Genomic DNA, 122,152 nt, shown 5'->3' with positions numbered 1-122,152 from the left:
GGATGGGAGAAAAATTGAAAATGGGGAGAAAAAGTGAATTCAAGAGATTTATTCGTCACATACATACACAAGACATGTAGTTTACATTCTGAGAGAGTGGGTTGGATTTGTCTTTTTTTGCTTTTCTTCAAAAGATCTATACCGTTTTAAAATCCTCATCAGTAACTGCAATAAACACACACACACACTCGCACACATATTCACACACACACACACACACACACACACACACACACACACACACACACACACACACACACACACAGAGAACAAGGCAGTATGATATGAGCCATGTCCACAGGCATATATGGGCCTATATTTATATATACACACGCGCACACACACATGGGAATATACATGTTTAACTGTACACACAGACACTGAGTATTGTGCACAAATACATGCACACAGACAGACAAACACACACACACATGCACACGCACACACACACAAGGCAGAACAAGGCGGAGTTTACGGAAAGGTTGGTGGTTGCAGCACCCAGAGCCGAACTACGCAAAGTGGGGGGGGGGGGGAGAGAGAGAGAGAGAGAGAGAGAGAGAGAGAGAGAGAGAGAGAGAGAGAGAGAGAGAGAGAGAGAGAGAGAGAGAGAGAGAGAGAGAGAGAGAGAGAGAGAGAGAGAGAGAGAGAGAGAGAGAGAGAGGAGAGAGAGGAGAGAGAGAGAGAGAGAGAGAGAGAGAGAGAGAGGGGGGAAGGCTAAAACATCTGAATGAAGTGGTCGAATGAATACGTGACCCAACGAGTGTGTAAATATGTAACTAGTCGGGCTGCGGTCTGGAAGTGTTTCTGCAGATACAATAATAACATGGAGTCTGTCGTGAAGAGGCTGCTGCTCGTCGCTCTGCTCTGGTGGTCGCTGCTGCTCGAGCTGGCTGCAGGAGGTAAGAAGAATGCAACTTTTTCACGGCGAACAAAACAACAAAAGTCACCTTTCCCTCACAATCTTGCAGCCTTTATGTTTTGCTTTAGATTGTGATTTTTTTTATGCCTTTGGATGTATCTTACTTTCTTCTGTTAAACTCACATTTAAATACTAAGTAAGCAGCCCTCCTGCACTTAAAGGAGCTGTAACAGTGTTTATTTTAGTGTGGTGTTGTGGTCTACAGACTCTGTATGTTAAAACAATAGCTCTACATTCCGACACCCATCACTGTTATAGAGTGTTTTGTCAGTAATAATCTGCCAGGGCAGTACGCTTATTTGGCTTGGCAAGATTTCTTGAAACAAGTAAAATATAGGGTTCTCTGGATAAAGTGGGAACAGGATCTCATCCCAGAACATGTATTTTGTTTTTACTGCAGAGCGGAGGGACTGACCAAACATCAGTGATGATGGCTGTTGGAATGTAGAGCTATAATATAACACTTATTTTAATTAACAGCTTATTTTAGCACCTTTGAAACTAAAATGTAAATTGACTAAACAAGTCGTAATAATAATAATGGGATGATGCTTCTCTCTTCATACTGTGATATGGCGGAGCTGTGTTTTATCTGTGTCTGCTTACATACGATACCGAATATCATTCAGATGTAATTGATAGTTCTCATCTAGGCATGTAGGCATGGTTCATAAAATAACTTATTAGTATGATATGAAAAGCTTTGATGATATTCGTTTTGAAAGAGGACCTTGGTGAAGCAGCCTACATCAAGTGTCAACGTTGTCTTTACAGTAGGCTATACGACGATAACTGATTGCTAATTGGAACTCAATATACCGTAAGATAGTATTAGTATTACTATACAAATACCAGACTTCCTTCCTATTTTACTTAACAGATTGCTATTAGCCTATTAATAATATGCTAAATTAAAAAAAAATGTAAGAAGTGAATAAGATGGGTATTATACCCATCTTATTCACTTCTTACATTTGGCATTAGAAATAGGCATCGGATATGCTATGATGCCCGCAACATTCTGGAAGAACAACAGCAATCACGACGAGAGTCCTGAGGAGCAAATTATTTTTTTATTTGTTTATTTATAGTGAATTATAAACTCAGAAGACGTGTTTTCCCCCTATACATCCATCTAAATATTATAGGTTGCATAATTGCTTTGATGACTGGGACACATCTTCTATATTTAAAGTAATTTGTTTACCAAGGGCTTCATCCCGGGGATAATGGAGCATATGAATATTGTACCATGACTCATTTTTAAATTGTTCCTTTATTCAAAGATAAGGGGTAGAGAGGCAGTCTCTAGTACTATTAAAACATAATGTAATGCATAGATTAGATTAAAATGTATTGTCATCATACAGCACATGTACAACAAAAAGAAGTTTGGCATCCAACCAGAGTCCAAATGTAACAGTAAAATGCAATAGTAATATACAATGTACAGGTGATAAAACTGGGTATAAAATATATAAATTAGTAATACTGAGTGCTAATCAGATGTATGTACACTGTAACTGAGGGGTACAATTCCCTGACTGTATTACTAGATATGATACTTACTACCACTACCTTTGTACTTAATATTCGGCCACCCAGTACTCGACATAAATATATTATGATGAACACTGTCACGTAGATGAAACGGATCCAACACAAATGTACGAATTAGAAATAGGTCTTTATTTCTACACAGCGATGGTGTGTAGAGCAAGCACTTAATCAAATCAATCACATTTATGAATGGGAATTAGTATGCACTTTTATGGCAAGAGTATTCGTCGGTATATCAATAGAGAATGTCCAATCTCTGAAGGCGCAGGTGGTACATATACGACCTGGAATAGTTAAGGAATAACAGCAATGATACTTTAATGATTATAGACTGGACACACTAGGGGGGGGGGGTTAATCCGGTCGCTTGTAAGCCGACAGGAGTAGGAAGGGGGGGGGGGGTAGAGTCCGGCTGCCTCATCCGGCCAAGGGTATCCCAGGTGAACCCACTGTAGTGCCGTTCAATGCGCCGGCGATCCTTGGACCACAGATGAAAGCAGGTGGACTCTCTGTGAGCCGGCTCTCTCCGGTCCACGGGGGAGAGACGTGAAGCGACCTCGTCTTGCAGAGCGTCTCCTCACCTTGCGTCCTCTCCAGGGGGGGGGGGTTCCAACACACGGCAGTGTCGGGGGTCTTTATCCATGGAATAATCAACGTATACAAAGCATAATCCGTGCCTGGGAAGGCGGGCTGTCGTCGGTAGAATAATCCGGTATACAGGTCCACTCGCTCGTCGGCTCTGGGGCTCCTCGGGTGCAATCTCACATGGGGTCGATCATCCTGGATAAGCAGCCAGTTCTCTGCCCGAAACGATGGGGTACTGACTACGGTAGTATTCTCACCGCACGAAGCACTATATATTAACAGACTATTATTAGCTTAATAGACTACGTCCAACTCGACGATATAGTGCCAAATATGACTATTCAAATATTAATATACACGATGTCTCAATACCGATGGTAGGCCGAACTTGGCCTTACTCCCACACGTGGCGTCGCGGGGAGGCTTTACGTCTGTGACTCTATTGGAGGGTAAGAAACTGGACTGAAAAGGAAGTCCTACTTTAGTAGCGCAGTATATATACGCACTATGAACAAATAGTCCCATTAGTGGTGCGGTAGCCAGATTCCTACGCGGAACTAGGACTTCTTCTTTCGTGTAACGTCAGAGGTCCAACTCTGTATCTTGTAGCCATGCCCTTAACTCTGGTCCCACATCAAAGAGGCTGGCTTCCGAGGGTGGTTTGTATAGGGGGCAGATGGTCAGGATGTGGTCAACAGTCTGCTCAGGGTCTCCACACTCACATGCAGCGCTGTCTGCCAGGCCCCACTTCTTTAATGATGCTTTAAAGCGACCAACCCCAGATCTTAAACGGTTCAGCAGAACCCATTGCCGGCGTGGAAGATCGTCTCCTGTGGCGCCATCTCCTGGATCCCAGATGTAGTGGTGGATACGGGTTGGCCCAGCACTCTCCCACTCTCTCTTCCAGGCTGCCGCCAGCCATCCATTTCTGGATAGGTCCTCAGTGGTGGAACGGAGCATCTCTTGTGCCACCTTGTTGTAGGGGTGGCGGGACTTGAGTCTGCTCATAGGTGCTGTTGTTGTTGTGGTGTTGTGTAGGATGTGCCAGTCATGCTTCACTGCCTTCCTTGCTAGGGCGAGAGTGGCAGCCTCTCGTCGTAGGCCAGCTGGTGCGATTCCTGCAAGGACTGGCAGCAGGAAGACGGGTGTAGCCTTCAGGCATCCACTGATGATCCGGAGGGCGTTGTTAGTAGCCGCATCAACTTTTTTAACGTGTGGGCTTCTGCTCCAGACTGGGGCACAGTACTCCGCTGCCGAGAAGACCAGGGCTTGGGTGGATATCCGAAGGGTCTTGGCAGTGGCTCCCCAGGTTGTACCTGCGAGGCGTCGGATCAGCGCAACCCTTGATGTTGTCTTTGCCCTGACATCTTCGAGGTGTTGTTTGAAGGACAGTGTCCGATCCAGACGCACGCCAAGGTATTTAGGGGCTTGCTGGGACTCCAGACGCTTGTGGTCAGCATATACCTCCAGTTCCCTCTTGGCGTCTCTGTTGCAGAGATGGTATGCTGCTGTAACGGTCTTGCTGGTGCTGAGCTGTAGGCGCCACTTTTGTAGATAGGCTACTAGGATGTCCATGTCTTGGTTAAGACCATCCTCCAGTGCCTTCCATGTGGGTTTTCTCAGCATGATGGCAAGATCGTCCGCATAGCCGTACTTTCTGGATGCTGTGACTGGGAGATCGTAGATGTAAATATTAAACAGCATCGGAGAAAGGACTGACCCCTGTGGGACACCGTTCCTCAGTCTTCTGAGCCTGCTGCGCTGGCCATCGCTGGTGTGTAGGACAAAACTGCGGTTAGACAACATCTCCATGATAAACTTCACCATATGCCGATCAGGTACCATCTTCATCAGCTTCAGGTGGAGTCCACGGTGCCAGACAGTATCGTACGCGGCAGTCAGGTCCAGGTACACTACCCCTGCTTTCTCATTAGCCTGGAAGCTGTCCTCGATGTCTTGAGACAGTAGTGTTACCTGGTCCACTGTTGATCTACCACGTCGGAAACCGGCCTGTTCCTGTGGGAGCTGTGTGTCAATTACTGGCTCAATGCGGCTATGGATCATTCTTTCCAATATCTTAAATGGAACACAGAGCAGCGAGATGGGTCGATATGCCTTGGGGTCTTCCGCAGGTTTGTTTGGCTTTGGCAGGGCAATTACAGAAGCACGACGCCAGGTCTTGGGGATCTTGCACCTCTGATAGCATGCAGAGAAGAATGCACAGAGCCAGTCAGATGTTGTTGTGCTCTGGTGGGTGATAAACTCCGGGTGGATGTTGTCACGGCCTGGAGATTTGCCCGTCTTGAGCTTACTCATGGCCTCATCAAGTTCATCTGCTGTGAACTCTCCTGAGAGGTTAGAATCTACACTGGCCACCTTGGAGAGGGAAGACAGCTCCTGTGTTATCAGGCGGGTAACATCTTTGTCTGCGTCTGGGTAACGACCGTTCTTCAGGAGCTCGGAGGCGATGGCATCTGCAGTGACTGGGCAGCTTGGGGGCTTTGTACATCTGCCTGTAAGCTGGTTGATCGTTTGCCACGCCTTCCGACTAGAATGGGTAAAGTCAATTGATTCAACTACTTCAGTCCATCTGTCTCTACGCGTGGTGTCCAGTCTCTGGAGCAGTGCCGCTGCAGTCGCATCCACCTCTTCCCTGGAGCCAGCGCTCTGGTGGTCGCACAGGAGGCGGCTGCACTCCTCGTCCCAACCAGGGATGTAGTTCCTGTTGTAGCCGCGTGGGATGGTCTTCTTTGCCGCACCCAGGAGGACCCCACAGTAGGCCTCATAGGCGGCGTCCACATCGGCTGCATCTGGGTCTGGCAGACCAGCTGACCTCGTTTCCGTCTCCTGAGCAAATACCTCCCAGTTGGCCTTTCGAAAGTTCCATCTTTTGACAGGCTTCCCTAATACCGGTTGCACCAGTGATGGGACTTTAATGATGGATGGTCGGTGGTGTGAGTCGGGAAACCTGTCTAGGACGCGTCTTTCTGGTTTCGGGTCATTGCTCCAGCATACGGCAAAGGCCAGGTCTGGGTTGGTAGAGGTGTTCCAGCGTGCAGAGAAGAAGCTTGGCGGCTCCTTGGGGTCGTACAACAGCAGAGCATCGATGTTGGAGGCCCATTCGCTGAGCGCCTCTCCGTTAGGTGTTGTGTAGTTGTAACCCCAGTCTGTGTGTTGACAGTTGAAGTCACCAGCGTAGATGGCGGGTGCAGTTATGGACGGGAGGGACGTAGCAGCCAGCTCTGATGGTGGGGGCTTATATACGTTGATGACTGAAGTTTCCTGGATTTTAGTAACCAGCCACTCGATGTTGGAGCCTGGTGGGGATTGGCTACTGGCTGACCAGCTTAGTTCAGTCCTCACGAAGGTTGCCACACCATGTTGCTTGTTGTGGATGGACCCGGCTAGATGGAAACCAGGCATCTTGAGGATGTTATCGTTTGTGCAGTGTGTCTCCTGCAGGAGCACCACCGCTGCCCCATTGGAATCAGCCAGGTGACGTACGATCTCGAGTTTGGCGCTGGTGAGGCCCTCGACATTGAGTTGGAGCACTGGTAGGCCGCGGTTTTCGACGGCCGGTATGACCGCCCGTCCTGAGTAGGACGCTCCACCGTACCTTGGCCTGCCAGCTCGACGTTTAGTTGGCGACATTCGTTTCACAAGTTGGTCTTGCACCATCTCTTGCTACTTACAGGGAAGGCCTCGTGAAGGCTGTCGTCATCTTCCCCAATTGCTTCCCCAACTGCTGCTGGCGGGATCGATGTACATGACGCTCGCTTTGCTGCTGGATGGTGCGGGTGAAGGGCGCCGTCTGTTACTGTCGTGAAGTATGTCCAGATGGGCTCCATCGCACTTGGTGCACCTTTTCTTTAAGCGGCATTCGGCTGCCATGTGTGAGCGCGCACAGCGAAAACAGCGCTTGTTGGACTTTATCCATTGACTTGCTTCCTCCGCGTTCAGCTTGGGGAAGGAGTCACATTGCGCTAGCCAGTGTTCTTTCTCACAGTAGGGGCACACTATCTTCCACTTCTCCGTTCTGGAGGGGGTACTGTGGCTCCTGCTGCTCGGTACTGACTCCGATTGGTGCATCACAGTCACCGATCTTCTTCCATCATTTAGTCGTCTGGTTCCTTCTCTGGAGCCAGGGGTGCTCCGTCCGAATGTATCTAGCCGTAGGCTGCTGACTTCTCTCGCCAGGAAGTCTGCTAGATCGAGGAGGTTCGGTTCGGGGCCATTCGGGTCTCGGTGGTCTCTCTGCCGCCTAAAACGCTCCTGTCGAGCGGGCGGCAGCTTCTCCAAGATCCTTTCCACATTTGAGTTGGCGTAAAGTTCATGCCTCCCCTTCTCTCTCTGCGCTCCCAACATCCCTACCAGGGACTGCACTCTGATGGACAGGTCGTCCAGTGCTCGATTGTCTATTGCTGGGGGTAAGCGGTCGATGTGTCGGATCTCCTGGATCACGTAATCCCATATGCGCCCATACCTCTGGTCCAATGCTACCAGCGCTGCTGTGTATGGGGTGGTGGAAGTCGCGTAGGCGAGCGCTATATTATGTGCGCGGGGTACCTTTAAGTGCTTCAGTAGGATGGCGTATTTATGGCGTTCATCCAATACATCCACCAACATGGTCTCCAGACACATGCGGAGTTCTGTATACTGGGCCCGGTTCTCTTGGGTGAAGTCGGGTACCATAGGCGTGCCAATGTATGACGCTGACTGTGGATACATCGGCGAGCGTTGGGGAAGAGGCCTCCTAGGCGAGTCTCCTCCCGCTCCTTGGTATGGGCTGGTACCGGCAGTGTACCATGGCCCGCTTGTCCAGGTGCTGTTCCTCGGTGCGGGTCGTGCGTCGTGCTCACCCGTGTATAGAGTCGGGGGTCTGTAGCGCAGCTCCGCGGGAGTATAGCCTGGGCTGTACCGGACCTCCTGGTCCGGTAGAGTACTGTGCTGTCGTCGGGCGTGGTTCTCCTCCTCTTCCTCTTCGTCTTCAGTTAGGTCATCCAGTGCTTGTAGTCTCTGGTTTAGCCTCTCCACAGGATATGCTGCTCCTTCCCGGTTGCTAGGTCTCGCTTGGACCGGTGGGGGGAGGTGGTCTGTGGGGGGTATAGACCTCGTCTGTTGGTCAAGTTCAGGGTTGTTTACTCGGCTAGGGGATGCCGCCCTGGAGGTGTGTCTAGACGAGTTCCTGGAGCCTCTGGCGGAGGGAGAGGGTGTTGTCCGTCTGATCAGCTGTTCTATTAGTTGCGCTTGCTGTCTGTCGCGCGCTGCGTCCCGTAGAGCGCCAGCAGCTGCTCGCTGGCTGTCTGCTCGGTCTCGGGCCACATTCTCTTCCCTCTGAATGCGTCTTATTTCTAGACGTATATGCTCTTCTTCGCTCCGCTGCTGGATCTGCAGTCGGTCGCGTTCAGCAGCGGCGTTCAGGCTGATGAGGAAGGCCTGCTGTAGGGTCCTCTCTGCCTCGCTGGGAGAAGGCGGTTGTATAGGGGAGCCTTCCCTCGGGGTACTCCTTGCGGAGCCTTGGAGCTCTATCTCCACGGTGCTCTCCCCGTCTTCTTCCGTGCCGAGTTCTCTCTCGGTAGCGTTGTATTCCTCCCGGGACTCATCGGGGACTACTTCTTCAGTACTGGCGGGGTGTGAAGTCATGTCTGGTTCCCACTGGTCCCCACCGTGAACTTGGTCAGTTACATTAGAACCCGTAGGGGCTTCTATGGTCGGGGTAGTCTGGGCGTTGGGGTTAGACATACTTTTACTTTCTAGTTTTACCGCGTTTACTGTTAGTAGAAGACTAGGTTGTTGACTGACAGCGTAAGCCTCTAAGTACTGAGGGAGCCGTCGTTCGCGCTGCGGGCGTTGGTTAGGAGGATCGTTTCGTGGAGTGTTCATCATAGGCCATTTCAATATTAATAACACTATATTAATATTACACTAATTACCCTCCGGCTCGAAGGACCAATTGTAACTGAGGGGTACAATTCCCTGACTGTATTACTAGATATGATACTTACTACCACTACCTTTGTACTTAATATTCGGCCACCCAGTACTCGGCATAAATATATTATGATGAACACTGTCACGTAGATGAAACGGATCCAACACAAATGTACGAATTAGAAATAGGTCTTTATTTCTACACAGCGATGGTGTGTAGAGCAAGCACTTAATCAAATCAATCACATTTATGAATGGGAATTAGTATGCACTTTTATGGCAAGAGTATTCGTCGGTATATCAATAGAGAATGTCCAATCTCTGAAGGCGCAGGTGGTACATATACAACCTGGAATAGTTAAGGAATAACAGCAATGATACTTTAATGATTATAGACTGGACACACTAGGGGGGGGGGTTAATCCGGTCGCTTGTAAGCCGACAGGAGTAGGAAGGGGGGGGGGGGTAGAGTCCGGCTGCCTCATCCGGCCAAGGGTATCCCAGGTGAACCCACTGTAGTGCCGTTCAATGCGCCGGCGATCCTTGGACCACAGATGAAAGCAGGTGGACTCTCTGTGAGCCGGCTCTCTCCGGTCCACGGGGGAGAGACGTGAAGCGACCTCGTCTTGCAGAGCGTCTCCTCACCTTGCGTCCTCTCCAGGGGGGGGGGGGTTCCAACACACGGCAGTGTCGGGGGTCTTTATCCATGGAATAATCAACGTATACAAAGCATAATCCGTGCCTGGGAAGGCGGGCTGTCGTCGGTAGAATAATCCGGTATACAGGTCCACTCGCTCGTCGGCTCTGGGGCTCCTCGGGTGCAATCTCACATGGGGTCGATCATCCTGGATAAGCAGCCAGTTCTCTGCCCGAAACGATGGGGTACTGACTACGGTAGTATTCTCACCGCACGAAGCACTATATATTAACAGACTATTATTAGCTTAATAGACTACGTCCAACTCGACGATATAGTGCCAAATATGACTATTCAAATATTAATATACACGATGTCTCAATACCGATGGTAGGCCGAACTTGGCCTTACTCCCACACGTGGCGTCGCGGGGAGGCTTTACGTCTGTGACTCTATTGGAGGGTAAGAAACTGGACTGAAAAGGAAGTCCTACTTTAGTAGCGCAGTATATATACGCACTATGAACAAATAGTCCCATTAGTGGTGCGGTAGCCAGATTCCTACGCGGAACTAGGACTTGTTCGTACATGTTGAGCGGTACGTTTGAACTGGGTCTGGGGGGTATGGCAGCCTGGCACCAAGGTCTCGACCAATAGTAGAATGGAGACTATTATGGGATGTTCAGTAGGCTAGAATGGATATTCAATGCATATTGTACAAGGAATATACAAGGGATATCAAGGAATATTAGAGAATATACAAATACAATTAAATATATATAATAAATATATATATTCGGTTTAATCTGGCCCTTCACAACATACACAGTTGTAGTATTAATATGTACAGTGATGCAGGTATAAATACACTATGGTATAAGTCATACGAGCCAGCAGCGTAACTAGTAAGAGGTAAGGGATATATACAGACATAATGTAAAAAGGATTATATGCAGGTATATACAGACAGATGTAGGTAGATACTGTATATATATGGTAAGAATAAATAAATATACGGTATATACAGCATTATTGCACATGCTATCATACAGAGTGTATAAGTAGTTATATAGAATGATTATATGCAGGTATATTCAGAGATATGGATATATATGGTAAATATAAATATATTAATGTATATAATAATAGCCTTTGAAAGGACCACACTAACAGTCTCAGACGTGTCTTAGAACAGAAACAGACCATGAAGTGTCAACACCAATGAAACAACAATGTATTTGGTCTTTTGAGTCAGAATCGAGACTGCTGCACGACAGCAAAGACAAGGCAGTGCATGTTCAGTCAAGTTACATCTGTCATTTGCACATCGCAGTGACAACAACCACTCATCTTGCCCTTCAAATTAACACTGTAAACAGTCCTTTACTTTACGGGGTCACTGGGGGCTTTTATTCTTCCCGGGCCGGTCTGTGGAATCTCAGCAACAATGTCCTTGTCACAGAGACCCTGCCCGTGCAGACATGTCGCAGATGAAAGGAGCCAAACCTCCCTGTTTACTGTTCCCAAGGAGTTACATTAGTGTTGCTTTTAGGATCGGTACCGTTGCTCTTTCATTTACATGTTTTTAATTTCCACCCTTCTGCACAGAGGTTGTTTCTAGAAAGACATTGACAAGTCCTGTACACCGCGATGATGGAAGGCCCTTGTGTTTGCACTCCTTTTTTTTTATCCACCTTTTCTCCTCCTATTTTTCTTGTATTTTCCTCCCATCCCAATTGAGTCGTTATGCCAATTCCCCCCCTCCCCTTCCTGGTCGTTGCGCGCATTTGCCCCCTACTTGCCGGTCTAGGGAGCCCGAAGTCTATCACATGCTTCCTCGCTCCGATACATAGGAAACAGCCAGCAGCCTCTTTTCACCTAGCAGCGAGGACTCTCATTGGGTGAGTGTAACGCGTGGGGAGGGCACACTACCTCACCCAGATCCCTTCCTCGCTGTGCAGGCGCCCTGACCGACCTGTAGGAGTCGCTGTTTACAACAACCAGATTACCACCCCGCCGGCTTCCCTCCCGCTGACACCGCCAATTGTGTCAGTATGACGACCGGCCAAGCCGGAGGCACCGCTGACAGCTGGATTCGATACCAGTGTCTCTGCGGTGGTAGACAGACGCTTAGTCCGCTGCGCTACCCGGCCGCACCTTTGTGTTTGCACTCCTGTACATGTTCAAGAGTTACTCAGATCCTTTGTATTTTGCGTGAGGCCGATTCAGGGAAGTCCCTTGGGTTTGGATACAAATATGTTATTTCTTGAATAACTGATGATGAAACATCCAGGCTGTAATACCTCCAGAGATAATGATATCTCTCTCTCTGCCAGATGTCATATTTGCTGTTGGATAATGATTAGCCTCAGGGGCGTATATCCATCAATGCCTTGTGATTGTTACTTTTCATCTGCTCTCCCAAGAACGCAACTCCTTGCAGGCAAATGCATTGGAAAAGATCCTCTTTGCAAGCCTGACATGAGAGGACGTATCACAGGACAAGTCGTCTGTCCCCGTCCTTCTGAGTTTAAGGGGAAATGGTTCTTGGATTATTCAGGGTTTACTTTTCAGAAAGAGCTTCTGGTATGGTGTCTCTAGATCAGGGGTTCTCAAAGTTTTGATGACAACATTGGATCGAGGGCCGCCCATTGGCTCCTCCATCTTGCCTGCACATCGAAAACTGTTTCAACTGTTTTCTTTCCATCTTGCAAAAATGGCAATCACTGAAATCGCTAGCTAACGCAACTGCGATGATACGCGAGTGTAACGGAAGTCCGTGACCGTGAGTAATATCCACAGTCACGGTGGACTGTGTTGTGAAGTGACTGTGGCAGTAAGCCGTTAAACTCATTCCCCCTTAAAAAAAGACACATAGACACGTTACCAAGCAGTGAATTCACCTCTTGGTATAGCGGTCGTGATGTCGCCCGTGGTGCGGCCGACCCGGGTTCGAAACTCCCTCGGGGCATCGAAACTTAACACAACGCAGAGGGATCACATACGATCGGTCACACGAGATGCCTAGTCGCCGTGCAACCAGTAGCCTAGTAAGTTCTTAACTTGACAGCTTAGTCCAGGGGGTGCAGTTTTACCGTCTTAAAATGTGATGTTTCAGGTTGGTTTAAAACTGTATTGGTACCGGACCGAATATAACGCATGCATTTACACCATAACAACTAGCAGAAATGTTTCCGAGGGCCGTCTGAACGGCTGCTCTGGAGCCACTTGGATGGATCAACTTGAGGGACAATGTAGACCTTTTGAAAATTTGACAACACAAGTGTTCTAAATTGGCCCGAGTGTACTTCCTGTTGCAGTGCTAGACTAAATTGGCCCGAGTGTACTTCCTGTTGCAGTGCTAGAATAGTAAGAGGAGAACAGGCCGTGGCCCAGACGTGGGAAGTTATCCAGCATGGGGAGACAACGTTTACTTCTCTTACAGAGTGATTTGTACAAGAGACGTTCCATGAGTGCTTCCAATCACAGTATAGACTGGTATGGTGGGATGGGGAGGATAAAGAGCTAGTTAGTTAGCTAGTTAGAACATTGTGATCGATTAGGTGCTGCTGACTCAAAACCACTGAAAGGTGTACTAATGTAATTTATTATTATTATAATCATGAGCTCAATCATGTCATTGCAAAGTCAAACATGATGCACTCAACGCGACGGTTACAAATATGATTGAATTGACAGTGAAGTCGAACATGGAGTCGACAGTTATATATATGATAGAATTGACAGTGAAGTCGAACATGCACTCGACAGTTATAAATATGATAGAATTGACAGTGAAGTCGAACATGCACTCGACAGTTATAAATATGATAGAATTGACAGTGAAGTCGAACATGCACTCGACAGTTATAAATATGATAGAATTGACAGTGAAGTCGAACATGCACTCGACAGTTATAAATATGATAGAATTGACAGTGAAGTCGAACATGCACTCGACAGTTATAAATATGATAGAATTGACAGTGAAGTCGAACATGCACTCGACAGTTATAAATATGATAGAATTGACAGTGAAGTCGAACATGCACTCGACAGTTATAAATATGATAGAATTGACAGTGAAGTCGAACATGCACTCGACAGTTATAAATATGATAGAATTGACAGTAGTTTTCCCCATTTGCTACTGGCTCTACTGCTGATGATTCTTCAACTCTGATAGAACATTGTGTTGTTCTCTTTGGGTTCTATCGATGAATGCCCATTGATCATTCATTTAGTTGGTCGAAGGCTTAATCTTCACGGTTTAGTGGTTTTAATGATGTTCATTTACACAAGGCTACACCCGTTTCCACAGATCAATGTTGAGCAGCAGCGTTTGGTAAAGTGAACATTATCACCGCGTTGTTCACCCATTTAGAGGCTCACGTTCACTTTCACTGTTAATGTGTCAATCTGGTCACTTAGCAACAGGACACTTGGGTCCCGTCCCCTCAGGCCTTTAACTCTGTCCCGTCCCCTTAGGCCTTAAACCCTGTCCTGTTCCCTTAGGCCTTAAACCCTGTTCCATCCTTAAAACAAAGCAGTCCATTGTGGGGAGGGGGGTTTGTGAATTGAACCTCACGGTACCCGAGTGTCGGAGCCGGTAGAGAAAACCCTGCGGAAGACATCGGTCCAGAGATTACAGTGTGAAATGAACGGGGAGGTGAAGGAACAGCTGGGTCCGTCTGCCACTCTCTCTCTCTGTGGAACACGGGGCGTGAGACAAGCAGAGAGAGGAGCAGGGGAGCCTCAGTCAGAGCCTTTCATGTTCAGGGTTGAAGGTTCTTGTCAGGACAGGGCAGGCCCAAACACGTACCGCCGCCAGCCACCTCCACTTCAACCACCTTCCTACGCTGCCGGGAAGAACACCAGGCCCCTCACTGGGGGCGCTTTTTAAAGGTGAATTCCACTGAAATTAACTGCGATGACTGATCCTTTTATTTCCGTGTCATGCACACAAAGTGCCCGACCCTCGTGGGTTCATAAGACACCAGAAATACTGTTGCAGTGTTTCCGCTATTTCATTACATTTAATTTCGTTAGATAATTACAGATTATTATACAGCTTGGTCTTAAACAAAGCGCTCTGCCTCCTCTCCCGAACATGGCTAATTAAATCTGCTACAAAATAAAGTTATCTTTCTGAAGCACAATTCTGTCATCTTTCATATTTGTCCTGCGCTAGAAAATCCAACATGAATGGAGGATATTTTATGAAAAAAAGTACATTCCTAACGTCCTTGTAGACAGGACAGTAAAACTATTATGTGGTTGATGTGCAAAAAGTAGACATTTCCCCCTAAAATGATTCACAAGAAAGTCTGTTTTCTATCATTTCATACATGTTGGTATAGGATCACGATGATGTCACTGGGATGTATAATCTGTGGCTGCTCCATAGACAATCAACGGGGCTCTGATTTTACAAGGTCATAACATGTTGCCTGAGCTCTTACACACAAATAAAGACGACACATTTTGGTGTAAGACCTCACACAAACATTTTATGACCTCATAAAGTCAGAGACCCATTCATTGTCTCTGGAGCAGCTCCAGACTCTACATCCCAGTGACATCACAGATTAGAGGGTTCTCGCTCTCTCTCTTTCTAGCTACAGGAGAGAGTGGTGCATGTTCACAAATACTGACACGTCCCGGGGCAACAGGAAGAACATATGTGAATTCTTGAAACGGGTGGTAATTCCCTTTCAAGTACACATGAATTACTATTCTGGATGAGTGCCAAAAGTACAAACGAGGGCCAACCTGGCCGACCAGGAAGAATTATGAACACCTGAAGTACATAGCAGGTTCAAACTAGGTTAGATGTAGCCTCGTTTATAAACGATGCACAATGCATGTCGCAAAACCGTGCTAGCTTCCAACCCCAACGTCTTCGACTAAGTCCACTCGTAAAGAGCAACTAGGCTGGTAATTATGTGTAAATGTCACACATCTGCTATATTAAGACCACGATGCTTGGCAGGGCTGCAGTCTGTTTGGCTATATTCACTAATGGTATCATTGTCATCTCAGCTTCCCTTTTTCTAACAAACATCAGTCGACCCCCAGAGGTCACCCAGCGTCCGGTCACATGTACTGTACATCTCTGCTCTCTTTCTCTCCCTCTGTTCTCTCTCTCTCTCTCTCTCTCTCTCTCTCTCTCTCTCTCTCTCTCTCTCTCTCTCTCTCTCTCTCTCCCTCTCTCTCTCTCTCTCTCTCTCTCTCTCTCTCTCTCTCTCTCTCTCTCTCTCTCTCTCTCTCTCTCTCTCTCTCTCCCTCTCCCTCTCTCTGTCCTCTCTCTCCCTCTCTCTCTGTCCTCTCTCTCTGTCCTCTCTCTCTGTCCTCTCTCTCTCTGTCCTCTTTCTCCCCCTCTCTCTCTGCCCCCCCCCCCCCCCCCCCCCTCTCTCTCTCTCTCTCTCTCTCTCTCTCTCTCTCTCTCTCTCTCTCTCTCTCTCTCTCTCTCTCTCTCTCTCTCTCTCTCTCTCTCTCTGTGTCCTCTCTCTACCACTCCTCCCCCTCCATCTCCAGCATCCTTCTACGGTGATGGCTTGGTACAGCTGAAGGCTGCTGAGTCGTCCGACCGTAACTCGCTCCGCGTCCGCTTCCGAACCAGCAGCGCCGACGGCCTACTGTTCCTGGCTGCCGGTCGGACCGACTACTTCCTGGTGGAGCTGCATGCTGGTCGCCTGGAGGTGGGAACATCCATCGCCCCAAACATCAGCATATGTGCACAAGCATGTATATACATACACACACATACACAGGCACATACACACACACACACACACACAGGCACACACAGGCACAAGCACGTATACACACACACACACACACACACACACACACACAGGCACATACACACACACATACACAGGCACATACAGGCACAAGCACGTATACACACACACACATACACACACACACACACACACACACACATACACACAGGCACAAGCACATATACACACACACACACATACACAGGCACATACACACACACACACACACACACACACACATAGGCACAAGCACGTATACACACACACACATACACACAGGCACAAGCACATATACACACACACACACACACACACACATACACAGGCACATACACACACACACACACATAGGCACAAGCACATACACACACACACACACATACACACAGGCACAAGCACATATACACACACACACACACACACACACACATACACAGGCACATACACACACACACACACATAGGCACAAGCACGTATATACACACACACACACACACACACACACACGCACACACACACACACACATACATACACACAGGCACACGCATGTATATACATACACACACATACACACAGGCATATACACACAGGCACATACACACACACATACACACACACATACACAGGCACATATGCACAGGCACATACACACACACACACAGGGGAGGAAATTAGGCCACTTTACTCGCCAAATGCGAGTATTTTTTACGTTTGGCGAGTGATTCATGAAGACCACTCGCCAGTCTGGCGAGTTGACAGTGCCACGAGAGCACTGCACAAGACCCGCGGACATAGAATGTTTAATATAAGTTCCCGCAGTACTGGCCAACCCGCGGACATATATAATGTTTAATAAAAGTTCCTGCAGTACTGGCCAACCCGCGGAAATATAGAATGTTGAATAAAAGTCCCGCGGTACTAGCCATCAGTCAAGGAAGCACTCGCAAACAGATAACGTTAAACACAGCAGAAGATGGACAACAGACCGACTGACCAACGGGGAACTGCATCCAACCCTAGTACAACCCTCGAGTCTAAGGCAAGGACACATTTAAATCACAGAGGTGTAATGTTAGTCTATTGGAACTGTATACAGTGGTTAGCTTCTAGTTAGCGTTTCAGCTATAGCTGCTTGCTATCTAACGTTAGCCCTGTGTGCGCGTGTGTGTGTGTGTGCTCAAAGCAGCCAGCCCCATGTTAGCTAGGTGTATCTGTTATGACTATAATGTTTCCAAAAACGCACCGGACTACGACGTAAGGTTAGACATTTTATTTCACGCTCAAAAGCCCCTGGCTTGCACATCGCAGTCGTAAAGGGCTAGCTCAACCAGTGCACAACAGCACACCAACCCAACTGACGTTACCACAACACTTGACAGTACTTCACAGCACTGTCGTAAGGCCACCGTGCCGTCTTAAAGGCACAGTGAACACTCGGATGCATACACAACATTGACGCGGCTTGACAACCGAGGTTCAAAGTTAACTTGATTGATTGATTGAAAACTTTATTAACAGATTGCAGAATGGGTACAATACAGTACGGCTCAATACACACAATTGTTAAGGGGATGCAGACCAGAGAAAGACTTTCGTCTTGTTTACATCAGGGTCCCCCATTTTCAATTCATCATAACATGACATACACGACATACAGATAGACAGTACTGCTACATCTATACATTTCACATCTATCTATACACTTCACTGCCCAGTTCAGCCCAACCCAGTCCAGAATAGATCCCTCTTTCATGTTAATATGTTTTATGCTAATATTGTGAAGAGTAGAGACACTGTTATTAATGTTTTATGCTAATAAATATTTTAAAGAGTAGAGACACGGTGTGATTATTACTATGATTGAAAATCAATTTAGACGAAGACATACAAAGAAGTAATTATCACAATTAGCGATTTTTTTTGGCTGGTAAAAAAAATCAGATACTCGCCAGTTGGCTGGTAAGCCAAAAAGTTAGTTTCCTCCCCTGCACACACATACACACACATACACACACACACACACACACACACACACACACACACACACACACACACACACACACACACACACACACACACACACACACACACACACACACACACACACACACACACACACACACACACACACACACACACACACACACACACAGGCTCATACATGCAGACTGCACACACATACACACACACACACACACACACACACACACACACACACACACACACACACATACATACACACACAGGCACATACATGCAGACTACACACACACACACACACACACACACACACACACACACACACACACACACACACACACACATACACATACATACACACACAGGCACATACATGCAGACTGCACACACACACACACACACACACACACACACACACACACACACACACACACACACACACACACACACGCACACGCACGCACACACACACACACACACATACACATACATACACACACAGGCACATACATGCAGACTGCACACACACACACACACACACACACACACACACACACACACACACACACACACACACACACACACACACACACACACACACACACACACACACAGGCACATACATGCAAACTGCATACACACACACACACACACACACACACACACACACACACACACACACACATACATAAATGCACAGACACACACGAGTGCATACACACAGACACACACAGGCACATACATGCAAACTACACACACACACACACACACACACACACACACACACACACACACACACACACACACACACACACACACACACACACACACACACACACACAGACAGGCACATACATGCAAACTACACACACACAGACACACACAGACACACACAGACACACACACGTGCAAATTGTACACACTGGGTATTGTGCACCAACACATATGTTGAGTGCAGATACACACACACACACACACACACACACACACACACACACACACACACACACACACACACACACACACACACACACACACACACACACACACACACACACACACACACACACGCTGACCTAGAGCTCCGTGTTCATGCCAGCTGACAGTGTCACTCAGCCATCACAACAACACCGTGACAGGCAGCTCTCAGTCCTCACACAGCTGTCACTGGTCACACTGGAAACCAGTTGAGATAAAGAAGCTCTGGGATCTAATAGTAGCTGCATCAAATTTAATTGTGTTAATTCAAACCTAAAACAATAATGTAGTTATTCAAATAAAAATACAAATAGCAATTCTGTTAATGTTAGATTCATATTACACAGTCATCGATATGTCATCATGGGGAAAAAATAAAACATTACAGGTGTGATTTGATGCTGAAACCTTGTAATTACAGCGCGAGACCAGACCACCGTGGAACCCTCGCTTCAATGTTTAGCGAGAGTTTACGTTCCCCGCAGGGCGCCTGCACTATTTCTGGCCGACTAGAGGCTCTTCGCTGACACTTGTCCCGTCAACGCTGCTAGCGAAGGCCCCTCTGCCAGGCCACATCAACAAACACACAAAATAGACAGACGTAGGAGACACACACAGGACATTCTCAGCGGAGAAGGTCTCGGAAAACACACCGATATGCATTTTTGTTTTATTTGCACTCTGCATCACAATTGACAAATCCTTGTGACTGAACTTCACCTCAGGACAGACTGTTTTGTACCGAGAGTTAATCGCCCTGACGACTTCGTGACTGTACTTCAGCGAGAATGAGGGCTAAACTACTCATCCACGTTCCTTAAACAGGCATAGGTCAACAAAGAGCTTATTTTCTTTCTCTTCCTGTGCTGGATGTCCTCGGGGCTCGGTCTCATTCACAGTGAGTCACAGGAGCCGTTGCTCCTTTGAAAAACCCTGCATGAATAGCAGGGGACTCGGCAGCAAGCCTTGACAAGAACGTCATCCGCTCTTAGACGGTGACATGACGCTCCTCTCGGATACAGCTGACGGCGAGGAGATAATAACGCTCTTCCTGCTTAGAGACACACACAGAGCTGTTTTAATAACAGGTGACATCACGGGACATCCACACCACTGCGTTAAACGCGGTTGTTTTCTTTCCAGGTGTCATTGGTCTCTCTATGTGACAGGATTAAGATTAGACGTCATATTCTATGCTGGATTTACTCAATTATTATGCAAATGACCACATCATTCTTTATTTTGAAATTGATTGGAGGTGACGTTATATCAGCTCTGTCTTTGGGTTAAAGCGGGTTTGTAAATATGCATTCAGCACTGTTCAATCACAGTACTGCTGTCAATCTTTTTATTGACTGTAAATACTGTATTTAGTTATTTTGGTTCTTTCAGCTGGACTGTTCCTTGCAGTGGAGCTTTTAGATTTATGCCTAATGTACAATCAGCTGTCTCCTATGATTTATCTAACTCTAGGAATGTCCTCCAACTCTCTCTGAAGTCGAAGGTTCTCCCTTCCCTTGTAATGTTTAAGCGTATGATTTCTGACCATTATGTGACTGTAACTGGTTTTAGCTGATTTATTAATTTTCTGTGAATATTGCTGCTTTATTGTGTAATGTTTTGTATGTATATGATTGTCGTTTCCATAAATGAGGGGAAACCTCAGAAACGTAAGATTTAAATAAAGGAAACAAACAAAACAAATCACACTGAATGCTAATGATAATTTATGCTTGAATCACAACGGAATTGCATTTTCCTCTAGTTAGTATGTGGTTTGTAATCCGGCCTTTTTTCTTCTCGCTCTCAGGTGAAATTGGACCTCGGATCTGGAGAGCGTTTCCTGCGCTCCGAACGAGGAACCCAGCTCGACGACCTGGCCTGGCACTCTGTGGAGGTCCGCCACGAAGGCCTCAACGTCACTCTCACCATCGACAAGAACTCGCACACCAGTCTGAAGCTGCCGGGACCCCATGAGGACCTCGATGTTGTGGACGGTCTCTACGTCGGGGGCTCAGGGGGTCTGGACAGACCGTACCTCCCCCGTGACCTGACTGGGTTCCGTGGCTGTATAGACGAAGCGGTCTTCAATGAACACGACATGCTGTCATCTTTAAGGCCTTATGCGGGGTTCAAAAGTGTCTATGAGGTCTCTCTCGGCTGTAGTCCCCAGTTCTTTGCCAGTGAGGAGGACCCCATTAGCTTCTTCAGCTCTAGGGCGTACGTTTCCCTACCGCCCTGGAACGCCCCGCAGGAAGGGGTTTTTGAGTGTGTCGTACACACCTCAGCCAAAGAGGGAGTGATCCTGTACAACTCTGCCAGAGAAGGGGACTTCGTGGCTGTGGAGCTCCAGGAGGGTCTGGTGGTGGCTGTAGTCGGGAAAGGTGGAACCAGAACCGACCTACGCTCCCTCACGTTCGTCAACGACAAGAAATGGCACTCTGTCAAATTATACTTCAACGCTAAGAGTCTCCAGTTAACCGTGGATGACGAGATGGTTAAAACCAATATTGGTTCTCGCTCAAAGGGATTTCAGCTGAAAGGTCCTCTTTACATCGGGGGTATTGACGACAGCACCAGGTCCGAGGTCAGAAAGAACGGGCTGGTCTCTGTGTCTGGAAAGCGCGTCCGAGGAGGCTCGCTGAAGGGATGCCTGAGGGATATCAAAGTAGACGGCGTCAAGATGGGTCTCCCCGTTGCTGTAATCACCAAAGATATCTCAGTCGGCTGTGAACCCGAGAGAGAACTGGAAGCTCCGACCACCATGAGTCCGACCACCGTTTTACCGTTCAGGTTAGATCCGGTAACACCGACACCAGCGGTTCACATGTCCACTCTTGCAAGGGGCCTGGACAGGAGGTACGGGTCTAACTTTGTAGTTCTCAGAAACCTCACGGTCCCAGAGGGTGGTCGAGCGTCACTTGATTCCAAACATATTAAGGTTCTCTTGGACTTCAAGAAGCTAGGCATTCGCCAGTCTCAGATAATGTTCAGGATTCGGGAGCAACCGGTACATGGTCAAATGAGGCTCGATATCGATCAGGACCAAGAAGAGAACACCTTCAGTATGTTGGACCTTTGGCATGGGAGGGCCATGTATGTCCACGGAGGTTCAGAAGATCCAGATGACTTCTTCATGTTTTCAATCTACTCCAGCAGTAGGAAGCAAGTCCCTGATTACTTAAGTGGGAACAAATTGTACCGCTACAACATTACTGTAACCCCGACCAATGACGCACCTGAACTGAGTCTCCCTGAAGGGAATCTCTTTGTCCTGCTTGAGAATTCGAGGAAACACTTGACCACAGACATTTTGAAAGCCACAGACATTGACAGCAACTATACCGAACTCCTCTTCTCTGTGCTGGGGAAGCTGAATGCAGATGCAGGATTTTTAGAGATTGAAGACAACCCGGGCATTGCCGTGAGCAAATTTTCTCATACAGACTTGGAGGAACTGAAGGTATATTACGTTCACACAGGGGTGAGGAACTCCAGAATAGTGCTGAGGGTTAGTGATGGTGAAAAAGTAAGCAACACTGTGGTTCTTAGGATCATGGCTGTAGCATTGGAGTATAAGATCTCCAACAACACGGGCCTTGTGATCATCCAAGGAGACTCTGCTGTGATTGGTTCAAAGCAACTGGCCGTTCAAACTAACACTGTGAAGCAGGCCGTAGACATCCGTTATGACACCATTGAGCCCCCTCAGTTCGGAGAACTGCAGAGACTTCACTCAAGTGGCGAATGGAGGCCCACAGACTCATTTTCTCAAAGGCTCCTGGAAAAAGAGCGCCTTAGGTACGTTAGTACATTTCAAGACATCCAGACAGATTCTAACACCACAGATTACTTTAAGTGTAAAGTTACCGTGGCTGCGAGAGCGACCACTGAGCTGTTTGTCCCGATCACAGTGCAGTGGGTGAGGTACAACCTGGTGAGAAATGTGACGGCAGCAATGGATAAAATAAGGAAAGTGACGCTGGACTCTGAGTATCTCTACGTCACAGCCGTCGGTGTCACCCTCTCTGAGGATGAGCTTTACTTTAGGGTTCTCTCTACGCCAAAGAAAGGAAAGCTTCTGCTCCAGACCAGCGTTTTGAGGAGGAACTCGACCTTTAGCCAAAGAAATGTCACAGATCTAAAAATACATTATGAGCTGGTCGACAGGCCTTACGAAGACACGAGTGACAAGTTTACATTTCAAGTGTTTTCCAAACACGCTCAGTCACAAAGCTATGATTTTCAGATTTCTATAAAAGCAGATATCAACAATGTGTTCATAAGAAGCGATGGACTCTCTCCGCTTTTGGAGGGAGAAAGTAAATTGATTACAAAAGACGAACTGTTTGCAGAGACTTTGAGTACTAAGGACATGTACTACACTGTTATAAGTAGCCCCAGACATGGACAACTAGCCCGCATAAGTCAGTCAAACTCTAATGCCAGTTACAACAACATCCTTACGTTCAGTAATAAAGACATCTTGGAGGAACGCATTATGTACATCCACGATGGCAGTGAAACAACTCAGGACGACTTCACTTTCATAGCCTCCACCAGCCAAGAGTTCAAATCTTCAGTTGCGGAAGATGAAATCGGGTCTAAAGAAGGAACGTTCAACATATCCATCCAGCTAGTCAATGACCAAAAGCCAATACGCGTTGTTGACAAAGTGTTCCATGTTGTGAGAGACGGCCAGCGGCTGCTGACGTCAGAGGACCTGTGCTATCACGATGCGGACTCCGACTTCACCGACGGCCAGTTGGTCTACAGCCGCCGTGGGATCCCCATGGGGGACTTGGTGCTGGTGAATGACACCTCTCACCGGCTGTTCCAATTCCACCAGAGCGACTTGGACGAGAAGCGAGTGTTGTTCGTCCACAGAGGCGTGAGCACCGGGAGATTTGTGCTCTTCGTGTCGGACGGGAAACACTTTGTGTCGAGTCTGTTGGACGTCAGCGCTCACGATCCTTTCTTGAAGGTTGGCAACAACACCGGCTTATTGGTTCAGAAGGGCCAATCGGTAGCCTTAACCACGAGTAACTTCAGTGTCCTCTCAAACCTGGACATCAGGGATGACAGTGAGGTTGTCTTCAAAGTGAACGAGGCTCCCAGGTTCGGGGGACTTCATCGCCGTGAAGGGAAGGTGGATTCGTTCACACGGCATGATTTGAAGAAGGGGCTCATTTCATATCGGCACAATGACAGCAAACACCTGGCAGACTCTTTCAACTTGACCGTGAAAGCCAAAAACCTGCAAATCACTGCAAGAGTCAGTGTGAAGATTTATCTGGAAAGCCATCAGAGACCTCCCATCGTCCAGCATAACAACACGCTACTGGTGGAAGAAGGAAAGCCGGTAAAGATTGATGAAAGTAAACTTCAGGTGAGTGTTGATTGATTGAATTTATTTGACAATCAAAATTACATACAATACCGGTACACACATGTACAGCCATCACATATGTTGTTTCTTTGCTTTCGTTTCTTTGTTTGTACTCCTGCTCCCGACTACTGTCAGCGACTTCGGGTTATTGAGAAGCGATATATAAATTAAATGAATTATTATATAATCTAAAATCGTCGAGGATTAAAACACAATAAAACCTTACGGTTTATTTCCATTGTGGTCCTCACAATGGACAATGGACAAGATGACTAGTATCCACCATGCACAAATAAGACATATAAATACAATACAATACAAAATAAATGCAATATATATAGTTTTTTTTTGTTTAGAATGCTAAAGGGTTTTTTCTTTTACTCATCAATACACATTGAACGCTTTTTAAGGGGATAGTCTGAATTCTATTAATGGTTTCTGATTTGTCACAAACTCCTTCCAAAAATCACCTTTCCTCTGAACTTGCAGAGGAAATTATTATTATTATTTTCAGACCATTTCACCCTGGGGGAATTATTATAAATAATAATAATCCAACCTAACCAAACTAACACTAACCTTAACATTACTGGAGACCTAACCCTAACCTTGACCCTTAACTTAACCTTACTGGAGACCAGGGGTGTAAAAAGTACCCAGAAATGATACTTAAGTGAAAGTATGGGTACCGTCTCAAAATAATACTCAAGTAAAAGTCAGAGTATCTGGCTAAAAACACACTTGAGTAAAAGTAAAAAAGTTTCTACTTTTAAACTAAAAAGTAAAAGTAAAAACTGTATTCTTCTCGGGCGGTCGGATGGCGTAGCGGAGATTGCGCTCGTCACCAATGCAAGAGGCTGCGGTCTCGACTCCCGGAGTCAGCATTGCCTGCGGCTTGGGCCGATCGTCATACTAACTCGTTTGGCTGAGTTAGCGGGAGGGAAGTCGAGGGTGGTAATTTGGCGTTGTGGATAGCAACGCCTACAGGTCAGGTTTGGGCGCCTGCTCAGCGAAAGGCAGGAAATGGTGAAGGCAGCGTGACCTCCCACGCGTTACGCTTCACCAATGAGAGTCCTCGCTGTCAGGTGAAAAGAGAGCCACTGGCTGTCTCCACATGTGTCGGAGGAAGCATGTGGTAGACTTTAGGGTTCCCTTGTACCGACCAGTAGGAGGAACATGCGCACAACAACCAGGTAGGGGAGGGGGGAATTGGCATAACGACTAAATTGGGATGGGGAGAAAAATAGAAAAATCAGACAGAGGATAAAAAAATAACTATTTTCTGATAGGTGTTTAAAAGATCCCCGCTTTCTAGTCTTGCACAAGGACCAATCAGCATGGTTATGGGCAGGTTCATTTTCCATTGATGGGGATTTGATTAGCTGTTTTTAAATAAAGTGCGGTCGCAGGATTAATAACGTTAACGTTAGTTTGGCCAGAGAAACAAATATACTAATTAAAATGGTTGGACCTGCGAGATTTGTACTTTGTAGGTCGACATTTTAAATGTAAGGAGTAAAATGTATGTTTGTTTTCTCTGAAATGTAATTGAGTAAAAGTACAAGTATACAAACCTAATAATACTAGAGTAAAGTACAAATCCCCCAAAACAGTATTGTAACGATTGAAAGTATTGTAACGAATTATCAATTATCAATATGAAAGTGATATCCTATCATCATTATCAATATGAAAGTGATATCCTATCATCATTATCAATATGAAAGTGATATCCTATCATCATTATCAATATGAAAGTGAAAGTGATATCATATCATCATTATCAATATGAAAGTGATATCCTATCATTGTTATCAATATGAAAGTGAAAGTGATATCCTATCATCATTATCAATATGAAAGTAATATCCTATCCTAATCCTTTTCTAAATAAATGAACCATTTCACAGTGACCAAAAGGGACATGGTCAAAAGGTGTCCTTGAGGACTGGGGACATGTCGGGGGTATTTATATATATATATATACTCTTTGCTGTCAGCCACCGACAGCCGGCGCCTGGTTCCACTATGATGCTGAGTGACACAAAGAAGAAAATGTCAGATGATATGAAGTGACACTCCGGCGCTGAATATGTTTCAGGTCACTCACGAGGACAACCTGCCGTCTGAGATCCTGTTCATCGTTCAGGTGGCCCCATCGCATGGCTTCCTCCGGCGCTTCACGGAACCCGAGGAACGGTACGTGGGAACCAGGCAGTCCCCCGTCCGGACGTTCTCCCAGGAGGACGTGAACGCCGGGAACATCCAGTACGTGCAGGCGGACGCCGACGAGGTCAAAGACACCTTCGTCCTGGATGCGTCCAACGGGATCACGGAGGTCAACGGCATCGGGATGTCCGTGGACATCATCCCGCGCCTCATCCCGCTGCTGGTGTCCGACTTCACGGTGACAGAGGGCGCCTCCAAGGCTCTGACCCGGGACACACTGAGGGTCACCAACCTCCACTTCTCTGGGATTGACTTCCTGTACAGTTTGACTGAGCCTCCGCGGCATGGCCACATTGAACACGCTCGCTATCCGGGCGTGGCCATGAGGGCCTTCACCAGGAGACAGGTGAGCGACAACATTTATAGTATGTTACGTTATTAATACATCATTCAATGCTAGAGGTGTAACAATCTCAATACAGAATTGAACATTTTCAATCATTTACCTTCAGTATAGTATCAGAATTCTAAACTGTATCGATGACTCTCCTTCTGTAGTTATCTTACCTACCTTTTGGTATGACTACTTCTGCTATTAGCATATTATTTAACTGGTGGTGTGGTATGTCTACTGCTATTAGCATAATGTTTAACTGGTGGTATGGTATAAATACTGTTATTAACATAATGTTTAACTGGTGGTATGATATGACTACTGCTATTAACATAATGTTTAACTGGTGGTGTGGTATGACTACTGTTATTAACATAATATTTAACTGGTGGTATGGTATGGCTACTGCTATTAGCATAATGTTTAACTGGTGGTATGGTATGTCTACTGCTATTAGCATAATGTTTAACTGGTGGTATGGTATAAATACTGTTATTAACATAATGTTTAACTGGTGGTATGGTATGGCTACTGCTATTAACATAATGTTTTTGTTTTTGTTTTTTGATCCACTTTTTCTCCCATTTTCTATATTTTCTCCCATCCCAATTTCGTATCATCCAATTCAACCCTCCCCTGTCACGAACGCTGTTTCTTGCCTCCCACAAGCCGGCTGCAATGTGGACTAAGTCATACATAGCACAAGTCCCCTCCGGTACTTGAGGTAACAGCAGTCGCATCTTTTCACCTGCGCAGCTCGATCTCTCAGTGGCGAGGAGTAACGCGTGGGAGGCTCACGCTGCCCCCGACACTTCCTGATTCTACTGCGCAGGCGCACCAACCGACCTGTAGGAGTCGCTGTCCACAACGCCCGATCTTCACCCATCAGTTTCCCACCCCCTAATACGGCCAATGTGTATTAGTATGAACGACCAGCTAAACTGAAAGCAATGTGGAGCGCTGGGCTCGAACAGGCAAGCCCAGCGTCTCCGTCATTCGTGGCGAGCGCCTTGCCCACTACGCCACGTAGCCGCCCCCTATTAACATAATGTTTAAGGCTCATTGTCATTGATTATGATATTGAAATAAAACATTTCTCTCTTGTTTCCTTAAAATCTAAATTTGTATAGAATCTGGAGATTTGTCTATCAATGTTGGGTTAAAATTATGTTTTATATGATATACTGTACTGTGCTCTTATTTAATTTGTAATATTTGTACATTAATTATTTGACAGGAAAGAGTTCCCAAGGACGGATTTATTTTTGTCACCAAACCAGACGATGAACCATATACCAGTGAATTTAAATCACATAGATGTACATCACCCTTGAAAAATTACATTATATTTGATTTGATTATTTGATGGGGACAATGCACAGTGAATATATCGTACCACATAATGTAGCTGTAGATACGTAATTTTTGTTGTCTAAATCAATGATAAAAAGCAAACAGTAAGTCAGATTTCTCATCATGATTTGTGAAACGTTTGAGAATGTGAGGTGAAAATATGATGAACATTGATTGGATTATCTGTCATGTGATTTTCAATACCTAAGCAGATATTGTGATATATATATATATATTGAAAAAAGGGCATCTGAATACCTTGATATATATATATATATATATATATATATATATATATATATATATATATATATATATATATATATATATATATATATATATATATATATATATATATATGATATCCATATTACCCAGCTCTAGTCTCTAGTGCACCACATGAAGTCTTTCTGTAGTGCCCAAGTCAGGTTCAGTCATAATTATTGTCATCATAACCTAAAACCTCATGTCACGCACACAGGTGGAGCACGAATTCATCTACTACGTCCACGACAGCAGTGAGACGTTGGACGATAACTTCACTGTCATGGCCAATGACACGGGTCTGCGGAAGCACAGCCTGGCGAGGACAGTGTTCATCCAGGTTACAGCTGTCAACGACGAGTCTCCTGTTATTACAGCCAACAGAGTGCTCAGGGTGAGTGGGTGATGCTGGCCTATATTTAAACCTCAAGCTCTCTTTTTGTTCTTAGTGCTTCTGGCACCACAGCATAGAGTCACACAAGTTGAATGTCAGTAATGGCAATGGCTGGCTGGCTGTCTGGCTGGCTGGTTGGTTGGATGGTTGGTTGGCTGGTTGGTTGGTTGGTTTGCTGGCTGGCTGGCTGGTTGGTAGGCTGGTTGGTTGGTTTGCTGGCTGGTTAGGTGGCTGGGTAGCTGACTGGTTAGTTGGCTGGCTGGTTGGTTGGTTGGTTGGCTGGCTGGGTAGCTGATTGGTTGGCTGGCTGGCTGGTTGGCTGGCTGGTTGGTTGGTTTGCTGGCTGGCTGGGTAGCTGACTGGCTGGGTAGCTGGTTGGTTGGCTGGCTGGCTGGTTGGTTGGTTGGTTGGTTTGCTGGCTGGTTGGTTGGCTGGCTGGCTGGGTAGCTATTGCTAACTGACTGGCTGGCTGGCTGGCTGGTTGGTTGGTTGGTTGGGTGGCTGGGTAGCTGATTGGTTGGCTGGCTGGCTGGTTGGCTGGCTGGTTGGTTGGTTTGCTGGCTGGCTGGTTGGTTGGCTGACTGGCTGGGTAGCTGGTTGGTTGGCTGGCTGGTTGGTTGGTTTGCTGGCTGGCTGGTTGGTTGGCTGACTGGCTGGGTAGCTGGTTGGTTGGCTGGCTGGCTGGCTGGCTGGCTGGCTGGCTGGTTGGTTGGTTGGTTGGTTTGCTGGCTGGTTGGTTGGCTGGCTGGCTGGGTAGCTATTGCTAACTGACTGGCTGGCTGGCTGGCTGGTTGGTTGGTTGGTTGGGTGGCTGGGTAGCTGATTGGTTGGCTGGCTGGCTGGTTGGCTGGCTGGTTGGTTGGTTTGCTGGCTGGCTGGTTGGTTGGCTGACTGGCTGGGTAGCTGGTTGGTTGGCTGGCTGGTTGGTTGGTTTGCTGGCTGGCTGGTTGGTTGGCTGACTGGCTGGGTAGCTGGTTGGTTGGCTGGCTGGCTGGCTGGCTGGCTGGCTGGCTGGCTGGCTGGTTGGTTGGTTGGTTGGTTTGCTGGCTGGTTGGTTGGCTGGCTGGCTGGGTAGCTATTGCTAACTGACTGACTGGCTGGCTGGCTGGCTGGTTGGTTGGTTGGTTGGGTTACTGACTGGCTGGCTGGCTGGTTGGTTGGCTGGTTGGCTGGGTAGCTAACTGACTGGCTGGCTGGCTGGCTGGTTGGTTGGTTGGCTGACTGGCTGGCTGGCTTGCTGGCTGGGTAGCTGACTGACTAGCTGGCTGACTGGCTGGCTGGCTGGCTGGGTAGCTGACTGACTAGCTGGCTGGTTGGTTGGGTGGCTGGCTGGCTGGCTGGGTAGCTGACTGACTGGCTGGCTGGCTGGTTGGTTGGTTGGTTGGCTGGCTGGTTGGTTGGTTGGCTGGCTGGGTAGCTGATTGGTTGGCTGGCTGGCTGGTTGGCTGGCTGGTTGGTTGGTTTGCTGGCTGGCTGGTTGGTTGGCTGGCTGGGTAGCTGGTTGGTTGGCTGGCTGGCTGGCTGGCTGGCTGATTGGTTGGTTGGTTGGTTGGTTTGCTGGCTGGTTGGTTGGCTGGCTGGCTGGGTAGCTATTGCTAACTGACTGGCTGGCTGGCTGGTTGGTTGGCTGGCTGGTTGGGTTACTGACTGGCTGGCTGGCTGGTTGGTTGGCTGGTTGGCTGGGTAGCTAACTGACTGGCTGGCTGGCTGGCTGGTTGGTTGGTTGGCTGACTGGCTGGCTGGCTGGCTGGGTAGCTGACTGACTAGCTGGCTGGTTGGTTGGGTGGCTGGCTGGCTGGCTGGCTGGGTAGCTGACTGACTAGCTGGCTGGTTGGTTGGGTGGCTGGCTGGCTGGCTGGGTAGCTGACTGATTAGCTGGCTGGTTGGTTGGTTGGCTGGCTGGCTGGGTAGCTGACTGATTAGCTGGCTGGTTGGTTGGCTGGCTGGCTGGCTGGCTGGCTGGCTGGCTGGCTGGCTGGCTGGCTGGCTGGCTGGTTGGTTGGTTGGCTGGCTGGCTGGGTAGCTGACTGACTGGCTGGCTGGCTGGCTGGTTGGTTGGTTGGCTGACTGGCTGGCTGGCTGGCTGGCTGGGTAGCTGACTGACTAGCTGGCTGGTTGGTTGGGTGGCTGGCTGGCTGGCTGGCTGGGTAGCTGACTGACTAGCTGGCTGGTTGGTTGGGTGGCTGGCTGGCTGGCTGGGTAGCTGACTGATTAGCTGGCTGGTTGGTTGGTTGGCTGGCTGGCTGGGTAGCTGACTGATTAGCTGGCTGGTTGGTTGGCTGGCTGGCTGGCTGGCTGGCTGGCTGGCTGGCTGGCTGGCTGGCTGGCTGGCTGGTTGGTTGGTTGGCTGGCTGGCTGGGTAGCTGACTGACTAGCTGGCTGGCTGAGTGGCTGCGGTAAGGCGTGCTATGTGGAGGAGGGTCTGGCTGGTCTTGCAGCTCAGAACAGACATGGACGTACAGTACACTGTGAGCTGCGTCACTCTGCTCTGCTCTTCCACACATAGAGAACAAAGCAGTATGTATCGGAATGCAACGTTCTATTTAAAGCTGTGTGAAATTGAAGGGCCTAACATTGACACAACAGATTGTCTGGATCGTTTAGAAGTTAATTCATTCTTTATTTCAACTCGAAGATTGATTGAGGGCACACACCCTAATTTCCAATGATGTCAAGCATACAAACATCATGATAATAAATACATGATAAATACAATAAATAAATAAATAAAAAATACAATATACAATAAGTACAATCTTAATATAATGTATCCAATCAATTAAAACAGATTATTGTTTTATTGAAGATTCTTGAATGAGTGCTTCTCATCAGGAGAGCAAACTGAATTGAAATCAAATGGGAAATTACTTGTGAGATTTGTACATCCAGGCGTGATGTTGACAGAGGTTCATATTACTGCATGGCTCACATGACATACAGAGGCATGTTGGTGCTCACTAGTTACAGCCTGGAAATACCACTCAGTGTGACTTCATGGTTTAAACCTCTTTCCTGTTTTATAAAGGAGTGTGATACTGTAGCTCTCTCTCTAACAGAGAAGACATTATTCCTGCTTCATAAAGGAGTTATACTGTAGCTCTCTCTCTAACAGAGAAGACATTATTCCTGCTTCATAAAGGAGTTATACTGTAGCTCTCTCCCTAACAGAGAAGACATTATTCCTGCTTCATAAAGGAGTTATACTGTAGCTCTCTCTCTAACAGAGAAGACATTATTCCTGCTTCATAAAGGAGTTATACTGTAGCTCTCTCTCTAACAGAGAAGACATTATTCCTGCTTCATAAAGGAGTTATACTGTAGCTCTCTCCCTAACAGAGAAGACATTATTCCTGCTTCATAAAGGAGTTATACTGTAGCTCTCTCCCTAACAGATAAGACATTCTTCCTGCTTCATAAAGGAGTTATACTGTAGCTCTCTCCCTAACAGAGAAGACATTATTCCTGCTTCATAAAGGAGTTATACTGTAGCTCTCTCTCTAACAGATAAGACATTATTCCTGCTTCATAAAGGAGTTATACTGTAGCGCTCTCCCTAACAGAGAAGACATTATTCCTGCTTCATAAAGGAGTTATACTGTAGCTCTCTCCCTAACAGAGAAGACATTATTCCTGCTTCATAAAGGAGTTATACTGTAGCTCTCTCTCTAACAGAGAAGACATTCTTCCTGCTTCATAAAGGAGTTATACTGTAGCTCTCTCCCTAACAGAGAAGACATTATTCCTGCTTCATAAAGGAGTTATACTGTAGCTCTCTCCCTAACAGAGAAGACATTCTTCCCACGTCATAAAGGAGTTATACTGTAGCTCTCTCCCTAACAGAGAAGACATTATTCCTGCTTCATAAAGGAGTTATACTGTAGCTCTCTCTCTAACAGAGAAGACATTCTTCCTGCTTCATAAAGGAGTTATACTGTAGCTCTCTCCCTAACAGAGAAGACATGCTTCTTGCTTCATAAAGGAGTTATACTGTAGCTCTCTCCCTAACAGAGAAGACATTATTCCTGCTTCATAAAGGAGTTATACTGTAGCTCTCTCCCTAACAGAGAAGACATTATTCCTGCTTCATAAAGGAGTTATACTGTAGCTCTCTCTCTAACAGAGAAGACATGCTTCTTGCTTCATAAAGGAGTTATACTGTAGCTCTCTCTCTAACAGAGAAGACATTATTCCTGCTTCATAAAGGAGTTATACTGTAGCTCTCTCTCTAACAGAGAAGACATGCTTCTTGCTTCATAAAGGAGTTATACTGTAGCTCTCTCCCTAACAGAGAAGACATTATTCCTGCTTCATAAATGAGTTATACTGTAGCTCTCTCCCTAACAGAGAAGACATTATTCCTGCTTCATAAAGGAGTTATACTGTAGCTCTCTCTCTAACAGAGAATACATGCTTCTTGCTTCATAAAGGAGTTATACTGTAGCTCTCTCTCTAACAGAGAAGACATGCTTCTTGCTTCATAAAGGAGTTATACTGTAGCTCTCTCTCTAACAGAGAAGACATTATTCCTGCTTCATAAAGGAGTTATACTGTAGCTCTCTCTCTAACAGAGAAGACATTATTCCTGCTTCATAAAGGAGTTATACTGTAGCTCTCTCCCTAACAGAGAAGACATTATTCCTGCTTCATAAAGGAGTTATACTGTAGCTCTCTCCCTAACAGAGAAGACATTATTCCTGCTTCATAAATGAGTTATACTGTAGCTCTCTCCCTAACAGAGAAGACATTATTCCTGCTTCATAAAGGAGTTATACTGTAGCTCTCTCTCTAACAGAGAAGACATTATTCCTGCTTCATAAAGGAGTTATACTGTAGCTCTCTCTCTAACAGAGAAGACATGCTTCTTGCTTCATAAAGGAGTTATACTGTAGCTCTCTCTCTAACAGAGAAGACATTATTCCTGCTTCATAAAGGAGTTATACTGTAGCTCTCTCTCTAACAGAGAAGACATGCTTCTTGCTTCATAAAGGAGTTATACTGTAGCTCTCTCCCTAACAGAGAAGACATTATTCCTGCTTCATAAATGAGTTATACTGTAGCTCTCTCCCTAACAGAGAAGACATTATTCCTGCTTCATAAAGGAGTTATACTGTAGCTCTCTCCCTAACAGAGAAGACATGCTTCTTGCTTCATAAAGGAGTTATACTGTAGCTCTCTCTCTAACAGAGAAGACATGCTTCTTGCTTCATAAAGGAGTTATACTGTAGCTCTCTCTCTAACAGAGAAGACATTATTCCTGCTTCATAAAGGAGTTATACTGTAGCTCTCTCTCTAACAGAGAAGACATTATTCCTGCTTCATAAAGGAGTTATACTGTAGCTCTCTCTCTAACAGAGAAGACATTCTTCCCACGTCATAAAGGAGTTATACTGTAGCGCTCTCCCTAACAGAGAAGACATTATTCCTGCTTCATAAAGGAGTTATACTGTAGCGCTCTCCCTAACAGAGAAGACATTATTCCTGCTTCATAAAGGAGTTATACTGTAGCTCTCTCCCTAACAGAGAAGACATTATTCCTGCTTCATAAAGGAGTTATACTGTAGCTCTCTCTCTAACAGAGAAGACATTCTTCCTGCTTCATAAAGGAGTTATACTGTAGCTCTCTCCCTAACAGAGAAGACATGCTTCGTGCTTCATAAAGGAGTTATACTGTAGCTCTCTCTCTAACAGAGAAGACATTATTCCTGCTTCATAAAGGAGTTATACTGTAGCTCTCTCTCTAACAGAGAAGACATTATTCCTGCTTCATAAAGGAGTTATACTGTAGCTCTCTCCCTAACAGAGAAGACATTATTCCTGCTTCATAAAGGAGTTATACTGTAGCTCTCTCCCTAACAGAGAAGACATTATTCCTGCTTCATAAAGGAGTTATACTGTAGCTCTCTCTCTAACAGAGAAGACATGCTTCTTGCTTCATAAAGGAGTTATACTGTAGCTCTCTCCCTAACAGAGAAGACATTATTCCTGCTTCATAAATGAGTTATACTGTAGCTCTCTCCCTAACAGAGAAGACATTATTCCTGCTTCATAAAGGAGTTATACTGTAGCTCTCTCTCTAACAGAGAATACATGCTTCTTGCTTCATAAAGGAGTTATACTGTAGCTCTCTCTCTAACAGAGAAGACATGCTTCTTGCTTCATAAAGGAGTTATACTGTAGCTCTCTCTCTAACAGAGAAGACATTATTCCTGCTTCATAAAGGAGTTATACTGTAGCTCTCTCTCTAACAGAGAAGACATTATTCCTGCTTCATAAAGGAGTTATACTGTAGCGCTCTCCCTAACAGAGAAGACATGCTTCTTGCTTCATAAAGGAGTTATACTGTAGCTCTCTCTCTAACAGAGAAGACATGCTTCTTGCTTCATAAAGGAGTTATACTGTAGCTCTCTCTCTAACAGAGAAGACATTATTCCTGCTTCATAAAGGAGTTATACTGTAGCGCTCTCTCTAACAGAGAAGACATTATTCCTGCTTCATAAAGGAGTTATACTGTAGCTCTCTCTCTAACAGAGAAGACATGCTTCTTGCTTCATAAAGGAGTTATACTGTAGCGCTCTCTCTAACAGAGAAGACATTATTCCTGCTTCATAAAGGAGTTATACTGTAGCTCTCTCTCTAACAGAGAAGACATGCTTCTTGCTTCATAAAGGAGTTATACTGTAGCTCTCTCTCTAACAGAGAAGACATTATTCCTGCTTCATAAAGGAGTTATACTGTAGCTCTCTCTCTAACAGAGAAGACATTATTCCTGCTTCATAAAGGAGTTATACTGTAGCTCTCTCTCTAACAGAGAAGACATGCTTCTTGCTTCATAAAGGAGTTATACTGTAGCTCTCTCTCTAACAGAGAAGACATTATTCCTGCTTCATAAAGGAGTTATACTGTAGCTCTCTCTCTAACAGAGAAGACATGCTTCTTGCTTCATAAAGGAGTTATACTGTAGCTCTCTCCCTAACAGAGAAGACGTTCTTCCAGCTTGTGCCTCTCCTTACACCAAACATGACCTTGTAAGGAATGCCTGTCTCGACATCAAACATAAGCGGTACATTCAGCGTTTACATTCAGCCGTCCCAGTGTTTTGATGGTTGTCTCGGACCTGGCTCTGAGGTCCAGCTGTTCAGAGTGGCTAAAGTACAGCCCTCCACTCTACGACCCACTTTGTCCCAAATGCCACACATTCCTCATTTGGGTGAGGGCTCCTCCGCGGTGCCCTGGACTGCAGAATCTGAGGCGAGGGACTGAATCATCAAGTGGAGTTCAATCTAGAATCTTTCTTCTGCATGCAAGGATCTCATAGGCGGACTTGCTGGGTCACATGTCAGAATCAGAATCAGAAAGGTCTTTATTGCCAAGTCGTTTTCATATACAAGGAAGTGCGACATTAACGGACAGACAATAACGGACAGATAATAAAATAAAAAGGTGGAATAAAATAAAATGAAATAATGAACTAAATTAAGATAGAAGCACAATATAATAATAATATAATTATGAAAAAAAAGGCCAGGGCTGTACAACTGTAAAATAAAGAGGTGGGATCAAATAAAATGGGATATAAACTAAATAAAATCTAAGCACAATAGAATATAGTAGAATTATAAGTAAAAATAAAAATATGAATAAAAATAGGCCAGGGCTGTGCAAGATGTGTTCTGGTATGGTATGGTATGGTATGGTATGGTATGGTATGGTATGGTATGGTATGGTATGGTATGGTTTATTTCTTAATCCCAGAGGGGAAACATGGTTTGCCACCAGAGCGAATACAAATATACAAACATGAAAGAAACAATTACATACACTACAAGATACACAACACAATGAATGAATGAAAATGTTATTTAACAGATTGCAGAATGGGTACAATACAGTACGGCTCAATACACACAATTGTTAAGGGGATGCAGATCAGAGAAAGACTTTCGTCTTGTTTACATCAGGGTCCCCCATTTTCAATTCATAGTGATATTTATGACATACACAACATATATGACATCATGACATTTATGGCATAGGGACATACATGACATACAGGTATATTGTACTGTTACATTTGTGACATATATGATATGCAAATGTACAGTACTGTTACCCATAGATCCTGACAGAGTATATACATATGATGGGGAGGAGACTGTACATTAGGAGGGGGTGGGTGGGTGGGAGAGAAATATACATACGGCGGGGAGGGAATATATACATGCGGTGGGGAGGAGACTGTCTATTAGGTGGGGGTGGGGGGGTTTGGACATTTACGGTGGCCAGTTTCGAATTGCAGCCTCCCGTAGGTGCTCTTTAAGAGCGGTTTTGAATTTGGGTAGGGATTCACATTCCTTTACAGCTTTGGGTAGGGCGTTCCACATTGATGTGGCATAATAATATACTATAATAATAATATATATAGTATATACACTAATTAGAATACAAATAACAATACAGTGGGATGGGATGTGTGGGGTGTCTGAGTGACATACTGTACATCCTTGTGGCAGGTCTGGATTCCACCCAGTGAGAGTCAGATATTGGTTGTCAGGGTTCAGAGTAAGGGACAGGATCCACTGTGTCCACAAGGTGGCAGTCTACCACCACACATCCTGCTGGGCCTTCTGTCATTTGGAATAGTCGTGCTGTTAACAAGTGGTGTTACGTATCAATATGTGTCGTTTTGATAATAGGCACCAAAAACAATAGTTTGGAATAGAACTAGTGTTTTTCCAGTAAATATTTGAAGTGATATTGAATAAGGATTTAATAAGCATAATAGTTGGCATCCAACAGGTAGCCTATAGATATATTATCTACAGGTATGTAAAAAGGATTATATGCAGGTATGTACAGACAGATTTGGGTATATATATATATATATATATATACAGTAAGAATAAATATATATATATGTGTTATATACAGCATTATTGTAGACGCTATCATAGGCAACAGAGTTCAGAGGCTGTATAGTACTATGATACATGATCTCAATGATCACTTCTTCATTGATACATTATGCAGTATTGTAGACATGTCTGTAGTAGATGGTCTTGTGAGTGAGTGAGTGAGTGAGTGAGTGAGTGAGTGAGTGAGTGAGTGAGTGAGTGAGAGTGTGTGTGTGTGTGTGTGTGTGTGTGTGGGGGGTTGGGGGGGGGGGGGGGGTACAGATTCAGAAGTCTCCATTACATAATTGCACTACATGCCTTAAAGGGATATTTCAGATTTATTTTTAACGCTATCCCTATTCCTTACTCACCAAAGACGTTGTCGATCGGTAGAGTTCTTTATCACCACAATCCATGCTGTTCCTCATGCTAGCTCCGGATAGCTAGCCGCCAACCAACGCAAAGTCAATGGGGCCAAGCTCTTGTCTGTACAAGCCGACTGAAGATCACCGATATAATGTGTGTGCTACTGTGAAAGTACATTTCAGTGAGCTTCAGTCAGCTTGTAAAGACAGGAGCTTGGCCCCATTGCTTTGCATTGCTTGTGGCTAACTATCCGGAGCTAGTATGAGGAACAGCATGGATTGTACTGAGAAATTACTCTACTGATCAACGACATCATTGGTAAGTAGATCATAGGGCTAGGGTTCCAGAAATTACTTTTAAACTTAAAACTTTTAAAGGGGTTTCTTTAAACGAGCGTGCATGTACACACACACGCACGCATGCACGCACGCACACACACACACACACACACACACACACACACACACACACACACACACACACACACACACACACACACACACACACACACACACACACACACACACACACACACACACACACACACACACTCAAGAAACGCACACAAGCAACAGACAGAAGAAATCTCTCACCTCAGTATCTCTATGGCAGCTTTCACTTATCTTGCGTAAAACCAAGAATTTTCATGGATTTGATTTCAGAGTAGGTTTGATGAATTATCAATAATCCACTTGATAAAGTAAAATCGGAGGCAACCAAATAAAAACACGGCTTGAGTCGAGTGAAAACGGACGACTGACTTTTAAAAAGTAAATAAAAACATACGGTACAACTGAAGGCAAAATATTGGGTCCTCCTCCAATGGTCCATTAAAGCAGATTGATGCTTTTGTATTCAATAAAAACACAATGCAGGTGCATTTGCTTGAACAGTCGGCACAAGGTGTGCTTGATTTATATCACAGGCCAGTTGAGTTGCGCCTATAGGAGAGGCAGCAGGCCAACATCAATTGATGATGATAATAATAATAATAATAATAATAATAATAATAATAATAATAATAATAATAATAATAATAATAATAATAATAATAATAATAATAATAATAATAATAAACTTTATTTGTATAGCACATTTCATACAAAAACTCCAGCTCAAAGTGTTTCACAACAGAAAAAAGACAGGCATAAAATGAGCACATAAAGTGCAGACATATAAAATCACAGTTTTTCACATTAGGATCTTAACCCTAACCCTAACATCCCAATATGTCACCTTGATTATGGTTTGATTCAGTTTTAAAAGTAGACGATAAGTGAATTCACAAGAGCGTCCACCAAACTCCATATGTTGAGAAACCACTCCACCGTACCCTGAGTTCCAATGACGCGCTTTGCTCCAGAAATAGTTATGTTATGTATTATGGCCCTGCGTCTGACTCCTGAGCGTAGTGGCGCATCATAAGACGTCCGCTTGGCTCACGGTTCAGCGGTTCTGTGTGTCGATGAGCTCCGGATGCGAGACGGACATGCGTGTGTGTGAGGTATCTTGGATGTACTCGGACTGGAGCCTTAATTGTGTCTCTTGGAGATTGTATCTCCGCTCCACAGCGCAGCACTATATTTAGTTCTTAGTCGTTGTGTTGTGGATTGTGTGTCTCTGTGTGTTGTTGTGTAACTTGTGGACTGTGTGTCCCCTGTGTGTTGTGGACTGTGTGTCCCTGTGTGTTGTTGTGTTGTGGACTGTGTGTCCCTGTGTGTTGTTGTGTTGTGGACTGTGTGTCCCTGTGTGTTGTGTTGTGGACTGTGTGTTGTGTTGTGGACTGTGTGTCCCTGTGTGTTGTTGTGTTGTGGACTGTGTGTCCCTGTGTGTTGTGTTGTGGACTGTGTGTCCCTGTGTGTTGTGTTGTGGACTGTGTGTTGTGTTGTGGACTGTGTGTCCCTGTGTGTCCCTGTGTGTTGTTTTGTTGTGTTGTGGACTGTGTGTCCCTGTGTGTTGTGTTGTGGACTGTGTGTCCCTGTGTGTTGTTGTGTTGTGGACTGTGTGTCCCTGTGTGTTGTTGTGTTGTGGACTGTGTGTTGTGTTGTGGACTGTGTGTCCCTGTGTGTTGTGTTGTGGACTGTGTGTCCCTGTGTGTCCCTGTGTGTTGTTTTGTTGTGTTGTGGACTGTGTGTCCCTGTGTGTTGTTGTGTTGTGGACTGTGTGTCCCTGTGTGTTGTTGTGTTGTGGACTGTGTGTCCCTGTGTGTTGTTGTGTTGTGGACTGTGTGTCCCTGTGTGTTGTTGTGTTGTGGACTGTGTGTCCCTGTGTGTTGTGTTGTGGACTGTGTGTCCCTGTGTGTTGTTGTGTTGTAGACTGTGTGTCCCTGTGTGTTGTGTTGTGGACTGTGTGTCCCTGTGTGTTGTTGTGTTGTAGACTGTGTGTCCCTGTGTGTTGTGTTGTGGACTGTGTGTCCCTGTGTGTTGTTGTGTTGTGGACTGTGTGTCCCTGTGTGTTGTTGTGTTGTAGACTGTGTGTCCCTGTGTGTTGTGTTGTGGACTGTGTGTCCCTGTGTGTTGTGTTGTGGACTGTCACTGTCCCTGTGTGTAGAGCCATATGAAATCCGTTTTATTATTTTCCAAATTCCATTTTATTTTTTCCCAAATTCTGTTTTTTCCGTTTTAATATTTCAGAATTCTGTATTTTGCTTTTTATGCTCATTTTACCATCAGAAATAGTGTCTAATAAGTGGGAATGAATAAATGTCTACAATTGAATATGACATAACAGTCCATTTAATGTTTTTAAGTGCTGCAACTCAGAAATACAGTTACATTTTACACAATACTTTTCAAATAATATTGTGACAAAATAAAAATACACATTTCAAGTGTAAACAATAGATACAGCTAGCTACTACTGACATTATCACAGTGTCAGTAGCCTAGCTATATCTATTTTATTGTGATGAAATATAGTAATGCATAATTTAGGCACCTTTAGTTTAGTTTATTTCGTTTATAAAGGACAGTGTATAATGACAATCGTTTGCATTAAACAAATGGATTGCACCAGATTTAGCAAGAAGCTATCATTTCCATCTATAGTCCTATGTACTGTAAAACGTTTCATAGCTATTTAAGTTTATTTCGATTATAAAGGGCAGTGTATAATGACTCGTTTGCATTAAACAAATGGATGGGTGCACTAGATTTAGCAAGAAGCGATCATGTCCTAACGTTATAGCTATTTAATCACCACGGAACGTTGACAGAATTAGCAAAACACCTTATCGCCGGAGGCATAAAAGTCATTAGGATACTGCTCTGCTCTGAATTGAGGGCTTATTGGGGAATTTATTAGCTTCTTGACGATGTAAACACCGAAGCAGCGAGACGCTTGGGAGACTGCCTGTGTTGTGTGTAACCCGCTCTAGCGTCCGCCTCCCCGGTCGCGTGTGCACCAAGCGTTCCACCCAAAAACGGAATTTCAGTCCAGATTAGGCCAAATTCTGCAATATTCCACGTTTTGCAGTTGATTCCATTTTTATTGGTCAATTCCGCGATTCCGTCCGCGATTCCGTGAACGCGGATTTCATATGGCTCTACCTGTGTGTTGTGTTGTGGACTGTGTGTCCCTGTGTGTTGTGTTGTTGACTGTGTGTCCCTGTGTGTTGTGTTGTTGACTGTGTGTCCCTGTGTGTTGTGTTGTGGACTGTGTGTCCCTGTGTGTTGTGTTGTGGACTGTCTGTTGTGTTGTGGACTGTGTGTCCCTGTGTGTTGTGGACTGTGTGTTGTGTTGTGGACTGTGTGTTGTGGACTGCGTGTCCCTGTGTGTTGTGGACTGTGTGTCCCTGTGTGTTGTGGACTGTGTGTTGTGTTGTGGACTGTGTGTTGTGGACTGTGTGTCCCTGTGTGTTGTGGACTGTGTGTCCCTGTGTGTTGTGGACTGTGTGTTGTGTTGTGGACTGTGTGTCCCTGTGTGTTGTGGACTGTGTGTCCCTGTGTGTTGTGGACTGTGTGTTGTGTTGTGGACTGTGTGTTGTGTTGTGGACTGTGTGTTGTGGACTGTGTGTTGTGTTGTGGACTGTGTGTTGTGTTGTGGACTGTGTGTTGTGTTGTGGACTGTGTGTTGTGGACTGTGTGTTGTGGACTGTGTGTCCCTGTGTGTTGTGGACTGTGTGTTGTGTTGTGGACTGTGTGTTGTGGACTGTGTGTTGTGGACTGTGTGTCCCTGTGTGTTGTGGACTGTGTGTTGTGTTGTGGACTGTGTGTTGTGTTGTGGACTGTGTGTTGTGGACTGTGTGTCCCTGTGTGTTGTGTTGTGGACTGTCTGTTGTGTTGTGGACTGTGTGTCCCTGTGTGTTGTGGACTGTGTGTTGTGTTGTGGACTGTGTGTTGTGTTGTGGACTGTGTGTTGTGGACTGTGTGTTGTGGACTGTGTGTTGTGTTGTGGACTGTGTGTTGTGGACTGTGTGTCCCTGTGTGTTGTGGATTGTGTGTTGTGTTGTGGACTGTGTGTTGTGTTGTGGACTGTGTGTTGTGTTGTGGACTGTGTGTCCCTGTGTGTTGTGTTGTGGACTGTCACTGTCCCTGTGTGTTGTGTTGTGGACTGTGTGTCCCTGTGTGTTGTGTTGTGGACTGTGTGTCCCTGTGTGTTGTGGACTGTGTGTTGTGTTGTGGACTGTGTGTTGTGTTGTGGACTGTGTGTTGTGTTGTGGACTGTGTGTCCCTGTGTGTTGTGTTGTGGACTGTGTGTCCCTGTGTGTTGTGTTGTGGACTGTGTGTCCCTGTGTGTTGTGTTGTTGACTGTGTGTCCCTGTGTGTTGTGTTGTGGACTGTGTGTCCCTGTGTGTTGTGTTGTGGACTGTGTGTCCCTGTGTGTTGTGTTGTGGACTGTCTGTTGTGTTGTGGACTGTGTGTCCCTGTGTGTTGTGGACTGTGTGTCCCTGTGTGTTGTGGACTGTGTGTTGTGTTGTGGACTGTGTGTTGTGTTGTGGACTGTGTGTTGTGGACTGTGTGTTGTGGACTGTGTGTCCCTGTGTGTTGTGGACTGTGTGTTGTGTTGTGGACTGTGTGTTGTGGACTGTGTGTTGTGTTGTGGACTGTGTGTTGTGTTGTGGACTGTGTGTTGTGGACTGTGTGTTGTGGACTGTGTGTCCCTGTGTGTTGTGGACTGTGTGTTGTGTTGTGGACTGTGTGTTGTGTTGTGGACTGTGTGTTGTGTTGTGGACTGTGTGTTGTGTTGTGGACTGTGTGTCCCTGTGTGTTGTGGACTGTGTGTCCCTGTGTGTTGTGGACTGTGTGTTGTGGACTGTGTGTCCCTGTGTGTTGTGGACTGTGTGTTGTGGACTGTGTGTTGTGTTGTGGACTGTGTGTCCCTGTGTGTTGTGTTGTGGACTGTGTGTCCCTGTGTGTCCCTGTGTGTTGTTGTGTTGTGTTGTGGACTGTGTGTTGTGTTGTGGACTGTGTGTCCCTGTGTGTTGTGTTGTGGACTGTGTGTCCCTGTGTGTTGTTGTGTTGTGGACTGTGCCTTCAGTGACGCAGCCAGAAGACTTTTCTATAGGTCATTATGGTCCTGAAGCTCAGTTCTGTCATTACACCCGCGCTGCGCCGAGCACCGGAGGGGGCAGTGGAATCACTACTGTGGATCTGTCTGTCCGTCATTCTGTCTGTCCTCACCGGCCATAACCTCTACAGTTCTGAACCCATTTGGATAAAACATCACACAGAGGCTGGCAGCAGGCCTGGGATATCTTTCAAATTGGTCAACGACAAGTATTTTATTAGAATGAATTTCGATAATTTCCTCAATAATGATGGTAAACATAAACGGCAGAGGATGCTACGACACAAGGCCTGAGCCTCACCTTAACTCCTGCAATCAGATCAGCAACACCTTTACAACACGCTCGATGTGAAACGCGCTATTGTAGGGCTGGGCGATATGGAAAAAAAATCATATCGCGATAACGATATGATAATGTTATCATATTTCTCGATATCGATAATTATCGAAATTGTTATACGTTTTTTTTTTTTTTTTTTAAACAACATATATATGTTTATTTTGCAGCAATTCTTTGTCATTGCCGCCATCTTTAGTGTTACATCCCCTCACACTCCAGTTCTCAGGCTGCAGCTGGTTTAAAAGCGAAAGTAAACCGGCTTCTCTGCTGGCTGTGGCTCCAGGGGAGTTCAACAGTTCTGGCTCTGCTAGTTTATTTTAGATCTTTTGGCGCTTTTTTGGTGGACAAACCACCGCACATGTGCACCGTGACTTGTGACTGGAGTCTAGTTCTGCTAGCACACATAGCCTACTGTGTACAGACGGTTTCAAACTGTATTTTAAATTAGAAAGCAAACAAAATAAATGGACAAGAGAAAAATAAATCTCAATTTGGTCAGTATTGTCATTTGGACAAGCAAAGCCATTACTTTAAGTTGCAGGCAAGAAAGACAAGTCTGTCCACTGTCTCTGGTTTTAAAACTGCCCTGTTGCAGGTCACAAAAAAAAAAAAAAAACGATTTTTTGATTTTTTTAATTTCGATATTCGATATAGATTATTAAAATATATCGCGATATTTATCGTTATCGTTATATCGCCCAGCCCTACGCTATTGTATGTGAAATACCTTCTGTATACATTAGATACATGCTTTCCCCAGTGAATCTCTTGGTTACATCAATATTGTGCTGTCACAACAGTTCATGTTTGTAGGTTAAGTAGCCTATTTAATATTTGCTATAGGGCCAACTGTCCTCTGTCATCTTGTGATCTATACCCATGAAATAAAGGAAGGAGAACGCATCCTCATATTTGACAGTTCTGACATTTTCTTCAGGGCTATTTTAAGAAACAGGATTATCCATTCATCTACACAAGTCTAAAATGACCCCAAGATAACCGAGGGCTGTTTTCTGTGGAAAAGTACGACGGACGAGTTCATTGCCATTATGAATTACACTATTCAAAGCAGTCCTATGACTTAAGTAGAAGAAATGCATTGCAGGTTTTGGTCTTTTGGTAGGCGACAAGTTGACAACAACGAACTAAATAATAAACACAAATAACATAATAACTGGACCTTTGAAGAAGTCTTTAATCATCATGCAGTGACACACACATGTGATGGGCGGCACACACAGGAACACACACACATGCAATTTTACTTTGGGTCACCAATGAAATCGAGTCTCTGTGCTTGACCCACCATGGTGGGTTGACATAACACCAGCCTTATCCTTTAAAGGGATTTCTGAAACATTACTTCCCAATGATGGTGTTGATCGCTAGAGTCCTTAAAGTCAACGGGTCGAGCTCTTGTCTGTACATGCTGACTGAAGCACCGTGGAGTGGATTTCATTGAGCTTCAGTCAGTTTGTGCAGACAGGAGCTCGACCCCATTGACTTTGCATTAGTTACTGGCTAACTATCCAGAGCTGGTGTGAGGAACAGCATGGACTGTGCTGAGAGAGGACTCCGATCGACAACATTGTTAGTAAGTAGGAACAACAAAGCAGAACTATTAATTTAAAGAACACTTCAACATTATGGGAAGTAACAGTGGAAAGCTATCCGGCTGCAAGCTAGCCTAGCTTAGCACAAAGGAATGGAAGCGGATAAGGACCACTAGCCTAGCTGTTGGCCAAAAACACCTCTCCCGGAGTTTTAAGCTAGGCTAGTGGTCCGTATCCACTTCCGTTCATTTGTGCTAAGCTAGGCTAGCTTGCAGCCGGATAGCTTTGTACTGAACGCACAGAGAGGAAATTGGTATCTATCTTCTCGTCGGACTCTGGAGAAGGCGGTGAGCAGCGTTTCCCATAATGCTGGCCGTGTTCCTTTAATGTACCTGCTGGCAGCGTTTCCCATAATGACGTGTTCCTTTAATATACCTGCTGGCAGTGTTTCCCATAATGCTGTGTTCCTTTAATATACCTGCAGGCAGCGTTTCCCATAATGTTGGAGTGTTCCTTTAATATACCTGCTGGCAGTGTTTCCCATAATGTTGGAGTGTTCCTTTAATATACCTGCAGGCAGCGTTTCCCATAATGTTGGAGTGTTCCTTTAATATACCTGCAGGCAGCATTTCCCATAATGTTGGAGTGTTCCTTTAATATACCTGCAGGCAGCGTTTCCCATAATGTTGGAGTGTTCCTTTAATATACCTGCTGGCAGTGTTTCCCATAATGTTGGAGTGTTCCTTTAATATACCTGCAGGCAGCGTTTCCCATAATGTTGGAGTGTTCCTTTAATATACCTGCAGGCAGCGTTTCCCATAATGTTGGAGTGTTCCTTTAATATACCTGCAGGCAGCGTTTCCCATAATGTTGGAGTGTTCCTTTAATATACCTGCTGGCAGTGTTTCCCATAATGACGTGTTCCTTTAATATACCTGCTGGCAGCGTTTCCCATAATGTTGGAGTGTTCCTTTAATATACCTGCAGGCAGCGTTTCCCATAATGTTGGAGTGTTCCTTTAATATACCTGCTGGCAGTGTTTCCCATAATGACGTGTTCCTTTAATATACCTGCTGGCAGCGTTTCCCATAATGTTGGAGTGTTCCTTTAATATACCTGCTGGCATCGTTTCCCATAATGTTGGAGTGTTCCTTTAATATACCTGCTGGCAGCGTTTCCCATAATGTTGGAGTGTTCCTTTAATATACCTGCTGGCAGCGTTTCCCATAATGTTGGAGTGTTCCTTTAATATACCTGCTGGCAGTGTTTCCCATAATGTTGGAGTGTTCCTTTAATATACCTGCAGGCAGCGTTTCCCATAATGTTGGAGTGTTCCTTTAATATACCTGCTGGCAGCGTTTCCCATAATGTTGGAGTGTTCCTTTAATATACCTGCAGGCAGCGTTTCCCATAATGTTGGAGTGTTCCTTTAATATACCTGCTGGCAGTGTTTCCCATAATGACGTGTTCCTTTAATATACCTGCAGGCAGCGTTTCCCATAATGTTGGAGTGTTCCTTTAATATACCTGCTGGCAGCGTTTCCCATAATGTTGGAGTGTTCCTTTAATATACCTGCAGGCAGCGTTTCCCATAATGTTGGAGTGTTCCTTTAATATACCTGCAGGCAGCGTTTCCCATAATGTTGGAGTGTTCCTTTAATATACCTGCAGGCAGCGTTTCCCATAATGTTGGAGTGTTCCTTTAATATACCTGCTGGCAGCGTTTCCCATAATGTTGGAGTGTTCCTTTAATATACCTGCAGGCAGCGTTTCCCATAATGTTGGAGTGTTCCTTTAATATACCTGCTGGCAGTGTTTCCCATAATGACGTGTTCCTTTAATATACCTGCAGGCAGCGTTTCCCATAATGTTGGAGTGTTCCTTTAATATACCTGCTGGCAGCGTTTCCCATAATGTTGGAGTGTTCCTTTAATATACCTGCAGGCAGCGTTTCCCATAATGTTGGAGTGTTCCTTTAATATACCTGCAGGCAGCGTTTCCCATAATGTTGGAGTGTTCCTTTAATATACCTGCAGGCAGCGTTTCCCATAATGTTGGAGTGTTCCTTTAATATACCTGCTGGCAGCGTTTCCCATAATGTTGGAGTGTTCCTTTAATATACCTGCAGGCAGCGTTTCCCATAATGTTGGAGTGTTCCTTTAATATACCTGCTGGCAGTGTTTCCCATAATGACGTGTTCCTTTAATATACCTGCAGGCAGCGTTTCCCATAATGTTGGAGTGTTCCTTTAATATACCTGCAGGCAGCGTTTCCCATAATGTTGGAGTGTTCCTTTAATATACCTGCTGGCAGCGTTTCCCATAATGTTGGAGTGTTCCTTTAATATACCTGCAGGCAGCGTTTCCCATAATGTTGGAGTGTTCCTTTAATATACCTGCAGGCAGTGTTTCCCATAATGTTGGAGTGTTCCTTTAATATACCTGCAGGCAGCGTTTCCCATAATGTTGGAGTGTTCCTTTAATATACCTGCTGGCAGTGTTTCCCATAATGTTGGAGTGTTCCTTTAATATACCTGCAGGCAGCGTTTCCCATAATGTTGGAGTGTTCCTTTAATATACCTGCAGGCAGCGTTTCCCATAATGTTGGAGTGTTCCTTTAATATACCTGCTGGCAGTGTTTCCCATAATGTTGGAGTGTTCCTTTAATATACCTGCAGGCAGCGTTTCCCATAATGTTGGAGTGTTCCTTTAATATACCTGCAGGCAGCGTTTCCCATAATGTTGGAGTGTTCCTTTAATATACCTGCAGGCAGCGTTTCCCATAATGTTGGAGTGTTCCTTTAATATACCTGCAGGCAGCGTTTCCCATAATGTTGGAGTGTTCCTTTAATATACCTGCAGGCAGCGTTTCCCATAATGTTGGAGTGTTCCTTTAATATACCTGCAGGCAGCGTTTCCCATAATGTTGGAGTGTTCCTTTAATATACCTGCAGGCAGCGTTTCCCATAATGTTGGAGTGTTCCTTTAATATACCTGCAGGCAGCGTTTCCCATAATGTTGGAGTGTTCCTTTAATATACCTGCTGGCAGCGTTTCCCATAATGTTGGAGTGTTCCTTTAATATACCTGCTGGCAGTGTTTCCCATAATGTTGGAGTGTTCCTTTAATATACCTGCAGGCAGTGTTTCCCATAATGTTGGAGTGTTCCTTTAATATACCTGCTGGCAGCGTTTCCCATAATGTTGGAGTGTTCCTTTAATATACCTGCTGGCAGTGTTTCCCATAATGTTGGAGTGTTCCTTTAATATACCTGCAGGCAGTGTTTCCCATAATGTTGGAGTGTTCCTTTAATATACCTGCAGGCAGCGTTTCCCATAATGTTGGAGTGTTCCTTTAATATACCTGCTGGCAGTGTTTCCCCTAATGTTGGAGTGTTCCTTTAATATACCTGCAGGCAGTGTTTTCCATAATGTTGGAGTGTTCCTTTAATATACCTGCAGGCAGCGTTTCCCATAATGTTGGAGTGTTCCTTTAATATACCTGCAGGCAGCGTTTCCCATAATGTTGGAGTGTTCCTTTAATATACCTGCAGGCAGCGTTTCCCATAATGTTGGAGTGTTCCTTTAATATACCTGCTGGCAGCGTTTCCCATAATGTTGGAGTGTTCCTTTAATATACCTGCTGGCAGTGTTTCCCATAATGTTGGAGTGTTCCTTTAATATACCTGCAGGCAGTGTTTCCCATAATGTTGGAGTGTTCCTTTAATATACCTGCAGGCAGTGTTTCCCATAATGTTGGAGTGTTCCTTTAATATACCTGCAGGCAGCGTTTCCCATAATGTTGGAGTGTTCCTTTAATATACCTGCTGGCAGTGTTTCCCATAATGTTGGAGTGTTCCTTTAATATACCTGCAGGCAGTGTTTCCCATAATGTTGGAGTGTTCCTTTAATATACCTGCTGGCAGCGTTTCCCATAATGTTGGAGTGTTCCTTTAATATACCTGCTGGCAGTGTTTCCCATAATGTTGGAGTGTTCCTTTAATATACCTGCAGGCAGCGTTTCCCATAATGTTGGAGTGTTCCTTTAATATACCTGCTGGCAGCGTTTCCCATAATGTTGGAGTGTTCCTTTAATATACCTGCAGGCAGCGTTTCCCATAATGTTGGAGTGTTCCTTTAATATACCTGCAGGCAGTGTTTCCCATAATGTTGGAGTGTTCCTTTAATATACCTGCTGGCAGTGTTTCCCATAATGTTGGAGTGTTCCTTTAATATACCTGCAGGCAGTGTTTCCCATAATGTTGGAGTGTTCCTTTAATATACCTGCAGGCAGCGTTTCCCATAATGTTGGAGTGTTCCTTTAATATACCTGCTGGCAGCGTTTCCCATAATGTTGGAGTGTTCCTTTAATATACCTGCTGGCAGTGTTTCCCATAATGTTGGAGTGTTCCTTTAATATACCTGCAGGCAGTGTTTCCCATAATGTTGGAGTGTTCCTTTAATATACCTGCAGGCAGTGTTTCCCATAATGTTGGAGTGTTCCTTTAATATACCTGCAGGCAGCGTTTCCCATAATGTTGGAGTGTTCCTTTAATATACCTGCTGGCAGTGTTTCCCATAATGTTGGAGTGTTCCTTTAATATACCTGCAGGCAGTGTTTCCCATAATGTTGGAGTGTTCCTTTAATATACCTGCAGGCAGTGTTTCCCATAATGTTGGAGTGTTCCTTTAATATACCTGCAGGCAGCGTTTCCCATAATGTTGGAGTGTTCCTTTAATATACCTGCTGGCAGTGTTTCCCATAATGTTGGAGTGTTCCTTTAATATACCTGCAGGCAGCGTTTCCCATAATGTTGGAGTGTTCCTTTAATATACCTGCAGGCAGCGTTTCCCATAATGTTGGAGTGTTCCTTTAATATACCTGCAGGCAGCGTTTCCCATAATGTTGGAGTGTTCCTTTAATATACCTGCAGGCAGCGTTTCCCATAATGTTGGAGTGTTCCTTTAATATACCTGCTGGCAGTGTTTCCCATAATGTTGGAGTGTTCCTTTAATATACCTGCAGGCAGCGTTTCCCATAATGTTGGAGTGTTCCTTTAATATACCTGCAGGCAGCGTTTCCCATAATGTTGGAGTGTTCCTTTAATATACCTGCTGGCAGTGTTTCCCATAATGTTGGAGTGTTCCTTTAATATACCTGCAGGCAGTGTTTCCCATAATGTTGGAGTGTTCCTTTAATATACCTGCAGGCAGCGTTTCCCATAATGTTGGAGTGTTCCTTTAATATACCTGCAGGCAGCGTTTCCCATAATGTTGGAGTGTTCCTTTAATATACCTGCAGGCAGCGTTTCCCATAATGTTGGAGTGTTCCTTTAATATACCTGCAGGCAGCGTTTCCCATAATGTTGGAGTGTTCCTTTAATATACCTGCAGGCAGCGTTTCCCATAATGTTGGAGTGTTCCTTTAATATACCTGCAGGCAGCGTTTCCCATAATGTTGGAGTGTTCCTTTAATATACCTGCAGGCAGTGTTTCCCATAATGTTGGAGTGTTCCTTTAATATACCTGCTGGCAGTGTTTCCCATAATGTTGGAGTGTCCCTTTAATATACCTGCAGGCAGCGTTTCCCATAATGTTGGAGTGTTCCTTTAATATACCTGCTGGCAGCGTTTCCCATAATGTTGGAGTGTTCCTTTAATATACCTGCTGGCAGCGTTTCCCATAATGTTGGAGTGTTCCTTTAATATACCTGCAGGCAGCGTTTCCCATAATGTTGGAGTGTTCCTTTAATATACCTGCAGGCAGTGTTTCCCATAATGTTGGAGTGTCCCTTTAATATACCTGCAGGCAGCGTTTCCCATAATGTTGGAGTGTTCCTTTAATATACCTGCTGGCAGCGTTTCCCATAATGTTGGAGTGTTCCTTTAATATACCTGCAGGCAGCGTTTCCCATAATGTTGGAGTGTTCCTTTAATATACCTGCAGGCAGCGTTTCCCATAATGTTGGAGTGTTCCTTTAATATACCTGCAGGCAGCGTTTCCCATAATGTTGGAGTGTTCCTTTAATATACCTGCAGGCAGCGTTTCCCATAATGTTGGAGTGTTCCTTTAATATACCTGCAGGCAGTGTTTCCCATAATGTTGGAGTGTTCCTTTAATATACCTGCAGGCAGCGTTTCCCATAATGTTGGAGTGTTCCTTTAATATACCTGCAGGCAGCGTTTCCCATAATGTTGGAGTGTTCCTTTAATATACCTGCAGGCAGCGTTTCCCATAATGTTGGAGTGTTCCTTTAATATACCTGCAGGCAGCGTTTCCCATAATGTTGGAGTGTTCCTTTAATATACCTGCTGGCAGCGTTTCCCATAATGTTGGAGTGTTCCTTTAATATACCTGCAGGCAGCGTTTCCCATAATGTTGGAGTGTTCCTTTAATATACCTGCTGGCAGTGTTTCCCATAATGTTGGAGTGTTCCTTTAATATACCTGCAGGCAGTGTTTCCCATAATGTTGGAGTGTTCCTTTAATATACCTGCAGGCAGTGTTTCCCATAATGTTGGAGTGTTCCTTTAATATACCTGCAGGCAGCGTTTCCCATAATGTTGGAGTGTTCCTTTAATATACCTGCTGGCAGTGTTTCCCATAATGTTGGAGTGTTCCTTTAATATACCTGCAGGCAGTGTTTCCCATAATGTTGGAGTGTTCCTTTAATATACCTGCTGGCAGCGTTTCCCATAATGTTGGAGTGTTCCTTTAATATACCTGCAGGCAGCGTTTCCCATAATGTTGGAGTGTTCCTTTAATATACCTGCTGGCAGTGTTTCCCATAATGTTGGAGTGTTCCTTTAATATACCTGCAGGCAGCGTTTCCCATAATGTTGGGAGTGTTCCTTTAATATACCTGCAGGCAGCGTTTCCCATAATGTTGGAGTGTTCCTTTAATATACCTGCTGGCAGCGTTTCCCATAATGTTGGAGTGTTCCTTTAATATACCTGCAGGCAGCGTTTCCCATAATGTTGGAGTGTTCCTTTAATATACCTGCAGGCAGCGTTTCCCATAATGTTGGAGTGTTCCTTTAATATACCTGCAGGCAGTGTTTCCCATAATGTTGGAGTGTTCCTTTAATATACCTGCTGGCAGCGTTTCCCATAATGTTGGAGTGTTCCTTTAATATACCTGCAGGCAGCGTTTCCCATAATGTTGGAGTGTTCCTTTAATATACCTGCAGGCAGTGTTTCCCATAATGTTGGAGTGTTCCTTTAATATACCTGCAGGGGGCAGTGTTTCCCATAATGTTGGAGTGTTCCTTTAATATACCTGCAGGCAGTGTTTCCCATAATGTTGGAGTGTTCCTTTAATATACCTGCAGGGGGCAGTGTTTCCCATAATGTTGGAGTGTTCCTTTAATATACCTGCAGGCAGTGTTTCCCATAATGTTGGAGTGTTCCTTTAATATACCTGCAGGCAGCGTTTCCCATAATGTTGGAGTGTTCCTTTAATATACCTGCAGGCAGTGTTTCCCATAATGTTGGAGTGTTCCTTTAATATACCTGCAGGCAGCGTTTCCCATAATGTTGGAGTGTTCCTTTAATATACCTGCAGGGGGCAGTGTTTCCCATAATGTTGGAGTGTTCCTTTAAAGAACTTTCACTTCTTCCTCAGCATGATAGCTTGAGCATACAGGACACACCGCTGTCGGTACATGTCATCATCATCACTCATTTGATCAGTAATAATTAGGGATGCTCGATATTGGCTTTTTTACCGATACCGATATTCCGATATTGTCCAACTCTTAATTTCGATACCGATACCGATACCGATATCAACCGATACCGATATATGCAGGGTTTCCCCCCAAAAAAACGGAATAATTTCAGGTAACTAATAATTTCACTGGATGCATTCAAAAGGCTTTCTAAATGTAAGCATTATCTGTGCAAAATATGATAATTAAAAAAGTAAAAATTAACATTACATATCTCTTGTTGTTGAATTAAACCAACATGCATACTTTTGACAATAAATAAAATAAGAATTGGTTCTTACTTGCTTGCCTGGGTAAATAAAGGTTAAAAAAAAAAAAAAATGTTATTTTTTTTTTATTTTTTTTACCGATACCGATATTTTCCGATATCACATTTTACTGCCGATATCGGCCGATAATATCGGTCGGCCGATAATATCGGACATCCCTAGTAATAATGTGACATTGTGACCCAAATAATTTGTACTACAGCAGACGGCCAGCACCAGCCGAGACAGATGAAAAGAAGGAAACTAAATATCCTTATGGCTTTTAGTCCTGCAAATCAGAACGACACTCTTCTTAGCATTGTATTTCACGTCATACCTTACTCCATAATCAGAACAGATATTGAGCAGCTCTCGGAAACCACCACTACTTGGCGACAGGATGGCCAAATCATCAGCATACATGAAGTGATTCACCACCATGTTACCACACACATAACCCGTTCGGCAAATTGCCAAGCTGTACAGAAAGTTCATTCATATAAAAATGTAAGAGGGCAGGGGAGAGTAACCCCCCCCTGCCGGACGCCATTCTCAGCACCAACAGGAGCAGAGACAGTATTACCCCATCTGACCTGCATGGTCGGGTTCGCATACCAGTGTAGGCCACTATTCTAATAGGGCACGCCCCTCTCCCTCAGCTTTAAAAACAGTTTCTGGTGGTTAACTCGGTCGAATGCCTTAGACTGAGGCATCAATAAAACCCACTAACACAGAGGAATTATTACCCTCATATTATATATTAATAACTTCTTTCAAAGCATAGATACAAAGGTCAGTGCCATGCTTGGTTTTGAACCCAAACTGATTGTCAGAATTGACTAAAAAATTACTTAAAGGGGAACTATCTTATAAATGGCCTTTTTGAGTGTTTAGCATTGTTTCCTAGCTATGTGAACTTATATTAATGTGATCTATGTCTCAAAATTCTCATATTGGTGCATTCTTCCAATTCTCCTCTCACAATATTCACCCTCACTGAACTGAGTCATCTGAAAATGTGCCTATATGTGATGTCATAAAGACACCGCTGCATGTTAATGTTGAGATAGAAGATGAGCTGCACACAGTGGCACCTGCACTCTTGCCACATCAGCTCAAAACGGCTCGAGATCTTGAGGTAGAAAAATGCTGTTTTTGAGGACTTGATTAGAAATGCAAAACAATGAATTAAAAAAATATATATATTACAGAGGTGTTCCATAGACTCACAGGAATTGTGTAAAAGTGCCCAAATAGTGAAAGAAATAGTAAAATAGTTCCCCTTTAAACGATCCAATAAAATTCTCTCTAAGACTTTAGAAAGTAGACTGGCCAATGCAATGGGTCGGTAGTTGTCCAAACTCCCCACCTTTCCTGCCTTGTCCTTGATAACTAGCATGGAGTCCGGCAGCAGCCCATGTGTCATGAGGCCTGTAAAGCAGATAGAGAGCAGGACAGCAACCCTGGGGCTTGCATACTTCAGATGCTCTGCTGAAATATTATCAAGGCCACTGGCCTTGTTATCGGCAAGCTGAGTTATAGCTTGACGCACCTTGTTAGCAGTAACTCCAACTAACTCACTGTTGGGGATGCTTCCCACTTGAAAGGGGTCACTCTGAACACTCTGGTCACTCTGAACACAGCAGTGTTTCCCATAATGTCGGAGTGTTCCTTTAATATACCTGCTGGCAGCGTTTCCCATAATGTGTTCCTTTAACTCATTGATGGCCACACCCTTTTCCCCATCTGCACTTTCTAGCGCCAGCTTTTCTTGACCATTTTCACGATATTTCACGATCTTTGTGGAGCTAACCCTAACTAACCTTACTGTCATGCACTTGTCCTAATAAACTAACCTACACTGTAACACGCAACACTTTGATGAACATTGTTACTCAGCTGATAGAGTTGTGCCCTTCCTGATGACTTGTCGTACAGAACTTGTAAGTCGCTTTGTATAAAAGCGTCAGCTAAATGACTAAATGTAAATGTAAATGTATTGTATATTCTATATTATAGCTATGGAGACAATAGTATGGCTCCTTTGACAGACACTATTTCTAGTCCAACATGTAAAAAAGAGTTTGTTTCTACACACTGTAGTTTGTAGTTTATTACACGCTAAACATCGCGCATTTCCGAAATAGTCTTTTTCCATAGATTGCGAGATAAAATGCAATAAGCCCAAATCATTCTGGTTGATTCCCTGAAACCCCAAATACTCCCAAATCAAAGGTATATACCATGTACACATGTGCCTTCACAAACTCATCAAGGGGGGGGGGGTAGTCTTACCTCGAAAATGCGATCATTCGAAAATTCTTGGTTTTGGTCCGGTAAAGTAAGACACTGTGATCGTTACAGAAACATGTTTCAGGTTCGGTAAAAAAGACATAGGGGGTCCTTACCTTAGCCAGGAGGTACTCCAAAAAGAATAATTCCAATGATCCCATCGGCGATCGCGATTACCTGTTTATATGTAATTACTAGAGGTGGGCATAGATAATTCTTTTTAATCTAGATTAATCTATCTGCAATCCTGGAGTTAATCTAGATGAATCTAGATTAAAATGGCTCATTTGAAGTCTGCCGAAGGCATTCAAAATATGTGTGTTCTACCTAGGGATGGGTATTGTTAGGATTTTATCGATACTACTACTCTTATCGATACTGCTTAACGGTTCGGTACTTTATCGACATTGCTTTATTATTTATAACTTTATAAATAAATATTATTTCTTCAGCAACAGCAGCAGCAATGTTCTTTTATATAACTTTATAAATAAATTATAAATAAATATAATAAATAAATATTCAGCAACAATGTTTTAAATGTGTCTGAATTATAGACCTTTTATAATAAACAACAAATGTAAGATAAAAAAAACTATATACACTGAATGATTAGTTATATAACTTTATAAATAAATTATAAATAAATATAATAAATACATATTATTTCTTCAGCAACAGCAGCAACAATGTTTTAAATGTATCTGAATTATAGACTTTTTATAATAAACAACAAATGTAAGATAAAAAAAACTATATACACTGAATGATTAGTTGTTACCTAAAGCCCTTGGACTCCAGAAGGGGTGCAGGCCTTTGACAACAAACTGGGTCACAGCCCTGTTCACCCTATCCTCTGTCATCCTTCCTAGCTGCTAGGGTGAAGGTACTTGGCTTGGCTGGGACCGGTGGTGTAGACTAGACACTAGAGCAGTGGTTCTCAACTGGTCTAGCCTCGGGACCCAACATTTTCCTTAGTCATTAAGTCGCGACCCACATTTTTGAACCACTATGATTTATTTCAAAAAAATAATTGTGCAGTAATACGCAATCTTTCACGCACTGTTAAAAACATGAAATAAACACAAAAAGTGCAACTAGGGCTAAAAACCCAATGAAATAAAATAATAATAAATACTATATGCTTCTTAGCAGATTTATTAGATTAACATAACAGCCCTAGGTTTGGGGGAACTAATGGGATAACTGGGGTTGCAACAAAAGTGCAACTAGGGCTAAAAACACAATGAAATAAGATAATAATAAATAATATGCTTCTTATCAGATTTCTTAGCTTAACATAACAGACCTAAGTTTGGGGGAACTAATGGGATAACTGGGGTTGCAACAAACGTGAAACTAGGGCTAAACATCCAATGAAATAAAATAATAATAAATAATTATGCTTCTTAGCAGACTTCTTAGCTTAACATAACAGACCTACAGTAAGTTTGGGGGAACTAATGGGATAACTGGGGTTGCAAAAAAAGTGCAACTAGGACTAAAAACACAATTAAATAATAATAATAAATAATATAATATCCTTCTTAGCTTAACATCCCAGGGAACTAATGGGATAACTGGGGATGTTGTTTGCTCCTGACAAGAGTCTCAAAGTCTGGGGTGATGGTAGACAAAGCAACTCTGAGGTCATGCTCAATGTCCAATCTGTTCCTCTGCTTTGTCTTCAGCTGGACCAGAGCTGAGAAGCCACTTTCACAAAGATAGGTAGTGCAAAAAACTTTTAAATAAAAAATAAAATAAAAATCATTTATTTTTATTTTTATTTAATTTTTTATACACACATCCGCAACCCACTCAAAATGGCCCAGCGATCCACTTTTGGGTCGCGACCCACCAGTTGAGAAACACTGGACTAGAGGGAGGAGGGGTGGGCTGGGACATGGTGGCTGCAGCCTCAGCCTGACGAATGGCGATCTATAAAAAGTTGTCATCTTTCAAATATATTTGTAGCTAAACAATTAGCTAAGCAATTATATTTTATTTATTAGCCTATTCGTAATAATACGTTATTAGCCTAGCTAACTATGTATTATCTTGGCTTACCAGCAGTGGACGTGTATGCCGTATGGAGATGGAACACTGCGAGCAAAGCAGTCGCAGTCGAAAACGGCGCATTTCTGCAGACTAATGTTATGTTTTGACAACAGATGTTTTAACAAATTGCTTGTATTGCCACCCATACTTGCAAATGTTTTATTGCACTTGTGGCAACGTGCGTTGTCGGCATCGACTTTCGTAAAGTGTACCCAGACTTTCGTTTTGTTCTCTCAAACAGAGAGATCACACAGAGCCACAGACAGGCGCCTCCCTGAAGTACCCGTATGTGTATTTTCTGTGAGTGTGAGTGGCTCGCTGAGTCGCTGCGGCTCGCTTCTCGTGCAGACAGAGAGAGGAGAGGAGACCCAAGTGGGGCGGCGTGGCTCAGGGGTAGAGCGGGTTGTCCAATGATCCAAGGGTTGGTGGTTCGAATCCCGCTCAAGCCCATGTCCATCCCACTGCCGTTGTGTCCTTGGGCAAGACACTTAACCTACTTGCCTCATATGAATGTGTATGCATGTGAATGAATGTTGGTGGTGGTCGGAGGGGCCGTAGGCGTTGATTATTCGCCACACTTCCGTGAGTCTGCCTCAGGGCAGCTCTGGCTGCAATTGTAGCTTACCACCACCGTTATGACTGTGTATGAACGAATAATGGACTCTGTGAAGCGCTCTGGGTCAGTGAAGAGCGCTATATAAATCCAAGTCATTATTATTATTATTATTAAGTTTGAGAATAGATTAACGGCGTCAATTGTATTATCGCACGATAATAGTCCGGCGTTAACGCAGCCCGGTAACGCCGTTAACGTCCCAGCTCTAGTAATTCCACATGTTTACGGGAAACTATAGGTTTTGAGGCGAGCAGATCTGCTAGCGATTGCTTTGCAAGAGCTCCTCCCCCTCAGAGCGAGTCTTGCTAGTCCAGTTCATTCATTGTCTCTAGTGATCACATTCTATCAGAGTTCAAAAGGTAGGCGATACTGCCACCTGGTGATATTCGATCGGCATTGCAATTTCAACGTAGGCAACTGAGCCAGGGACAGCTAGAGTGATCCGGATGATCGTTTAGAATGGGGATCAAAGGAAAAAGATCAAAGGATCCAAAAACACATTATTGGCCCTCAAGCGTTGGCGGGCAATAACGAGTTTACTCGTTATTGGCCATCAATGAGTTAATATACCTGCTAGCAGCGTTTCCCATAATGTTGGAGTGTTCCTTTAATATACCTGCTGGCAGCATTTCCCATAATGTTGACGTGTTCCTTTAATATACCTGCAGGCAGCGTTTCCCATAATAAATAAATAAATAAATAGATAGATAGATAGATAGATAGATACTAGATAGATAGATAGATAGATAGATAGATAGATAGATAGATAGATAGATAGATAGATAGATAGATAGATAGATAGATAGATAGATAGATAGATAGATATATATATATATATATATATATATATATTTTTTTTTTTTTTTTTTTTTTTTTTTTTTTTTCACTTTCATGGAAATTTGCCTTTGGCTTCACCATGGTTGCAATCCACAAGACAACACAATACAAACACCACAAACACCACACAGGCACAAAAAACCCAAAACAGCCCAATACTGTACATAGGCAAAAAAGAGAAACAACAACAACAAAAACAGGGACAGAGCTTCAGGTACCTAACCAGTACCATGGTTAAAATTAAAATTAAAATTTGGGGCTAGAAGAACTCTATAGTGCCTTCCAGATGCCGTGTTCCTTTAATGTACCTGCTGGCGTGTGTGTGTGATGTCCTCTGGCCTGTGTGTGTGTGACGTCCTCTGGCCTGTGTGTGTGTGACGTCCTCTGGCCTGTGTGTGTGTGACGTCCTCTGGCCTGTGTGTGTGTGACGTCCTCTGCCTTGTCCCGTGGTCTCCAGGTGTGGGTGGCCTCTGTGACGGAGATCAGCCCGGAGGATTTGCAAGCGCAGGACCTGGACACGCCCCCAGAGGAGCTGTACTACATGGTGATGCCACCCAGCAACGGTCACCTGGCCCTGAAGAGCGCCCCCATGAGGATGCTGCTGAACTTCACCCAGGCACACATCGACCGCGGACAGCTGCTGTTTGTCCACAGCGGTAAGGAATGTAGTGATGTAGAGACACGGGACCTCAGAGCTTTATTTAAACTTAACAGAGTTAACTGAGGTGACCCTCGTTTGCAATGATGATACTAATAATAATATAATAACTTTATTTGTATAGCACCTTTCATACAGGGGATTGCAGTTACATTTCGTCTTTTGGTTCGCGTTCTGCTCCCTATGGGATGTCCCTGTCACTTAAAAGTGACCTTGAAAGAGTTCTGCTACTTGCACCTTTACTTGCCCGGCCACGCCCCTTCCGCCCATATGCATATAAGCGAAGGGCGTGACCGTACTCCACCTTCCCAATTCTTTCACTTCAGGAAGTGTTTCGCTATACGCACACGACATGCAAGTGGCTTTTAGCTTAGTTATTCTCTGTGGTTGCTGTTTTTCGGATCCCGAGGATGGCATCACCAACAATTTCCGTCACAACCTCCTCTATGCACCGCGGGGGTTCCCTAGTCCCACGTTCGTGGTGAGAGGGTGAGCCTCGGCGGCGCACAGAGCTGGGTGCGTACCGTCCAGAGACCGTTGAGTGCCCCTCTTCAGTGTGAAGGCCCTCCGGCTCCGGCGTCCCCTCCGGGGTTGACTTACGGCGCAAGCCCCCCGCCGCTGCTTGCTCCCGTCATTCGGTGAGCAGCTGTGGCTGGTGGTCGGGCGGTTCCACCAGCACTCCCTTCTCCCAGCCTCCGCCGTTCGCTATGGCAACCGGCGGCGAGTATGGTGCCGCTCAGAAGCCGTCGAGCCCCTCCCTCATGAGAGAGGTGGCTCTGGCGTCGACATCAAACGAACCCCCGACAAGAACGGGCGAGGTCTCTCTGATGGGAGACGAGTGCGGCACAAGCTCTCCGCCTGCTTGCTCCCGTCGTTGCTCCCGGTGGTGAAGCAGGCAGGACGGGTGGTCGGTAGTAGGAGGAAGAGTATGCGCGGGCCGCAGGGTTCAAGTCCCCCGGTCGCTGCGGAAATGCTGGTGCCGGAGTGGGCCCTACGTCCCCTACCAGCACATCACAGATGTTGCATGGGGGGGACGGGGGTTTCATCTCCGGTGCCTCGCTGGCGAGGTCAGTGCTCAATAAAAAGAGCTCCGATGCCAAAATGTTTTCACCTCGTGTGTCTCTTCGCTTTACGTGAGGTTGGGTCGGTGGAGGGATATAAACCGTTCTATGGATGTGTTATATCGATTTGGTGAAAGTTCTGACTAGGCGTGTGATGGGGAGGTAGCGCAAATCAAGCGCTCCCATCAGCGCCGAGCAGGATGGGCGTGGGGCTACGCTAGCTGCCCCTCTTCCCCGTTAAAGAAAAAGCTCTTTCTCCTGCCTTTGTCATCTTATCCCTCATTCTTCCTCCCTCCTCGAAATACTATGTTAAATAAAAAGGTCCCTCTAAAGGAGTGACGAGTTTTTGTTTGTAACGAGCGTGTGTTGATTCACTGTGTATTTTGGGGTAGCCCTCATACGAAATAAGTAATGAGGGCCCGTTGTTTGTCTGTTGTAACAGCTAAAGTTGAAGGGTGGGGTTCTCTTGTGTGTGGGGGAGTTGTGGGGTTCATGTGAGAACACGCCTTTTTAAACAGGCGTAGACTCTGAATTCACAATTGGTGTTGCTATCATGTTAGCTTGCAAGCAATGTACATAGCACATAGCCTCTCTTTCACTCAGTCTGTGTGTTTTTTCACGTGATAAAGTGACGACAAGTCTTTTGCCTATGAAACGGAGACGTGGGGTTGCGGGTGAACGCGCCTTTTGAACACGCGCAGCCCTGTGCCCACGGTTGGTAGCTAGCTGCTATGTTGTTTGTTCATGGTGAAAACGAGCACACGATTGTGGGTGTCTTTCATTGTAAACACAGCTCGCGGCTAGTGGCGCCGCTCCGTGCTTTCACCTCATATTTTTACGCAAGGGTGGGTGGGGGTAAACCCTTTCCCTTTCTCCTTGGGTATGTTTATATCCTCAGTGGGATTCTGACGATGAAGGGGGAGGACGTAGCTGCATCCTCTTGATGGTTGTGTGTATTGGGCTGTGCTGTGCCCATTCTACAATCTGTTAAATAAAAATGTCATTCATTTATTCACTCACGTCGAGGTCTCTCTGGGATGAATCCGGCGTCTTCCCCTCTCATATAAAGAGCAGAATTTGACAGGGTTTTTTCCCAGGCTCTGTATATAAAACCCTGTGTCAGTGTCCTTTTTCGGGACCAGTTCCCTCCTGGTCGTCCCAGACAGGGGGGAGAAACGTTGTAGGGGCTCTTTCTTGTTAGAATTTGCCGCCACCGTTCTCAGGTTTTACGAGCCTACACGTTGTTCATATCAGCGCTTGGTCTTACGGGATCGGTATCAGCGTTGGCCCGGGCGTGTTTTTCAGGTGTTTATTTGAATCAGCCTTCGGGACCAGCGCGCCCTGGTCTGGCCAACAGCATAAACGCCATTTTTTTATGCGGTCGGCCGGGACGTTTTTTTTTTTTTATCTCTAACGAGCGCCAGCTCACTAGGCTAGCTGGAGGGCTCGCGTACATCTCCGGGGGGAAATGACGGGGTAGATCAAACATCAGCGGGGGGGTTTCATGCCCGTTAGGTGGGCCACCGGGAGCTGTGCGTTCGCGTGCAGACCGTCTTGGTGGCGCCCCCTGTGATGTTTTTTGATCGAAACGTGCACCTAACCCCCTCTCCTTTGGAGAGGTGCGGCATCGTGTAAGGGCACGGGACTCATCCTGGTCACGCCGGACCGGATCAGTTTAACCCGGTGCTCGCCGGGTCACTTATACGTTCTGATTAACCCGAAGGGCCCTGAGCTTTTCCGGGGGGGAAAATGCCAGGGCAGGCCGGACGCCACGGGGGTTGATGTCATGAATGTTGTGTGTCATAGAAATGCCACTACGAGTTGAAAATGGGGGACCCCGATGTAGACAAGACAAATGTCTTCCTCTAAAGAGGATCTACATCCCCCAAACAGTTGTGTGCATTGGTCCATGTACCCTTCTGCGAACTGTTAAGTGGGTTTTTCCTTTCTCCATTCATTTCACCCCCTCCCAGCCCGGGGGGTGGGAGGGGCTGTCGGGGGGCTGCTTATTATCAGTCAGCCCCTCTGAGCGCCCCTGTGTAGTTTCCGGTCCTCCAGGCATGGGTCGGCCTTGCCCTTGTTACCCGTTGGCCTGGGTTAACCCTTTTTTAAGCCTGAAAACGCCTTGAACTGCATTATATAGCCTGTGTTTCCGGGTTTTTTGATGGGTTAAGGGAGCAACCCTTTTCTGTTGGGATGGTTGTCTCCCCGGTATGCCGGTAGCGGAGTCAACTCTCTGGTAGAGCCCGGGTTTAACCCCGGCTCCCCGAGAGTATGCCCCATATGTTTTATGACGTCTGCCAATTGTGTCAAACGCTTTTCTCTGAACCCCAACCCCGCAGGGTTAATAGATTGGCGGGGTCAGGATTCGTGGCAAGGTCGGTTTACTAGTGGGGTCAGGGTCCGGGACCTCGACCCCACGAAGTGGTGACCCCACGAGATGGTGACATTGCCGAACACCCCCCCCCCCCCCCTCGGGGTACTGTTTTTACAGTCAGCCCCTCTAGGCGCTCCTGTGTAGTTCACAGTCCTCCGGGCGCAGGTCGAGCTTTGCTCTTGTCGGCCTGGGTTAAGGGATCGACCTCTTTTGGAGTGTTTGTCTCCCCGGTATGCCAGCTGACCCCATAGTATTATGGTGGAGCCTCCTCAGAGAACTTCGGAGCCTCCTCCCCAGCGAGTTTCAGAGCCTCTTCAGGAAGTTCTTCGGAGCCTCCCCCCCCTCAGCGGAGCCTCTTCCTCGGGGGGTCCTCGCTGCATACCAGGCGGAGAAGGGCCTTCACCTGTTGTAGGCCATGTCCAATGCGCTGACGGTGTAGGGGGTGGTGTCACGAGTAAACGCCTGGAGAGGTCTCGATGCCAGGGCCTTGTTGACCTCACTAGGGGGGGTGGGGGGGGCCCGGACCCTCCCCGGTGTTCTGATGATGGACCTCAGCGGGTGTATTTGTCGGGCTCTCCGTGTCCTGCTCCGGCCTATGTCCCATAGGGAGCAGAACTCAAACCAAAAGACGAAATGTAACGAAGGTTATCCTATAACTGTAGTTACATGAGTCTTTTGGGAGCGTTCTGCTCCCTAACTCACTGAGGACCCCTGTTTGTCTTCCTACCAAAGGTCAAGACTCGGGAAGGTGGAGTACGGCGGAATTCTTTCAAGGTCACTTTTAGGTGACAGGGACATCCCATAGGGAGCAGAACGCTCCCAAAAGACTCATGTAACTACAGTTATAGGATAACCTTCGTTCAAAGTGCTTTATATCAGTAAGAAATAAGAGATAAAATCAATACTTCATACTACTTTAAATACAGAAATACCTACTGTATGTATTAGATACATGCTTTTCCCAGTGAATCTCTTAGTTACATCAATATTGTGCTGACAGAACAGTTCATGTTTGTAGGTTCTGTTTCATTAGGGGATCCGCTCTGCATCACTTATGCACTCCCTCGCGTACGTGCACGCGCACTGAATAAATTCCACAAATGTACCTTTAATACCAGTATTAGTCTGACCACACCCCTCATCAGCTTATCTTCATAAGCAGGTGTGTGGTCACCTGCTCTCCTCCTTCTCGCTTTCACCACAAGGAAGTGCCTCGGTAGTACCCCACTTGACGTGTTGTTAGTTGAAAAGAGTTGTGACGAGTCTACATTGTGCTTAATTTTTTCTTCTCTCATATCTGTTGTAAAGAAAAAGTTTGGGTCATAATATATTCTTCGGAGAGTAGACCCGCTAGACCTACTCTTCACCAGCGGTTCTCCATTCCCGCCTCCGTCGTGCGTTTTGGTGCTGGGCTGCTGCCACTTTCGTGGTTGCCGACCCAGCCCAGGAGGCAGCCGATGGATAGTTTGCCTCTCCGAAGAGCCGAGGAGTCGGTGCCGTCGCTCCGGCGGTGGCCTGATCTCGACTCTGGTTCCTCTGGTTCCAGGGAATCGTCCGTTGGTGAACGGGGGGTTGTCTTGGAGCCGGAGGATTTGCGACGCAAACTTTTCGCGTCTGCCCGTTCACGTCGCAAGATGGTGGCATGCAGGCGCGAACTGCCTCGTTTTGGGGAACTGCTGGAGACCAGCGAGGATGCGTCCGGCTCTGATTTTCCGATGGAAACTGAGGACTTCATGGAAGAGTCGGACGGATTCTTGTTTGATGGTCCCGTGGAGGAGAGTATCCCTCCTATCCAGGAAACGCCGGAGGGGGGAGAAATGGCTCCGTGGGACGCCTTGTTCGAAGATGTCGAGGAACCACCTTGGCCTCATCAGCAGGATGCCCTACTATCGGCCACCTCAGACTGTGGCTCCTTGACCAGTTGCAGCCTGCTGCATGTGAGGGATGCGGGTTCGGTGGAGGAAGGTCCGCAGGGGGAACTGCAGGCTTTGTTTCCCGAGCTCATGGCGGTAGCCGCCGCCGCAAACGGCGTGCCGCTGCCGCTGCCATTGCCTGCTCCTGTCCCTGATGATCTCATTTACATTTACATTTACATTTAGTCATTTAGCTGACGCTTTTATCCAAAGCGACTTACAAGTTCTGTACGACAGCAAGAAGGGTACAACTCTATCAGCTGAGTAACAATGTTCATCAAGTGTTGCGTGTTACAGTGTAGGTTAGTTTATTAGGACAAGTGCATGACAGTAAGGTTAGTCAGGGTTTTTTTTTTTTTTTTTTTTTTAATCATTTCAGATACTGGTTGAAGAAGTGAGTCTTTAGTCGACGGCGAAAGATTGGACGGGATTCGGCTGTCCTAACTGGGATGGGTAGTTCATTCCACCATTGTGGGGCAAAGACTGAGAATAGGCGGCTTCTCTTTGATGACCCTCCGGGAGCTTGGATAGGAGTAGGTCTGAGGCGGCCAGAAGATGCAGAGCGTAGGGGTCTTGAGGGTGTGTAGTTAGAGACCATTGACCGGAGGTAGGCGGGAGCGGTTCCCTTTGCTGCACGGTATGCTAGGTCGAGGGCCTTGAAGCGGATACGTGCAGCAATGGGGAGCCAGTGTAGGTCCCTAAGAAGTGGGGTGACATGGGCCGACTTCGGTAGGTTTGATATCAGGCGGGCCGCTGTGTTTTGAATGAGTTGAAGAGGCTTGGTGGCAGTGGCCGGGAGGCCAGCTAGCAGTGCGTTGCAGTAGTCGAGGCGGGAGATGACTGTTGATTGGACGAGGAGTTGGGTGGCTTCTTTTGTCAGGAAGGGGCGTATCCTTCTGACGTTGCTCAGGAGGAATCTGCAGGTTCTGGTTGTCGCTGCGATGTGAGCAGAGAAGTTCAACTGGTCGTCGAGGACAACACCAAGGTTCTTGGCGGTCGGGGACGCGGTCACAGCTGCATTCTCGACTGTGATGGAGAGGTCGGTCAGGGGGGAGGATTTGGCCGGCAGGTGGAGCAATAGGTCCATAGGTCATAGGTCATCTCTGGCAGCGTCTCTGGCAGCGTCGCCCGGTGAGAGGGGTGGACGTTGTCTACCCATTTTTCCCCTCAATGGGGACCTATGTTCGTCAGGGTCAGGCGGTGTCTCACATCATGGGACTTACCTCCACCTACGTACCAGTTACGCGGGTGTCGGGGTTAGTCAAAGGTATGAGGGAGGGCGTGCCTCGGCTTGATAGTCCGATGGCCGCTCTCCTCTGTCCGGATATGGTGTGGGAACCCTTATGCAAGCCGGTCCTCCAGGGTAGATCGGCTAGGCGATTGGCATATTGGGGTGACCAGTCATTCATCGCTGGTACACAATCGCTGGCTGCGGCGTCTAACATCGCCCACCTAGCTAAATTTGTATCGGGGATTATGACGGGCGGCACGGATCTGACTGAGGTAAAATGCGATCAGATCACCCAGGCATCAGGAGCTGTCCTGCACCTTACCCAGGTGCTGGCCATAGCCATGGGGAAAGTGCGCGCCCTGGCCACCCTGGGCCAGCGTCATCTTTGGCTGGAGCAGGCCCGTGTGCCGGAACGGAAGAGAGCCCCTCTTCTGACGGCCGCCCTCTCCGACGCTGGTCTGTTCGGGAAGGCCCTGCGGTTGATGACCTCAACATGCAGAGAGATGGCAGAGGAGAGATCCATCCTTCAACCCCATTTTCCGCCTCCCGTCCTTGCCGGTGGAGTCAGAAGGCTTCCACGACATCGAGCTGTCTCCGTCGTCCCTACCACTGCCTCTACCGCCGCTGCTGGCCCTTCCAAGAGGGCCAGGAGAAGAGACGGCGTTTCTGCTGCCGCCGGCCCATCCACGACCGGAGGAGACGGTAGGGAACGTCGAGACCAGCAGACAGTAACCTACCGTCCCTCCGGGGCTCCTCAGGGTGGCAAGACTCGAGCGGCGCGAGGTGGCAGACGCCGCTGAGAGTGACTTTTCCCCTCTGTGTCCCCTCTCCTTTACACCCTCCCCGGCCCCTTTATGATTGTGTTTTTGTGCCAACTTAAAACTTATGACAATAAAAAGTTCCCCGACATAAGGGGGACTATGTTTTTTGGCCAAACAAACTGTGTGTTTCTTCAACAAATCATATGGTGGGGTTGTGTAAATATGAATCTGCACTTTTACGTTGTGAGATGAGTCGTGTTGTGTTACGAGATTAAGCAAGGTCTGCAACATACACTCAGTCATAGGGGGTTCTATTAGCCTGACGCTCCACATGCAGGTAGAAACTGGTGTTATTCCGTTGCTTAAACTAAGTATATGTGTCTCACAATGCTGTTGTGTTAGTTGCAGTAATACTCGTACACACACGTTCCACGGCCTAGCCGTTACTCTCGGTCAGCGTTTTTGCTATGTACGACATAGTCAACGGGTGTAGGATTCACACACATACGACTTGTTTTTGTTGTAAATCCTGTTCACATTTTGTGGGTAGCGGGCATTGTATTAGCTTACGCTATACATTAGCATTTCTACCGGAGGTTTTCAAAATGGCTACAGTTGTTTTTTGTGTGTAGGGAAAGAAGGGTTTTTTGTGAGGGGGTGTCGAATAAACCCCTCCTTCCCACTTGATTGGTTTAGGAGATTTTATCTCTTCTGCTGAGCCAGTCAGGGCCGAGCTGTTAGGACGTCTTGGAAGGGGGGGGGGGGGGGTTATCCTGCCGACTCCTATTACAAACAGGAGCCGTGTGCAGGGTTTCCCCCCGTCGTAGCGGTGTTGCTATGGCGACGCCTTCCATGAGTTACAGAGTGTTAAGGTGTCGAGTTAGGGCGTAGGGCTCACGGGTCTGCTACGCTCGATCTATGTGTAACTTGAGTCAGTTGGTCACGTGACTCACAGTTGGCATGTCTTTCTCATGACTACAACTCGTGTGGGAAGGTTTCTGGGAGGGTCTAGTCTTTACTCTCTGATTAAAAAGAGTGACTGGATGTAAAATCATGTGAAAACGGGTTTTTTACTCCCAGCTGTGCAGTTGGGTTCATACGGGTGATGCTTCTTCTTTATTATTATAAAGAGTTGGATGTGTCTATATGAATTGGAAATGGGGGTCCCTGATGGAAACAAGACTAACGTCTTTCTCAGGTCTGCCTCCCCTTACCGATTGTGTGTATTGAGCCGTACTGTGTTGTACCCTTTCTGCAATCTGTTGGTTAAAGTTTTCATTCATTCATTCATGGAGTTGGTTGCATCCCGCCCCTCTTGTCGTTCCCCTGGGCGTCTTGGGGATTCAATAAGATGGTCTAAATAGCCTATTATTGATGTGGATATGCCCAACGCACACATAGTGCTAGCTCAGGATGTTCTGTTGGACATTAGGTAACTGACTGGCGCGCCTTGGTTGCTTGGGGTTAAAACAGCGTTTTTATAAAGCAATTGGGATGGGGGTTTTCCTCTTCCGACGACCTGTGTGGTTGTCGACGGGTTCTCGTTCATATCAGGGGATGATAACGGAATGGATCTGAACATGTGTGGAAGGGTCTCACGCCCTGGGGGTGGGCCGCCGGGCGAGGTTCGCACCGAAACGTCTGAGTGGCGCCTTCTTTTTATGTTTAAGATCAACACGCATATCTGCCCCTTCTCCTGGAGTTGGCATGTCGGCGTGGTTAGGGCACGGGACTGGTTCTGGTCGCGCTGGTCCGGATCAGTTAAACCCGTTGTCCGCCGGGGATGCAGATCTGCTGTTCTGGTACCCTGAGGGACTTGGGCTTTTTTCAGGGGGAAAAATGCTAGGTCGGTCCGGGTGTCACAGGGTTAAGCGCTATGGAACCCTTGTTGGGTACATTGTATTCTACACTGTCGTAATGGCTTACGGCCGTGCCAACCTGTACGCGCCCGATCTCGTCGGATCTCGGCCGCCACGCAGGTTGGTCTTGGTTAGTACTTGGTTGGGTGACCTCCTGGGAATACCAAGTACGGGGTGCTGGGGCTGGTTTTCCATTCTTACGCTCTTCTCTTACGCATGGCGAAGAGGGGCCTGTTGGGGTGGTCTTGACCTCCTCGGGGGACCCTGTGCTCCCCGTATCACCGGGCCCGGTCCGAAGTAATGTTTTCGTTGACCCGTAGGCCCGGGATAACCCTGTTGGAAACTGGCACACGGGCTGCGGCAGTGCCGCAGGTGTGTTTTGGAGTTTTTTCCTGAGGGGTTATGGGACCAACCACCGCATAAGGTAACACCTGGGTGGTTGGTTCTCTGGTGTGTTGCTGCAGTGTCAACTCCCGGGTTAACCGGTTGAGGGTGCCCCTGCACGTTCATGACGTCTGCCAATCATGTCAGCCTTCTCTGCCTCGACCCCTCTGGGTGGGGTTTTTTAAATGGAGGCTTGGTCATGCAACAACGCCAGCATACGCCCCTTCCGCCGGGGCGGCTGTGTTCAGCTGTCCTTTCTGGCGCCTGTCTCGTCCGCAGTCTCCAGGCTAGGGTTAACAGCCTGTTGCCTGGTTTTCCCCGGTGCGCTGCCTGCTTCCGTTGGTTAACCTTTTTTGTGTGCTTATGGCCATGCTGACTGCCTGTTCTGCAGGGTCAGTGTGCCAGGCGGTGTACTGTTGGGGAGGACAGGGCCCGCTCGGCTGAGGGGCCTTTGTCCGAATACGCTGGCGATGTGGGGGGCGGGGTCACTAAGTGCCCACCTGGTGGGGTCTTGATGCTGGCATCATGGACTTCTCCGGGCCCCCGTTCCAGGGGGTCCAGTCCCTTTGGTGGGTCTGGGTCTTCCTTCGCGCTCCGCTGCTACGGCCTTGCCACAGGGTTAGGTTTGCCCTTGACCCCGTGATTCTGGGGGCAGTAACAAGGTTGTTCCCTCCGTTCGTTCCCGGGTGGCATGCGGGTTGTGCGTGTGTGTAGTCGTGGGGTCAAGCCACGGTCTGCTCACCCTGTGCATTGAGTTGCTTGAGTGCCTCTTCGCACGGTCGGGTCCGTCGCCCTCCCGGGAAACCTCTAATAGGGGGGGTGCCCTCCATTAGGTGGGGTCGGGGGGGCTCGGCCCTCCCTGTTCTGTTGGTTGTGGGGGGCCTTCAGCGGGGTGTATTTGTCGGCCGGTGGCTCCGCTCGGCCTCCCTATGTGCATAAGTGATGCCGAGCGGATCCCCTAATGAAACAGAATGATAGGTTATGACTATAACCAAGTTCTGTTAATTAGGGGTGAAGCTCGGCATCCGACGCCGCTGCAGCCCTTGACCTCACCTTGTGGTGAATGCTTGGGAAGGAGGAGAGCAGGTGACCACACACCTGCTTATGAAGGTAAGCTGATGAGGGGTGTGGTCAGACTAATACTGGTATTAAAGGTACATTTGTGGAATTTATTCAGTGCGCGTGCACGTACGCGAGGGAGTGCATAAGTGATGCCGAGCGTCACCCCTAATTAACAGAACTTGGTTATAGTCATAACCTATCGTTAAGTAGCCTATTTAATATTTGCTATAGGGCCAGTTGTCCTCTGTCATCTTGTGATCTATGCCCAAGAAATAAAGGAATTATTATTATTATTATTATATATATATTTTTTCAGGTTGGTTTTCCTATCCTTTTAGTTTTGTATCACAATGATGTGATGTGGAAAACATATAAAAAGACACTGTCTGAAAAATGGAAAATGCAATAAAAAAGTTTAAATAAAAAAAGTAAAGAATAAAGGAACGAGAACACATCCTCATTTGACAGTTCTGACATTTTCTTCAGGGCCATTTTAAGAAACAGGATTATTAGGACAGGGTAGACCACCCACTACTAGACCCCCCCACCCAGGGTAGACCCCCACTACCACCACATAACACAAACCGCAGACACACAAACGGATGTATAATATTTAGTAGATGAAATATTACATAGATGAAATATTACATATTTCATCTAATAGCTTTCATTACATTATTATAATTTCTTTAATTGCCTATATTTATTGTAACGTATATTATGACGATAGGGCATACAAACCCTCATCTGCACCTTTGTTTACACTGTTTTCTCATATTTCTATATTCAGAGTTAATTCTATTGTTTACACTGTAAAAACACTCATATCTTTATATTCAGATCAAATCTTATTCCCTATATTTATGTCTTTCTACAATTACCCTGCCCATACCTGCTATGACGCCCAAGGGGATCAATAAAGGAATATTTTATTTTATCTTATCTTACCAAATATAAAAAGAAATACAGGTAAGACTGTACAGGCTATATGAAGTTATCGTATAGTCATAAAGAGCTATGAAAAATACATACAATTATAAAAACAACATCTTTTGTAGACCACTCTACAAAGAGTTTTGAGACATTACATATTTATAAAAATAAAATTTTAACTATCAAAAATACATCTACATTGTCACAAAAAGAAGCAGAAACAAAACATTAACAAAAACAAAACATTAAAACACCCATCATGTTCAGTGTGTTCCTCCTGTGCGCTGCTGTGATTTGTTGTTGTAGTTTCTCCTCAGCCCACTAGAGGGTGATGTTGAGGTTTCCAGTGGACTTGCAGAGATGGCCGTGTTAAACTCCTATCTGTGACATGTCTCATTAAGGGTTATTATGTTTTCATAGGCTTGTAGGGCTGATGTCAGGTGTCAGAGTCCACGCATCAGACGAGGCTCAGCTTACTGTTCTGATGTAATCTCTGCTCCTGTTGCCTGTAGGTGAACCACCAGTAGAGATCGGTCTATGTGCCACCGTGTGGGAGGTAACAGTGGAGAGAAGGAAACTACGGTCAAAATAGCCATTGTGTTTGTAAACACACCTGACTGACCCGGCTGAAAGCAGGGACTGGACTGATGTGGACTGAAAGCAGGGACTGGACTAAAAGCAGGGACTGGACTGACGTGGACTGAAAGCAGCAGGGACTGAAAGCAGGGACAGGACCAAAAACAGGGACTGGACTGACGTGGACTGAAAGCAGGGACTGGATTTAAAGCAGGGACTGGACTGACGTGGACTGAAAGCAGGGACTGGATTTAAAGCAGGGACTGGACTGACGTGGACTGAAAGCAGGGACTGGACTTAAAGCATGGACTGGACTGACGTGGACTGAAAGCAGGGACTTAAAGCAGGAACTGGACTGACGTGGACTGAAAGCAGGGACTGGACTTAAAGCAGGGACTGGACTGACGTGGACTGAAAGCAGGGACTGGACTTAAAGCAGGGACTGGACTGACGTGGACTGAAAGCAGGGACTTAAAGCAGGAACTGGACTGACGTGGACTGAAAGCAGGGACTGGACTTAAAGCAGGGACTGGACTGACGTGGACTGAAAGCAGGGACTTAAAGCAGGGACTGGACTGATGACTGAAAGCAGGGACTGGACTGGCAGGTAACTCTAAATCCTTGAGTAATATTATTTTGGTTTCTCTTCTCTTTATTCTTTTTCCCACAAGTGAAATGAACTGAACTGAACATGGAACATTGAAGTGAATATTACATTGTTTGTTCTGGAGCTGTTTTGGGGATTGATTGAGCTGGAAAACAGGGACTGGACTTTGGGGTTTGCTGGGAGGAACTGTTATTTCTATTGTGTCTTTGCCTGCGTTTCCCTTTTTTCCCCTTTTCTTATTCACTGCACTACGTTTAGTCTATTTTATGCTGATTTTATGTCTATTTTTACAGCTGTGAAGCACTTTGGGCTGCAATTCTTGTATGAAAGGTGCTATACAAATACAGTTTATTATTACTATTAGTATTACTTAACTGTGAATACATATTGAATAGAGACCTGTTGTTGGTGTTTTATTGCTTGTGGCCTAATACTATATGTTTTGCTTTTTGGTATGTATTCTTGAGGGTTCGAAGACTGGAGGGTTGTTGATGATACTGCTCTATTCTTGAGTCCTGGGTGCGGTTGACTAATTAAAGATATTGAAAATATTGTTAGGCCACGACCTAACTGACACCCAAAGCAACCAGTCATACCGTTACAATATTAACATTGTTAACACATTGTCATAGTCAATGAATAGTGGAAAATATTCCTCATTGTTCTGGGGACCCCAGGGCCCCTGCCTGAGAACCACTGCCCTCGTCCGTCTGCTGAATAAGATTTGGGACAAACGGAATCATTAGGAATACTGATCTGAGACCAGTTTACCTGTCAGGAGGTTAACTCTCTTTAACGTAGTGTCTTTGTTCCCGTCAGGAGCAGGAGGTTAACCCTCTTCTCTAACGTAGTTTATTTGTTCCTGTCAGGAGGTTAACCCTCTTCTCTAACGTAGTTTATTTGTTCCTGTCAGGAGGTTAACCCTCTTCTCTAACGTAGTTTATTTGTTCCTGACAGGAGGTTAACCATTTTTAACGTAGTGTCTTTGTTCCTGTCAGGAGGTTAACCCTCTTCTCTAACGTAGTTTATTTGTTCCTGACAGGAGGTTAACCCTCTTTAACGTAGTGTCTTTGTTCCTGTCAGGAGGTTAACCCTCTTCTCTAACATAGTTTATTTGTTCCTGTCAGGAGGTTAACCCTCTTTAACGTAGTGTCTTTGTTCCTGTCAGGAGGTTAACCCTCTTTAACGTAGTGTCTTTGTTCCTGTCAGGAGGTTAACCATTTTTAACGTAGTGTCTTTGTTCCTGTCAGGAGGTTAACCCTCTTCTCTAACGTAGTTTATTTGTTCCTGTCAGGAGGTTAACCCTCTTTAACGTAGTGTCTTTGTTCCTGACAGGAGGTTAACCCTCTTTAACGTAGTGTCTTTGTTCCTGTCAGGAGGTTAACCCTCTTTAATGTAGTGTCTTTGTTCCTGTCAGGAGGTTAACCCTCTTTAACGTAGTGTCTTTGTTCCTGTCAGGAGGTTAACCCTCTTCTCTAACGTAGTTTATTTGTTCCTGTCAGGAGGTTAACCCTCTTTAACGTAGTGTCTTTGTTCCTGTCAGGAGGTTAACCCTCTTTAACGTAGTGTCTTTGTTCCTGTCAGGAGGTTAACCCTCTTCTCTAACGTAGTTTATTTGTTCCTGACAGGAGGTTAACCATTTTTAACGTAGTGTCTTTGTTCCTGTCAGGAGGTTAACCCTCTTCTCTAACGTAGTTTATTTGTTCCTGTCAGGAGGTTAACCCTCTTTAACGTAGTGTCTTTGTTCCTGTCAGGAGGTTAACCCTCTTTAACGTAGTGTCTTTGTTCCTGTCAGGAGGTTAACCCTCTTTAACGTAGTGTCTTTGTTCCTGTCAGGAGGTTAACCCTCTTTAACGTAGTGTCTTTGTTCCTGTCAGGAGGTTAACCCTCTTTAACGTAGTATCTTTATTCCTGACAGGAGCCATGTCAGGAGGGTTTAACTTCCAGGTGAACGATGGAGAGAACTTCACTCCCAGACAGATCTTCAGCATCACAGCCAGGACTCTGCTGCTCAGCCTGGAGAACAACCAGGCCCTCAAAGTGTTCCCAGGTAATCATTGTTGTTGTTGTTTCTGTTGTTGTTGCTGCTGTTGTTGTTGCTATTATTATATATATATTATATATTATTATTATTATTATTATTATTATTATTATTATTATTATTATTATTATTATTATTATTATTGTAACTGAGGGGTACAATTCCCTGACTGTATTACTAGATATGATACTTACTACCACTACCTTTGTACTTAATATTCGGCCACCCAGTACACGGCATAAATATATTATCATGAACACTCTCACGTAGATGAAACGGATCCAACACAAATGTACGAATTAGAAACAAGTCTTTATTGCCTACACAGCGATGGTGTGTAGACTAAACACTTAATCACTTAATTACATTTATGAATTGAAATAGTATGCTCTTTTATGGCAAGGAGTATTCGTCGGTATATCAATAGATAATGTCCAATCTCTGAAGGCGCAGGTGGTAAATATACGACCTGGAATAGTTAAGGAATAACAGCAATGATACTTTAATGATTATAGGCTGGATACACTAGAGGGGGTTAATCCGGTCGATTGTAAGCCGACAGGAGTAGGAGGGGGGGGGGGTAGAATCCAGCTGCCTCGTCCGGCCAAGGGTATCCCAGGAGAACCCACTGTAGTGCCGTTCAATGCGCCGGCGATCCTTGGACCACAGATGAAAGCAGGTGGACTCTTTGTGGGCCGGCTCTCTCCGGTCCACGGGGGAGAGATGTGGAGAGACCTCGTCTTGCAGAGCGTCTCCTCACCTTGTGTCCTCTCCAGGGGGGGTTCCAACACACGGTAGTGTCGGGGGTCTTTATCCATAGAATAATCAAAGTATCCAAAGCATAATCCGTGCCTGGGAAGGCGGGCTGTCGTCGGTAGAATAATCCGGTATACAGGTCCACTCGCTCGTCGGCTCTGGGGCTCCTCGGGTGCAGCTTCACATAGGGTCAACCACCCTGGGTAAGCAGCCAGTTCTCTGCCCGAAACGATGGGGTACTGACTACGGTAGTATTCTCACCGCACGAAGCACTATATATTAACAGACTATTATTAGCTTAATAGACTACGTCCAACTCGACGATATAGTGCCAAATATGACTATTCAAATATTAATATACACGATGTCTCAATACCGATGGTAGGCGAACTTGGCCTTACTCCCACACGTGGCATCGCGGGGAGGCTTTACGTCTGTGACTCTATTGGAGGGTAAGAAACTGGACTGAAAAGAAAGTCCTACTTTAGTAGCGCAGTATATATACGCACTATGAACAAATAGTCCCATTAGTGGTGCGGTAGCCAAATTCCTACGCGGAACTAGGACTTGTTCGTACATGTCGAGCGGTACGTTTGAACTGGGTCTGAGGGGTATGGCAGCCTGGCACCAAGGTCTCGACCAATAGTAGAATGGAGACTATTATGGGATGTTCAGTAGGCTAGAATGGATATTCAATGCATATTGTACAAGGAATATACAAGGGATATCAGGGAATATTAGAGAATATACAAATACAATTAAATATATATATATAAATAAATATATATATTCGGTTTAATCTGGCCCTTCACAACAGCCACCCCCTGAATAGGTCCCAGACCTAATCAGTTAAACAGAGACAGATTAATCGCGTTGTCTATTTACACATAAGGGTTTGCTGTAGGGTCCTCTCTGCCTCGCTGGGAGAAGGCGGTTGTATAGGGGAGCCTTCCCTCGGGGTACTCCTTGCGGAGCCTTGGAGCTCTATCTCCACGGTGCTCTCCCCGTCTTCTTCCGTGCCGAGTTCTCTCTCGGTAGCGTTGTATTCCTCCCGGGACTCATCGGGGACTACTTCTTCAGTACTGGCGGGGTGTGAAGTCATGTCTGGTTCCCACTGGTCCCCAGGGGTGCTCCGTCCGAATGTATCTAGCCGTAGGCTGCTGACTTCTCTCGCCAGGAAGTCTGCTAGATCGAGGAGGTTCGGTTCGGGGCCATTCGGGTCTCTGTGGTCCCTCTGCCGCCTAAAGCGCTCCTGACGAGCGGGCGGCAGCTTCTCCAGGATCCTTTCCACATTTGAGTTGGCGTAAAGTTCATACTTCCCCTTCTCTCTTTGCGCTCCCAACATCCCTACCAGGGACTGCACTCTGATGGACAGGTCGTCCAGTGCTCGATTGTCTATTGCTGGGGGTAAGCGGTCGATGTGTCGGATCTCCTGGATCACGTAATCCCATATGCGCCCATACCTCTGGTCCAATGCTACCAGCGCTGCTGTGTATGGGGTGGTGGAAGTCGCGTAGGCGAGCGCTATATTATGTGCGCGGGGCACCTTTAAGTGCTGCAGTAGGATGGCGTATTTGTGGCGTTCATCCAATACATCCACCAACATGGTCTCCAGACACATGCGGAGTTCTGTATACTGGGCCCGGTTCTCTTGGGTGAAGTCGGGTACCATAGGCGTGCCAATGTATGACGCTGACTGTGGATACATCGGCGAGCGTTGGGGGAGAGGCCTCCTAGGCGAGTCTCCTCCCGCTTCTTGGTATGGGCTGGTACCGGCAGTGTACCATGGCCCGCTTGTCCAGGTGCTGTTCCTCGGTGCGGGTCGTGCGTCGTGCTCACCCGTGTATAGAGTCGGGGGTCTGTAGCGCAGCTCCGCGGGAGTATAGCCTGGGCTGTACCGGACCTCCTGGTCCGGTAGAGTACTGTGCTGTCTTCGGGCGTGGTTCTCCTCCTCTTCCTCTTCGTCTTCAGTTAGGTCATCCAGTGCTTGTAGTCTCTGGTTTAGCCTCTCCACAGGATATGCTGCTCCTTCCCGGTTGCTAGGTCTCGCTTGGACCGGTGGGGGGAGGTGGTCTGTGGGGGGTATAGACCTCGTCTGTTGGTCAAGTTCAGGGTTGTTTACTCGGCTAGGGGATGCCGCCCTGGAGGTGTGTCTAGACGAGTTCCTGGAGCCTCTGGCGGAGGGAGAGGGTGTTGTCCGTCTGATCAGCTGTTCTATTAGTTGCGACTGCTGTCTGTCGCGCGCTGCGTCCCGTTGAGCACCGGCTCGTTCTCGGGCCACATTCTCTTCCATCTGAATGCGTCTTATTTCTAGACGTATCTGCTCGTGTTCGCTTCGCTGCTGGATCTGCAATCGATCGCGTTCACCCTGGAGTCTATCGCGTTCAGTAGAGGCTTTCAGGCTGACGAGGAATGCCTGCTGGGCGTTGGGGTTAGACATACTTTTACTTTCTAGTTTTACCGCGTTTACTGTTAGTAGAAGACTAGGTTGTTGACTGACAGCGTAAGCCTCTAAGTACTGAGGGAGCCGTCGTTCGCGCTGCGGGCGTTGGTTAGGAGGATCGTTTCGTGGAGTGTTCATCATAGGCCATTTCAATATTAATAACACTATATTAATATTACACTAATTACCATCCGGCTCGAAGGACCAATTGTAACTGAGGGGTACAATTCCCTGACTGTATTACTAGATATGATACTTACTACCACTACCTTTGTACTTAATATTCGGCCACCCAGTACACGGCATAAATATATTATCATGAACACTCTCACGTAGATGAAACGGATCCAACACAAATGTACGAATTAGAAACAAGTCTTTATTGCCTACACAGCGATGGTGTGTAGACTAAACACTTAATCACTTAATTACATTTATGAATTGAAATAGTATGCTCTTTTATGGCAAGGAGTATTCGTCGGTATATCAATAGATAATGTCCAATCTCTGAAGGCGCAGGTGGTAAATATACGACCTGGAATAGTTAAGGAATAACAGCAATGATACTTTAATGATTATAGGCTGGATACACTAGAGGGGGTTAATCCGGTCGATTGTAAGCCGACAGGAGTAGGAGGGGGGGGGGTAGAATCCAGCTGCCTCGTCCGGCCAAGGGTATCCCAGGAGAACCCACTGTAGTGCCGTTCAATGCGCCGGCGATCCTTGGACCACAGATGAAAGCAGGTGGACTCTTTGTGGGCCGGCTCTCTCCGGTCCACGGGGGAGAGATGTGGAGAGACCTCGTCTTGCAGAGCGTCTCCTCACCTTGTGTCCTCTCCAGGGGGGGTTCCAACACACGGTAGTGTCGGGGGTCTTTATCCATAGAATAATCAAAGTATCCAAAGCATAATCCGTGCCTGGGAAGGCGGGCTGTCGTCGGTAGAATAATCCGGTATACAGGTCCACTCGCTCGTCGGCTCTGGGGCTCCTCGGGTGCAGCTTCACATAGGGTCAACCACCCTGGGTAAGCAGCCAGTTCTCTGCCCGAAACGATGGGGTACTGACTACGGTAGTATTCTCACCGCACGAAGCACTATATATTAACAGACTATTATTAGCTTAATAGACTACGTCCAACTCGACGATATAGTGCCAAATATGACTATTCAAATATTAATATACACGATGTCTCAATACCGATGGTAGGCGAACTTGGCCTTACTCCCACACGTGGCATCGCGGGGAGGCTTTACGTCTGTGACTCTATTGGAGGGTAAGAAACTGGACTGAAAAGAAAGTCCTACTTTAGTAGCGCAGTATATATACGCACTATGAACTAGGGGTGGACGGTATAAACGGTATACGGTATAAACGGTATGAATTTGCTCTACGGTATGGATTTTGAGTATACCGTGTAACCGGTAGTGCAGCTCTAAAATAGCAATGACGTCATGTAACCACAGCGCGACTATTTCACTGGCATTTGCCCCTAAAAATAGATAGAATTAGTCATAGATAATAGATATGTGCGAACTGGAAAAAGTTATTTAGGAGGCTTCGCGCAGTGGGCGTGCCAGCCCCTACCGCACGCATGTAAACACGGGTCTAGTAGTCTAGTGGGACGGGACACGGGAGCTGTCGGCGTCTCCCTGAGCTAACGTTAGCTTAGCTACCGTTACAAAATGACCCAGTCAACTATTCACTTTTAGTTTAATACATGATGGGGCATTGTCTAACCGAACGGTATCTAGTCGGCCAGCTACCGATAGCTCCTGACATCAACAAACGCTCCACAAAGTCTAGTACTAGAGACGTGTATGCTACCTGTTAGCTCACGTTAACACAAGTTAGTTCACCGTTCAAAACGAAATGTCCCATTGAACTAAATAATTCACTGAGGCGTTGTATTAACGTTATATATGCAGTAGCTACAGATAGCTCATGATATCAATGTCTTATAACACTGATTCGATGCGTATTCGAGCTGAGGGCTTGCTAACGTTATAATACCAATACAATAGGGTCCAGGTGCAGCGCCGGAGAATCCTGGCCGTAGCTCTGCTCGAGGCTACTTGAGTATAGGTCCAGGTGCAGCTCCGGAGAATTCTGGCCGTAGCTGGAGGCTACTAGAGTACACACAGACAGTGGAGCTTGTTGCGTGGTGGCGATGTCTCGCAGATAATACCAGTACAAGTCTAATTATATAATATATATATTTTATAAAAAAAAAAAAAATTATATAAAATTAAAAAAAAAAATTATCAAAAACGATGATACCGTGATATATACCGTTACCGTCTATGCTTCAAATTATACCGTGATATAAATTTTAGACCATACCGTCCACCCCTACTATGAACAAATAGTCCCATTAGTGGTGCGGTAGCCAAATTCCTACGCGGAACTAGGACTTGTTCGTACATGTCGAGCGGTACGTTTGAACTGGGTCTGAGGGGTATGGCAGCCTGGCACCAAGGTCTCGACCAATAGTAGAATGGAGACTATTATGGGATGTTCAGTAGGCTAGAATGGATATTCAATGCATATTGTACAAGGAATATACAAGGGATATCAGGGAATATTAGAGAATATACAAATACAATTAAATATATATATATAAATAAATATATATATTCGGTTTAATCTGGCCCTTCACAACAATTATTATTATTATTATTATTATTATTATTATTATTATTATTATTATTATTATTATTATTATTATTATTATTATTATTATTATTATTATTATTATTATTATTATTATTATTATTATTATTATTATTATTATTATTATAATAATAATAATGATGATGATGACAATAATCCCTATCAACTTTCTACAGTTAAAGGGGCACAAAACAGTTTTACACGCATTAATTTTGTTTGACATTTGTTGAGAGTTTGAATATGGCCACCAGTGACATCATAAGATAAGATAAGATACTCCTTTATTGATCCCCTTGGGGAAATGTGGGTGTCATAGCAGCACAGGGGAGGGGAGGTACAGGTATGGGCAGGGTAATAGTAGAAAGACATAAATATAGGCAATACAATTATATAGGATAACAATAAGCAGTGTAAACAATATAATTAACTCTGAATATGAGCAAATAAACTGTATAATCAAAGGTGCAGATGAGGGTCTGTATGCCCTATCAGTTATATTATACGTTACAATAAATATGGGCAATAAAACACTTAGAATCTGAATATATACTATGAGTAAGTAAAGTAAGCAGTATACACAGGTGCAGTATACATAAGGTATATGCAGTTTAGGTGGTAAGAGTCAGACACACTTAGAATCCACAAAGAATGGATTGCACGGTGCTAATTGCACCCTTACTTACAATTCATTATGAATTGAAAATGGGGGACCCTGATGTAAACAAGACGAAAGTCTTTCTCTGGTCTGCATCTCATTAACCGTTTCTCCCCTTAACTCGTTATAGCCTGGCAATCGAATTCTGCCAACAACGAGTAAACTCGTTATTGGATCGTTATTTCTTTTATTCGCTATTTCCATTCATAATTCATCCTGCTATGCTGTAGGACTGTGTGGCACTCTGTCTGAGACCGCAACGGTCCGATACCGCCGCCTAACGCCTTGCTAATAGACTGCAGCAGTCTATTGCACACGTTGAAGGACCTGAGTCTCCTCAGGAAGAACAGCCTGCTCTGTCCCTTCCTGTGGAGGGCCTCTGTGTTGTCCGAGCAGTCTAATTTGTTGTTTAGGTGTACTCCAAGGAACTTGTATGTCTCTACCATCTCCACCTCATCCCCTCGGATGGTGATGGGAGTCCGGGGGGGCCTCTTCTTGCCTCTCCAGTAGTCCACCACCAGCTCCTTGGTCTTGCTGATGGTTGCTGTCGGGGGCATCATCAGGGACATTGAATCCTTGTGTTGTGTTACAGTAATAACAGATCAATGCAATGATAAGGTAGCAGTCCCTATATGACAAGGTATTGTTATTTCTTCATCTACATCATTTCACGGTGATGTAATTAACACAACACAAGGATTCAGTGTCCCTGATGACATCACTGGTGGCCGTATGCAAACTCATTTACTCTCAATAACCGTCAAACTACTGTAAATGAATGTGTGCAAAACTGTTTAGCGTGTGTGATATTCTTTGCTGAATTAATCTGCATTGTTTTTTTTGCTAAATGCCCCTTTAAGGACACAATTAATGAATTAAGGCACAAGTTGCTAACTAAAAAAGTCCACCTTTTGGCCGCCGTTGGCGCTTCAAGGCCATGTGTTATTTTGGAAGTGAGTTTCCAGTCTTACCATGTATGGCTCAAGGAGTCGCACCGTCGCACGTATGTATGGCCAAGTTTAAAAGTAGCGCTTAGTTCAAAAACAGAAAGAAAACAAGCAAACCTCCCTCTCTTGTTTATTTTTTTAAAGGCTCTTCATCTCCACAATAACAAAGCAGCTAAACGTCACTTCTTCATGTTGCCTTGTTTCTCTTCCAGATAACTTTTTTTTAGATTCCCGTTTTAAAAATATTTGACGGACCAGAAGATCAAATGAGAAATCCAGGGTCACAGTCAGGTCACAGTTCTCTTGTGGATGTGGATGTGGATGTGTGTGTGTGTGTGTGTGTGTGTGTGTGTGTGTGTGTGTGTGTGTGTGTGTGTGTGTGTGTGTGTGTGTGTGTGTGTGTGTGTGTGTGTGTGTGTGTGTGTGTGTGTGTGTGTGTGTGTGTGTGTGTGTGTGTGTGTGTGTGTGTGTGTGTGTGTGTGTGTGTGTGTGTGTGTGTGTGTGTGTGTGTGTGTGTGTGTGTGTGTGTGTGAGATAATCAGAACCTCTCTGTCTGTGATGTGTCCAATCAAAGGCTCTCTATGGCTGACAGCTTGCCCTTTCTGTGAAATGGCTCATACACAGAACACAGGCTTTGCACGAAAGTCGAGAGAGACACAAACGCCTCGTTCATGCTGTTAATCAGAAGATGTTGTGAAACGTGTAAAAAAAAAAACATTTTATCTAATGAAGAGATAAAAGAAACAAAGCATTCCTACCCAAAACGCCTCAATACTCAGCCTACCACAACCCCCTGGTGCGGAAAATATACAGTTTCACATGAACACTCTGAGGGCTAGATCCAAAAAGAATGGATTGCACTGAGCAAGTTGCACCCTTACTTACAATTCATTATGAATTGAAAATGGGGGACCCTGATTTAAACAAGACGAAAGTCTTTCTCTGGTCTGCATCCCCGTATGTGTATTGATCCGTACTGTATTGTACCCATTCTGCAATCTGTTAATAAAATTTGCATTCAATCAATTACTGTGCAGATTGATTGATTGAATGAACGTTTTATTAACAGATTGCAGAATGGGTACAATACATAATAAATAATCTAGCCCTCAGCCTTCCACAACCCCCTGGTAGGGCTGGGCGATTAATAGATATTTCGATTAATTCGAATTAATGATCTAGGACGATTTTGAAAAATTTAAATCGATTTTTTTATTTTTTTTTATTCGCCTTTTATTTTACAAAAAAGTGATGTTTGGTGAAAGTTAGATTTGCACTTTATTAATCCCAATAGGGCAATTCATTCTTGTTTGATGATCAAGAGGCACGTTTTATTTGTTTTAAGTAAAGTTTGGTGAAAAAGCAATTATTGCACTATTAATCCCAATAGGGACATTCATCTTTGTTTGATCAAGAGTAACCTTTTATATTATTATTAAAAAAAAATGTAAGTGAAGATTGGTGAAAATTAGGTTTGCACTTCAATCCCAATAGGGAAATTCATCTTGGTTTGATAATTTTTTTGTGTCAAATAAAAACAAAGGTTATTTGAATGATTTCCTAGGCGTTTCTAGTTTTCAAGAGAAAAAAATCAATTAAAAAAAAAATATCAGAGATTTTATTTTTAGGCCATATCGCCCAGCCCTACCCCCTGGTGCAGCGTTTATACAGTTTCACATTAACACTCAGGGCTAGTAATGTGTCTGCTGGTCACTGCTCTGTCAGTAATGTGTCAGTAATGTGTCAGTAATGTGTCTGCTGGTCACTGCTCTGTCAGTAATGTGTCAGTAATGTGTCAGTAATGTGTCTGCTGGTCACTGCTCTGTCAGTAATGTGTCAGTAATGTGTCAGTAATGTGTCAGTAATGTGTCTGCTGGTCACTGCTCTGTCAGTAATGTGTCAGTAATGTGTCAGTAATGTGTCTGCTGGTCACTGCTCTGTCAGTAATGTGTCAGTAATGTGTCAGTAATGTGTCAGTAATGTGTCTGCTGGTCACTGCTCTGTCAGTAATGTGTCAGTAATGTGTCTGCTGGTCACTGCTCTGTCAGTAATGTGTCAGTAATGTGTCAGTAATGTGTCAGTAATGTGTCTGCTGGTCACTGCTCTGTCAGTAATGTGTCAGTAATGTGTCTGCTGGTCACTGCTCTGTCAGTAATGTGTCAGTAATGTGTCAGTAATGTGTCAGTAATGTGTCAGTAATGTGTCTGCTGGTCACTGCTCTGTCAGTAATGTGTCAGTAATGTGTCTGCTGGTCACTGCTCTGTCAGTAATGTGTCAGTAATGTGTCAGTAATGTGTCAGTAATGTGTCAGTAATGTGTCTGCTGGTCACTGCTCTGTCAGTAATGTGTCAGTAATGTTTCTGCTGGTCACTGCTCTGTCAGTAATGTGTCTGCTGGTCACTGCTCTGTCATTAATGTGTCAGTAATGTGTCATTAATGTGTCAGTAATGTGTCATTAGTAATGTGTCATTAATGTGTCAGTAATGTGTCATTAATGTGTCAGTAATGTGTCAGTACAGTAATGTGTCTGCTGGTCACTGCTCTGTCATTAATGTGTTTGCTGGTCACTGCTCTGTCAGTACAGTAATGTGTCTGCCGGGCAGGACAGGTTTTCTGCACATGCACAATCTACAGAGGTGGTTTTCTCAAACAAAAACAGACCCTGTGTGCCAAAAAGCTTGTCTCATCCGTCAAACGTCTGACCGAGCTGTGTGCCATAAACGGTAACGGTAGCAGTGCCGCTCTGAGGCAGAATCCTGCCTTTGTTACTAAAAGTATCACAAGCTCATTCAGCTCCAAGGATATTTTCCTCAAAGCGTTTTACCCTACTCCTCACCTTTATCCTCGCCACAGGGAAAGGAGCATGGATCTGTTATGCCCCGTCTGTGTGAACTCTGTCTCAGTGGTTGTGTGAAGGCATTGCCTTCTGCTACACCCAGGCAGGTCAGCCTCTACCAGTCTTCTGCTACAACCTTCAGCCTCTACCAGTCTTCTGCTACAACCTTCAGCCTCCACCAGTCTTCTGCTACAACCGTCAGACTCCACCAGTCTTCTGCTACAACCATCAGCCTCCACCAGTCTTCTGCTACAACAGTCAGCCTCCACCAGTCTTCTGCTACAACCTTCAGACTCTACCAGTCATCTGCTACAACCGTCAGACTCTACCAGTCATCTGCTACAACCGTCAGACTCTACCAGTCTTCTGCTACAACCGTCAGACTCTACCAGTCTTCTGCTACAACCGTCAGACTCTACCAGTATTCTGCTACAACCATCAGACTCCACCAGTATTCTGCTACAACCGTCAGCCTCCACCAGTATTCTGCTACAACCGTCAGCCTCTACCAGTCTTCTGCTACAACCGTCAGCCTCTACCAGTCTTCTGCTACAACCTTCAGACTCTACCAGTCTTCTGCTACAACCTTCAGCCTCTACCAGTCTTCTGCTACAACCTTCAGCCTCTACCAGTCTTCTGCTACAACCTTCAGACTCTACCAGTCTTCTGCTACAACCTTCAGCCTCTACCAGTCTTCTGCTACAACCTTCAGACTCTACCAGTCTTCTGCTACAACCGTCAGCCTCTACCAGTCTTCTGCTACAACCTTCAGCCTCTACCAGTCTTCTGCTACAACCATCAGCCTCTACCAGTCTTCTGCTACAACCTTCAGCCTCTACCAGTCTTCTGCTACAACCGTCAGCCTCTACCAGTCTTCTGCTACAACCTTCAGCCTCTACCAGTCTTCTGCTACAACCTTCAGACTCTACCAGTCTTCTGCTACAACCTTCAGCCTCTACCAGTCTTCTGCTACAACCTTCAGACTCCACCAGTATTCTGCTACAACCGTCAGCCTCTACCAGTCTTCTGCTACAACCTTCAGCCTCTACCAGTCTTCTGCTACAACCTTCAGACTCTACCAGTCTTCTGCTACAACCGTCAGCCTCTACCAGTCTTCTGCTACAACCTTCAGACTCCACCAGTATTCTGCTACAACCGTCAGCCTCTACCAGTCTTCTGCTACAACCTTCAGCCTCTACCAGTCTTCTGCTACAACCTTCAGACTCTACCAGTCTTCTGCTACAACCGTCAGCCTCTACCAGTCTTCTGCTACAACCGTCAGCCTCTACCAGTCTTCTGCTACAACCGTCAGCCTCTACCGGTCTTCTACTACAACCTTCAGACTCTACCAGTCTTCTGCTACAACCTTCAGACTCTACCAGTCTTCTGCTACACCCAGGCAGGTCAGACTCCACTAGTCGGGGTCAGAGTGGACTCCACACGTGGATTAGCTGCCTCCTCTGCTCTTCTCAGAGGGGGTTCAGTGGAGAACATAATGTATGGCCACTTCATGGTCCTCCCTGTGACCTTCTATCAGGTTCTACCTCGACATGTTTCATTCTATCCTCCTCTCTTGACTCAGGGGGACGATGGCAAATACTGTGTATTTTCCCAAAATGTTGGAGTGTTCCTTTAACGTTAGCAGAAGTCTCTGCCCATTTGATTGAATAATTCAGTGCCTTTCGCTGGAACCCTTAAGCCCTGTGTCGTTTACTTCCTCTAATTCCCAGACCGATGGAGTTGTTTCTTTTTAAAAAAAAATTTTTAGAAGGGAGTCATGCACCACATTTTAATACTCCGGGGCTAAAAATAGGCCCCCTGGGCCTGGCTTTTGTTTTGGAAGCTGCCTGAGTTAATCTCCAGGCCTGGCTGGGTTGTCTGGTTTCTGCTTCTCTGTGCTGGGGATGGTGAGAGAGGGAGTGTGTTACACCAGCCAGCTGGCTCAGACCCATGGAGCTTTCCAAGCAGCGAGCGAGCGAGTGGGTACTTGTGAAAAGCGGTGCCACTGTCTGTCTGTGGCCGCTTTACTGGGGTTCTGTGTGCCGGCGTGCCGAGCAGGCAGGGAAGAGTCCGGTCAAGTGTTCCCTCATTAATCCTCTTTAGGGAAATTCAGGTGTCATGGCGGCATGGCGGAAGGAGGGGGAGGGGGGGGGGGGATACAGGCAGGGAAAAAGATGATGATATAAATAGTAATAATAATAGAATGCCTTGTATGGTGAGGAAGGGTTTTGATGTTAAGAAGGAGAAGAGAGACGTGGTTCTGACGAAGACGTGTTTCTTAATAGAATAGAAAATAAGTACTTTATTGATCCCGAGGGACATTCAGCACCACAGATCGCTCACAATGAACATTCAGGTAGTCAAAATCTAAAATAAGAATAAGAACACGTAGGGCTGTCTTAAATACTTCGAAGCTTCGTTCGATGGGCATGGGATTCGAATATCAAAATAAAATAAAAAAATTAGGTCGGACTTGGCACTGACAGATTTGTGTTCATTGTGCTGCTTTTATAAAGCCTCAAATGACAGCTTACAATATTTCATGAAAGTAAAGTGTTTCGTTTGTCTAAGATTTAAAAAGGTTTAAACTTTACAGCACTGACAAAGTTGAACAAAGTGCTCTACAAGTCCCACAACATAAATTTCTTTTTTTTTAAAGAAAATTAAAAAGAATTTTCAATTTTTATTTTATTTCGAAGCTTCGAATTAAAATCGAATCTCGGCCCTGAAGCTTAGAATTCCAAAAATAATTCGAAGGTCACCCCTAAACACGAGTACAGTCAGATATACATTCTAACAAATATGTATATACATTCTAAAATATACAGTCTAAAACTATACAGTAAAAATGTACAGTCAAATGTGAAATGTGCAGGAATGTACAGGAAGATATACAGGGATTTATACTGTTACTCTGTGCTCAGTGAGGCAGTGAGGCACAGTTAGGGATGGGTACCAAATTCGGTACTTTTGAGGTACCGAACCGAAACACGTCGGTACTACCGAGTATTGATTCAAGTGAGATACCGAAAAAAAATAAAAATAAAAAAATTATTATTATTATTTTTTTTGTACCTTTTTTCTTTTCATGTCAACGTTCACACGCACAATATAGGCTTACCTAGGATTTGACTTGATTCAACAACAAAGCAGTCGGAGCAATGGCAAGCCGAAAACTGTTGAAATTGTAGTTATTTGATGTTTGGATTTTTTTTTTTACGACTGATGTAGGTCAATTAAATTTCTTGAGACTAAAGTACAGAAAAAAGGTACCGTTGGGTACCGGTATCGATTCACAGGTACCGGTACCGGTACCGTATCGGTTCACATGTGAAAGGTACCCATCCCTAGGCACAGTGAGGCGTTGTACAGTCTGATGGCTGTTGGTACGAAGGCGGCAGAGCCCCTCTCTCTCACTCAAATAGTCAAACGTTACACTAGAAAAATTAACTGGATAATTGATGTTAATAAACATTAACTTCATTAGCTGATTATTCTCCCTTTCTGTGTTTGTGTGTGCGGAAAGACCAGATGAGGTCAGAGGAGTTTGATAGTATTTACTGAGGATGGCCAGATAATGTTGATATTTAAACATAAACAATAATAATACATAATAAATGTATACATGATCATGCAACATTAAAGAATGGTTGTAGGAACGGTTTGGGAGAGGGAGGTAGGGAGGGATTTTAGTTTGTGTGGTGTGATAACAATGTTGAATTTGAGAAGTTTAGACTTTAGTTTAGTTTTACAACTGAAATAAAAATGTTGTTATTACAGGAGAGTAAAGTACCGAAAAGGGTACCGTCTGGTACCGATATCGGTTCAAATGTGAACGGTACCCAACCCTATCTATAGCACCTTTAAACGATTACTCTACATAAAAAGGTTATTGTATAGCACCTTTAAGGACCTCACAACTCACCTCCTACGTACCTACTTTCAGCTCAACAACTCCTGTATTTTGGACCTTACGTCTCAGGAAACGTTTATTTAAAGCTCATTTCCTGTTTCGATTGCGTCCCTGTGAGTTATTTTAGGCCATAGAGGCTATTTTTTTAAGTGTGTGTGTGTGTTCACCGGGTCTCTCTTCTTGACTCACAAGCAGCAGCAAGTCATTAGTTCTACTTCCTCTGAGCAGCACGAGGGTCAGTTGTCCTGTTTCTACAGTACATGTAAACAGTACAGTGACACCTAGCGAAGGAGAACAGCTGTTTTAAGAATTCACATCATTCTTCTGATAGAATGAAAGGCCACCAACATGTCTTCTGTTCGTGAGTGAAGAAGGATAATGACAGATAGAGACAGAGAGAGAGAGAAAGAGGGACGGTGGTCATGGAAACAAGAGATGGACGGACTTCACTGTTTTCCACCAGGAGCAGACCTCTCGCCTTCTCTCCATATCGGCCTTCTCTTCAAAGCAGCAGTAGTTTCAAGTTCATGTATAGTCCCAACACTATACAAATATACAATAGACAATATACAAAGAACAACCTAAGTAGGGGCGGCTGGGTAGCGCAGCGGACTAAGTGCTCGCCTACCACCGCAGAGACTCTGGGATCGAATCCAGCTGTCAGCGGTACCTCCGGCTTGGTCAGTCGTCCCTACGTCAGTTATGTTCCCCCAGTGAAACTCCTCGCTGTCAGATGAAAAGAAGCGGCTGGCGACTCCACTATATCGGAGGAGGCATGTGGTAGTTCTACACCCTCCCCAGGCCGACAGTGGGGCAATGCGCACAACGACCAGGAAGGGAATTGGCATAACGACTAAATTGGGATGGGTAAAAAATAAAGAAAAAAGCCCCAAAATAAATATAATAAAGAAAATATATATATAATATTCTGTGATGTCTGCTGTTCTACCTTTAATTCAAGTTTCAAGTTTCAAGTTTCTTTAATAGTTGTCATACAGAAGTACAGAATACTTTTATACAAAATGCTTCTTACTGTTACGCTCCAGAGACTGTGCAAGACAAGATAAGTATGAAATAAAATAACATAGTATAGCATGTAAATTAGAAGTAAAAAAAATGAGGTCACAGTGTTCAGTATAGACATATGTACAATGTTCGATGCAGAATAGACGTAACTGAGTTACCATATAATATACAATACTGTGCAGTGTACTAATATACAATACTATATAGTGCAAGGCAGAAATGGGATGAGGTACAATTTAGGTACAGTTTACAGTAGGTGTACGAGTTGTAGTGCATCCTTTATCAATAAATATAAAGTGTGTTTGTGTGATCTAAAGTGTGGAGAGTGGGTGCTGCAGTGTGTTGTTTGTTTAAGTGAGTGTGTGCGTGTGGGTGTGTGTGCTGTGTGCATTTGATGGTTGTTGCATAGTGTTTATTGTTCGTTTAGCAGCCTGATGGCCTGGGGATAGAAGCTTCTTCTGAGTCTTTCTGTGCTCGCCTTAAGACTCCGGTATCGCTTGCCTGACCGCAGCAGTTCAAAGAGGCAGTTGTTCGGGTGGCTCGAGTCCTTAATAATTCTCTTAGCCTTCCCCTTGCACCGCTTGTTGTAAATGTTCTGGAGGGTGGGAAGCCCCCCTCCAATTGTGCGTTCGGCTGAACGTGTCACTCTTTGTAGTCTGCTACGGTCTTGTGCAGTGCTATTCCCAAACCAGGAGGTGATGTTGCCAGTCAGGATGCTCTCTATTGTACATGAGTAGAAGTTCCTAAGGATCTTCTGACTGACTTGGAACTTCCTTAGGCGCCTGAGGAAGTAGAGGCGTTGTCGTGCCTTCTTCACAACACTGTCAATGTGTGTGGTCCATGTCAAATCCTCGGATATGTGGGCTCCGAGGTACTTGAAACTGTTCACTCTCTCAACCGGTGCCCCGTCGATGCTGAGGGGGCTGTAGTCCTTGACCCCCGACCTCCTGAAGTCCACAATCATCTCTTTTGTTTTGCTGACGTTCAGGGAGAGGCAGTTCTCCTGACACCACTGTGACAGGTTCTCTACCTCTTCCAGGTAGGCCCTTTCGTCGTTGGCAGAGATCAGGCCCACCACTACTGTGTCATCAGCAAATTTGATGATGGTGTTGTTGTTCCGCTGTGCTACGCAGTCATGTGTGTACAGGGAGTAGAGGAGGGGGCTCAGAACACAGCCCTGGGGGGCCCCTATGTTGAGCGTGATGGATGAGGAGGTGCAGTTGCCTGCTCTTACCACCTGGGGTCTGCCCGTCAGGAAGTCCAAGACCCACTGGCAGAGGTCATAGTTCAAGCCCAGGTCCCTGAGCTTGGCTATGAGTTTGGAGGGGACTATGGTATTGAATGCTGAGCTGTAGTCGATGAACAGCATTCTCACATAGTTCCCCTGCCTCTTGTCCAGGTGTGATGCTGCTGTGTGCAGCACATGGGCTATGGCGTCCTCCGTGGACCTGTTGGGGCGATATGCAAATTGCAGAGGGTCCAGGTTGATGGGGAGGGAGGAACAGATGTAGCCCTTCACTAGCTTCTCAAAGCACTTCATGGCTATGGAGGTGAGGGCTACAGGGCGGTAGTCGTTGAGGCAAGCGGGCGTAGATTTTTTGGGTACAGGGATGATGGTGGACTTCTTCAGACAGGTGGGGATGACAGCCTGTTCCAAGGACAGGTTGAAGATGTCAGTGAATACCGGGGCCAGTTGGTTGGCACAGACTTTTAGGACGCGGCCGGGGATGCCGTCCGGTCCTGCTGCCTTCCTGATATTCACTTTTTTAAAGATCCGTCTCACCTCATGCTCTGTTACCCTGAACACTGGGTCTCCATCAGCAGACCCCCCCCCCCCCCATTGCCGTGGTTTGTAGGCTGGTGTTTTTATTCACAGCCTCAAACCTTGCATAGAAGGAATTGAGATCATTTGCTAAGGAGATGTCACTGTTCAGTTTGAGGGAGGTGCCTTTGTAATCTGTCATTGTTCTGAGGCCCTGCCACATGCCTCTAGAGTCAGCCTGTTCAAACTGAAGTTCAACTTTATCCCTGTAACGCCGTAATTCGACCCATCAAACAACTTGTGTCTATTTCAGACCTTGCGTAGCTCTAACGTGAGAGTCCAATGGAGAACCTTTGAGCTAACTTTAAAGCAGCCACACATCAACGTACCTTGTTGAAACTACTTTTAGTCAGGGGAGTGTCATGGTTTCTCCATAGAGCTCCATTATACTTTTAGTCAGGGGAGGGTCACGGTTTCTCCATAGAGCTCCATTATACTTTTAGTCAAGGGGAGTGTCTTGGTTTCTTCATAGAGCTCCATTATACTTTTAGTCAGGGGAGTGTCTTGGTTTTTCCATAGAGCTCCATTATACTTTTTTAGCACAGCAGCTCGTGCAGGTAGGGAGCAACTCAGTCACGTGATTCAGTGGGTATTGCTGATTGGCTCAAACACAGTATGTTTACGTTTAACTGTTTCAGTGGAATGTTTGATGTGTTGCTAGGACAGCGTGGACGACAGTTGATTTCCTATTTGCTAATTATCAACAAATTGTCATCAAGTTGAACTGTATAGCTTTCATTGGCCAGTAGCTCTTGTGACATCACTGAAATGTTCACTTCTCCAAATTCTAACCTCGTGAAATTGTACAACTGAAAGTGTTAAAAACTGAGAGAAAATGTCACTTCATCTGTGTCTTGTTTGAAGAATAACGTGACACATTGTTGTCACGTCCATCTCCCAAACCCTCCTTCCTCTCGTTTCGCGACCAGGTTCTTCGAAGCCCATCACAAAGGAGGAGCTGCAGGCGACGACCAATGACAACAGCCGCGCCTCCAACCGCACCGTTACGTTCAGTGTGATTCGTCGTCCGAAGCTGGGGAGGCTGGTGACAGTGCAGCCTGATAATTCCACCCTGGACATCTCCACCTTCACTCAGGCCATGGTAAGCCAAGGCGCAAAGACGTTTTAATGGACAATAGAGGAATGTTTAACTGAATGTTTAGAATGCCCATTTGTCCTCCATGTTGGAAGAAACATACACAGTTGCTATGTGCAAAACAACGGTTGCTATGCATTGATATATGAGAAATACATTAAAAGAAGATTATGATTTGGTGTATGATTACTGGATCTTATAGACAAGTCGCAGTGAAATGGTACTATCAGGATTTTCCAGCATTTGATCTAGTCTACCGCTGCACAGAAATTAAGCATTTTCTTTCGAAAGTGTTTACCAATGGTGAAAGGCAGCCATCTTGGAAGAAAGAGAACTGCACAAACCTTTCATGCAAAACCTCTACTGTATGAAGTCAACTGTCATCTAAAATTGCAGTCTTTCGCCTGTAGCTTTTCACACAATTATGCATTAAGTTCTATTTAAAATGGACAGGTGTGAGCACGAGCACATTGCTGGTAAGTCAGAGTTACCATCTCTAGCCAGGCTGAAGCAGCCATATTGCAGTGCTATTAATAATAGATATGTCTTCATTTGGGAAACAAACCAACGAGACGCCTCTAGATGAATGGCTCAAACGAAGCGCTAGTGACATAAATTATTTGTGGATGGTTTTGATCCGATACATTAAAGCTGTGATGTTCAGTGTGCTGTATTCACTGCTCAACAACGCTAGTTCATTCAAGGGAAAGATATATGTATAGATATATGTAAGAATGATCAGGAGTTTTGACCAATATACCCGCTTGATGACACGGCTGATGTTGCGGTGCTTGTTTGTCGGTGCAGCCTTGTCTTTCTGTTACCGTATCAATGTGGGTTATATTCACACACATCCATGAAGAGTCTGATCTGTAGATGGAAAAATCGACTATTTGGAACTTGAATACAATTTAAAAACATTCATTATTCATCTGTTGTCTAGGGTTAGTCCTTATATCAAGAGCTCAGTCAACTAGAGAATGACAGCATGTCGTCTAGTGTTAGTCCTTGTATCAAGAGTTCAGTCAGTCAACTAGAGAATGACAGCATGTTGTCTAGTGTTAGTCCTTGTATCAAGAGCTCAGTCAGTCAACTAGAGAATGACAGCATGTTGTCTATAGTGTTAGTCCTTGTATCCAGAGCTCAGTCAGTCAACTAGAGAATGACAGTATGTTATCGACTAGTGTTAGTCCTTGTATTAAGAGCTCAGTCAGTCAACTAGAGAATGACAGCATGTTGTCTAGTATTAGTCCTTGTATCGAGAGCTCAGTCAGTCAACTAGAGAATGACAGCATGTTGTCTAGTGTTAGTCCTTGTATCGAGAGCTCAGTCTGTCAACTAGAGAATGACAGCATGTTGTCTAGTGTTAGTTCTTGTATCAAGAGCTCAGTCAACTAGAGAATGACAGCATGTTGTCTAGTTTTAGTCCTTGTATCGAGAGCTCAGTCAACTAGATAATGACAGCATGTTGTCTAGTGTTAGTCCTTGTATCGAGAGCTCAGTCAACTAGAGAATGACAGCATGTTGTCTAGTTTTAGTCCTTGTATCAATAGCTCAGTCAGTCAACTAGAGAGTGAAAACATGTCGCCATTCTTATTCCTTGTTTTATGGAGGTGGGGCTACACATTTGTTTACGTTTGGATCACTGCTTGGGCCTTTAAGTGTCTATGGTGTGTGTGTACCCCAGGATCACTGCTTGGGCCTTTAAGTGTGTCTATGATGTGTTTGTGTACCTTAGGTGGACAACGGAGAGGTTGTCTATCTTCAGAGCCCTGTGGAGTCGGTGAGCTGGGTGGCGATGGACTCCATGACCTTCTCTGTGGCGTCTCCGCCTGCTGCCCTGGACACCCAGACCTTCAAGATACACATCTCCTACGAGAATGCTGGGCCGGAGCGCAATACGCTGCTTCTAGCAAACACTGGTCTGGATCATCAATGATAATCAATGATATTTTGTTGCTTTTGTGCAGTATAGCTGGATGGTGCTATTAAAATAATTGAAGAAAAATGTAATCGATCTGTGATGTATGCAGTATAGCTTTGATTTGACCCGTCAAACGACTCACACCTGTCTATTTCACACCTTGTTTAGCATAATTTATAAGTATAATGGAGCTCTATGGAGAAACCATGACCCTCCCCTGACTAAAAGCATAATGGAGTTCTATGGAGAAACCAAGACACTCCCCTGACAAAAAATATAATGGAGCTCTATGGAGAAACCATGACCCTCCCCTGACTAAAAGTATAATGGATCTCTATGGAGAAACCAAGACATTCCCCTGACTAAAAGTATAATGGATCTCTATGGAGAAACCAAGACATTCCCCTGACTAAAAGTCCAAAGATGTGAAATGTTCCCAGAGAGAAAATGTGAGCTTGCTTGTTCAAGGCAGCCATACATTCAGTTCTGCTTAGTGCTGGACATGTGTGTTTGTTTGGTGTTGGAACATATTGGATTATCATTGAAAAGCTGTACTTAAACATAGTTACAGATTCTATAATTCTTTGTGTTTATTAAATAAATGAATTGTTTAAGTGTTGATTAAGTGGTTTCAAAGTTGTCATTTTCATCATCAGGTGCCGTGGTAACAGAAGGGGGGAGCGTTGTCATCGATGAATCCAAGCTGGATGCCTCTAACCTGATGTCCAAGCTGCCGACCCCTCAGAGGAGCCACCACGAGGTCTGGTTCCAGGTCACATCCCTGCCCCAGCATGGCGTCATTGTGGTGGGCGAGAGAAACCTAACCAAGGACAAACCCAATTTCTCCCAGTTCATCGTCAACAAGTACGGCATCACCTACAAGCACGACGACTCTGAGACCACGCAGGACTTCTTTGTCTTTGATACGTGGCTAAATCCAAAGGGAAAACCAGCACAGCGCCCTGCAGAGGATGGTGATGTTGTCGAGGAGCGGTTCAACGTCACTATTACTCCTGTGAACGATCAGCCACCAGTGCTGAAGACCAAAGCCCCAAGCCTAAGGGTCGTACAAGGAGACACAGTGGTCCTTAAGCCTGAGAATCTCAAAGTTGAAGACCTGGATAATCCACCACATGATATTAAATTCTCTGTGATCAGCAAGCCCAACAATGGCTACCTGGCTCTCAAAGAAAGTCTGAATGAATCGATAATGGCCTTCACCCAAGCCCAGATCAATAACCAAAGTGTGTACTTCATCCACGACGGAAGTCCTGCCTCAGGGGTGTTCTACTTCAGCGTCAGCGACGGCCACCACAAGCCAGTCTACAAGCTCTTCAACCTGGAGGTGACAGAGATCGTTATTTCATTAGTCAACAACAAGGAGTTGATATTGGAGCAAGGCAAGACTTCAGTTTTACTGACTCAAGAGAATCTTGCTGCTGAGACCAATGGGAAAAATGCTACAGTCCACTACCGGATTACGAGGCAACCGAATTTTGGTAAGCTTCTAATGGACAACCAAGATGCCAAACAGTTTGAACAGGAGGACCTACAGGCTGGACGGATGTCTTACCATATGACAAACCTTTCCTCTGCAGAAGACAGCTTTGAGTTCACCGCCTTCACCTCAGAAGTTAACCTGACCAACCAAGTGCTCAACATCACAGTTAAACCTCTAATCCAGTTTGGTAAAGGTGTGAGGATTCCGAACGGAATCACTGTCAAACTAAACACCGGCTACCTTAATGCCTCAGAGCTGGCGAATATAAGTGAAAGCGACCCTCTTTTTGAGGTTATCGCCCAGCCAAAGTATGGGAAGGTAGTTCATATGAAACCTCAAAAGGGCAGGACATCTGAGCCGGTGGAGTCTTTCACTTTCCAGGATGTGCTGATGGAAAGGGTAGGTTTGGAGCTGGATGCCAACATGACTGGAGTTCAAGAGCTAAACGACTCTCTGGTGTTTGTCCTGAAAGCGGTGAATACCCAACCTGCTAAAGGGGAGTTTACATTTACTGTCGTGCCATATGATCAAACCCTCGTCCCGAGCACAAAGACACCTGTCTCAACCACTACACCTGTCCCTCAGACATTGAACCGAACGACCAGAAATGGAACAGCTTCACCCGCCTTGTCCACCTCGTTCCTCTCCACTCAGCGTCCGAGCAAGAACCAGCAGAAGGTCAAGGGACGCGACCGCTGGGGAGTTTCCAACCGCACCAACTCTTTCGGCACGACTCTCGGCAAACCGACCCTCGGGGCAGAGGACATCCCTTACAGAAACACGCCTGTCCGTGTGGAGTCCTACCCCCAGAAGAGCTCCAACCCCCTGATGGTCATCCTGCCCCTGCTGGCCCTGTTGCTTCTCGTCATCATCTTCGTGGTGCTGGTCTTCCTGCTTCGACGGAGCAGGCGGAGGAAGCAGAAGCCCGTCGCTCCGAAACCCCCGCCGTCGCCGGCCAGTCCCGGCGGTCAGTCCTACCGGGGCCAGTCCCAGAGGAGCACGACCATACCCACCGTAACCGTCACCCAGCTGAGCCTGAGCTGTCCCGGCAGCCCGGCGCTCGACAGGTTACTGACACCTAGTCCGGGCTCGGCCTACAACACCTTGGATTTGTACGGTCCCATGGGCTCCTGGACCAACACCCTGGATTCATCTGTTCCCATCGGTTCCTGGAACAATGCCGACCCGGCGACGCCTTCCCAGCTTATTAGAACCCCCAACCCCAGTCTTCAGAGGAATCAGTATTGGGTATGACCTTTATCCAGAAGACTTTTTAACTCCAGTTCATAAAGTATTAGTAGAGTTTAGCGAAGCTTTAACAAATGATTACCTGTTGTGCAACCTAATAGGACTAAGGTTTCCTAGTAGGACTAAGGTTTCCTTCATGAGACGATCAATTCAGAACAACACCACTACTGATAGCTCTTTTTGCCATCTGATTTATTCACATTAGAGTTTCCTCTGTGTAGGTTTGAACCATCAGTTAACATTTTTCATATCAACCACTAAGTTTCCTTGTTGGGGGGGACTTTATTAAAGCTGCACCGGGTAGTTTAGGGGGGGGGGGGGTACAAAAAAGTAGGATATATCTTTAGTATTGAATACATAAAGTGTTACAAGAGACAAACTGGATCCCTGGAGCATTGTCTGAAATGATAAATGATCTGTTTAGCTGTGGTGCTCCTACCCTTTTACCATACGAAGAAGCATCCATTAAACTAAATGTTGGTTCACTTTGTTTCAAAGAAGCATTCTCTAAGAGCAATGTTGGTTCACTTTGTTTCAAAGAAGCCTCCTCTAAGAGCAATGTTGGTTCACTTTGTTTCAAAGAAGCCTCCTCTAAGAGCAATGTTGGTTCACTTTGTTTCAAAGAAGCATCCTCTAAGTGCAACGTTGGTTAGTTTTTTTTATTTCAAAGGGTGATTATAAACAATATTCCAGTATTTGTAACTAGTTATTGTATTAAAACCTACCCTGTGCAGCTTTAATGTATTTGGGAAAAACACTACCGGTGTGTTGAATTAAGGATGATAAAGACCTTCTGTTCAGTTGGTGAATATGGTGGTGTCTTGGTCCTCAAGCACAACAAAGTCCCTCCCGCTATGAGCTACGATAACCAGAGCTGTGGTTGACCATTATAGTTAAAGAACACTGAACAGCTTAAAACTGTGAATTACAGAGAAGACTGACACTGGAGCAAAGATTTATTTTCTAAGATTTTCATTTGATTGTGCACATTTTCTATTTTTCTTAATGTATTATAATGTTCATCCATTGCAGCTTACCTTATAAACTCAGGTATTTTGTTAATCACTGTATGTCCTTATTTCAACCTTTCATGAAGATCACATGGACTGTCGTTTATTCAGGTCTTGTTGTGACTGACATTAGTTTAAGAAACAGAATATGGCAGAATTGGGCAGTTTTACAATCAGTTCCGCCGTTAACGTCAATGTGTTATGACATGGCTGTTTCTCTTAAAATGATTGAATGGAACTGATTAGTTTAGGTCAAGGCTGGCACAACATTGTTGTATGACTGAATGGAGCTGATTAGTTTAGGTCAAGGCTGGCACAACATTGTTGTATGACTGAATGGAACTGGTTAGTTTAGGTCAAGGCTGGCACAACATTGTTGTATGTATTTTTTTTTATCAAACAGTTTTTTATTGTCATTATCTGACTATGCACAGTATTTTAATATCCTGAATTTATCCAAGTATATATGATAAATTATGCAATCAAGTGTTAAGATACTGTACTATGAGTACAAATACCTTGTATTTTTTCCTGATACACGTGTGGTACACAAGCATACATATTTATACACTTTAAGGTTTCCTGGACACCTCGCCAATATTTTGAATCAATCATTTCAGACTGAAATGAGCACTGCATGTGTTGTCAACTTGTAGTTGTTTTATATTTATACAAAAGTATATTTTGGTTGACTTTTGCTTTTCCTATGACCACAAGCCCCTTAATTATGATAGACAACATGCATCCTTCTTAAGAAGATGTGAGTGAATTGCTTTGCACTGCTGTCTTGGATGAATCAAAAGGGTGATGTCAGACCCATGAGAGAGTCTTTCCGATGCCACAGACAGGAAGCACATGGTTTCCATAGCAATATATTGCATAGATGGCTGAGGTAAACGTTCATTGAAAATAGTTAACTGTCTTTTGAATTTGCCCTGCTTTGATTTCAGTCTAATATTAAATGGGAATATTTAATTTCTGACTGTTGAGTTTATATTCATCTTTCAGATTGGCCTACATTTAACTCCTGTAAAATAGTTGAGTTTATATTTCATCTTTCAGATTGGCCTACATTTAACTCCTGTAAAATAGTTTGAGTTTATATCAGTATTAGTAAATACATTGTAGTCACCATCATTCACTGCTGGCAGATAAACCCCACAATATTTAGTTCAAATTAACTTTAAATGATAACCATATTTCGAGTATAGGATCCAAACCCATTGTCAATGGAAAAATGTATGGGATTTCAAACTTTCAAATTTCAAAATTTCAAAAAAAAAGATTTATGCCAACAGCCTCTCCAAACATTTGCATAATATCATTGTGCTCTCTCTGAAATTGTTTTGACATTGTACACTTGAACCCCCATCCCCCTCTATGACAGAAATAGGTATTTACGATGGTAGCTAATATACGATGTAGGGATGCTTTCACACTGTAATAATCTACTGTAAATCTACGGTACTATAATCAGCTGTATGGGAGCTGTGACCTTGCTGTGCCAGAAAAAACACTGTTCTACTTCTATGTTACGAAATGTTTTCTACTGAAGACTCTTGTCCACCTAAGAGTATTTTTGTTTTATCTTCCTGATGTAACCTATGATGTAACAAGATTGTCATATTTATTTATACCATTGATTTTTAATAAAGTACATTCAGTGTTGTTAACAAGTACGCGTTACAAGTGTATTTCCTAACCACCAGATGTATCTTTCATAACCTTGAGTCTTATACAGGTGAGTGCAGCTCAATAAATTTGAATATTGTGGAAAAGTCTATTTATTTCAGTAATTCAATTCAAAAAGTTAAACTTTTATAGATTATAGATTCATTACACATGAAAGAATAGCACTTGTTTTTCAATGTGTACATAATGTAAATATCTGTAGATGACAGCATCTACTCTGGCAGATCTATAGATCTTAAAAGCCAGTGTGTGTTTCCACGTTAGACGGGGACAGAGCGAAAGGTTATCCTATAACCTAGTTATATGAATACTGGCAGAGCGTCTCGCTCTTTGCCATTATGAGATAACTCTTATCTCCTAGCACCTACTGTGCTCATAAACAAACAATTTGCACTCACATGCACGTGACCAGGCCACGCCCCTGCGTCCTGCTATAAGACGCCGGACATGGTCACACTCTACCTTCCTCAGAAAAAAGTTTCCAACACTGAAAACGAGACGCTCTGCCAGTATTCATATAACTAGGTTATAGGATAACCTTTCGTTATATTATCATACCGGTCATCGCGTCTCGCTCTTTGCCATTATGAGATATGGGACAGAGCAGACGCGTGACCCGACAAGTGTACCCCTGGCCCTGAGGGCCTGTAAGCCCCACTACCAGGGAGGAGGGGAGGGTCGTCCATCCGCCCGTTCTACCGAAGGGGGGGAGGCAGTCAACTCCACCAAAGTGTGGAAAAAGGGGGAACCAAAGACCCCTGAAAATGCACAGTACAGGCGGGACCACGTGTGACACAGCACCCTGTGGCACACACCCCTGCTAGCCCACCAACTGGCGGGACGCAGGGGAGGTCCCAGACCTCAGAACCGCCTGGGAGACAGAACCCCCAGTCATGTCCATGAGGTAAAACTTAACGAAGGGACCCGGGGAGGACCAGGAGGCCGCAGCACAGATGTCCTCCACCGAGGCCCCCCCTAACAAGGCGGCAGAGGCCGCCACTCCACGAGTGGAGTGCGCCCTGACACCCCCAGGGGGGACCTGTCCAGCCAACATGTAGCAAAGGGCAATGCCCTCGCACAACCAATGTGACAGGCGCTGCTTGGACAGTGCCTTACCTGCGCGAGGGCGACCGTAACAAACAAACAGTTGATCGGCAGCCCTGAGATCCTGCGTCCGACTGAGGTAAACCCCCGATGCACGGACAGGACACGACAGATAAAGGCTCACCTCTAACCCACTAGCATGAGGAGGCGGATGAAATGCCTGAATCACAATATCCCTTGAGCGAAAAGAGCTCCGGATATTCTTTGGCACGAAGATTGGATTAGGCCTCAGAGTCGCACCGCTATTTGCCCGAATAGACAGGCACTCAGGCCGCACCGAGAGAGCACACAGCTCACCCACACGCTTAGCGGAGGTGATGGCCAGCAGGAACGCAGTCTTGAAAGACAGCTGCTCCAACGGCGCCTGCTCAAGAGGCTCAAACAGGGCCTCTGACAACCGGCCCAGGACCAGTTGGAGGTCCCAACTCAGAGACAGAGAACGTTCCACCGGCTTGAGATGGCGAGCGCCAAGCAGGAAACGTTTCACAAGAGGGTGGCTGAACAACGTACCGCCCTCAAAACCCACATGACAAGAGGATATAACTGCGGCGTATACCCTCACCGTCAAGGCCGACAGTCTACCCAAGATAGACTGAAGGAAGGAAAGAACAGCGTCCAGGGGGCAGGACACCGGATCCCAGCCCCCCACCTTACACCACTCTTGAAAAGCACGCCACTTACCCGCGTAAACCGCGATAGTGGAGGGAGCGTGTGCGTTTTGGATGGTGTCGACCACAGAAGGGTCAAGACCCATCCCCTCCAGACTCACCCCCCCAGCAGCCAAACCTTTAGTGGCTGTACCAGAACAGGGAACAGACACAGAGATCCGTGTGCCTGAGAGAGGGCCCGCGGTAACCAAGGAACAGGCCACGGCGGGGCTACCAAGAGCTGGATCAAGACCGGGAACCATACAGCCATTCCCCGGTCCGGCGCGATCAGGATCAAGGTCCTGTGCTCCCGACATATCCGCTCCAACAGCTGAGCTATCAGATGTATGGGGGGGAACGCGTACAGAATCCCGGGCGGCCATGGATACATCAAGAAGGCATCCACCCCCAGGGGAGGATTGTCCCCCCGACTGACCGAGAACCATAAGGGGCACTGGTGAGACTGTCTGCTCGCAAACATATCCACCGTGGCTTCCCCGAACCGGTCCCAGACCTGTCTGACTATGTCTGGACGTAGTCCCCACTCGTCGGGATGAGGACCGCCCCGCAACATCACATCCGCGCCCACATTTTCCTTGCCAGGGATGTGGAGCAGCCTCAGGCTGCGCAGATTGAGAGACGCCCATATCCAGAGCTCGACCGCCGCCCGATGCAGACAGACGGAGCGTACTCCACCCTGTCTGTTGATATACGACGCTGTCGTCGTGTTGTCCGTCCTGACGCGAACCGCTTGAGGACCAGAAGGACCGCCTTCAATTCCAACAACTTGATATGCAGTGCAGACCGGGTAGCATGGCACGGCCAGCTGCCCCCTACTGCGTTGGTCCGACATGTCCGTGAGGGAGGCGTCGGTGAAGACCGTGACGTGTGACAGCCTGCAGCCCATGGAGATCCCGCTGGCGAGGGTACCAGTCCTCCCCCAGTGGTCGAGATCCCCCAGTATTGACATGGGAACCTTCAGTCGTTTCCACTTGCCTCTCACCAGGTCTATTTTCATACTGGAAAACCACCTCTGTATCCTCCTCATGAAGAGGAGGCCAAGAGGGACCACAGAGTGAGCAGATGCCATCATACCGAGCAGGCGCATCACGGACAGCGCCGTAACCGTCCTGCCAGGACGGAGCCCCCTGAGCACGCCGAGAATATCCACTCGCCGTCGCTCTGAGAGGGTTGCCCTCATGGGCCTTGAGCTTAGAACCAAGCCCAAGTACTCCACCTGTTGACTGGGAAGAGGAGTACTCTTCTTCCAGTTCACAGCTAAACCCAGACTGGTGAGGAATTCCACCACCAGCCTGGTATGAGACCTGGCAACCTCCTCCGACCGGCTGAGGAGCAGAATGTCGTCGAGATAGAAAATAACTCGTATCCCCTGACGACGTAGAGGCTCCAGCGCGGTCTCTACGCACTTGGTGAATGTGCGAGGGGCCAGAGAATAGCCGAACGGCAGCCTCTGGTATTCGTACGCTACACCCTGAAAGAGGAAGCGAAGGAATTTCCTGTGAGGAGGGAAGATCGGGATGTGAAAGTACGCATCCTTCAGGTCTATGGAGGTGAACCAGTCCCCAACTCTGAGGGAGCTTATCAGGTGTTTGACGGTCAACATCCTGAACCGCCTCATCACAATCAGCCGATTGAACGCAGACAGATCCAGAATAGGTCTGACACCTCCCGATTTCTTGGGCACCAGAAAATACCGGGAGTAAACGCCACACATCGCGTCCTCCTTTGGGACCACGACAATGGATTGCTTCGCTAACAGAGATTGGATCTCGTCGGCCAGAGCTGTCACTGCTGCTGACCCTGACAACAGGGTCTGTACCAAACCTGAAAACGGAGGGTGGGGTTGCGCAAACTGCAACACAAGCCCCTGCCTCAGCGTTCTCTCCATCCACCTCGACATACGGCACTGCTGTAGCCATATGTGATGATAATCCCAAAGCGCACCCGCCGCAATTTGGCGCTGGTCCGCCAGGAATCGGTCCCACCCGCTGTGCGTTGCCAACCCTGAACCCGCCAACCGCGCGAGCAGGGCGTCTCGTGGAGCCGGGATATCGCACCCTGACACTACCAACGAGGCAATCGCACCCAAGGGGGGACCCCGACAGAAAGGGCCGGTTTGATACGGGGGAAGCTGACATTACACTGGGTGACAAAAGCTCCCCCACAGAACACCTCCCCGGCATGGATTGCTGAGGAACCGTTCTACAGCTGGACATGCAAGGCGCGAGGTCCCCACACTGCTCGATAGGATGGGTTCCTACACACCGTAGCCCTGCAGTGATATTACTACCACCCAAATCACGCGCGCCTGCCTGACCACCGCCGGTCTTCCGGCCGTGGGAGGCACTAACATGATACCCGGCCTGGCGAGGGCGGGGCTGGGGGAACTCGCGCTGCGACCCCCTGGGCCTCGAGTTCCCCCACTGACAACCTTCCTCGTTGACAGACACAACACCAGGCTCACCAAACACAGACGCAGAACGTGTGGTGTGGGAGCCGCTTGACAGCACAGCATTCTCACGGACAGACCCAGGCCTAGCCAGCAACTGGGTGTCAGCCCCTGTCCCCATGAGAAGCGAAACGTGGGGCCGCTTGCGCCTCATTGAAGGCATGCCAAAGGGAACAAATCAGAGCCCGTATCCCGCTGGTGTTGGGGGGGGGGGGGGTGACCAGAGAGCGAGCTAGACACAGCTAGACAGCGGCGGTTTTTTAGGGCGTGCTTATCTAATGTAGCCGATCCCTCGGCCGCCAAGGCTGTCGGCCTTGCGATCACCTGTTTTTTTTGTGTTCAGGGTACCTCAGGCGGGGGAAACATGGCCGCTGGTTGAGGGCCTCGCCACAGTCGTTGGCGAGGCCACACCCTCACCTCTGACTGCGTGGTGCGAGGCGGTGTGGGGCCTAGGTCAAATACCGCCCGCGCTCCTGCGGAAAGACCAAAGAGTCCCTCTGCGGAGAGGGGAGCCCTGAGGAGAAGAAGTCTTTTCTCCTCCTCAAAGGAAGACTGCTCCAACCAAAGATGCCTGTGAATAAGAGTTGACAGAATCCTGGTCCTCCCTGCGGTTATAACTTGCGACTGAGTTAAAAGCTCTATAACCCCAAAAACAAGCACAATGTTTTCGACGCCGGCTGGTCCTAAGGCCCCACTACCTGACACCATTGTGGACAGAAAAGCGGTCAACTGAGCAATGACACTGGTTGCCGCTAAATTCCGTCCTGCGGCGGTATAAACTTCATCAGCCCATACAGCCACCTGCCGGGCCGACTCGCCCTCTGGCGTCGGCTTCCGGGGTGGGACACCGTTCAACCATGCCAGGGCAAAGGACCGATGCTACCTGGCCCTCAAGCCACGGCACACCTGCCTTGTGCCCTGTTGTCAGCCCATCCACCCGTAAAAGGGGTAAATAAGCCTCAGCAAAACCCCCCACATTAGACACCGATTGACCTTCAGCAATGAACCGGTTAAGAGGAGGGAAGAGTGGTGACAGCCCACGGCGGGGAACAAAGGAACAGTGACCCAGCATCGTAGCATTAGCATTAGCCGCGCGCTCCAGGATAGCCGGGAAAACATCCAATTCAGAGTCATGATGACCATGTTTACCCAAATATCCTGCCCCTCGCGCCAATACACAACTCGGCTGTCTCACGGGACAACGAGCAGTATCACAAATGCTAGCATTAATGCCTGGCAGCGCAGACCCTACCTGTGCGCGACGTAGCTCGACTGCTAGCCGTCGCGCGACGTCCCTCGATCCGCTGTCACGAGATGAGGGAACCCCAGGACAGGTCCGAGGCGCCGTTAGGATGTGCCGAGAAGATTCCAGGGGCTGGTGAACCTTCGGCGAAAACCCAACATTGTGTAATTTCTGCCTGGGTTTCATAACAACTAGTTCACGGCGTGCACTGCAACGTCCATGTTGGAAACCAAAAAAAAGGAAGGTAGAGTGTGACCATGTCCGGCGTCTTATAGCAGGACGCGGGGGCGTGGCCTGGTCACGTGCATGTGAGTGCAAATTGTTTGTTCATGATCACAGTAGGTGCAAGGAGATAAGAGTTATCTCATAATGGCAAAGAGCGAGACGTGATGACCAGTATGATAATATAACCACAGATCAGGGTGTGTGGATGCCAAGGTTGTCGGCCGAGGTGTTAACATCAACAGAGGAGATAGCAGGCCGCTGGTAGGGAAGATTTGGTCAGAGAGAGGGAGAGCCGTTGCTATGGGGAGAGATAGAGAAAGGACGTCAGAGGTGACAGGAGACGTAGAGCCGTATGGCTCACAGCCGTTGCTAGGGAAATACATTTCATAGCTGGCGGTTCTTCCGGGTTGAGTCAGACCAGGAAACGAAGCTGACGCGTAAACACATTGACAGAGACACCAGTGAGCTGTGTGGGTGGCCTGAGCCAACGTGCCAACAACACTGTTTTTTTCACTGGTAGTTTGTGGAAATTAATCAACTTTCCTCTCTCTTTCACACGGTAAAATTAGTTTGAACAGCCAGGAGCAATACAAAAAGAACCACCTCGGTCCCGTTGTTTGGTAGGCAACATTTGACTGACCCGACAGTCCATGTTTACTATGCAGCAAACTAGCAGTGTATACACCAAACCAACACGTGACGTCAGCAACAAAATGGCGCCGCCCATGGCGAAAACAGGGAAATTATATTTGATTTTTCAGACAAATAAGCAGGATTTCACATTTTATTATAGGACCCTGTCTTACACAAGGTACACAACAAACAAACTAGGATCACAATGTTCACTGCTTCATCTCCCCTTTAAGATTTAAGACCATTTGAACATGTCTAAACCCAAAAAAAGTACAGGAAAACACGTGGAAGCTGCTAGAACATACAGAGAAGGACTTAGTCGGCAGGAAAGGGCGCGATATTCTCATAAACTCAGACTAATAGGCGGTGAAGATCCGTACAAGCTGGCCCCTTCATCTTGTAGTTACGACCCGACAATTCTGCCTTCTATTGCCCATCCCGACATAGTGAACTACCTCGTTTTTTCACCAAGACCATGCACAGATGAAGACCTTAAATCTTACAAATGTTTGGATGCCTATTCCTACTATTGCCTATTGCCTGGTGTGTGGATGGGTGAGTGATGCACAGTATCAGCTCATCGGTGACATGTCATGTGTATAGTGAAAGCCAAGGTAGGCGATTCAATAACGTTACTAGATCGACTGATCTTTACATTTGAATTTTTTTTCTAATAGTCTACTAGTACAAATGTTTGGATCGAAATGCTGATCGTTACTTTGGTAGTTCGTTCAGACGGGAGAGGAGAGGGGGTGTTCGCAGTGGCGGTTCTAGACCATTTTTGTAATTATATTTCTTTTTATATTCTTGTTTTATTATTATTATTACAGACATGGATTGCCAGTAGTAGCCTGTTGACCTCATTGGTTAACTATATATATATAAAAAAATGTCAAAGACGTTGGTAACGTCATTTCAAGTCCCAGTCCAACATTCAACACAAGACGTGGAAGCAGATGTAGCTAGCTACCTACTGTAACTAGTTTAGTAATAGTGAATTTGCCAGTGCTGATGGGCAACAAGACAAGTATGTTGAAACGTTAGCTAGCACTATATAAAATTACTGACTATTCTGACAGAGAACGTTGTCAAATTGGTCATTAGTTCCATGGTGTTGGTGTAATAATAGTGTCAAAGAACATCAGCTAATGTTAGCTAGCTAGCCCAGCTAATCTGCTTGCTACAAAGGCTTATTGCTGCCACGCAAAATGAAAAAAAATATGTTGTGGCCTCAAAATAGTATTTTGTTACCTCAAAATGTATTCAGTTACCTCAAATTGAAAATAATTTGGCCTCAAAATAATATTTTGTGGCTTCAAAATAGAAAAATATTTTGTGGCCTCAAAATAGTTACCTCGAGTATTTTGTTCCCTCAAATTAATAAATTTGAGGCCTCAAAATAGTATTTTGTTCCCTCATGATTTGAACAAACCTTCACTCACTGGAAATGTCTTTTCCCATAGATGGATATACGAAAATGTGAGTCTCTCTCTCCCTCTCTATCTCTCTTTCTCTCCCTCTCTCTCCCTCTTGAACGCAGTGAGCGCTCCGTAATATGATCATGATCATTATGATCGACTGGAATAAAATAAAATAATAGGTTTACTACTTACATACTGTAGTTGTCCCCTTAATACTGTAGTTGTTTATTAATGTTACCTAAATGTCATAAGTGAATTGTATAGAAACAACTCACCAAAATTTACTATTACACAACTGATTTGACAAAAAAAATCCACCAAGGGGGTGAAACCCCCCCGCACCTTCCCTTGCCTGACCATGGCATTTTGGGAAATTATGCTACTGCTCTAGGCCTAGGGCAGGGGTTCCCAAACGTTTCAGGCCGCGACCCCCAAATAACGGTGTCAGAGAGCCGCGACCCCCACTATTATAGGAGGTAAAAAAATAAATAAAAACATTTAATAAATGGAAATGTACTGTATGCTTGAAACATGCAAACGTTCAAACGCACACACACTAATAAGCATTGGAGGCTTTTAACCAGGGCCGGACTGGGAAAATCATTCAGGCCAGGAAATATAGTGCAAAATATAGCCCCAGTCAGGCCACTTTTTAAGCAGGGGGTCTGGGGGTCCCCCACCAGGAATCTTTTTGTTACAAAGACTTCATTTCCTGCATTCTGGTGCAGGAATTCTTTTATTTGTACCCTTTAAATGCCAGTGTTTGTGATGGCATCACAAATTATTGTTAAAAAACAGGCTAGCATATCTGCATATGTATGATTAGCAACAACACAGATTTTTATGGATTTTCAGTTTTTTTGTAATTGATAAAAAATACAATCTTATTCAACTTCAGCCCTGATCATAACACCACATATTCATTTTATAATTCTAACCCTTTAAATGCCAGTGTGTGTGATGGCATATATTTGCAATATATCAAATGCAAAGTAGATTTTTCTGGGGGGGATTATTACAGGCTAGCATGAGTCAATGATTAGCAGTTTTTTGTAAGGGTCCCGCCTCCACCAATCACATGCGGCTCCCTTGTGTGAGTGAGAGCAAGAGAGAGAGAGAGATAGTTCTCCAACTTGTGTGAGTTGCAGTGATCTCCTGGTTGTTCCCCACCAAGGTTATCTAACTATTGCGCTGCTGCAACTAGAAACACTGGCCTGGCCTGCTTCTAAGTTCAGTGGCCTGACTGCATAAAATTTTTATTTATTTTTATATATATATATATTTTTTCAAATCATCTGGCGACACCCCCCCCCCCCGCGGCGGCTCGCGACCCAACTGGGGGTCGTGACCCCGACTTTGGGAACCCCTGCTCTAGGGGCTGAGCCCCCCTAAAGGTCTGATGCTAGAACCACCCCTGGATGTTCGCCTCTTTTTGCACTCTTCTCCCTGATTTGTAATAGCTTTTGGCAATCTGAAGTACTTCCAAACGCTTTTCCCGGTCCGACTGATTAGTACAGCCAAACTTCAATTCAGTTTAGTTTGTATTGTTTAGTTTTAGTTTAGTTTCAGTATTCGTTTTTATTTTGTTTATCATAACATGGGGGGGTATTTGTTGGGCAACATTTGAGAAGTTCAGAATAGGTATTATGTAAAACAAACATCACTTTGTGAAGGTAACTGACTCACAGTTATGTAGACATCCTAGTCTGAACATATACAGTCTTGTAGACATCCTAGTCTGAACATATGAGTCATGTAGACATCTCAGTGTGAACATATGACATCATGTAGACATCATCAGTCTCAATGAACATTATGGACCTATGCCTTTGCTGTATATATATATACCGTAATTCCTCTAATAGTAACCGGTATTCAATAAAAAACCGGGTCTCTATTAATGACCGGGTGCGCTGTTAAGCTAAGCAATTATAAGCCGGCCTCCTAATACAAGCCGGGTTTCATGTATATGCTGACCTGGCTGTGCAGTAAATACCATATAATGGTATGGTGTTAATGTTTACCAAGAGAGTAAGCCTACCTCAGAATTGTATAAAACGAAGTTATTATTATTATTATTATTATTATTATTATTATTATTATTATTATTATTATTATTATTATTATTATTATTATTATTATTATTATTATTATTATTATTATTATTATTATTATTATTATTATTATTATTATTATTATTATTATTATTATTATTATTATTATTATTATTATTATACCAGTATTGTAATTGCACTATTTTACTTTATTTTACTTTTTTTGACCACCTGTAATTGCACTGTTTACTACCGTATTTCATACAGTATACTTGGTTTCAATAAATGAACCCAGTACATTTTACTGGGTTCAAACTGACACAAAATGTTGATTTATTCATTATGATCTGTTTGAAAATGAGAAATATAGGCCTCTCTCTTATACATGCCTCCTCCTAATACAAGCCTGGTATCAGCTACAGTTGAAACAAATACAAGCCGGGGTTACTATTAGAAGAATTACGGTATTTGTATTTCATTTTAGTTCCTTTTGTAAGAGAAACTATTTCGTCCATCAACCAAGGTGCATGAACTGGACATTTCATTGATGAGTCTAGGTATGTAACCTGTTCTCTGATTGGTCTGTTGTCAATTGGAGGGGGGGGGGGGGGGGGGGCGGGCATTTTCCCTGTGGAGGCCATTTTATATGGGTATCTAAGCGCCATTGTTCTTTCATTGTCATGTGACCCTGATGAAGGCATGTCTCAGAAATGTGTTGGTTTTAATTCTATGAATAAAGCACATAATTTTTTTTCTTCTATAGTCTAGTTTGTATTTCAGTAAACTAAAATGTTTTATCACACCCATGTAGGGAGTGTGTTCTGGACAGTATACTCGTTTTTGGCGTCCAATGAGTTAATGGTGTGTGTGTATGTCCAGAACACACTCCCTACATGGGTGTGATAAAACATAGATTCAAATGTATTGTCATCATACAGCACAAGTACAGTACATGCCGATAGACACAGCCAGTTGAACTTATAATCACATGTTGTTAGACACGGCCAGGTGAAGTTATAATCACGGCCAGGGGAAGTTATAATCACATGTCGTCAGACACGACCAGGGGAAGTTATAATCACATGTCGTCAGACACGGCCAGGTGAAGTTATAATCACATGGTCTCTAGGGTTGGGCATCGTTTGGATTTGAACGATTCCGGTTCCGATTCCGATTCTCCATATCGATTCCTGTTCTAAACGATTCTCGATTCCGATTCTTTGAGGTGCAGGTCAAAACAGGTCACAGCTTATTTCGAAGGAGATTTTTTATTTATTTTTTATTTCAAAAAGAAAATCATACTATTCACATTTTCAGTTGACTTGATACAGTTTAATTTGGTTGCTGTACTGTAACTAGGGTATTAAAGTAAAAAAAAAAAAAAAGTAAAAAAAAAAAAAAGTAAAAAAAAAAAAAAAAAAATCGAAATTTAGAATCGAAATTCAAATATTTTACTTCCGGTTCCAGAACCGGAAGTTAGGAACCGGTTCCTATTAGAACCGGTTTTCGGTGCCCAACCCTAATGGTCTCCCTACTGTCTGCTCAGGTCAGCGGACCTGAAAGAATGACCAGACGGTGGTATGGGTTCCCATTTTGAGGCAACGCTGGAATCTTACAGTGTGGTGAGGCATCCTGCTGTAAACTCTGCACGTGTGTGAGATCATGTGAGAGGTTTGGAAGTCACTGTGAAAGCCCTGACTCTGGTATGACTCGCTGACTTGCTGACTCGCTGACCGGCCCCATATGCAGCATACTGCTTATTAAGCTATGGCACAGGAAGTCCATTGTTGACGTGGTTTGAAAAAGATCAGGTCAGCTGTTCCAAAGACGAAATGTGATTTCAAATCTAAAAAGGTGGTTTTTTTTAAAGGCATCCACATTCTGTGTCGGGGAGAGCGTTCCACAGAATGGGAGCAACTAAGCAGGAGGCCCGATGAGCTATATTAGACTTGTATTGCCTGATAACACTGTTGTTGTCAGAGATGCAGGGTGTGTTTTGCAAGTCATGTCAGATTTACAACCTTTTGTCTGGTCGGTGCAAAACAAGCTGAGAGAAAAGGGCGGATACTGAAGAAAGGCCAAGCAGCATATTAGTTCCCCTCTGCAAATTTAACACTTGATGGACACGTCTTGCAACTCTTGTGTAATTGATGGCAGAGGAGGAACCTGGAAGTTGCGGTTTCAGCCATGTCGCACCTTTGATACGGTATGAGGTAATTTAACCCTCTGAGACCCACCCATTTTTGTCTTTTTAAGGGGGGGACAGGCAGTGTTAATTTTGTCAACGAAAATAATTACTAAATATGGTCGTCAACGAAGCTTTCCCCCCCCCACGACAACGTGACGTCACGTTAATGTAGATCATGTGACACCAGTGGCGGACTGGGACACAAATTCAGCCCGGGACATTCAGACGCACCAGCCCACACACCGGCCCACGCACCGGCCCCGAAACCGGCCCACACAACGGCCGTTATGAAACACTTGTCCAGTATTAAACAACCCAAGGCTGTGGCTAAGGAGTCAACATCAGGGAGACCAAATCTACACACCGCCCCTAGATGTGCACTCATGCACAGTGCACACACACACACACACACACACACACACACACACACACACACACACACACACACACACACACACACACACACAGAGACACACACATACATATACCATTACTTCCTGTCATTGGCATATGTTTTTTTTTTTACTAACATCTTAGTGCCTCATTAGCCTAGGGATTAAGGATACATGAAGTATTAACTACACCATAATAATATTGAGGTTTTGATCCATAGAAAAGGTCTGTGCTACACAATTTCAGTTAGATTGGATTTATTGTCCTTTAATTTGGCACTCATGACATTAGTTGCTTGCCGTTTAATCAACATCGAAAGACCCCCCACTTCCTCCCAGACACCCATTCCAAGAGCTTGTTTTCTCTCTCTCTCTCTCTCTCTCTCTCTCTCTCTCTCTCTCTCTCTCTCTCTCTCTCTCTCTCTCTCTCTCTCTCTCTCTCTCTCTGTGTGTGTGTCTCTCTCTCTGTGTCTCTCCCTCTCTCTGTGTGTCTCTCTCTGTGTCTCTCTCTCTGTGTCTCTCTATCTTTCTCTCTCTGTGTGTCTGTCTGTCTGTCTGGACTGGGCTCTCTCTCTCCCCTCAGGGTCAGCTGTGCTGGACTGGGCGCTCTCTCTCCCCTCAGGGTCAGCTGTGCTGGACTGGGCGCTCTCTCTTTCCTCAGAGTCAACTGCATAAGAAGAACATCAGCAAACAATAATAATGGCTTGAATTCATACAGCGTTTTTCAGCCTTTTGAAAACACCCAAAGTAGTAGTAGTAGTAGTAGTAGTAGTAGTAGTAGTAGTAGTAGTAGTAGTAGTAGTAGTAGTAGTAGTAGTAGTAGTAGTAGTAGTAGTAGTAGTAGTAGTAGTAGTAGTAGTAGTAGTAGTAGTAGTTTATTCAGTCATCATCTCACACAATACAATATACACCATCATTTAACAATATTTGATTTTACAGTGACTGAGAAGGTACAGACTGAAGCAATGCTTATATAGCCTATGCCTGTCCTATATTCTTAACAAAAATGTAAAAAAATTAAGACTCCAAAACAGTATTATAAAAGAAAATAGCAAAGAAAAACAGTATTATTCACCCTTGTAGTTTTCAAAAATAGCTTTACAAACCATTTTCTTAAAAACCAAAAGCGAATTACTCATTCTTAACTGTATATCAGCATTGTTCCACAAAGCGCTTCACAGAAACCATCAAGCATTCACACTCACACAGTCATACGCTACTGGTGGTCGTGAGCAGCATCAGCAAACACATCTTCCCTGTGGCAGACTGACGGAATCATGTCTGCTATTCAGCGCCAACCACCATCAACAACCTTCATAAATACATTCAACATTAATGGAATAGGCTAACTACCAACTTAGCTGTAGCAGTTAGCTGTTATATGCAATCACATTTGTTTAACTACGGGGTAGTAGTTGACCTAGTTGTTAGCTTAAGCTAGTTAGCTGTGGTTATCTACAAACATGTAGATGAGACTAATCGAGAACATGGCTAACTGTTGGGAATTCTAAGGTACATCTTATTTAAGCATGTAAAATGGCAACTAATCAATTCAATCAATTAGATTACCAATATTATATCAACATGAACATTTGAAAGGGAACATAATAGTATTTTATTTGAGTATTTACTATTATAATATTAGTAGCCAATTAATTTGCAGCCCGTCCTAGGTTCTGATTGGCTCTCTAGGTTAGCACTTTAGCTTCTGATGCTGTGGTGGGCACTAGTCCTAACATTGCTAACTAAACTTTTAGTCAGAGAAAAAACATCACGAGTCACGACTATTTACGTCCACGTGCTGTAAGGAATCAGGAATACGGAAAGCACATTGTCTTGTAATAGAATGACTGAAATCACTGCAAGAACTAGTATAGGCTAGCTAGCCCTCATGAACCGGCACACACCAACAGTAGAATATGCACTAGGCTACTGCACGCACCTGTCATGTTACTGTTGGTTCCTTCCACTTGAACTTCATCATCATTAGCAGCAGCAGCTACTCTAACGCCAGCCCTTCCTCTACTAAACATGTCTGTAATTTTAGAACATTGTTCTGCGTCTTTTATTAGCTATTCTAGCTTTTTCAGCTCCACCCTTTCTTTTTTTGCATTCTCCATTTCTGCGCTTCTAGGCCTACTCGCGGTTGGGAGGAAACGTGAATCTCATTCACTGATGTCTCATGTCTCATTCAAGACTGGCTAACAAAAGCATGTCTTTCACTTAACACCAAGAAAACAGTGTGTATGATGTTCACAAAGTCACCAGTAGAGGTCACTCACTCTAATGTGTTTCTGGGAGAGGCGGAGCTGGACATTGTACATTAATTCAAGTATCTTGGGGTCACATTGGACTCTACATTGACCTTCAAAAAGTAATGTGAAGAAAGTGACAAACACAGTCAAGTTTAACATCGAAAACTTCAGGCAGATCAGGCCCTGCCTGCCAGTTAATGCTGCAAGGATGTTTCTGCATTCAATGATTTTATCACACATCGAGTACTGTTTTATCAACTGGTCTCTTTCATATGTCACTACTCTTACACCAATAGAATTACTCTACAAAAAAGCCATAAAAGTATTTGATAGGAAACCAATTTCATTTCATCACTGTAATGTTTTAGAAAAACATAACATGCTAAGTTTCGAGAATTTCCAAGTTTTCAAATATACTTGCTTCATGTACAAGGTTCTGCATGGACTTGCCCCTCCCCCATTGAATGAGTTCATCCAACAGAAAGCAGACACTGGCATTACCACCAGGGCCATCAGTAGAGGGGACTGTAAGGTGCCTTTTCGGTATACTACCATTGCAAAAACTGTGTTCTCTGTTAAAAGTGGTAACTACTGGAATAGCCTACCAGTTGTGATTAGAGAGTGCCCTACATACTCCATGTTCAAGACCCATCTTAAACTGCATCTTAAGGCAAACCAGAACTGTGATCATTTTTAATCTGATTTAGTTTATGCAACTTGTTTATTGTTTTATTGCCGGCCCACACACTGGCCCACACACCGGCCCACATAATGGCCCACACACCGGCACACATACGGCCCACACACTGGCCCACACACTACACCGGCCCACACACTACACCGGCCCACACACTGGCCCACACACTGGCCCACACACCGGCCCACACACTGGCCCACACACCGGCCCACACACCGGCCCACATACTGGCCCACACACTGGCCCACACACCGGCACACACACTGGCCCACACACTGGCCCACACACCGGCACACACACTGGCCCACATTAGTGGCCCACACACCGACTCACACACCGGCCCACACACCGGCCCACATACTGGCCCACACACCGGCCCACACACCGGCCCACATACTGGCCCACACACCGGCACACACACTGGCCCACATTAGTGGCCCACACACCGACTCACACACTGGCCCACACACCGGCCCACAGACTGGCCCACATACTGGCCCACACACCGGCCCACACACCGTCCCACATACTGGCCCACACACCGGCCCACACACTGGCCCACATTAGTGGCCCACACACCGACTCACACACTGGCCCACACACCGGCCCACACACTGGCCCACATTAGTGGCCCACACACCGACTCACACACTGGCCCACACACTGGCCCACACACTGGCCCACATTAGTGGCCCACACACCGACTCACACACTGGCCCACACACTGGCCCACACACTGGCCCACACACCGGCCCACATTAGTGGCCCACACACTGGCCCACACACTGACCCAAAAAAAAAAGTTAAAAAAAAAAAAAGTTTAAAAAAAAGTTTTTTTTTTTTTTTTTTTTTTGGACCAGCCCACTTTGGTTCCGGCCCATCGGGATTCGTCCCGAACGTCCCGATGGCCAGTCCGCCACTGTGTGACACTAACGTGACAAAATTATTTATGCATTATAGTTGACTACATCTAAGGACACAAAAATGTACTTGTACAAATGTACAAAAACCATGACGAATTCGTTCTTAATTTATGTTGACTAAAACAAGATGAGACAAAATAATTATAACTTTTAGAATAATTCACGTTATTATTTCAGCATTTCCCATTTCCATTTCCGGCTAATCGATAGCTCTGCACCGTTTATGGCCCACTAAAAGCCAAGCTATGCAAGGCTAAAAACCACGTCCCAGGTCTCTCTTGACTACAGCTTATACCAATAACCATGAACGGAATCTGCTACTCTCTCAACACTTCTGCGGCAGCCGAAGAGTTCTACCAAAAGAACATAGCATTTAAGACGACGGAGGCTAAAGAGGATGGCTAGGCTGCGAGAAGAGCTAATAGCCTGGAACCTATATCCCAGACACAGGCTTGCTCTCCCCCGTAGATACTCTTTCATCGGGAGCATGTCTATGTTCCCCGGGTCCTATGTTCCCCGGGTTCTATGTTCCCCGCTTTGATTGATTGATTGAACATTTTAGACCACCAGCCCTGATTCCAAACTCTAACCTTAACCAGTTCGAAAGAGGGCCTAAGCTTAACCGTTCGAAACAAGGCGGACATTAATAATGAATAAAATAATAAAAATTTATAAAATGTTCAATCTATTAATCAATCAAAGCGGGGAACATAGAACCCGGGGGAACATAGGACCCGGGGAACATAGGGATGATCCCCTTTCATCTGTGTACACCCACTACTATCAACATTACACATGGATACAACAAGGACAAGACCACGTTCACTTAAAAAGGTGAAGGTTTTAAGTTTTAAGTTTAAAGTGACGTCAGCGATCTACGGTTGTACTCGACGGACAAAAGGGAATGTGTGTGACATTTGTACAGTAGGTCCCAGTGAGAATTGCAATCAATGTGTACTGTGTATTTACACTATCCTAATGTTGCTTTGTTGGTAAATCTTTTTTTTAAAGCAATTTAAATCAGAATATGTTCCATTCCATGTCTGACTATTTCTGAATCTATTGACCATTTCAAGGAATGTTTGGTTGCTATTGGGCTTCTAGCCTTATACTGAACTTATTGTGAATCAGCTGATAGGGTTTTGGCTAGACTATACTTAATAAATAAAAATTGCATTATTTACAATATAAAAATATAAAATGCCTTTTATTCATTAGCGAAAACTAGACATCAGTTTTCTGCAACTAAATCTAGACAAAAACAAAAAAGACAAAATCGAGACTAACACCGACTAAAATGCTCAGACCTGTAGTTGACTAAAACTGACTAAACGAAAAATAAACGAAGGTGACTAAATATGATGAAAACGAAAAAGGAGCATTTGACACATGACTAAGACTAAAATTAAAAAAGCTGCCAAAATTAACACTGGGGACAGGAGAACTTTAGGGGGAGATAGTAAGTCAACAGTAGATGCCACATTGAAGTGGTGACAGTGACACCACATGAAAGCTGGTAACCTGAAGATTCATTGGAGATGCAGCTCAGCGCTGTGTCAAGTCTTTTAAAAAATTGTGTTCTGGTTTGGTGCCCATTAACGTTTTGAAGTGTATACGGTCTTAGAACATTATGGTGGAAGTATATGATGGCCATTCCCATGCTCAATTATGTTAAAATTTTTGACCACTTGAGAATTGATAAACATGGTAAATGTAAACATTCGTAAATATCTCTCAAATGGTAAATGGCTGCAGCTTTTATCCAAAGCGCTTTACAATTTGTTCCTCACATTTCTACCCATTCACTCACACACCGACGGCGGAGGCAACCATGCAAGGTGCCAATCTGCTCATCAGGAGCAGTTAGGGGGTTAAGTGTCTTGCTCAAGGACACTTCGACAAGCGGGGAATCAGGAGGGGGAATCTCCAGATTACTAGACGACTGCTCTACCTCCCGAGCCACTGTCACACCAAGACCTTGAGGAACCTCATAGAACAAGTCATGCTGTGGTTTAGTATAAAAGACTACAGACATTTAGAGACTTCTGAAGCAATTGCATTTTTCAGCATTTGGATGGCGAGCACTTCTGTTCTGGAGATGACTCAGAAACCCTCCCTTTTCATCAGTAAACCTAGGAAAGCCATACATTCCCCGAATGTATTAGGTCTCTGTTTGTGGTTGTAAAGTTTCATGAGGCTGTAATGATCCTAGAGGTCACATTGTATACAGTGAGGTCAAGTTTCAGAAAATTGTCTCACTAGAATGACATGGCTACTATGGGGACTAACATCATCACTATGGGGAGTGGGGACTAATATAATTGTTAGACTAGAAGTCTTTATTTGTCATGCAGTTTTAACACACACACGCGAGATGGGCGACCCACAGGAACACACACACGCATGCACTGAGTCGACCATGAAATGTCTCTCTGCACTTTTCCCATCCCGTCGTCCTTCCCCCCATGGGCAGCAGGGAGCAGATAGGGCGTCAACGTGAGCCGCGCCCCGGGGACCAATCCAAGTGCTCCTGTCCGTCTTCGTCAAGGACACCACAGCGTTAGCGATCTGTTGTGCATGTTTTTCCATTGGGTTTATCTTATCGGGGGGGAAACCCTTGAGAGCACGGGGAGAACATGCAAACTCCACACAGAAAGGCCTGGGAGATACCCCACCTGAGTACCTGGCATCATGGAAACCTGGTCCCCAAGCGGGAATCGAACCCTGGACCTTCTTGCTGTGAGGCGACAGTGTTAACCACTACACCACCGTGCCGACTAACATCATCACTATGGGACTAACATCATCACACATGAATATATTTGGGCTCATTGGATCCACAAGAGTCTCTGATTTCCAGCCACACGCAACACCATACACACAACCTCTCTCTCACACACACACACACACCAAAGAGGAAAAGCACTTTCACGTGTAACACCATACACACAACCTCTCTCTCACATACACACACACACACACACCAAAGAGGAAAAGCACTTTCACGTGTAACACCATACACACAACCTCTCTCTCACATACACACACACACACACACCAAAGAGGAAAAACACTTTCACGTTGTGGTATAATATGCCCTCATGTAAATATATCCCCCTCCCCTGTGTTCCCTTTACCTGTGCCCCCCCCCCTCTCTGTGGAATAAGACACCCCCCTCCCCTGTGTCCCCAAACCTGTACCCCCTCCCCCCCATCTGACCTATCAAATGGGACCACACACCCCCTTTGTTAAACTATAAAGGGCTCTTCCCGACCACAATCAAGGCTTCTTACCTGGGTAATTTCAGCTGATCACCTGGGGCGAGAGCCTCAGCCATTCTCTCTATGTATTCTATCTGTTTGGTTAATAAACCTTGTTATTATCCAAGCCTCGGTTGACTGAGACATTCTTCATCAGGATATCCACAAATATCCCACAATTGGCGTCTACGAACTTGTGACGGACTTTTTGCGTCCTCCCGGCATGCTGTATCATTCAACTATACAGAGAAAAGTGAGTATAATAGGATGGTCGACCAAAAATGTATGGAAGGAATTAAAATCTTCCTGCTTTTCTCTGTGCCAGGTGAATATTACAGAATGTTGTCCAATATTGAGATCATGGCTGAGTAGAATAATGTGCATTAATATATCTGATCTGTATTGAGAATCGTTACCAGGGCGCGCGTGCACCTGGGTCCTTATCAGGAGGTTCTGAAAGGATGGGTTATATGTGCTAGTCCCAAAAAGTTTAGGCACAATGGTTGAAGTGCTATTCCAGGTCGAGTCGGAGCCGACCAAAAGTTAAGGCACACCACACAGGTTGTTGGATTGCTACCCCTAGTCTAGCTGATGCAGACTAAAAATATAGGCAACAAAATAGATACGTGAGCTTATTATGATGTGATATCCTTGGAAAACGCTACTCTGTTAAAAACGTTCTGTGATTCCTTTGCAAAGAGGCGGGAAGTAGGACCGAGAAGCGGATAGAATCATAATTAGAAATTACCAGAGTAGCGTCATAATATTCATTGTTTCAACCTCAAACTAAGCCCACAATCTCTTCCTTTCCTGAAAACGATGTATTTTGGATTAAATTAACCAATTGATCAATACAGATAGCGGGAAGATTATCACGCGATGTCCTAGTTAGTACATGATTACGCGATGTCCCGAGAGTACGTGAATGTACATTAAACGGGACATCAGTCGCGGAAAGTACATTAAACAGGACATTAGTCGCGAGTAAAAGAGACCGAGAGTAATGATTAAACGGTATATATAATCTAATATATCGCTGGTAAATTTCGAAGTCAGGTTCGGTCGTTATGACTTTAATAACGATGTGTAGTTATATATCAAGGGATAAATGCCTTGTCGCAGCAGAGTGCTGGCCGACTAAACGTACAGCGATCCAATACAGTCAGATATATACACACGTTAACTTATATGTATTAGTGTTTGTTTGTCTGTTTAAGTCTCGTTTGTATGTGCACAAGTATTATAGGACCCGTCGCGTTGCTTTATTGAGTCAAGAACCGGCTGCGGATAGCGCGACGAGCATTGAGAAACGAGTTACCGTTATACAAAGAATAACATTGAAGTGCAGTTCACGGGAACAAACTAGGATAGTAATTTCCGGATTCCGCAGAACACCGGCCCACGGGAACGGCCATTTGGGGAAGTATAGTTTTATCGTTTCAGTTTGTTTACGTTTCACATATGCACAGGCGCGTTCATTCGGTAACAAAACGCTGGTATAGGAATTCCAGGCTATTGAGAGCTCGTGGAAAAATATAGTATGAATTGCAAAGCGTTATTTCCTAGGCGAATGAGAACACACGAACGTCGCATGGAGCAATGACGTGACGCTATGCGCGCCGTGAAGTTATTATTTTATATTAAACTATCCATAAGCGAACGTAAAGTGTAATGTACCCAAGGCCAAGGGTGCGTGAAATCCACGTGTAGTATATGTTTTATTTGTATATGCATGTGCGCGCTGCTATTGGAAAATGTTGAGTTGAGGTGGCGAGATGCGGGTTGCTGACGACACGTAACGGATCCAACCCAACACAACAGCTTTCCCCGGTGAGTATAAAAATCATAAATATAGATGCTTT

The 122,152-nt window shown here is 45.4% G+C and overlaps 1 protein-coding gene across 2 annotated transcripts; it reads left to right on the top strand.

Annotated features, from left to right (window-relative positions):
- Positions 1 to 756: 756 nt before the first annotated feature.
- cspg4ba (chondroitin sulfate proteoglycan 4ba) lies at positions 757 to 98,366 on the top strand. Of its 2 annotated transcripts, none has more exons than XM_084307513.1 (10): positions 757 to 899; positions 16,169 to 16,332; positions 21,189 to 24,767; positions 26,869 to 27,342; positions 29,165 to 29,341; positions 60,234 to 60,432; positions 75,117 to 75,248; positions 93,237 to 93,409; positions 95,142 to 95,325; positions 95,984 to 98,366. In XM_084307513.1, exons 1-10 carry the CDS (start codon positions 824 to 826, stop codon positions 98,080 to 98,082), a joined length of 7,257 nt encoding a protein of 2,418 aa, XP_084163639.1. In that variant the 5' UTR covers positions 757 to 823; the 3' UTR covers positions 98,083 to 98,366. The 2 variants fall into 2 exon arrangements, with proteins under 2 accessions (XP_084163639.1, XP_084163638.1); XM_084307512.1 differs by having other exon boundaries at positions 75,099 to 75,248.
- The last annotated feature ends 23,786 nt before the right edge of the window (positions 98,367 to 122,152 follow it).

The sequence above is a fragment of the Notolepis coatsorum genome (assembly GCF_963971535.1).
Source record: "Notolepis coatsorum genome assembly, chromosome: 2".
Classification (NCBI taxonomy): domain Eukaryota; kingdom Metazoa; phylum Chordata; class Actinopteri; order Aulopiformes; family Paralepididae; genus Notolepis; species Notolepis coatsorum.
This window is presented reverse-complemented; position numbering and strand designations above follow the sequence as displayed.

Coding starts and splice junctions, on each gene's coding strand:
- cspg4ba (XM_084307512.1), top strand. CDS start 824: ATGGAGTCTGTCGTGAAGAGGCTGCTGCTCGTCGCTCTGCTCTGGTGG. Junction 16,333..21,188: donor TGCATGCTGGTCGCCTGGAG/GTGGGAACATCC, acceptor TCTCGCTCTCAG/GTGAAATTGGACCTCGGATC. Junction 24,768..26,868: donor TTGATGAAAGTAAACTTCAG/GTGAGTGTTGAT, acceptor AATATGTTTCAG/GTCACTCACGAGGACAACCT.